General features: G+C 38.9%; 12 protein-coding genes, 1 long non-coding RNA gene and 1 pseudogene across 19 annotated transcripts in view; 6 read left to right on the top strand and 8 right to left on the bottom strand.

Moving 5' to 3' along the window:
- myoz2b (myozenin 2b) overlaps window positions 1-5,727 on the bottom strand; it is a 10,471-nt gene extending 4,744 nt beyond the window's left edge. Inside the window, exons 1-3 of the mRNA XM_079462113.1 lie at window positions 5,587-5,727; window positions 4,612-4,724; window positions 3,912-4,078 (exon numbers count right to left, since the gene is read on the bottom strand). Of these exons, the coding sequence (XP_079318239.1) occupies window positions 3,912-4,078; window positions 4,612-4,696 (252 nt within the window). The 5' untranslated portion in view covers window positions 4,697-4,724; window positions 5,587-5,727. The remainder of the gene's footprint in view (window positions 1-3,911; window positions 4,079-4,611; window positions 4,725-5,586) is intronic.
- Window positions 5,728-6,354: 627 nt separating this feature from the next.
- synpo2b (synaptopodin 2b) lies at window positions 6,355-14,792 on the bottom strand. Of its 2 annotated transcripts, none has more exons than XM_079462112.1 (3): window positions 14,563-14,734; window positions 12,121-13,003; window positions 6,355-8,545 (listed from the first exon to the last, which is right to left on the bottom strand). In XM_079462112.1, the coding sequence occupies exons 2-3, from the start codon at window positions 12,731-12,733 to the stop codon at window positions 8,436-8,438; spliced, it is 723 nt and encodes a 240-aa protein (XP_079318238.1). In that variant the 5' UTR covers window positions 12,734-13,003; window positions 14,563-14,734; the 3' UTR covers window positions 6,355-8,435. The 2 variants fall into 2 exon arrangements, with proteins under 2 accessions (XP_079318238.1, XP_079318237.1); XM_079462111.1 differs by having other exon boundaries at window positions 6,374-8,545; window positions 11,075-13,003; window positions 14,563-14,792.
- Window positions 14,793-30,169: 15,377 nt separating this feature from the next.
- Window positions 30,170-43,905, bottom strand: kcnip4b (potassium voltage-gated channel interacting protein 4b; the record flags this gene model as incomplete). Its single annotated transcript, XM_079463365.1, has 8 exons — window positions 30,170-31,263; window positions 31,351-31,413; window positions 31,502-31,606; window positions 31,733-31,840; window positions 32,023-32,093; window positions 32,385-32,454; window positions 32,590-32,714; window positions 43,818-43,905. The coding sequence occupies 8 exons, from the start codon at window positions 43,903-43,905 to the stop codon at window positions 31,216-31,218; spliced, it is 678 nt and encodes a 225-aa protein (XP_079319491.1). The 3' UTR covers window positions 30,170-31,215.
- An 802-nt stretch (window positions 43,906-44,707) lies between these two features.
- LOC306897356 (ecto-ADP-ribosyltransferase 5) lies at window positions 44,708-46,445 on the bottom strand. Of its 3 annotated transcripts, XM_079462003.1 has the most exons (4): window positions 46,300-46,381; window positions 46,075-46,130; window positions 45,270-45,973; window positions 44,708-45,189 (listed from the first exon to the last, which is right to left on the bottom strand). In XM_079462003.1, exons 2-4 carry the CDS (start codon window positions 46,120-46,122, stop codon window positions 45,084-45,086), a joined length of 858 nt encoding a protein of 285 aa, XP_079318129.1. In that variant the 5' UTR covers window positions 46,123-46,130; window positions 46,300-46,381; the 3' UTR covers window positions 44,708-45,083. The 3 variants fall into 3 exon arrangements, with proteins under 3 accessions (XP_079318129.1, XP_079318128.1, XP_079318127.1); XM_079462002.1 differs by lacking the exon at window positions 46,075-46,130 and having other exon boundaries at window positions 46,300-46,445; XM_079462001.1 differs by lacking the exon at window positions 46,300-46,381 and having other exon boundaries at window positions 46,075-46,252.
- Window positions 46,446-47,668: 1,223 nt separating this feature from the next.
- Window positions 47,669-49,146, top strand: LOC306897729 (putative nuclease HARBI1; annotated as a pseudogene). The gene is made up of 2 exons: window positions 47,669-47,678; window positions 48,367-49,146. The product of its transcript is annotated as a putative nuclease HARBI1 (transcript).
- Window positions 49,147-52,000: 2,854 nt separating this feature from the next.
- On the bottom strand, window positions 52,001-62,839 carry gpank1 (G patch domain and ankyrin repeats 1). 2 transcript variants are annotated; one of them, XM_079462440.1, is made up of 5 exons: window positions 62,770-62,839; window positions 62,069-62,367; window positions 61,542-61,816; window positions 53,615-53,724; window positions 52,001-53,372 (listed from the first exon to the last, which is right to left on the bottom strand). In XM_079462440.1, the coding sequence occupies exons 2-5, from the start codon at window positions 62,277-62,279 to the stop codon at window positions 52,922-52,924; spliced, it is 1,047 nt and encodes a 348-aa protein (XP_079318566.1). In that variant the 5' UTR covers window positions 62,280-62,367; window positions 62,770-62,839; the 3' UTR covers window positions 52,001-52,921. The 2 variants fall into 2 exon arrangements, with proteins under 2 accessions (XP_079318566.1, XP_079318567.1); XM_079462441.1 differs by having other exon boundaries at window positions 52,732-53,372; window positions 62,069-62,457; window positions 62,770-62,797.
- A 636-nt stretch (window positions 62,840-63,475) lies between these two features.
- Window positions 63,476-81,746, bottom strand: pdcd4a (programmed cell death 4a). 2 transcript variants are annotated; one of them, XM_079462084.1, is made up of 12 exons: window positions 81,342-81,746; window positions 81,104-81,177; window positions 71,482-71,778; window positions 70,773-70,870; window positions 69,199-69,312; window positions 68,662-68,883; window positions 68,154-68,251; window positions 67,334-67,448; window positions 66,791-66,898; window positions 65,783-65,893; window positions 65,381-65,520; window positions 63,476-64,688 (listed from the first exon to the last, which is right to left on the bottom strand). In XM_079462084.1, the coding sequence occupies exons 2-12, from the start codon at window positions 81,147-81,149 to the stop codon at window positions 64,637-64,639; spliced, it is 1,401 nt and encodes a 466-aa protein (XP_079318210.1). In that variant the 5' UTR covers window positions 81,150-81,177; window positions 81,342-81,746; the 3' UTR covers window positions 63,476-64,636. The 2 variants fall into 2 exon arrangements, with proteins under 2 accessions (XP_079318210.1, XP_079318209.1); XM_079462083.1 differs by having other exon boundaries at window positions 63,482-64,691; window positions 81,342-81,574.
- A 3,906-nt stretch (window positions 81,747-85,652) lies between these two features.
- On the top strand, window positions 85,653-99,234 carry mxd4 (MAX dimerization protein 4). Its single transcript, XM_079463097.1, has 6 exons — window positions 85,653-85,881; window positions 86,275-86,374; window positions 88,906-88,935; window positions 92,934-93,048; window positions 93,734-93,893; window positions 95,655-99,234. The coding sequence occupies exons 1-6, from the start codon at window positions 85,818-85,820 to the stop codon at window positions 95,810-95,812; spliced, it is 627 nt and encodes a 208-aa protein (XP_079319223.1). The 5' UTR covers window positions 85,653-85,817; the 3' UTR covers window positions 95,813-99,234.
- Window positions 99,235-99,546: 312 nt separating this feature from the next.
- On the top strand, window positions 99,547-105,295 carry ndufb6 (NADH:ubiquinone oxidoreductase subunit B). Its single transcript, XM_079462348.1, has 4 exons — window positions 99,547-99,828; window positions 99,984-100,076; window positions 104,121-104,165; window positions 104,581-105,295. The coding sequence occupies exons 1-4, from the start codon at window positions 99,649-99,651 to the stop codon at window positions 104,650-104,652; spliced, it is 390 nt and encodes a 129-aa protein (XP_079318474.1). The 5' UTR covers window positions 99,547-99,648; the 3' UTR covers window positions 104,653-105,295.
- A 42-nt stretch (window positions 105,296-105,337) lies between these two features.
- On the top strand, window positions 105,338-106,643 carry pla2g12a (phospholipase A2, group XIIA; the record flags this gene model as incomplete). The annotated part of the gene is made up of 4 exons (XM_079462347.1): window positions 105,338-105,560; window positions 105,768-105,844; window positions 106,005-106,170; window positions 106,323-106,643. 4 exons carry the CDS (start codon window positions 105,338-105,340, stop codon window positions 106,439-106,441), a joined length of 585 nt encoding a protein of 194 aa, XP_079318473.1. The 3' UTR covers window positions 106,442-106,643.
- A 683-nt stretch (window positions 106,644-107,326) lies between these two features.
- On the top strand, window positions 107,327-110,687 carry toporsa (topoisomerase I binding, arginine/serine-rich a). Its single transcript, XM_079463303.1, has 2 exons — window positions 107,327-107,647; window positions 107,943-110,687. Exon 2 carries the CDS (start codon window positions 107,946-107,948, stop codon window positions 110,238-110,240), a length of 2,295 nt encoding a protein of 764 aa, XP_079319429.1. The 5' UTR covers window positions 107,327-107,647; window positions 107,943-107,945; the 3' UTR covers window positions 110,241-110,687.
- A 666-nt stretch (window positions 110,688-111,353) lies between these two features.
- Window positions 111,354-125,209, top strand: mtap (methylthioadenosine phosphorylase). Its single transcript, XM_079463304.1, has 8 exons — window positions 111,354-111,468; window positions 115,233-115,319; window positions 115,460-115,518; window positions 115,646-115,813; window positions 120,475-120,577; window positions 120,680-120,919; window positions 124,088-124,210; window positions 124,411-125,209. Exons 1-8 carry the CDS (start codon window positions 111,445-111,447, stop codon window positions 124,447-124,449), a joined length of 843 nt encoding a protein of 280 aa, XP_079319430.1. The 5' UTR covers window positions 111,354-111,444; the 3' UTR covers window positions 124,450-125,209.
- LOC306897590 lies at window positions 112,054-114,211 on the bottom strand. The gene is made up of 7 exons (XR_013787022.1): window positions 114,068-114,211; window positions 113,500-113,544; window positions 113,333-113,407; window positions 113,181-113,251; window positions 113,013-113,096; window positions 112,645-112,862; window positions 112,054-112,521 (listed from the first exon to the last, which is right to left on the bottom strand). It is a non-coding gene; the product is annotated as an uncharacterized lncRNA (long non-coding RNA).
- A 150-nt stretch (window positions 125,210-125,359) lies between the features above and the next one.
- On the bottom strand, window positions 125,360-126,515 carry cdkn2a/b (cyclin-dependent kinase inhibitor 2A/B (p15, inhibits CDK4); the record flags this gene model as incomplete). Its single annotated transcript, XM_079462720.1, has 2 exons — window positions 125,360-125,611; window positions 126,393-126,515. The coding sequence occupies 2 exons, from the start codon at window positions 126,513-126,515 to the stop codon at window positions 125,360-125,362; spliced, it is 375 nt and encodes a 124-aa protein (XP_079318846.1).
- Between the last annotated feature and the right edge of the window lie 16,676 nt (window positions 126,516-143,191).

Raw genomic sequence — 143,191 nt, 5'->3', positions numbered from 1 at the left:
AAAGGACAGGACGAGTTCCGCTGCTCTGCGTCATAGATCCAATAGGAAGAATCGAAGATCGCTCAGCATAAGCCTTGCTGGTTTCCGAAGAACAAAAAGGTGAAACTGCGCGGAGTGCAAATGGAGGGCAGCAAGTTATTTTCTACATAGAAATCACAAATTCAAATTGCCTATAACATTTTTATAGTTTAAATGGATAAATACTTTTATCCATGATTTTCCACGGATTTTCTCTTTTATCTTGGACTTTTTGCACGTTGTTGAGTTGTGCTGTTAGAGGCCTTAATTTGTCCCTAATCGGTGTACGGACTGTGTTATTATATAGACGGTTTCATCGGACGCATGCGCTGGCCTGAAGTTTACATCTGATCTGTGTTTTGTTATAATATGGCAATTTAATCTACATTTAATTTACACCACCGGTCAAAAGTTTGGGATCACTTGACAAAAATGTTTCACATGTTCTTAAAATGTTTTAATTTGAAGGTGTAGGTTTTAATGTTAGAAATAACTTGTGTGGACAAAAATATAATTGTTCCAACATATTCATTTCTTTCTAGAAAATACATTTTTATAAAAAATCAAAGGATGTCAAAGGGTGACGATTTTGAAGGTGCTAAAAACACTCTTAAAAAAAGATACTTCAAAAGGATCTTAGGGTTTCCAAAATAACCTTTAAAGGACTCTTTGGATGAAAACCCCAATGTGACGAGCAGGGCGGGACGAGAGCCGTGAGGGATAGGCACGAGGACGGGCATGTGAGTGATAGCGAGTGTCAGCTGTGCGTGCACCGGTCTTGCATGTCTCAAGGAGGAGCTTCTGGAGCAATAAAGGATGAGCGACAGGAGTGTATGATGATAGAGGACCAGGCCTGGACTTTATGTTTTGTTTGTGTGGCCGGCAGTCGACCGTGAGGGAGCTGCCAGCATTTTACTTGCGATGTATTGTTTGTTTATTTAATTTAAAGCTTGTTGAACATTCGCTGGTTCCAGCCTCCTTCCTTTTATGGATCTGGTTACACTGGTGCCGAAACCCGGGAGAAAGGAAAGACATGCTGTCGGAGATCGCAGTGCTGAGGAGTTCGGGCAATGCGGATGAGGGAAGTCCGCGAGTGGCTGCCCGAGGTGGTGGAGCTGGATCCAATAATCGGATGGGACGGAGACCTTGCTGCCGTGCTCCTGGGTCGAGGTGGCTGCCGTCCGAGAGGGAGCGGAGGAGTCGCCGCTGTTCACCATGGGCCGGAGCCTTCAGCCATCCATCGTGAAGGGGAGGAGCAGGGAACAGAGGACTTCCTGCCGGCTGCCCTCAGCTGGAGGAGCCATCGCCGGCCACCACATAAATGCATTATGATATGCTTTTTCATATGCCCAATAGGGCATATGACTGACAGGTAAAGCTACCAATCACGTTTCGTCTTGAGCTGCGTTAATATTTAGAGGCGTGGAAATGTGCCCGCAGTAACAGACTGGTGTAACATCACGAACGTGTCAAAAGTTAACAACAACTAAATGATTTTAAGTTTATGCCGTAATCTTTGCATACTTTTAAGACTGAAGCGTTAAATCGATCGTGATGAATTCTTATAGGCCTAGCAACTGTTGTAAACACGACAGCTTACTTCTTAGATCAGATGGCTTTGTGTTGTTTCCAGGAGGTCTGTTAAAGAACGCGACACGCACATTTACCAGAAATCCTGTGAAATTTAACCAATCGAATTAACCAATCAGACTTCGAACATGCTGAAGTGTTTCCAAAAAAGTGTGCCAAATGCATCAGACGTTCAGCCAACGGATCGTCTGAGACTATTGTGTGCATAGCAGTTTTTGACGAGGCAAAAGGGTTTCGTTTACACAGCCATTGAGGGTTTTTAAGCTAAATATGTTACTGATATTTCATGAATAACCTAATAAATCATACCAATTGTTGAAAGTGCGCATCCGACGCATCCGACGACAAAAGGTTCTGTGTGGCGTTTCTTCAGAAAAAAAGTTAAGTTATAAAAGAGTAAGAAAGAGATGGTTATTTAAAGAACCTTTGACTGAATGGTTCTAGAAACCAAAAATGGTTCTTCTATGGCATAGCTGTCATGATTCTGCCTCATCATGTCATGTTTCTCTTAGTCTAGTGGCAGGATCATGACATAACCTCATGTTTAATGTGGAGAGAGGCGATTATGGTTTATTTTGGTTTGCCATAGGCTCTCTCCGGTCCCGTCTCTGTTCCCGTCCTCTCGTTTCCTCGTTATTGCTTGTTTATTAGTTGATGCCCTGCACCTGTCCCCATCTTGATTATTTCCCTATTTAATGCCCTAGTGTCTTCTGTCTCATGTCGGATCATTGTTATGTGTCACTTGTCTCCTGCCTTGTAACGTAACGTAACGTAACGTAACGTAACGTAACGTAACGTAACGTAACGTAACGTAACGTAAATCTAGTCTAGTCTAGTCTAGTCTAGTCTAGTCTAGTCTAGTCTAGTGTATTGTCTTAAGTTGTATGTTAGTTTAGTGAAGTCAGTTTATTTTCTTATGTACCCGTGCTGTTTTCTTGTTTTACTCCCTCATGGGTTTTTGTTTTGTTCCTGTTTTGTACTTATTATTAAAATCACTTGTTAACCCTTCATCCGCTGTCTGCGCTTGGGTCCTCTGTCTCTGTTTACGCAACACGTTCATGACAGAATGATCCGACCAAGATTAGGACCCAGCGGACAGAGGGGTCGTTGCTGCAGCGGTCGACCCAAAGTGTATATTAATATTCATTAATATTAATATTTTATTGTATATAAATTGTTATAAATGAATTTGAAACTACGTAACAGTTACTGATTCTTTGTGGAGGTCTACCGGAAGTTAAGTTTGAGACACATAACGTTTGTTAATGTTGTTGCCGCTGAAACTGATTTTGTGGGATACATTATGCTTTGTTTTGTTGTATGTGTAAGAAGTTCGTTTGTATTTGTTATTGTATTGCTTGGTTTGCTTGTTTTATTTCGATTTTCTTTATTGTTCATGCTAAGGGCTATCATGCAAGCTACAATAAATTTTCCATAAAACTCCCTATTTGATGTGAGTGGACATCATTGTTATTTTAATATTTTTCCAAATAGTGTTGTTATATGTATATATATATATATATATATAACTTCATTAATTAGAAACAAAATGTGTTTTAAACAAACATAATAGGGAAAACTTTCATACTTTATAAAACAGTTACCTTTGAATATTTCTGGTGACTCCTATTATTTAGATATAGAAATTAAGATATAATGTTCGTGTTATTCATGGCATAAGCTATGGACCCTGGTACTTTTAGGGCTACAAAATGTGTAAAAAAATTGTGTTTCTGCAAAAAAATCTATTTGAATAAATGCATTTTTGCATATAATAGTACAAAAAGCATGTGCACACACACACATCCACTCATGCACTTGAACAGTGATAAATGAAGTAGGCTGTCAGGGAGCATGGCAGCGCTGACCCTAAAGGAGGAACATTTGGAAGGACATTGGGCACGTGGCATTTGCTATCTTCCATGTGTGGCTGCCATTCATTCAGCTGAGCACATGCTTGCTTGATTCTACTTCCAAAGTCATCATGCAGGCGTTCAAACAAGATTCAGAAATCAAAATTACATGACATCACAGACACTAAAACACTTTAGATACTCTATATTTAGAGTTTACCATCAATAATCAAGTGATCAGAAACAGTTTACTACAGTATTCAAGCTGGTCAGTATTTATTATAACCATATTAGTGTTCAAATATATATTGCATTTGTATCTCTTCACTTATCATAACACGATTATGTTATACCAAACTAAATATCATGTTTACCAAACAATAGCATAAAAATTTTGTTCATATTTCAAACCAATCAGCCATAACACCCTTTTTATCAAATGGTACTTACATTAAACATAGTATTGGCCTCATTCTGAATACTTTCAAACGTGTATTTGTCCGATCTCCTTTGTCGCATCTTGAAAAGACGTGATCCTCGGTTCGACATGAGAGAGAGCTCCTCCAGCATAATGTCTTTGGGAGTGGAAAGTTTCTTTCCAAGATCCATAGTAAAACCTGCATTAAAATCCCACATTCTTTTATTATTGGAAAATAATTTAACACAGCCATAAAACAAATGCTCAAAATGAGTTTCGGGCTAATGTACTGTAGGTGCCTCAACTATAAAGTTTGTATTGATGTAGTTTCAAGTTTTTATAAATGCTACAAAAAAAGTAAAATGTGTGTGATTCCCTCCATGTTAATGTACAGTGAACTTGTTGTTTAAAGAGATATAAGATCTTTTGTTGTTCACAGTTTTTTTTCTGTGCTTACTTCAGCTCCAGGCAGCACAGCTGTCTTTCCACCGTCCTCCCAACTTTAGCCTCTGCAGAAATAGCCTGTGACAATGACGGAATGATTCTCTGCTACATACAGCAGAGCATGCAAGCTTATTTATGGCTGGTACGAGGCTGTGGCCCTGAACCACTCTCTAAATGTTGCCATTTCTCTGCATGATTGGCGGCTATGCTCTGTGCTCTAAATCCATTCAGTGCTGAACATGAGTGGGGGTTTTGATGGAGGGGAATAGCTGTGAGTAAAGGTTATACCGTTGGATCCACCCTGAACTTCATGGCACAGGGCGGCAGCCTGCATCTTCCTCTCACGCGTTGAAAGGGTGCTGAATTGTGACATGGTGCTTTAAATTAAAATCCCAGTATTGCTGAAATACATAAATGACAGAGATTCAAGTAGTCCATTCTTTTAACAAATATTATAACTGCAATATTATGCCATTAGATTTTCACCACATATCTCTTGTACTCTATATCAAAGTTAATAACTAATGCATATTAACAGTTTAGTAATACAATAAATGATGCAAATGTTTTAGCTGTTGAATGGAAAATGTATGCTTTCTAAGCTTTACTAGAAATGTCATCAGTTTAAACTGGCAAGTGTCTTAAAGCGTAAAGGTGATACTAACATTAAAAAAATTTACTGAGCAAGATTTCATATGTCTAGAGTTAAATCATTGCTTGTTGATGAGCAAGTGACTGAACATTGTGTCCAGGTTCTGATCTTGGCAAAGACACTTTTGTAATGCAATCCACACAATCGTGTCGGCTGGTGTGCACATTAAAATGTTCAAACAGATGCATTGTTGAATTGTCTTTTGTAAGTTAGTATTTAATATAAGAATGGTCAAACATACTTTGGGTTTTTGTGAATATATGCTGTTAATACTGCTATAGTATATTTATATTATATTACAAACTAAGTGGACTTTATTCAAAGTACAGTAAAAGTGATTTTAAATAGTAACAATAATTTCTAATTCATTGGTAGTGAGGTTTTAGTGATCACGTGCACGTCGTTTTCTATAGGTTTGAGATGTTTCTGACTTTTGGGGGTACGCTAAGATTTATTTCATTTATCATTAACGCAACTTGATATGTTTTTGATCACATTGTCAGAACCATCAAAAAAACACAAACACAACCCTCAACACTGTTATACACACTGTTATGTGGCCGTCATGTCCACCCAACAAAAATAATTTTAAGGAAGTCTGTGTCTCTTACCTGTTGGAACTCCGTGTGTCTTGGATTCAACCCTGTGTGTCTTCTAAAAGTTAGTTTGATCTGGCCTGATTTGTCTTTGTCTTCCACTCTGCTCTTGACTTGTTCTGGGGTGTGTGAGGGTTTAGTGGAACGCCAGCTTACATCAATGGGCTAATTTTAGCTGTGTTCAGCACTCAGAACCTCTCACAATGCTATAACATGGTTAGGGGGGGGGGGGTTATTGTCGGCATTATAGGTTCTGTATGAGAGCGTTTGTAGTGTAAAAGATAAAAAAAATAAGTTCATTACTAGATGTCAAGCTCATTTTTTGTCTGGCGTTCTAGCATTATTATATGTATCGTTTAAAGAAGCAAATGCAAGTGGGATGGCATTTCTTATGTTATATGTTCATTCAAACATTCCAAACAAATGTTGTGTTTAATAATTCATACTTTTTGTCACATTATTTCTATTTATTACATAACTTGTCATTCCGTAGGGCTCAGGCTGGATTCTCACTTCACTGCAGCTGACATTGTTCCTTTTCTCTTTCATTCTTTTACAAGCAGCGTTGTAGAAGAATTCATCTTCAATGGTTCTGTGTACTTCTGTGTGCATTTAACGTTCTAAAATAACATGCGTTATTAACCTGTTTTGCTTGAAATTTTGTGACATTTCATACGTAGTATTGAGATGTATTTTTAAGGCTGAAAAAATCCACCAAATTTCATATTTGTCCAATTGACTGTGACATGTGAGATGTGACGTGATAGCATTAGTAAACTCAAGATAAAACTTATGCTATAAAGAGTAATGGCATAACCAACAAATGTTTTTTTATGAAATACTTTAGTTTAAGAAGTCTCTGGATGGTCCAGCTCAATGAACTTCAGAATTGAAATGGAACACGCAAATAAATCATCTGTAAATAAATGAACTGTAAATAAAGTAACTGCGCAATTTTGCATTCTCTTCTAATAAAACAGATTGAAAATGTTATTCATTTTGAGTCTTTAATGGAACAATAGAATAATCATTTGAATGTCCTCTCATTTGCAAATACTTCAAAAACATTACATATAAAAAATTTTGTTTGTTGTTTTGCCAGACGTTTTTATGTGTGAGCAAACAATATACAGTAACGTAGTTTAAGAGTGCTTTCATGCTTTCACCCTGTGTCCATTGTAAATTCACTACAAATGCTCAAGTGCAGATCCATCACGTTCTACGGTATATTTTCCTTCATTTTATGGACATTTCCGTTAATGCTAAAATGCTATTTAATGCAGTGCAAAATGTAAAGTACGGATTCAGTGTAGAGCTGTACTTAATTCTTGCAAACACAATTTAGCAAATTCAAAAGATCATTTAGCACAAATACGAAATAAAAACTAAAATACTAAACATTTATATAAATGTTGAATGCCCAGGACCAAAGTCACCAGACATCTGTCACAGGAAAGTATAAATGTTTAACATTTGAAGAGTTCATTTCATATAACTTTTTTGTTTCCACAGATCATGTTTTGTATTGTGTTTTTATGTTTTTATTGTGTTTTATTGTGTTAGTTCTATATTTATTTTAACAAACCAACTGCAGTTTGATTAATATTTCTTGAAATGCACAATAAAATAACAAGATTTTTGCAAAATGAAAAGAACTCTTCATTTGTAAATTATACAGTATATTATATAATTCAGGAGGTTTAGCACTACTCTGGACTGATCTAATCCACATTAATAGCCCAGATAAAACACTGTTGCATACTGACATATGTCATATAAGTACATTCTATGTAAAAGACAGAAAACTAGCCAAAACCTGAAGTATTTCAAGAAAACACAATAACCACTGAAAATATCTTGAATGTAAAATAATCTGCTAAACTTTATATAATCTGTTTTAAAAGCTTCTTTAGTGATGAAAAAGATCTTCTTAGACATTTTAACAGATTAAAATGTTGAGGGCTAAAAGGATGAGTATAATGACTCAACCTTAATGATGACAAAAAATATAATAATAATTTAATTATACACTCTTAAAAATAAAGGTGCTTCACGATACGATAGAATAACCTTTTTTATCTAAATAGTTTTATACAGAACTTTTTTTACATCACAAGAACCTGGTTCTTTCATGGTTCCTTCCTTCCTGTGTAGAACCAAAAATAGTTCTTCTATGGCATCACTGTGGAGAACCATTTAAGCACTTAATTTTTTAAGAGTGTATATCACTGTCCTTCTGAAAGCTTGGATGTCCAAATTAAGTTTTTCAGGAAATTATAAAAACTGTATGTTATAAATAGTGCGTTGTCAAAGTTTTTAATGGTTAGACATTTGCAAAACCCAGTGACAAACATAATGGATGATTAATAATAATAATAATATATAATGAATGATTCATGGCATAAACAAAAACATGAAATATGGAAATACAAGGTTTCAGAAGGACAGCGGTAATATTCTTGATAACTCATCACAATTTCCAACTGACTCTTTGTGATTGTCTATAGCTGGTTTGAAGTGATGGTTTAAAACCCCTGGGCAGAGAACTGCCTCTGTTGTACCTGTTGCTGGGTCCCAGAGGCTGTGCAGGACGAAAAGGTGGCCCATATAAGGTTGGTCTTGTGACTAAAGAAAAGGTATCAGAGGTGGATTTAACCGCTTTCATTGGCACTATCTCTTGTGGATCAGTGAAAGACTCTCAGCACACCCTTTGTTTCCATTCTTCTGGTGTTTCAGGTAAGGACTTTCTTTGAGTTCTAGAAAGCTTGGCTCTATCCAGACTAAACGGGCTTTGAGCAAATTCTTCCCAGGCAGCGAGTGGTGTTTTGGGTTGCTCCACCCATGAATATTGCCTGCTTAGTAATTCACGTTCGGGATGGATACCTAAGGTGGGGTAGGACACGGGAGAGGATGAAGACTCGGTTGAAGAGAACGGTTTCTGGGGGAGAGTCATAGAATGGCTCCTGCTGAATACCTAGAAAAGAAGGAAGAACATGAGAGTCAGAGTCAGTATAAACACGTCAACAATCTAGTCATGAGACTAACCAGGTCTCGTTTAGGATTTTAACACAATTTAATCAATAAGCTTCATCACATGCGTTTAGACTGCCCTCATCTGGTCTTTATTTGTAAATACCCTTGACGCAGGACACTTTTGTGGGATGGGGGTTGTTTTTTGCACAAATTGGTTGGTGAAATAAAAACAACATCTGAATCTTAAGGCTCTCTTAGGACACACACTATGAAATGTTAAAAATATAAAAAGGATTTCAAAAGAAGTTTACTTTGATTTTAAAATAAATAAATACTTAATAACGGTATTTTCCTTTGATTGACACAGTATCATATAAATGTATTATTATATATTATATTAAATGTATAAATAAATAACATTATATGTTTTTTAGAGAAGAGCATTCGTTTGCACCTAATGAGATTAATGTCCATTACATTGTCTGCAGTTGTGCAAACCTGCATAACTAGTCCCCCAAAAATGTACACAGACATGTACAGTATTGGCTCATCTACACCTTACACATGTACACTGGAGACCAAACATGTTAAATACAGTGTTCAATAACATTTATCCTCCAGCATTTTGATGATAAACTAAGTGTCTTTCAAATGGTAAAATCTAGAAATCGATTATAACTGTTTGACAACAAAAACAAAGCCTCTTAATTTGGGAAGATAAGGGAGCTTCAGTGGAACATACAGTATCAATCAAATCATATCCACCAAACCTGCTTGTCCTCTGCAGGGTCACAGGCGGGCTAGAGCCAATCTCAGGCCACAGGCAGACAGATGGCCAGTCGGGGCACTCACAGACCCAAGGGCAATTTAGTGATTCAGTTCATTTTATCTGCATGTTTTAAACCGTGGGGAAACCAAAGAGCTATGGAGAAGATGCCAACTCCACACTGGGTCAGCCAGGACTCATACCAGGAACGTTCTTGCTGTGATGCAACAGCATTACCCACTATGCCACACAGTTTTGAATCAACTTCCCAAAAGTATCTAAAGCAAAGGGTTATTTTCAAGTTGGGAAAATAGTTCTCTAAGTACTTACCTTATCGGGTTACTTAGGATATGTAGTGTCTTAGTAGGGTTTGTATGATTCAAAGATCACGATGGGGGAGCTATTTTTAAACGGAGCCATGTGGCTGGCTAAAACAACAGTGCCTGAGCAACTATGCCACCTTCGTGAAGAATATAATTGAAATTCCAAAACATTTAACATTTTTGTTACAATTTGATTTAAGTAAAATTTAGTATGTAGTATGATTTGATGGAAATGTTGTATGTATAGTGTGTTTTTATTAATCAACTGGCTATTTATTGCATAGTAATGAGAATTGTGAGAAACTTGAAAATAGCAGTGAAAATAGAACAGTGGTTCATCCATCTGTAAAATATAGAAAAGCAAGAGGAGAGAAAACAGTGAGGCAGACAGTGTTTACAGTGATATTTATTAAGGGAAGGTCAAAGAGTGTGATAGTTTTGAAAGAACAAGACCAAAGAAAGTAACAAGAAGTACCAGAGGTCCGAATTGTATTTGCTCCAAGCATGACTCTTGTTTTTGTTCCATGGTGTCTACTAAGCAGTGCAAACCTGTCACTTAACATATTGGAATTATGTTATTTAACTAAATATTTAATAACAATAAAATAATAATAAAAGTATACATTTTTAAGGTTAATAATTATCAATTAATTAATAATACGTTTAACCTGTAAAAATGTTCTCCCCATCAATAACACATTTTGAGTTATGAGGCCAACTGCAAAAGTATTCGATACAAGGGGGAGTTTTTGTCTACAAAAGCTGAGAAAAATAAATATCCAACATGGAAACCTACAGTACGACAAGGACATTGCTATACAAATGAATAAAACTAAAGACAAAAGTTTTCCGATAATATTGACACTTTTCAATTAGTTCATCAATATTCTGCAAAACACAGAATGTGTTATTGTTCAAGTGCGCTGACACTACGAAACCTTTGAAAATTTCCAGGCTGTCCCCACTGAGACAAAACAAGACCTGCAAGGTCTAACGGTGTCAACATATTAAATGAAGATACTCTTTGTAATGATTAAACAAATGTTTTAGTGCAATCTGAACCATGTCTAAAACTGATACATGATATGTGATTCAATTCATGTATGTTGTAAATTATGGAACTGTTGTAAAATGTATGAAGATGTATCTTTTATAGTGATTTTTTAAATAATCGAATCAATTAGTGTTGCAAAATGACTGGTTTCCATTGCTTGCCTCTAGTGGTTGACTTTTTGGCTGAAAACTTTGGTCTTGGAGCCATTGGCAATGCACATCTTGGAATAAATTCATTAATATTGGGGAAAGAAGATATCAGCGTATTTCCCACAGGGCTTTCAAGGGGCAGACAGGTTTTCAATTGGCCTTTGTTATTAGCAGCAAAAAAAAGAGGAGTGGTAGTGACCTCAACTGATGGAGACTGGTGAGTAACTTGGACACTTACCTGTCCACTAGCTTTGGATGGATTTTGCTTAACACTCTGTAAACTTTTGGTTAAACTGTTTGGGGAGGGAGAGAGCATCATTGATGGCTCAAATAAGGGGGACTGTGCTTGGCCAGACAACTTAGAACTTGTTTCCATGGCCTCTGGAGTGGAGTTGTAGGTAAAGAGTGAGGAATCCATCTGGTAAGGCTGATGTTTCATGACATCCAGAGCATTTAGATGTTTGGCTGGTGGTTTGGCTTTCTCCTTTATTTTGGGCTCAGTTTTTGGGCTAAATGCAGAAGGGGTTTGTTTAACTGCTGCAAGGGGATAAAAGGGAGACAAAATGGGATTGTAGGACAGCGGTGGTGGGGCCCGAACACTGGAAGAGTATTTCCAGGTGCTTGGCATTGAAAATGTTGGTGAGGGAGATCTGGCCTTGTTAGATTGCACAGTCTCATCATCCACCACAAATTTCTCCATACGGGACTGTCTCCGAGCAAACAGTTCAGCTCCTTTTCCTTTGAGGTTCAGTCCCTCAGGTGTACCTGCATCTGATGAATACCCTTTATGAGAAGCTAAAGAAACATTTGGTGCATTATAGTTTGTGCTTCTATGCTGTGGTGGGCATGAAGTGACTGAGTTGGCATCAGTTTTTGACTTAGTCCAAGACATTTTAGACTGGGAGGGACCAGCATGGGGTGATACTGGTGGAGCCCTGACTGATTGAAACAAAGCCGGTGTTTGGGTTGGAGTCCAGCCCTGCTGTGAGTTTGGTTGGGATGGCAATGAGGTCCAAGCTTTTCTAATAGGCTGTGGTGGGTTTTGTTGAGGTGCTCTCTGAACCTGGTTTCCCAAACCTGTACCCGAGTTTGATAATGGAAGGGGACTGCAGGAGGCACGACCTTCTGGAGACCAGGGAGGATGAGCGGGGTTGATTACAGGCTTGGGTAAGACAGGTGGAGGGTTTTTCTGCTTGATTGTTGGGGCTTGCATGAAATTACATGCTTCAGCACCCAGACTGAGAAAGTCTTCTTCTGGACCAGACTCTAATGACCTTTGTTCACCTTTCTTTTGAGACATTGGCATCTCTTTCAAGTCTGACTTGCTTGCTCCTCTCCTTTTGGTTTCTGGCAGGATCCTTGTCTTGATTGCAGGTATAGCAATACGTTCATCTCTTGAAGCAATTATGTCTCCTGTAGGAGACCATACCTGTGGGGTTATTTTCACTGGAACAGGTACTGGAACTTTGAATATGTTTTCAGGTTTCTTAGTTGTGGGACTGGAGATGCCTTTGACTGGAGAAAAATGTTCTGAGCCTTGATTATGACCAGATAGGAAAGGCTTAGCGGTTCTATTTGGCACGAGGGGTCTGGAAACAGTCGAACTTTGGTATGAATTCAGATCGTTCAAACCATTTGTTGGCTGAGGAAGAATCTGTGGCTGATATGGCTGTTCATGAAACTGCTGTTGTTGTCTAACATAGCCATCTAGTGGAATTTGTGTAGCTTCCTCTTGTGGAGCAGGCTTTGCAATTTCCACTTCAGATTCTACAAATGCGTCTTCTGTTATGCTCTTAAGCATCATTTCCTCTTGTTCTGCAGAAAGTTCATCCATCCTTTGTCGTCTCTTAGCAAACATGAAGACTCCTTTGCCTTTTGTCTGAGGAAGATGCTCCATTGTTTCCAAATAATGTTAGTGCTTTGTCTTGGCTAGATACCCTGTTGTTTCTGAGAGAGACACGAGATGTCTTGGCTTTTGTTTCAATTTACAGTCTCTGTCTCGTCTTAAAATTAGTTCAACGTTCCAGTACTAATAAGTGTTAACTTGCTGGTCCTTTTTTCAGTGATTTTTCTGCATTAGTACCTCCTTGCATTTGGAACAGTCAAAATCAAGGTGATCTGTTTACATTTAGACTTCTTTCAGCTGATTCTTTGACTTCCCTTAGTCCTGTGAGAGAGAATATAGAAGAGGAAATAATAAACAGTATATGGACATTCACTCTTACAATAAAGGTTCTTCTAAAGGTTCTTCGATGCTATAGAATAATTCGGAGAAATATTAAACAAGGTTCTATCATAAATTCAGTTTTATAATTTGCATAGGTCATCTCAAATTTGAATTAATTTGCTACGAAGAGTGAGCACTTCTATATTTGATTAGTGGACAATGGACATAAACAGTAAAAAATACAAATATTCCGGCAGCTGGGGTTGCAGAAAACAGTAAAATAAAATGACATGTTTTCATGTTATTTTACACCTGACTTTCTCAATACTTTTATAATTTGATTAATATTAAATATTTCAAAAATGTATTTTTTTTACAAAAATTATGTAAAACAGTAAAATTCTATATTTTTTACAGTGTACAGTGGTTCTCTACATGTCTAAATAGACCCATCAAAACTTCACACAGGCCTTATTTTAGATATAGACTTTAATAGATTTTAACCTTCTTTAATTATTCTACAAATCCGATACATTAACAAACAAACCATTCAATTGTTTAATATTCTAAATTTAAAACTATCAAATAGCAATATATTAAAACACAGTTTTCTTTTTTTCACTGACAACACTGTAAAAAAATTAATTAAATTAACTTAAATTTGAAGGCTTCCTGGTAACTTCTTTTTTTTGTTGAACCAACAATTTATTTCATTGAATTATTCTGAGAAAAATAAGCATAAACTTAAATCCAGACAATATATAGTTATATCTACATTTAATTATGCCAACGTGAGAATAGCTAACGAGTCCCAAGCTCCCTGACTCACTAAAAGCTTTTTTAGGCGAACAATCTTCGCATGAGGTCATAAAACCGCTTGGCTAAAAGTGGGCATCTCTGCAAACTGTGTCAGAGTGAGATTACTCTGGTCATGACAGGACCGTGAAGCAAAAGAGTCGGAAAGTAATAGAGAGAGTGAGAGAGATGGTGTTCCTTATGCCAAGGGATAGTATGACAAATCTCTACTGACATATGCTGATGTCTGTCAAACCAGTGGCCTGGAGACTAGTGCAGTGACATGCCTTTATTTATGTAGATCTCAAATGCTAGTCTAGTACGTTCTCCTATCCCTAACTATTACTACTATTGATCAATTATGAGCAATTTAAGTGAAAACTCAGAACTAACTTCTCCAAAAGTCATGTCTCGCTTGTCTTGAATTGCCAGTGTGAAAACCCCTTCTAGACATGTGTAGTTATTTCAGTCCAGGCACTCTAACTGTCAAGACATGCTTAGTACCCTACAAACCAACCAAATAATAAAATCTCAAATCATATGTATTCATTTGTTAGGCAGTATACACACATATATGTAACATTTTAAAGGTATTTAAAAGATTCCTGTCTATTTCTAAGTTTTCTCCTGACAATTGAGTTATAATATGATATATAACAGCAGAATGATACAGCTTAGAGAATATGTTTTGTAAAGAAAAGGGAAAAGAGAGAGAAATTCGACTAAAGAGAACCACTGAAGAACAGAATCGGAGTGGGGCTTACGTGCATGTCTTGTCCGGTGCCTGCTGCATCTGGTCAGTTCCGTCAAGGAGGCAGCACCCCACCACACTGCCTGCTCAGCTGGAATTCCACTTGACACACTTCACAAAGGAGGTCCAACACCTCTTAAGTGGGGTCCTTCTCCTCCTCTGCCTCCTTGCCTTCTTCTGTCCTCCTCTGAAGCCGAGGAATTCTTGCCTAAAGTTCTCTCAGGGCTGTGGTGATGTAACAGTGGAGGACATGTGACCTCAAGCAAAAGCACCAGTAGTTGAAAAGGCTTTATCTACGTGCTCTTTGGCCATGTTTATACTGTAAGGCAAATCAGATGTGTTCTTAAATCATATCTTTTTTACTATTCAAAACTCTTGCAAGTTTTAGATATTTCAAGCATTGATAATGTTTTTTTAAGGAAAGTATTTCAATCTTAACCCAATAATTGACACAGACCACCGCATCAAAACATGGTTGCCGTTGCCAGATCTGCTTTTGTTTAAATTTAAATAAGTATTTAAAGGGAATAGCCCAAAAAAACTGTTTTCTCAAAGCTTTGTCTCAGGCTCAAAAATACTACAGGTGCTTTGACAAGGATCCAGATTAGACTCTTCAGAGTAAAATTTAGGGCTATTTTAATGGTTGCCCTTTTTCACCCTGAAGTGGGTTTCAGACCTGATAACATATCAGTCATATTAGAACACTGAGAGTGACCACAATAAGACAATGTGTCTGAGTTTTCGCAGAGACCATCTGAAATAGAGTCCTCAACACTGATATCTAAAAAAAACAGGAAGCACTCACACAAACAAACAGAAACATAAAACACTAGAGCAGTGGTCTCCAACGTGGTGCCCTCTAAACACAGGGCTCACTAATAATGCTCAAGACAGTTGACAAATCTGTGACTATACAGATCAGCCAAGTACTACATCGTCATGAAAGTTTATTATTAGCAAGTGTTATGAGCTTTAATATATTAAAGTGCAAAAATATCTGAAAGAAAACTAAATTTGGTTCTGTGAGCGTAAAAATAAGGCATCACATGTTTAAAGTTTGAAAGTATGTTATCAACAAGTAGCCCTCTAGAGGATTTTACATATTTAGGTAGCCCTCACTTACAAAAAGGTTTGTAACTAGAGGATTTATAGGAAAAATGTGTGGAAGCGTTTCTGCTGAAATGTGTCAAGCAGCTTGATATTGTTGTAGCTTTATTTTCTTTTGAAACTTACTAATCCGTATTTAGACAATGTGTATTTACAGAGACCTGTAACTAAGTAATAAAAAGCATTCAAAAAATCTCCTGGTGAAAAGTCTCTACTATTTTAGAGCATCAATGGCTACTAACGTTGCATTGCTTACAACACAGCCTAACAATGCCCTAATATAGGCAAGTGAATCAGCTGGCTTCTGGAATCTTATGAACCGATTCTGTACTAAATGCTAATCGGGCCATCATGTTGATTCAGAAACTTCTGTAACATATAGTGTACAAAAAAGTTAGATATGATCTTTGGTTAAATGAAACAAAACAAAACGTTCTTTTAAATTCTGTAAATCCTAATCCAGACATGGCTTTATCTTTATATATCTACATCTTCTGTCTGCCTTTTGATACACACCACATTATGTTTAAGCATTAGAAACACTCAACATCAATGTCAAACATAAATATGATAAAAATGAATAAAAGAGAAGATCTTTGTTCTTATTTTTAATCTTCATATGAAGTGAATTCATTCTTCTTCCTCAATAGGGATCCTTCAGTAGGCTACTGTCTGTTAGTTGTCAGTTCCTCTGCTCTCTTTAAAAGGAATGGTATTCACTGTTTGAGTCTTAATGTTAAACTTGTGTTTGTGTCCTGAAAGCCAAACACAACAGTGGGGTGGCTGTTTTCCATATCGTGTGCTCAGATGGCCATATTTTTTCCTCCTCATAGAACTGACAGAGTTTCGTTGCCATTTATGTCGCATGCATACACAAGCATGGAAAAAGAAAGAAACGGAAATGTTGTTTTTTATTTCTTCTCATTGTGTTAATTATTAAAGATTGGAGAAAACATTGACGTTTGTATAACTTCTCAAATCCAGCCTTTACGAACCAGGGATGACACATGATATAGTCTTTAGTTGTCATGTATGTCATGTTACAAACTCATGTAATCTTTGATAAACAGCTGTTTTGACGTGAGTTTTATTAGGCTGGCCCTTGGCTGACATGACACCTGCTGTTCAAGTAAATATCGCTGCATGACAAAATGGCTTTGATATCTGATAGCTTGATATGAGTTGACATATGCATGACAGTTCCTACGAAGGCCATCCAGCCACACCACTAGTTTTTTTCGAGTGTATGACCCTTATTTTAGACATTAGATATTGGAAGTAACTTGCTGCTCATAATCTTTTTACAATTTAACGCAATTCAGGAACACAATTCGAACAAACCTTTCACTATAGTCTAGTTAACTACAGACCTATATCGAATCTACCTTTCATATCTAAAATTCTGGAAAATGTAGTCTAAACTCAATTATGTTCCTTCCTCCAAAGGAATGACATCAATTAAGATTTCCAGTCTGGATTTAGAGCACGTCACAGTACAGAGACTGCTTTGATCAGAGTGACAAATGATCTGCTTATGGCGTCTGACCGAGGCTGTATCTACTTATTGGTGCTGCTGGATCTTAGTGGTGCATTCAATATGCGACCATTTTCAATATGTAGCAATAAACTTTGAGGTGTCACTCAAATCGCAAGTCCAGTACGATGTACCTCAGGGCTCCGTCTTAGGGCCTATGCTCTTCGCATTATACATGTGTGACGGGTAGAGAAACAACACGTACAACAATTCTGATTTCTCAATGCCCCGGAAGGAATTTATTAAAGGGGTGGCCGTAAGCCGGTGAGAAAACACAAGGAAACAAGTCTGATATCCCTTGCCGTGGGGCGGGGTGGGGTGGTGAGCCGTGTTACTCCAAGATTCCTGTGTCCATGAAGTCCCTTGTGTCTGTGAAGTCCCTTGTGTCCGTGAAATCCCTTGTGTCTGTGAAATCCCTCGTGCAGCTGGGTGCGTGGGTTCGCGAGTCTGTGCCTGCTGTCAGTCAACAATAGTCCGAACCTGGGAAATTATACAGGGGAGACAATCGTTAGACACCTTTCTTGTATGGAGTCGTAGCTCATCTTGCTTCCTGTGAAGCCGGCTTTTATGCCGGCTCTGATGAGTCTTTGACAACCGACAGCTGTGCCTCATTACCTTCCTCTGTTTCCATGGCGACGCTGATTGCGCCTTGTAACGGCGGGACGACCTGCTGCTTGATGACTGTCGTTGGTGGGGAGGGATTTTTTTCTTACCTGACCGGGATGTCCAACCTGACCACATCCTCGACAGGCCGTCTGCGTTTCCGTGGGAGGCCCTGGCTCATTGTCTCACAGTGAAGTGGAAGTCCTGGAGCGCCAGGAACCAGCGGGTTACCAAGCATTCGTGTTCTTTGCCATCCACTGGAGAGGTTGGAGAGGTGCATGGTCCGTTACCAAGGTGAAACTTCTTCCCAGTAGATAGTATTGGAGCTCAAGGACTGCCCACTTTATGGCCAGGGCCTCCTTTTCAACGGTGACGTATCGAGTTTCGGCGTGGGTGAGCTTCTTGCTAATATAGACAACGGGTTGTAAGGCCGCTGTAAGGTATGGAAGGCTTGTTCGGTCTCCGGGTTCCAGCTGACCGTCTCCAGCTGCCCCTTTTTGGTCAAGTCTGTCAGGGGTCTGGCCACAGAAGAGAAATTAGGGATGAAACACCAGTAGTATCCCGCAAAAGCTTGTACCTGTTTTTTCATACCTGAGGTCGCGGGGCTTTCTGGATGGCCTCCACCTTTTTCTCCTGGGGTTGGATTAGTCCTCTTCCCACCCAGGCCCCTAGGTACTGAGCTTCGTCGAGCCCCAGGTGAGATTTTTGTGGATTTGCGACTAGCCCCGCTTTCCTCAGATCGATAAGCACTCTCCGCAATCGATTGCCACGAACCAATCCTGGAGACGAACTGATCCCAGGATGCGCCTCTGCGTCAACATCCTTTATGGCAGCTTGTGCAGGTGGTTGTTCAGGAAGCGCAGATCCAAAATGGGGTGCAGCCATTACGTCCTGATCAAACAGGTTCAAACCCCAGTCAGTGTCTTAACACAACATCGAGAGACCGACTGAAGGGGAACATATTATCGTCAATCAGGACATAATATGCGTTCTCTCCGGTCCTGTCTTTGGCCCCGCCCCTCTCGTCTAGCTTTCTACCTATGTCTCATTACCCACACCTGCCCATTGTTATCTCCTTTGTTAGTCTCCCTATTTAATGCCCTCATGTCTATTGTCTTGTGCTCGTTCGTTGTTCCAGATATCTTGTTTGGGTTGGATTTATTATCATTTCAAATAATAATATTAATGAAAATAACAATAATAGTAACAATAAATCTATTATTATTATGGTTTTAATATAATGTGTTATTTATAAATGTATAATTATTATTATCATTATTATTATTATTGTTGTTGTTGCTGCACCTTAACAGAATCTGGAAGCAAGAGGTTTAGACAATTAAACATCGATGACCTGTAATGTTGCGAGAACTTGCTTCTAAACATGTCTCGACCTGTGCGATTCAGAAGCGGAGTATTTTTAACGCTGTTGGTAGTTTGACACCAGTCAGTGATGTAGTTGACAGCCATTCACAACCCATCAAATTTCCGGCAGCTGCAAGGTCAAAGCCCTTGGCCCTGATCCTAGCCAAAGTCAAGAATGATGGAAAGTGCAGTGGAGAAATTAATTAGCTCATATTAAACAAAAAAGAATACGTACTGGTCATTTTGAGATGAAGGCTTGAATGACAGAGAGTCATGATGTGCGTATGCTGGCTGAAAATATTTGAGAAGCATCCATGTGCAGAGTTTATTGAGAGCAATGAATTACCTGACGGCAAACGTTTCCTAAATTCATAATAGAGGATCATCCTCACCAAGACAATTCATTCTTTCAATAGGACCTTTCCCTGGTATTTCATTCATCAACTTTATCCCGCTTTGTTATTATACAGGTACAGTATCATGAATTCTGGTGTGACTGAGTGCCAGACTGACTATTTTAGTAGGTGCAATAGGCTCCAAATTCTGTTTTTCTTACTCAAACTATTACTCTCATTCAGTTAGCTTACCATAACTATACATTAAAATAATTTAATTGTAAACATCATTATCTCAAAATACTGTCATATTTTCATACTGTCATATTTTCACAGAACATACCTACTGTAAAATATCTTCATAGTCCATGCCCACTGTATAATATTTTCTCAATATTGTATTCTGTATTTATTCTAACTTTATATCCTGCACTTGCTAATTGAACTTCTGGTTAGACCTAAAATACATTTCGTTACACTGTACTTGTATATGTGTAATGACAATAAAGTTGAATCTAATCTAAAAAAAAATTATCTCATCATCAGATGGCAAGCCTCCACAGTGTGATCACAGACTGTATGATTGATACTGTATTGTGAACAGAATTAACTAGATCTGTTTTATTTCCAATTTTTTACACGCGAATGGGTTTTAAGGCTAATATACTGATCAAACTGATTTTAGTTATATAATTATTGCTTACTGTGTGGGGTTTAGTTTGAAGTGTTTACACTGATGCCTTTTTGACTTGCTGCTTGCTATTGTTGTGTAAATGTCACGTGTGACCGTATACGACTTCATTGGGGTGATTTGTGTGTTAGCCCCTCTTCTCATTCGCTGTCTAGCCCGGGGGTGCCAGATTGTGGTTTTACTCCTAGCCCTTGAATGGATGAAGCCCATAATACCAGTTTAACACCATTTTATTTATTAAAGTTTGGCTGGTAAACACAGAATATTTATTAAGGGAAGGAATTGATTTTGTATTATAAATGATTGACTCAGTAAATATTTTTAGTCTGTATTCCCATGGGTAAAAATGAAGGGTCAAGAACTGGTGAACCAAAATTTCAAGAGGTTGTTGAACTACACAATTCTACACTTAAGTCCAAAAACAGCTTCCTAAATGGTTCGTTTGCACATATGCATCTTTCTAACATTAAACCGATACAGTCAGCAAAAGATTACCTGAACAAAAACCTTTACATACACATTTCACCAAATGTCCTCTTTGACTGTTCCAGTGAACTGATAAGAACAGAACTGGTCCGTTACAGTCATTATCACACTTCAAACAATACTTGTTATTTAACTAACAACAGGATCTCAATGTCAGGGCTGTTTGCCAAATATTTATAAATTCTTGTTTTTGATAAAATCTCAAATGTCTGTGTAGCATTGAGAACATCAGGCTGTTTGTATGACATCTTTATCAGCTTTCTGTATTTTTTCAGAGGGAATGGATTGGATGTCAGCGAATTGAGTTATATCATAGATGTCTCCAGAATTATTAACCACAAACAAAGCCAAGAGTTTTCAAAATTACTCATGACAATGTATCTAGCTATTCTGTGTCACGAAATGGTTTTGGACAGAACCCAGATGCAGGCAGACGAAGGGTAAATGTAAAACGTTTATTAAATAAAAGACCCACAATGGGGAAAAACAAGCACAAAGAAAACACTAGAAAAACAACCACTATAAAAGTGAAAATAATAAGTTCACAAACTGTAAACAGGAACAACAGGTAATCAAATGACGTGATCACAAACACTGAACAGAGAGAAACTGAGACTATATAAAGGGAGACACTAACGAGGAGTGATTACATGGGGAGAGTGGTGACAGGTGATTGGAATGAAACCATAACGAGTGAAACAACTACCAGGTGATGGGAATAAAATCCTAACGAAGGTGAAACACAAAACAGACGATGGGAATGAAACCCTAATGAAATTACAGGAGATACGAGGGTGGGGCTGAGAGACATAACAGGAAGACACGTGGCATCAAGTAACAACATAAAGCCACATGTCTCCACACATAACACAACAGAAACCCGAAAAACGTGGCAATGTCATGACTCTGCCAAGGGAGCTAGAAAGCTCGAGACAGGAAGGACAGAGTCCTAACATTCTGATTCTGTGTCACTCACTGGAGAGAGTTTTCTGTATTACACATAGTTTGTTCGGTTGAGAAATGTAAACATTATTGTGCTTCACTAACCGGATGTTGAGTTTTTGGATTTCAGTGCAGAAGTCAGCTTTATTTGTCCACTCAATATCGTAATGATAATTAATGAAAATGAGAAATTATTATATTAAATAATCATGTTTACTTAATTTTTGTGGGTTTATTATAAGCAGACTGCTGTTGTCAAGTCATATACTATTCGTAATACACATATCCAGAGCACGTGACCTTCTGCAGCGCCTAAGCTTACGGACCAGACACTCCTACCTCTGTAATATCTAGTCCCGTCCAAATAAGTACATAAAATCACAGACGGTGTGTGAGAAGTAACTCAGACGTCGTTTAGAAAACTTGCCCCATCCGAATAGGGCTATTGATAACGTCTTAAAGCTTTTCTATACGATTTTCTTTACAGATTTAGTTTTATTGGTGTCTTTTTATTCCAAGGTGAAATGCTTACTCTGTGACAAAGAGCTGGGATACACTAACAACACCTCCTCCGTGTTGAGGCATTATTGAGCAGGGTGAAGTTGACCTGGACCTAAACAAGGTAGGGAGAGAATATTTTGGTATATTGGTATGCCTTTATATATTTTTTATTTTGCTGTTTTATCTACCTTTTTACCTTGGCTTTCAGGAAAAGGCAATGGGTAAAGGATTCTCAGCCATTCACCCTGGTTGAGGATGAAGGGTTCAGGGAGTTTGTCAACAAACTGGACCCTACATACAGCCCACCAGACAGGTGTGTGAATGTGATTGTTAATGAGTACAAACATTTTTTTACAGCTTTTATTCAACATTCAAACTAATTTTCTCAGGCCTTAAAAACAATGGTGCCGGAAAAGTTCAAAAAGTCCAAGGAGGAAGCCAAGGCCCAGGTCATGAAAACTGTGGCAGATATGTGGACTTCGATGAATATGGATGCCTATCTTGCAGTCACATGCCATTTCTTAAAGGAGGGGTCACTTTATACTATACTTTAAAGAGTGCAGACATTTCCCCAAGCCCACACACTTATTCCCCATTCCTCCATGATAGCAAAGACACATGTCTAGTTACAGATTACAGAGTGTGCATTATTAACATCTCAACCAACAAAGACAGTGCTAGCTGAAGATCAGGAGCCTTCAACTTCAGATATGATCTTAGTGCTGTACTCTCTTTTGACATTTAACTATGACATTTAATAACAAATTTTGTCATTTTAAGTAAAAGTACGTTTGGCATCATTTAGATGCATCTGTCCAGCAAAAAAACAAAATAAATTATTCAGCTGATGCAATAATGGAGGTTCAGCACTACATGGCTGAGTCAAATATTCAAAGAGGAAAGGACCCTCTAAAATACTGGGAAGCACATAAACGGGTTCACCCAAACCTTTATGTTCTTGCTCAAAAAATGTTTATGTTGTCAAGCTTTATCTGTTCAACAAAAGCACTGGCAGTTCAACACTGAGCATAAATACTTCAAATACTCATTCATTCACTCCTTAATTAACGAATTTATATTTTTAGATGTATTTGTGTGTGTTTATATATCAAGCCTTTGTAAGCCATAAAGCACACGTTTTTTGGCACTGTCACACTCCTGACAATTATTTAAGTGCCACATTTGTATTGACCAGCAGGTGTCCCTGTAGGGCATGCGAACTTTCAAGAAATGAATCACTTTTCAACACATCTGGCTAGAAGGTTGTTGCTAGAAGGGATACAGCTACAGCCGGAAGTGATTCAAAATCTCGCCATAAAATACATTAGCTAATGTTACATTACCCCAACTCTAAACCTAACCTTAAAATAATAAACCAATAGTAATAAACTGTTGTCAGCGAGACAAAAATGATGCTGTATTGAAGTCTGCATGCCCAGTAGAGGTAGCTGTATCCCTTCTAGCTAAAACAGCTGGAAAGCTTAATTTCGCCATACAAGAAGTAATTCTAAAATGTCATTTTGTCCAATGAATTTCAAGCAGGACACATAACAATATACAATTGTGTTTTCCCTCTAAAGTTTACACATCAAGAGCTTTACTCTTCGAAGAGAATAGGGCAAAGGGATGATCACTTTGGAATGGAACCCAGGGTAAGTGAAACAGAAATAACAGGGCATGTAATTCTGATTGTAACAAGACATGTGGGAGTGATAAAAAACAATAATGATTCCAGGCAAGGGATTGTTATAAAGCTAAACAATAATCCGATAAATTGCAATGAGAAATTTTATGTTACTTGGGAAATGTATGTTCTTTCGGAATTTCACTTTTAAAAGGGGGAAATAGAAACTGTGTGTTAAAACGGGGAACAGTTCCAGTAAATTTAAAATCTAATCAGTGCTTTTCTAGCATTATCATTTATTTAGCCCATTTGGGCAAAAATATTTTTGTCCTAAAAAACTGATTTATTGTTTTACATTTATGCTATATATAAAACAAATGTATTTTGTATTAAAAAATGGGATTATACAGTAATCGTGAATCCTCATTGCTGGTTCAAAATTTCTACGTCTTTATTTAAAAAATGTGGGGGTATAAAGTTTCTATTACAATGTGACTTTGAAATTTCAAAATGACCTGTCAAACTGTCTGCTAAGAATTATTTTACTGGAAGCTGTTATTCAAGCATAACTTTAGCCCTCATAATATGTCAATTTGGAATAACAGAGGTATAATAGTGAATAGGAATTATGTGTTTATTGATGAATGGTGGCAAAAAGGTCTCACACAAATTAATTTACACAAAAATATAACTACTTTAACTACTTATAGTAAAATTATTAAGTAAATTACCATTCAAATGATCCTATAGGAGGTACAGTTATGTTCAAAATAATAGCAGTCCAACATCACTAACCAGATCAGTCACTGTTTTTGGTAGAAATTATATTTCTATATGGCAAATATTTTACTAGTGGGTATAGAAAACCAACAGACCCAATAGTCATAACATGCATGCTGCTAGTTCTGTGGACTCGTTTCAAAATAATAGCAGTGTGGAGTTCAAACAGAGAGGTAAATCATTCTGTAAAAAAAACTGGTGTCAAACAAGTGGTCCTTATTTTAAGGACGAAGATAGCAAATGTTGTACTGTGCATTTCTCTCTGAAAATATGAGTAAAATGGATCGTTCAAGACAATGTTCAGAACAAAAGCGTACTTTGGTAAAAACATTTATTTGAGGGGGAAAAACATGTAAAGAAGTGCAGAAAAAGATAGGCTGCTCAGCTAAAATGATATGAAATGCTTTGAAATGACAAATAACACCAGAAAGACATGGAATAAAACTAAAAACTACCATTCGAATGGATCGAAGAATGGCTTAAATGACAAAGACTCAGTCAATGATAAGCTCCAGTGTGATCAAAGAAAGTCTGATGTTACATGTGGTTACAATTAGAAGATGCCTGTGTGATGCCAAGCTATCGGGCTGGAATATCTGTTCACAGGTGCCAAAAGTTTGTCGACTCCATGCAACACAGATGTGAAGCAGGTTTCAGAAACCGTGGCTACAACTAAATATTAGTTCAGTGATTCACAAGAACCACAAATCTTCAAGTAGTAGTAAATGTTTGAATTTGTAAAGAAAAATGCAGACACTGCTTTTGTCATTCCTTCCCCTTCAGTCGGACCCTCGACGTTGTGTTGAGAGACTGACTGGGGTTTGATCTTGAGAACCTATCATCTCCGAGATCATTTTAAATCGCCAATGGGGTTGGCGAATGGCACGTGCACGCCAGTCTCCACCCCGTACATATGAGTATTAAAGGAAGATGGCGGCGGTCATTCACTCATCCTTTGTTCTTCGGAACCTGAGTGGCACATTTTGTCAAGTGAAAGCATCTCTGAGACTCACTTCAATCTGCTGGATTTATGACGCAGAGCAGCGGATTTCTCCCTTCTGAGCGTTTCGGCAGCGAGCTGCTGATCTAAAAGAGCAAATTTCTCACGGGTGTTTCACAGCCTCCGTTGTTTCCTTGGGTATGACAGACTCATCCCTGGGTCAGACGGTCATGAGACCTGCATCACATGCTTGGCAAGTATGCTGAAGTGGGTTTTGTTGATCCGGCATGTTCTGAGAACATGACGATCTAGGTGTTGCAGTCACGGCTTGCAGCATTCGGGTGAATGTTGCCGCCACCGCGTCTGCTTCCCAGACGAGTTTGACTGCCGCTTCGGCAAGGTCGACCACTTTGGTGAGTAGCGGGGGTAATTTGGGGGTACCTATGGATGTTGTTTCAGTCGCGGACCACCCATACACCAGTACTTCTGGGTGGCTTCCCTGGAGGGCAGGGCAGCCAAAGCCTACGTCGACTTCCCCCGGGTGGAGTGTGTGGTCGCAGGGCACCTGTGCCCGCAGACAGCTGCCACCTGGGGGGGTCGACCTGGGCTTCCGTCCAAGGCTTGTAGGCTCTTTCCGGCACTCGTGTTGGGGGCTTGCAATGCCAAGGGACAGGCCGATTCTGCTCTCCACGCTCTGGCGGTCCTCCAGGTTTTTCAGGCTAAAACACTGAAGGACCTGGACGATGGGAGGTCCGACCCATTTTGCATCAGCGGGTTACGAACTGCCACTGACCATGCGCTCCGATGATGAATGCCACGGCACATGCCTTGGGTCAGACCCGGGGGAAACCTTACCAACGCTGGGTCGGAGAGCATTGTTGCCTGGTGCGTTACCATCAAGTCCGGGCCCTTTTCAGGCCCTGGTGCCCACATTCTCACAAAGAGACAAGTTTCCCTGGGTTTTCCTCCACAGCACTCTCGTCCCGACGGTGTCTGGGATGGACCGAGCTGCCGACTGTAATCTCCACCGGACGTTACGTCGACCAGCCGAAAGCAGGTAAGTCAACAAAGCCGTCAACCTCCCTGGGGTCCCCCCTGTGCGAGGTGACCGCACTGTCAGCCACCGAACCAGCCTCCCCAGTCATGGTGAAGCAGATCGTCCCTCTGGTCCCACTTTCGCGATTCTTGGGCGCTCGGCAGTGCACCAGCCCGTCACGTTGGCAAGACCGGATGATCCGTCTCTATCCAGCCCCTCGTGCAGGACAAACACGTGCTAGTCCGGTCGAAACTCAACAACCTCCTCCTTTGGAGTCAGCAGGTGAGCAAAACTTAGCACTTGAGCCGGTGCACCGCAACCCGACACTCACTGCGGTCCGAGCGAGCATGGCTGACATCTTGACGTCTGCTCTCTCCTGAGCTCTCCTGAGCTCCGTTTCCGAGCGCCTGGCTGAGGAATAAGACGGCGTAGGACCGTCTTTGGGGAACAGCTAGACGAGCGAGACGGGGCGAGACGAGGCGGACCCCGAACACCTGCGACAGCCACCGTGTCCGTCCCCGATGAGTGTATTGCACCCATGAGATCAGTGGGTGATGCCACGCTGAGGAAAATAGCTCTTTTAGAAAAACACCTCTGGAACTGCCAAGATGCCCAGGGGAATCACTGCTGGATCTCCGGTTCGACATAACGTCGACAGACCGACAGAAAGGGAACCAAAACTTCCAAGAGTTAAATTAAAATAGTTATTGGAGTCCCACTGGTGGACAATTTAAGAAATTCCACTCATATATCTGTCTAATAGCAAGGAACTAAGAATTAACAGCAACCCAAATGTATAACACTCATCTAAATATGGCCAGTTGGACTTTATTTATAATATTTGATTGTATGAAATATTTACTCACAGTATTACAACATCACAGGACATTGTTCAAATGTTTAGTTTCAATTTTCAATGTATTTCTATATTGTTTTTAAACGCTTTGTTTATTGAAACTAAACTGTGCACGCGTTTCCATTAGCAGTAAAGTTTGACATTATAAACGTCAGATCAAGAGCAGTTTGCTGTGTGTCATGATTCCGCCATCATGTCATGTTTATTCTTAGTCTTGCAGCGGAGTCATGGCATAGTCAGTGTTTCCCGCCCTTTTGTCTCGTTAACCTTCCCTGAGTGTTTCAGTACCCACACCTGCCCATTGTTATCTCCTTTGTTAGTCTCCCTATAAAATGCCCTCTTGTCTATTGTCTTGTGCTCGTTCGTTATACTTGTACGCTGTACCTGTTCCCTGTACATGTTTCCAAGTTGTCTGGTCTGGTCTTGTCGTAGTGTTTGTATGGTTCCAAGTTCTTTGTTTAATTCCTAGTAGTTTATGTTTGCCCCCCCTTGTGGGATGAGTTTGTTTTCTGTTTTTTGTATCCAGTTTAGTTAGTGTTTTCCCATCGTGGATGTTTGTTTTGCCGTGTTTTATATTAAAGTCTTTGATAATCCCTTCATCCCTGTGTTTGCCTGTACTTTTATGTTCTCTCCCCCTCACGTTCCATGACAGAACGAACGAGCCACAACCGAACCCAGCAGGCACCCATGGACTGTGCAACCATTCCCCGATGGCCGTGCACCTCTGATCCCGAGTGGTGGAGGGATATGGTCTCCCAGTCCAACGCCGGAGGAGGCCCATTCCCTGCCCAGTGCCAGTGTCCCTTGCTGGACTACGCCCGGGACTTTGAGGCCAGGAAGGCCTCCGTTCCCGATGTGCTGGTCCGGGCATACCTTGTGGCTGGGATGGACGATCCTCCACCTTTTCCGGAGCGGGAGGAGATGGTGTATCAGCCGTTCCCGCTCTTGGTAGAGCAGCTGCAGCTTCGAGAGGAGATACGTAGAGGCTTCTCTCCTAGTTGCTGTCCAGCCTCTCGTTCCGGTCTGACGTCTGTCCCGGAGCACTGTGTCCTGGGTGTGGTCACCCAGGGAAGCTCCACTCCACCACCTACAGCCTCCCCGCCCGCAGTCAGCTTTGTTGGCAAGCGTGGGAGACGGGAATCCTGGGGGTCCTCGTCCGAGGCCTCCAATCCCGAGCCGCCCGTGCCCTTCTCGTCATTCCTTCAGCCGACCACCAGGCGAGTGGCTCGGCTGAGGAAGAAGAGGCAACGGGGGGCGGCTCCAAGTCCGTTGGTCTAGTCGAGTCCGTTGGTCTAGTCAAGTCCCGTGGTCCCGTCAAGTCCCGTGGTCCCGTCAAGTCCGGTGGTCCCGTCAAGTCCGGTGGTCCCGTCAAGTCCGGTGGTCCCGTCAAGTCCGGTGGTCCCGTCAAGTCCGGTGGTCCCGTCAAGTCCGGTGGTCCCAAATCCGGTGGTCCCAAGTCAAGTTCCTCAGCCGGTCTTCCAGCCGGCGTCAAGTTCTCCAGCCGGCCTTCCAGCCGGCGTCAAGTCAAGTTCCCCAGCCGGCCTTCCAGCCGGCGTCAAGTCAAGTTCCCCAGCCGGCCTTCCAGCCGGCGTTAAGTCAAGTTCCCCAGCTGGCCTTCCAGCCGGCGTCAAGTCAAGTTCCCCAGCCGGCCTTCCAGCCGGCGTCAAGTCAAGTTCCCCAGCCGGCGTCAAGTCACGTTCCTCAGCCGGCCCCCTCCCAGAGCCTCTGGGACTCCGCGCTCTCGAGCGCCTCCCCCTGCTAAGTCCCCCAGGACTCCGCGCTTCCGAGCGCCAGGGACAAAAACTGTTCCCCCTTATCCCAACCCCTTTGGACTTCCCCCCCATGGACTCATGTGTTCCCCCCATGAACTCTGTTGTTCCCCCTCCCCCCCTCCCTTGTTTGTTATTTTTATTATGTCACCCCAACCCTTTTGTAATCTATTCTTGTCTGCCCCTAATGTTGTTTAGTATGTTTTGTCTTGTCGTTGTCCCAGTCTGCCTTGTCTTGTCAGTCTACCCCTTGATGAACACCTGGAGGTGTTCATTTAAGGGGGGGCTTATGTCATGATTCCGCCATTATGTCATGTTTATTCTTAGTCTTGCAGCGGAGTCATGGCATAGCCTTAGGTTTTGTGTGAGAAAGACATGGCTTTGTTTTGATTCTGACTTGCCATGTGCTTTCTCGTGTCTCGTCAGTGTTTCCTGCCCTTTTGTCTCGTTAACCTTCCCTGAGTGTTTCAGTACCCACACCTGCCCATTGTTATCTCCTTTGTTAGTCTCCCTATAAAATGCCCTCTTGTCTATTGTCTTGTGCTCGTTCGTTATACTTGTACGCTGTACCTGTTCCCTGTACATGTTTCCAAGTTTCTGGTCTGGTCTTGTCGTAGTGTTTGTATGGTTCCAAGTTCTTTGTTTAATTCCTAGTAGTTTATGTTTGGCCCCCTTGTGGGATGAGTTTGTTTTCTGTTTTTTGTATCCAGTTTAGTTAGTGTTTTCCCATCGTGGATGTTTGTTTTGCCGTGTTTTATATTAAAGTCTTTGTTAATCCCTTCATCCCTGTGTTTGCCTGCACTTGGGTTCTCTCCCCCTCACGTTCCATGACAGCTGTGTGCAGTGATGGCCTTTAGGCTACACTATAACCTTTCTGTTATTAAAACTTGGCGAAGTGATATGGAACTGCGGTCGGATGAGCAGGAACACATTCATAGGTGTGTATTTACCGAAAATTAATGCATTCCCAAATAACGTTTGTCAACCAATCAGATAGAAGCATTAAAGGGCCCCTGGTTTAAGTCGCAATAATTTGTTCTTTTCTGCTTTTACTTAATAGAGCTCGGTTTTAATCACATTTATTTATGACCATATACGACCTGTTTCTGAGAGAACACAGATTTCTGTTACTACAGTATATGTTAACAAACTGATTGCTGCTCTTCATCTTTTAAAACACAGGTTGACTTATTGACAATAACTAGATATGTGACCACATGATATACAGAAATCAATAAGGAAAACAATGAGGGTTAAAACAAAAAAAATGGTGCAGTCCGACTTTACAAAAACATAAAAATTATAATTTTGGTGTCACAATGGTGGCAAATTTATAGGGAGACCATAATTTGATCACAAATGTTAAGATCTTTACACAAGAAAACTACATTTTTGTAGAAATAATCAGATCCTTAAAGATCTATAATTATATAGAATTCATAAATTGATGTTGAATACAATGAAACTGATCCCACTATCTATGTACGTGGACCACTAAGTGGGTTAAAATGTCAGATTAAACAAATGAGCCAAGGATTACATTCTTATTGTTGGATATTATGAGAGATAATTACTAATTAAAACTTGCTTATGATGATGACATGACCATGAAAAAAATGGGACACAGAAGCAATTCATAAACCTGTCAAGATGTGGGACATGACATTGGGACTAATCCTGTTTTACAAGGACTTCTGGTCATAGTCTAGCTTGACCCTAAGTGCTGAAACTAGTACAAGAGGTCCAGGGGGGAATTTCAAGGCTAGAACGAGTTCCAGTTTGAAAAGTAGATCTAACACATTTAAGATCACAGATCTGCTTCTGTTCTAACACACACATACTGTATATTTGCATCAAGTAAAAGTCTCATTCTTCTACATATACTGTACATAGATTCACTAGTCAGTTCTAAATTACATATGACCTTTGTGGAATAAGAGTATTTAAAGTCTTTCATAAATATATCAACATAAATGAGCATTAATGAGAGTCTAGTATGGGCCACAACAGCTGTTCATCACTTTACAGAACCGACATCCAATGAGTGTTCTTGTCTGAAGTCATCCCATTTCCGATGGTGGAATTCCTGGCTGATGTTCAGACTGCATTGTCAAAAATCTTAAGAGACTGCATGGTATTTTCATCCTACAGACCAAAAGAGCCAACAGAGGTATTATTGTGTATATTTGTTAATGGTAATGGGAACATGAAAACAAGATTACAAATCATTACTTTCTGGCAGCAGTCAATGAATTCATCAATAGTAACTACACCATCCTGGTTTATGTCCATCTTCTGAGGGGAGAAGAAATGTGATGAAGTATTAAAGTATGAAGTATTTTTGCGATTTATAACAATTTAGCCTTTTGTATGATAGCATTACTTGGAAGAACATTCTGACGTGTTGCCATACTGCCTCTTCTTTAAGCCGGGGATGGATAGATTTCCCCATCAAGTCATAAATAGACTTTAATATATAAAACATTTCCTGAAACAAAAATATGAGGTATACAGCCTTAGATATAAAAATTATGACGTTGTGTCATATTACAGAAAATACATCATGTAGTTGAGAGAAACATTTTAAGAATAACCGGATTTGATTATTTTAAACCTCTTTAGTAATGTGTCCATCTTTGTTGATGTCATACAGATTGAAAGCCCAATTCAGTTTCTCCTCAGTAGTGCCTCTCAACAGAACAGAGAGATCACAAACTAACTCCTGCAAACAGAGATCGGCCTTTAACTCCCAAAAATAAAACATATACATAATAAAAGTCCAATGTTCAATTTCAATTCAAAACACTTTGTTATATTCACCATCTGAAATGTATATGTTGCCTAAACCTTATCTATAGATTGAAACCCAGAAGTCCTAATCTCATGTCTTTCAAAAATTCTTACCTCAAAACTAAGTGAGCCATTTTGATCTTTATCAAAAGCATTAAAGAGAAAATATGCATATTTTGATGAATCTGAAAAAGAAAGGACATAAGCATGTTGATGACAGACATTATTGGCATAAGATCTTAATAAATTTAATGAAAAGATTTCAAATAAAGCTATGCTTTAATGTTTAATGTTTTCATTTTGTCACAATGTATCGTTTTTACAACATGTTTAAGTCTTTCTAAGACATTAAAAATCCCTATAATGTGTGAAACACCACACCACAAGGATGAGCAACACACTGCACTATGCGGTGAACATAACTCCAGTCACTAAATATAAGTCCATGTGCAAAAAACACCAAAGGGTTACCCAACCTCCCATTGGGAAGAACAAAGCATAGATGTTTTTAAATGTGTCCTCATTCACAACTCCACTTGGACATTCCTAGCAGAAAAAACAGGATCAGACAGAAATAATAAGATACAAGAATACCTGCAACAAGAGCAAAGGCACTATAATCAATTAAAGTGAATATCATGTTTTAATATCTACTCGCAGCAGGTGTGTAACTAAACTCACATTCTTAAATCCTCTGTAGAGTAGCTGTAACTCTTGTCTAGAAAAATGGGTCTGCAACTGCAGTTGTTCCAGATTTTCTGGTTGGTACCGTTCCGTCGTGCTCTCCTGCTCTTCATCCTCATTATCTGCAACATAGCACATGCATGGCTATCGTCATTTATTTGGGAAAACTTGTTTTCTTCTATGAAGAAACATTATTTTCAGTATAGACATGAAGGCATTCACACTTAACCAGTCACTGACATCAAGACCTTTATTTTTTATACGAAGTTTAAATAGCAGTAGCTTCTGTTTACACTAAGTGAAAATAGCTGTATTTTCTTTGGATTAAGTAGAATTAGTAGTAGCCATTGGCACTTATAAATAGTGGCAGATAACGTTACAATTTGCACCTCAGTATTGTTGTGCATTAAACATTATGCAATAATAAAAGAGTGTAAATCATTATATTTATAAAGAAAAAAAAATGTAATGGTAACTTATTTAGAAAGCCCTACCCCTAACCTTACCCTAAACTTTCTGAATAAAAAGGAAATATTTTAAGTTATAAATCGATTTTTAGAAAAAAAGGGCCTATGATCTGTAATGTGATAGAAATGGGTAAAAGAGCATTTTCAACAAGAGGTGGCTTAGAACCTCTGTCTCCCAGGGCATTAATCAATAACGAGGGTAACGAGAGGATGGGAACAAAGACAAGACTGGAGAGAGATTATGGAAGGCCAAAAGAACAATAATTGCCTCTCTCCACATTTAACATGAGGTTCTGTCATGATCCTGCCACTAAACCAAGAGAAACATGACATGATGCGGCAGAATCATGACACACTCCGTATTTTTAGTTAAGAATCCAAGGCACTGGCAGGTCCAGTGACACTACTTACACAAACACTTGCCTTTTTAATGAATAATGAAATGCTTTGTCAAGTTCATTGTTTCTTTTACACTGTATTACCACTGACTCTGATATGAGAGCAGGTTTAGCTTAGTTAAATTGTCTTAATTGTCTTACCAATTGTCCCCCGACTGGGGAACTGGGGAAATGTAGCCCTCTACTCTACTTCATAATATTTGAACAATTGGTAAGAGCAATGTGCAGAAATGTGCAAACATTTACCTTTAGTGAGCAACTAGTACTACATTTCACCTTGTCTCCATTCTCATGAAATACCACTGAGCACAGACATGCCAAAAATACCTCTATTTTTAACATCCAATAGATGTCCACTGAGGAGCCAGAATGACGTCCAAGTGACTTACTAGTTGAAACTGGTCACTTGGTATTAGCACCTATTGTATTATTGCTCCTGTATGACATAACGCTTTATTGCTCCCTGACCTCTCTGTAAGTTGCTTTTGATAAAAGCATCTGCTAAATGACTAAATGTAAATGTACACACATATAAAATGCGCAAAAGACGTTCAAGGGTCCTTGTCGGCGGTATAGATATTGAACCTAGTTTGCAAATCCAGCTGAAGTAAAAAAGTTATATAGTTATATATGAACATCCCCCTTATGTTGCATGTTTGATAGGATGATATTAGGGTTTAATCTTCGTGTAACACAGTGATATTTTGATTTAAAGTTTTTTTATTGTTTTCGCACCTACTTAGCAGAAAGTATTTAGCAGCTATTAAATTTGTGTAGGTCAACATTCATAGCGCAAAAGGCTTGTTAAAGTCGGGGTTTGCTGACCCATTTGAGTGAATTTTTATTAAATATTCACTTCGGTACCTTAGCAGGTCAGGTACTAAAGACAGAAACATTGAGCAGTGTCTCCTTTAGGGCATTCATAATACCTCTGTCCCAGTTTCTCGTGAAGAATGTCCTGCACAGTACTTGATAGGTTGGTGCCTTCAGTTTTACAGATCTGGGGAAGCACAGGTTGTAAAATATGTTTTTCCCAAACAAAGACCTACTTAGGAAGCTTACCTCTAAATAAAGTCAAGAAAATGAAAGGACATTTTTTTGGAGGTCCGATCATAGACTTTGCAATGTAAATGTATGACAGCTTTCTGCACACTAAATATCAATTTATATTATTTTTGACAATGTATTTTTAACATTTAAACGTACCTTACAAAAAATTTGAAAACAATAAAAGCTGTGAAAAGATGGATTTTTCTGGCACTGCTGGCTTGATCTTAAAAGGACAGTTCACCCAAAACTGAAAATCCTGGTAATTATTTACTCCACCTCGAATTGTTCCAAATTTAAAAATGCACAGAAAGCTATCAGGAAGAATGTTTGTAAACAAACAGTTCTTAGCCACCACTGACTACCATAGTAGAATAAAAATGACAATGGTACATTCTAAACAAAAGGTGCTTCAAAATGTTCTTCGATTCCATAGAAGAACATTTTGGTTCCATAAAGAACCTTTAACATCTTTCTTCAGATTATAAAAAGTAAGAAACAGACAGTTCTTTAAAGAACCTTTGATTGAATGGTTCTTTGTGGTACCAAAAAAGGGGCTTCCAATAATTCCTGATGATTTTCCGGAAGTACCTGCTTTTTGTTATGTACGAACCAGATGGAATTTTAGTTCCGGAGAACCTTTTTTGTGGAACACTTTGGGTGCTTCTCAATTCTTATTTGTGCATCCTTGTTTCCTTTCCACGCTTCCTTTCATCGGGTCTTAGCTCCACCCCTTCAGGATGTGAGGGAAGGGAGCAAGGAAAAGATGCGTGGACGGAGGAATTAAATCAAGTAAAATGGCATACCCTCCCTTTAGCGTCACTTTAAAGCGTCGTCAATTAATGATGACTGTACAGATTGGAAATATAAAAAATTAAGTAAAATACAGATTTCAAAATCCCCACTACAATAAAATAAGTTAAAACATGCTTTAAAGTGGTCAGTCAATATACACTGTATATAAGGTACAGATGTGTTCAAAATAATAGCAGTGTGTTTAAAAAAAGTGAGTAAAGCTCAAAATCCTTATAATAACTTTTATTTCAACACACAAATGCATCGGGAACAAATGCACATTCTATTCTAAATCAAAACATGATGAAAAATTATACAAAAAATACTAAACAGGAAGTGAAGAAAACGGAATGTTAGGCTGTTCAAAAATAATGGCAGTGTCTGCATTTTTCTTTACACAGTCAAACATCTGTATAAAGTGAAAAATACTTGAAGATGAATGGTTCTAGTGAATCACTGAACAAATAATTTAGTTGTAGCCACAGTTTCTGAGAACTGCTTCACATCTGTGCTGCATGGAGTCGACCAACTTCTGGCACCTGTGAACAGATATTCCAGCCCAGGATAATTTCACTACAGACCACAATTCCTCTGCATTTCACTGGTGTGTTTGGGGTCATTGTTTTGTTGAAACAAGGACATTTCCTCTTCAGCATAAGGCAACATGACCTCTTTAAGTATTTTCATATACTCAAACTGATCCATAATCCCCGGAAATCAGATAAATAGACCCAACACCATAGTGTGAGAAACATCCCCATAACATGATGCTTGCGCCATACTGTGGCTTGAATTCAGTGTTTGGGGGTCGTCTAACAAACTGCAACAGCGGAACAAGAGGGACGTTCTGCTTCATCATGCCGGGGAAGGCCGGTTTGGTGGCTGACAGTACAGTCACCTTGCACAGGGGGGACCCCAGGGAGGTTGACAGCTCTGTTGATTTACCTGCTTTCGGCTGTCCGACGCAACGTCCGGCGGAGATTGCAGTCGGGGGCTTGATCTATCCAACACACCGTCGGTACGAGAGTGCTGTGGAGGAAAACCTCTGGGAAATTTGTCTCTTTGTGAGCATGTGGGCGCCGGGCCCTAAAAAGGGCCCAGACTAAATGGTAATGCAGCAGGCAGTTTCCTTTCAATTCAATTCAATTTTATTTATATAGCGCTTTTCACAATTTGCATTGTTCCAAAGCAGCTTTACAGGGGAAAACAAGAAAAACACAAAAAAGGTAAAGCACAGTACATGAATAGTTTAACTTGTTATATAAACACCTAGTAAATAATATATAATGTCAGCAGTCTCCCGGTGGTTTATTTAGCATATTTAGCATTAAGTGAATGCTTGGCTGAAAAGATGCGTTTTTAATCTAGATTTAAATTGGGCGAGTGTGTCTGATCCTCGAATAGTATCAGGAAGGCAATTCCAGAGTTTAGGTGCTACGTGTGAGAAAGCTCGACCCGCTTTGGCAGATTTATTCTAGATGTTATCAAAAGTCCTGAGTTCTGAGATCTTAGAGCGTGATGGCTTGTAGTGTGATAGAAGCTCTGTTAGGTAGGTAGGGGCTAAACCGTTTAAGGCTTTATAAGTGATTTAAAGAGCTCAAGTCAATACGATACTTATTGGGTAGCCAGTGAAGGGTGGATAACATTGGAGTTATGTGATCGTACACCTAGGGACCATGTTGACTTGTTGCTGGCCACGTCGCGATGTGGCAGGATCGGACTTCCCTCCATCCAGATCCTTCAGGACTTTAGCCTGAAAGACCTGGAGGACTGCCATGGCATGGAGACGGAAGTCTAGGTCGACCCCTCCAGGTGGCAGCTGTCTGCGGGCACAGGTGTCCCGCGACTGCACGTCCCACCTTGGGGATGTCAACGTAGCCTCTAGCCGCCCCACCATCCAGGGAAGTCACAGCTACCAAGCCCTCCAGCCAGGAACACGGTGAAAAGGGTGCAGTCCAAGACTTGGGGAGCTCATCATGCACCTCCGGGAAGAATGGCACCGGGGCGGCGAGTGGCTTTTGATCACGCCCGACCCCAGAAACCACGCATCCAACCGCGAGCGTTTCGGGGAGGGTGGTGCCACACACTGCAATCTGAGACACACGGCTGCCTGGGAAAGCATGGCTGACATCCTCCGGAGCTCGACCGCCCGAAGACAGGAGCTCAGAGGAATCCTCCGCATACGATGCCAGAAGGTAGCTGTCCGATGCAATGACAGAGATTTCGTCATAATCCCTGTGAGGAGTCTTTCCGCTATGGGACGGCCGACTGCAGGGGAAGTCCGCACAAGAAGGAGAAGTCCACTGCTCTGCGTCATAAATCCAGCAGGAATTTTGTAGTCTCGAAGACGATAAAGTGTGACAACATGTGCCAAACAGGTACCGAAGAACAAAGGATAAGTGAATGACCGCCGCCATCTTCGTTTTATATCCGTATAAAAGGGGCAGAGACTGGCATGCGCGTGGCGTTTTGAAATTATCTCGGAGTTGATATGTTCTCAAGATTAAACCCTAGTCAGTCTCTCAACGCAACGTCGAGAGACCCACTGAAGGGGAACACACGTTAATTACATGTTTGCACTTGATAAGTGTGTCCCATCGGTCTTAATATTACAGGCTCACTTGAGATCTTCACGCCCACTAGAACACTTGGGCCAGTAAATGAATGTAAGTAAATGAAGACAAAATGTTCATTTTTAGGCACACGGGTATAGATCACACAAAGCCATTCGGTCTATAAATACTTCACTATTTCTAGGTCAAAATGTTCTTGTTCAACAGTTGATTTAGTAGAAAGACATGCACACACACTAGAATAGAGGTTCCTGCAGCACACTTAAGCATTCTACCTTAACCTCAGCTCCCAGAATGACCCACTTAAAGATGTTATAAACTGATTCTTAAAATTCCCAGTTCTAACCACATTTTGGGGTTGGTTGTGATGGGCCAATAGGGCACCCCTCTGTTAAAATCTTTTTCAATTATTTTGCACATAACCTAATTTTCACTTTTTGCATTTAAATTTGGCCAGAGATTTCAACATCAGACATGAAATAACTTATATCTAAATGCGGTTTGAAAAAGCACTAGCAGTTTGTCCCTTTTCGCTTCCCGTAGTTCAGTTGTTATAACTTTGTTTATTAGTTAGTTATTTTTTATTTGCATGGATGGATTAAGTGTTTGCATATTATTTACAAGAACCGCTTATGGTAAGACATAAACTCTACCTGAGTTTTCTGCAGAACACAACACAAAGAAAGTGTAACAACAACAAGAACTAGTAGACTCTACCTGTAAATGAAATACTGCATCTACCTGTAAATTAAACGATCTGTCGTCTTCAGTGAGCGGACACAGACTGTGAGGAGCAAGTGTTTAAAGGGTTCATATGGTACATGATTTTCTGTGTCTTTGGTGTGTTATAAGTTGCCCATGCATGTATTAAACACGTAAAATTGCTCAAATTAAAGTGTCTGAACAAAAGATGCATTCTATCTCAAAGCGAATGCTGACCCAGACCTGCCTGAAATGCCTTGTGTAAACACACCCCCATAAAATCTACGTCAGTTTGTGGTATGATTTGACAAAAAAGTAAGGTGGGCGTAAGGGGAAAGAGAAAGGGGAACAGAGAGAGGGCCCAAAGTGCTTCTGAACAACGTGTTGGCATACAGTTCACTGGACTACCTTTATGTGATTAAATATAATGTATGTTGTCTGTTGTTTGTTGCTATTGTGCCTCAACATGAATGAACAGGCAACTGTGTAAAAATGTAAATTAATAATTCAGGATTCATTTGAAAATTATTTAGTTTACCAGTGGCCTACAGCAGACTGTGCCCGACTACCATGTCTGAAGCAAGACACGCCCCCTCATTACCATATGGACACAGAAATGTAGAAATAATTAAATGTGAAAATGTACAAATTTCTAAATACTTATATATTAGCATACATTTATAAAAGAAATACAAAAATGTACAAAAAATAATAAATGTTTAAATTAATAAATAATATACATTTAAATATAATGTTTTTCATTATTTGTCATTTTTTCTAGATAATTAATTTCTAAATTAATTTATTTATTTTCGCTTTTTTACATTTCTTCATGGGTTTATTGTTGTATTTATTTATTTTTAATTTTGGCAGGATTGGGTTTCCATATATTGGCCGGGTGGTCTGTTTTTTTTAACCTGAAGGCAGATCCCTAGTCTCCACATAAAAGTGAACCTTAAAGCCAGAAGAAATGTGGCAGATAAAATTACCTGAAAAAGTTATTAAAGAAATTATTAATTTATGGATTTATTAAGGGATCATCAGTGTCTCATGGTGGGCTATGGAATGATGGAGTGTGTAATTATATTTAGGCCCACAAGGATATTAAGCATAGGCAAGGGAAAGATTAAATTAATTAGAACTCTCATCCACAAAGTTTAGATTAATAAGTAGTACTGCAATTTCAATATATAGCACAAAGGGTATGGGAAAAGATTATTGGATATGATTGTATTACACCTAGTAACAATAGAAGCTTAATAAAATCAAAATAAACAGTCTGATTACTGAATTCAATGGTTTGACTAGAAACACTCCTGGTGGATTTACAGTAGTATGATCAGGGATGTGGCATATGCATCACTGTTGTGTAAACGTCTATTCATATTGAAAGACAGCAATAATCTCTGAGATATTACAGCAGTGATCCAATTTATACGGGAGTCAAACAGGATTCTTTCTAACCGTAGAAAATCTAAAACTGTTAAATGAAATAAGGAGTTTGGTTCCAAAATGATATAACTCCGTTTTTACAAATGTAAAACTGCTAGACATAGCCTGATAAACCATTTAATACTATTTAGGCTATTTTGGTTGTTTGAATTGACCCGTGCGTCTTCACAACAAAAATCACATCACACACGCTCTCAGGAACATTTATGCAATTGATCTTTTGCTGCTATATCCTCGAATATCTTTGTTTAGCGCCAAATGCGCTTCATTTTAATCCTTTTCTGCTCTGCGCGCTGCTTCTCCGCCAAAGACGTGCATGAAGAGCAGCAAACAATGTTTACTGTATTTATCCAACCTTAAAACTAGATTTGTGATATTTTATTAAGCATAACGTTTTTATCTAAATTCAATTCAATTGCGCTTTTCACAATATGCATTGTTCCAAAACAGCTTTACAGGGGAAAAGAAGAAAAACACAAAAAAGGTAAAACACAGTACATGGTGTTTATATAACAAGTTAAATTATTCTAGTAAATAATATGTAATAAATGCATTCTCTCGTTTATTTAGAATAGTTTGCATTAAGTGAATGTTAAAGAGTGTTTTTAATCTAGATTTAAATTGGGCAAGTGTGTCTGACCCTCAAATAGTATTGGGAAGGCTATTCCAGAGTTTAGGTGCTACGTATGAGAAAGCTCGACCCCCTTTGGTAGATTTATTCTAGATGTTATAAAAAATCCTGAGTTTTGAGATCTTAGAGAGTGATGGCTTGTAGTGTAATAGAAGCTCTGTTAGGTAGGTAGGGGCTAAACCCTTTAAGGCTTTATAAGTGATTAAAAGAACTTTAACTTAATGGGTAGCCAGTGAAGGGTTGATAACATTGGGGTTATGTGATCGTATTTTCTGGACCTGGTTAGAACTCTGGCAGCTGCATTCTGAACTAACTGTAGTTTGTTTATTGATGATGCAGGACAACCACTAAGTAGTGCATTACAGTAGTCAAGTCTTGAAGTCATAAATGCATGAATAAGCTTCTCCACGTCAGCAACACACAGCATATGTTGTAACTTGGCAGCATTTCTTAGGTGGAAAAATGCTGTTTTTGTGACATTTGAGACATGATTTCGAAATGACAGGTTGCTGTCTAATATAACGCCTAGATCTTTAACTGTATTCGTTGGAGTAACAGTACATCCTTCAACTTGCAGGTTATAATCCGAAATATTCGGTTTACTTTGTTTGGTCCGAAAAGTAATATTTCAGTTTTTTTAGAATTTAAAAGAAAGATATTAAAAGTCATCCAATGTTTTATATCTTCGATGCACTCTGCCAATTTGGATAGCTGGGAGTAATCATCTGGTCTTGATGAGATATAGCTGTGTATCATCTGCATAGCAGTGGAAGCTAATTCCATGTTTTTTTTTATAATGTTTCCAAGGGGAAGCATGTATATGGAGAATAGCAAGGGTCCTAGAACCGATCCCTGAGGTAATCCATAATTTACTTGCGTTAGATTTGATAAGGGTCTACAGTATCGAACGCAGCATTTAGGTCAAGCAGGACTAGGAGTGAGATGTCATCTTTATCTGATGCTATTTAAGTTTAAGTACTATGATGTGGTCTAAAGCCTGCCTGAATTTTTATGTGTATCTCATTATTTTGTAAGAAATAGCACATCTGAGTTAACACTACTTGTTCTAGTATTTTTGACAGGTAAGGGAGATTTGAAATCGGTCTATAGTTTCCTAAGTTTGGTTTCTTGATAAGGCTTAATGACGGCCATCTGTCCTGGGACATGGCCTACATTAGTTGACGAGTTGATAATGTTATAAATGGGCTCAATTGCAACAGGTAGTAACTCTTTTCATAATGTAATTGGTATGGGGTCTAATAAGCAAGTTGTAGGTTTAGATGTTGCAATAAGTTTAATCTTCCTGTTCCATAGGAGAAAAACATTGTAGCCTTTCTTTTGGGGTGATGGTTGGTACTAATTCATAGGACAGACTTGGAGGTTGAGTTTTTACTATTTTGTCTTGTATGTTTTCGATTTTCTCTGTAAAAATGTCATGAGTTATTGCTACCAAGGTGCGGGGGAATAACCAAGTCAGGTGATGTCTGTTTATTTGTTAATTTAGCAACTGTGCTAAATAAAAACCTTGGATTGTTTTTGTTAGTTTCTATGAGCAAGCGATTCTGTATTTTTTGTATGGTTATTAAAGGAGTCAGATGTGGCAAGCTCTTTGCAAAACTATCTTTAGTAGTCGAGGTAATTGTTCTAACCTGTCGATTACAAGTTAAACGGCTGATTCCTGCAGTGCGCAGTGTACATGTTATAAGATAGTGATCGGTGACACATTTACCGATTACATTTAGTATTAGCATTATTGGTCAGCATGTAAAGATTTGTGACCCTGTGAAAACCCAGGCTAACATCTCATAATCGATTATTACAACAACCATCAAAGATTTCATAATTTCAAGCATTGATTTCCCTAAGATTTTGGTATTATTCAGTCAATATTGAAGATATGGTTATATTTTCACAGAATATTCTGTAGGATGATTTTATGAAGGACTTTTGCTGGGTTTTCACAAGCAGTTTCACATTTTGAAATGAACATTTTGATTGGGAAATTATTTAAAGATATAAGTAGTTCTGAAAGTGAAAAGGTGACAATGGCATAGAAAAAAAGTTAGTACCTCTGTTTTCTGTTTATGGCATTTAAATAGTTGAATTACATTTGCTCTTTGCATGCGAGTAGTTTTTTTTATTTACAAATATTCCTTATCAGACTTCTATTAAGAGAGCATTACCCTTATACCACAGAGCCTAAACATAGGCTTCATATATCAAAATATAAAATACATTTGACAGGGTACAGCACTTGATTAAATGGTGGTACTGTATTTCAAAGTGAAGACCAGGGCTAGTTGTCACACTTTTTAGTTGAATATTTATTTGTCAAGAAGGAGTTTTGTGTAATTGATTAATTTGTAAAATTAAAAGAAATCACTGATTGAAACTCATTTGAAATAGAATAAAATAGTAATATGTAACAGTAACTTGCCCTGAAATCAGTGAGACAACAATTACATAAATGTTGTAACCCTTTTGGTTAAAACCTACCTTGGAATATAGGTTAACCTGATATTAATACCTTCCTGTAAGGTTTGATTGTCCTTGTCGGTTTACAAGAGCAATTAAAACAATGCTAATTTTGCAATCATTTACAAAATATTTCAACTTTCCCATGTAATAACTTTAGCTCCAGTGTTTCCATTTTTGTGAGAAAGCCAGTTTGTGTGTAAATACATTTTGGAAACACATTATTCATACATTATAAATGAATACATTTTAATAACTTTTGTTAAGATTTTACTTAATTATATGATGCTTAAAAGTGTACTGTACTGTCAATAAAAAGCTTAAATCATATTTTATGTAGGCTATACGGTCATTCTTATAGTCAATTGTTATGTACATGGACTACTACTGATCTATCAAGCACTGTATTAATTTTTGTTATCAACATGTAAGGTAGCATGTTACCCAAACTATATACAGCCTATCCTCTTCGAAAATGTATGTACTATAGGAACAAAACAATTATAAACCACATGGCAGTAGATGTATAGATTTAAAATATTAACTTTCTAAAACAAGTCATGTGAACTAAAGAAAAACGAAATAAATGAATCATTAGAACATGAACGATAATCTTTACGTGCTAAACAAAGCACTTAATCGCATGAAAAAATCGCTCAAAAAGATGTTGAGTTCTTCCGTTTACCTGAGTTCAGAGTTCCTGAGATCAATCGAGCAATGTGCTGAGTGAACTTGATCAAGTGACGTTTGCATCGTCGCCGCCGGCTGCTCATTGTTCACGTTTTCTGAACTAGTTCAATGATCAGTTGGGTTGAATTCCGTAGCATTTAGTTTTGTACCAGGTTTAGAAAAGGGATGAATAGTGAAACGGGGCGTCAGCGTAACCAACATCATGTGTGAGCGAATCAGATTCTGCTTTCTCTCTCTCTCTCTCTCTCTCTCTCTCTCCGCACATGTACAAAGTTTGACCTCTTCCAGGAAAGTGAAAACCATGAAGCTAAACTTTTGTTATACATTCTCTCCACCCTGAGAATATTTTAATCACTCTTACTCTTTTTTTAAACTCTTTTTACAGACCATTTATAGAACATTAATAGTTATTTGATAACGAGCTACATAGTTACGAAAAAGAAACATTTTCTATATAAACACATTCCAACATACAATGTATTTTTGAAACACCAGTAACTGAAATAGGGCAAAGCGCATTTAAAAAGCGCCATCTGGTGGTACTAGAATGATCTATTTTTCTAAAGATTATATTTTGGGGCGTTTTTGGCTTTATTTAGACAGTTGTTGTGTAGAGAGGACAGGAAGTGAGGTGGGCGAGAGATAGAGGGGGTGGGATCGGGAAAGGACCTCGAGCCGGGGTCGCCCGGACGCAACAGTGCTATATGTAAGAGCACATTACCGCAAGGCTATCGGCTATGTTTTCTTAATTATCTTTTTATTTTTAAACTTAAGAGAACATGCACCGTAAAATTTAAATTCAGATTTTCCACAAAAAATTAAAAAAAAAACGTAATTTTACTGTTTTTCTACAGATTTTCTTAAAACCAGTGAAAACGTAAAATTACAGAAAAAGGCTGCAGATTTTATTTAAGACAACAGGAAAACTGTCATTTTACAGGGAAAACGTTATTTTACAGTTTATTTCTGGCACTCAGCTGCTAGAAAATCTTTGTTTTATTAACAAGATTTATTTTAATAACAGTTTATTTTTTTAAATACGGTCAAAAGCTGAAATATGACAGAACAAAAAAAACACATTTACAAGAAAAATGGGGAAAACTATTTAATTTTAAATCCTGAAATTTTACAGAAAAAATATTTTACAGTATATTTCTGTTTTTCCAGTTTACAGAAAATATTCTTTTTTCAGATTTTATTACAGTGATATTTGAAAAAAGTGAATGTTGCCTTTGATTTGTATGGTTTGAGACAGAGTTGTTTATATTACAGATCCAGTGGTGTACACCATCACAAAGAGAGCCATCAGGTTCATTAAACTGGAACTAGGCACATTAAAAGAGGACCTCTCGTGATTGGAGCTGGGGCTTCAGACAAAGAGAAAGAGCAAATTTAAGTCAGCAAATCATATGGAAAACGTAAGTTTTTACTGCTCTCCTCTGCTTACCTGCAGTCAAAGGAGCTCCTGGAAGCATGATGCACTAAGGCGACCTGTAAAATTGTTTCATCGACGTTTTTAACACTCCTGATTTCCTTAACCATGAAAGATTCCACGGGGGAAATCAGCAGATCAAATTCCTCTGGCTGACACTTCTTTTCATCAAAGTTGACCACAAAACAAGACGTGATGTTAAAAACAGTCCCACTTAACTCTGATATCTCTTCTAACGCATCACTATACTTCAGTTTTGCTGGCAAGAAAGTCCCAAATCTGACCAAATCCCCAGTTGTTACTCCGTATTCTTTATCTGTGCCAGAATATATCGTTTGACACATTTCTTTACTTAAACTTTGCATGGCATCTGTCAGAAGGAAGTATAGAGATTTAAAAGGAAACTGATTTTGGTACATTGTGATGTTCTTGCCTGTGCTGTAAAGCTTCGTGTTGAATAATTTATGAAATTTACGACCAGCATCTGCATAGCTCTTCAGTGCAGCCATGTGCTCCCGTGTGGCCCCTGGAATCTTTTCTTCACATGTTGCATTAGCTTTCCACATCAACTTAAACTCTGTACTGTTTTTAAGCTCTTGTTGTAGAAGACCTCCTGGTTTGGTTACTATCTGAAGCATCTCATCTCTGCAACTGGTGTAATTAACAACTTCAGGAAACTTGTCTAAATGTATCAGAGCGTCAGTTACCCGACCCACCGTCTGAAAGCAGAATCAGATCACACAGGAAAAAATATGAATCGCTGAACCCCACAGTGTGATGAGTTTTAGAAGTTATGATGTAGTTATAACAGAGAGCTTACGCTGTACAAGAGTACAAAAAGCAATGCAGGAAATCTCACACTTCCCATTGTTTCAACTGGTTCACGACCAGAGACATAATAGATGGAGAGAACATAGAAATAAAGCTTTGATGAATGCATGCTTTTAGAAAAAAATAAAAACCTATGTATTTATTATTTAAAAAGCTCCCCATAACGTGAAGTACAAAAACATCATGACTTTCACAAAAAAGTTGTTCAACTCACCGTCTTAAGGTAGCTGGATGTTTTAAGGGCTGATACACAGAAATGAAATGACCAGGCAGCACAGGACTTCAGGGTGTGCATCGAATGCCAAAGTCTTGACGTCTTTATGAGGAAGCCTTATCAGAAGCAAGTCTGCCTTTTCCTTCCTGTTTCAGGAAGTAGTCAGCAAAAGCAGAAAGCAAAGCAAATAATGTGAGAGAAGTTATAGTTAATACATTTATTATGACAATGTGAAAGACCAGGAATGTTTTGTGTAAAAAATAGGCAGATTCTTATTTTAAAGAAACGTAAAGGCAATTTACGTTAAAGGCAAACGTAAATTGAAACAGAGGCACATGATACATACTGTAACATGTTGACTTTGTGCAGGATATATTCCTCCGACTTCCTTCCAGAGGACTCTCCCTGAAAACCTCATAGTACCTTGGTAGTAAGAGCCAAGCAAAAGATCAGATTTTCCTTTCTTTATATTTTTGGAGTTAATCTTAAAGGGCCAGATGTTCAAAACATTTAATCTGGATGAAAATTATCCGGATTTGTAAATCCCATTTTTTCCTAGTCAGGATCAAGTAATCCGTTTTACTTTTATACCGGTTTTTCAATTGGACTGGATCACCCTGATCCAGATACACAGTTTTCAGGATTACCAAATCCGGATTACCAGTCCTCTAAATGGGACAACGGATCACAATGTGGGCTTCCAGCAATGTAAAGAACCGGAAGTGGTTGTTTATTTTATGACCCCTCCTTTGAGCCAGATACAATAAAAAACAAATGTACATTAACAAATATATTGTGGATGTTTTGAAAACGTCTTAAAAAACTTGCTAAATGCCCAATAGTTAACAACATAAAGAATGTTCTTAATCTGAGGAGGAGAGAACAGCGGAGACAAGCCCTGCTCTTAGGAGGCGGATCTGAAGTTTCGCTTTAGTTTGCTGTAGTTTGGTCAGCTTGATTTGTTCCTCTGCCAGGAGTATCTGTGCTTCTGCATTTTGAGTTTCTCGTTTTGAGTCCATGGTTCCACCTCATCTGTTGTAGTGAACAAAGGATTTATAGGCTTTGGGCATCCATCCATCAATTTCTTCCGCTTATTCGGGGCCAGGTCGTGGGGGCAGCAGTCTAAGCAGAGATTCCAAGACATCCCTCACCCTAGACACTTCCTCTAGCTCCTCCGGGGGGACACCGAGGCGTTCCCAGGCCAGCCGGGAGACATAGTCTCACCAGCGTGTCCTAGGTCTTCCTAGGGGGAAGGCGTCCAGTAGGCATCCGGAACATCTCTAAGGGATAACCCAGCCACCCTGCGGAGGAAGCTCATTTCGGCCGCCTGTATCCGGGATCTTGTCCTTTCGGTCATGACCCAAAGCTCATGACCATAGGTGAGAGTAGGAATGTAGATTGACAGGTAAATCGAGAGCTTTCTTCACCACAACAGACCCGTACATTGACGCATTACTGCAGAAGCTGCACCAATCCGTCTGTCAATCTCCTGTTCCATCCTTCCCTCACTCGTGAATAAGACCCCGATACGGGCACCGACCCTGGGCCTGGCTCCAGGGTGGTGCCCCGGTTGCGCCATAAGGGCAAAGTCACGGTCCTTGATATGTTTTCCATCATAAGGGATTTTTGAACCACTCTTAGTCTGACCCGTCGCCTAGGACCTGTTTGCCTTGGGTGACCCTACCAGGGGCATATAGCCCCAGACAACATAGCTCCTATGGTCACGGGGTACTCAAACCCCTCCACCACATTAAGGTGGCGGTTTAAGGAAGGGCATGGTTGATTTATTTGAACACAAGCCACAGCACGTCAATTGGTGTGTGGGTATTTGACAGTCATCTTATATTCAGCCTTTCTCAGAGGATTTAGAGAGAAGCTCTGACATAGCAGGTATTGGCCATCGCTACCACCGTTTTGGTGGAAGAGGATACCGTCAAAGGGTGTATGTTGAGCGTGCACAATCACTGAAGCAATATACCACTGAAGAACTGTATGCTCGTTTTCGCTTTGGTAATGCTGATATTAGGTACGTTGCAGACCTTGTCAGGCCCAAGCTTTAACGGAGAGCCCAAAGGAGTTACAGTCTGTCTGTGGAAGAACAGGTCCTCTTTGGTCTGCGCTTCTATGCATCTGGGTCATTCTACCAAGTTGTTGGTGACAATTTAGGAGTGGACAAATCAACTGTGAGTGATGAAGTGAAAGCTGTGTCAAGTGCATTGGCCAGCCTGGTCAATCAGTTTGTTTCACTTCCAAATGAGGTACAGATTGCCCAGACCAAGCACAAGTTTTTTCTTTTGGGGAACATGCCCAATACCTTTGGGGTTATTGACTGCACTCATGCGCATATCCAAGCACCTCATGAGAGGGATTGGGAATACATCAACGGAAAGGGGAGGCACAGCATCAACATCAAACTTTTGGCCGATGCTGACCTCATCATCACAAACTGTGTCGTGAAGTGGCCTGGGTCTGTTCATGATGCACGTATCCTGAGAGAGAGTGCTTTATATAGAGAGCTCCAAACCAACCGATCGGATTGCATACTATTAGGAGACAGGGCCTATCCACTCCTACCATGGCTGATTACTCATTTTCTTGCAGCAACCACACCTACACAGGCACCTTTAACACAGCTCATTGCAAAACAAGATGTACAATTGAGCGTTTAAATGGAGTTCTGAAGAGACGCTTTGCATGCCTTACGTTAACTACTTGCGAGTGGAACCACAGGCAGCATGCAACAGAATACTGGCGTGTATCGTCCTGCACAACATCGCTACCAGGCGCAATGTCCATCTCTGTGATGATGTTTATGATGCACCTGAGCCTGTTGAAGAACCAGACTAACCTCTGGCGTTCTGACAGAATGAGGATAGTACATTTACATTTACATTTATTCATTTGGCAGACGCTTTTATCCAAAGCGACTTACAAGTAGTTGTTTTACAGTGACACATTACTGCAGAGCAATCAGGGGTAAGGTGCCTTGCTCAAGGGCACTTCAGTCATGACCTGCTGGCCCTGAGATTAGAACTGGCAACCTTCTGATCACAAGCCCAACTCTCTAACCACCAGGCCACAGCTGAACTGAATAGTATGCAATTGTTAGACATTATTTTTGACAGGCTCGTGTCTGATGATTGTTTCTTTGAAATGAATATATGGTGATGAATGTCAGAAAAAAGGGAATATACTATTTCTGTTTGTTATCGAAATCTGTTAGGGGGATTATTTCATGGGGACAAGATCATTTTTATTTTTACTAAAATAAATAGCTTAATTGGTAGCCTATGTCTACTTTATCACTGTTACAATGGTTACACAAATCAAGCACAACATATAAATAAAAGTATATATAAATATATAAAGTAAAATATAATATATACACTAAATGATACAAAGGTATTATTTGACCAATTTTTAAGTTGTACTACATTTTCTTCCTGGAATCCACCTTGAAATCCTACATCGTGGCATCAGGATAATCCTGTTTTTTTGGATCAAAGTTATCCAAATCCTTCTGACAGGTTTTGAACAACACAAACTGAATGTTTGATCCAGATTAAAACTAGGATTGGATTCCGTAATCTAGTCTGATTTCAGAATCCTTCCGGCGCAGCCTCAAACCGGACACTCGTTTGTCCTCCTTTTCGGAGTTGCGCTGAATCGGCCTTAAAAAACGCGCTCTAAAACCTTGATTGGGACGCAGCAGCATAGCGTCTGACGCCGTAAGATCTCCGGTCAAACAAATGATTGGCTGAAAGAGGTGTCAAATAAATATCTGATATATAATTGGTTAAAAACGTAAACAAGCCTCCACGAATTGAGGTGGAGTCCACGTACTGGCTACGTCACATCATAACGTTAGGCTTGTTTGAGATGAGCAAAATCTGCGCAGACCCGATCACTGCGAGCTGCATGCCGGTTAGAAAAGTGTCCGAGTTACGTCTTTCTGCCTAAATGGCCTTCCATATACGTCCGCCTTGCTCTGATGTCATGCTGACGTGTGGCAAAAAACTCTCGCCACGGCGAGGCAGCTGTGTCGGATTGAGCAGTCGAGCGCAGTTGCTCTCCCGATTTGCGCTATTCAAAAGCATGATGGGAAACGACTGAGTGACGACACAGCTTCATGCTCATTGGCTGAGAATGTCAATTTATACATTTTCTCTTTATTCTAAGAATTAGATTACGCATCTGGTTATTTATATTTACATGCAAACTAAACAAAAACTAAACACGCCTAGTGAAGTTAAGAATTAGGACATGCGTTTATTTTATATTGCTCATCATTAGAATTCTTCCTTGTTGTAATGTTCACTTTATTCTATTGTATTTGTGTGAATTAATAAATCAATCCATTAAAAATATACATGCACACATACATATCTAAATGGACTGTTTAGTCATTATGCCTCATCTTTGTGTGGTTTCATCTGAGAAGTGTCTGGGTCTTAAAACAAGGGAAGAAATTCTGAAGAATGTTTGCTACAATACAGCTTTGACTTGCATGGTATGGAAAAATAATATGGACGTGAAATGGTGGCAGAAACCTGCTTATTATTAAATATGAAAAACATTTGTTATGACCTGTCTCTCAAAAGCAACTTGCTTTTTACTTCATTTACCATTTGTTTATACAATCCTTGAAAATGTCTCACATGTTGTTGTGTAAGCTGTTTATTTGGACATTATTTGACAGGACATTCTGTGATTATTATTGTAACCATCTAGATGTAAAAACAGTGGTATTTCGATTACATCCACTTCGTCTGCGATAAAAAAACGCGAACGCGATCTCCTCCATTGTTCACGTTTGCAAGCGACATAACAGCGAGATTCATGAAGTGTCCGACAAAGGTCTTTTTTGACCTCTTCCCTTTTACTGCAGCCGCCTACTCTCGCCCGCGAGGCAAGGCGCATCTCAAACAAGCCTGTTAACATGCCGAAACGTCCGACATCATGTAATCCGGAATGGACAAAAGACCACGAATTCATATCAAAAAGCAGTAGAGATGCTTTCCATGGATTTTGCACACTATGTCGCTGTAAAGTGGACGTTAGTAGTAAAGGGAAAGCCGCCATTGACCTACACGCCAGCACTGAAAAACAAAGTTAACTGACGAGCTGCTAGTAAGTCTTCCCTTAGGTGTTAATTTCGAGAGGCAACATCACCTCAGGATGACAAAATCTGCGCAGCAGAGCTTTAAAGTCTATCATGCAGTCAAGCATCACCAGTCATACATGAGTATCTTGAATAAATACAAATACTGTGAACAAACACTTTTTTGCCTCTTCTGTTACACACAGGTCTACATCAAGATATGTTGTTGATCAAATTGTCTGGCAATGAATAGAGTAGGCTATTTCAGAATCACTGTATGATACCATCGATATGATAGACAAAATTGTATTGTATTTGCGAGAACACCAGATGCAGTTATTCTTGCCTCACTAAATGCCACAAAGTGTGAAACAATCAAATTGTTAAACAAATAGCTTTAAAGATAAATGATGTAAGATTTTTTTAAATTAAGTAACTAAAATTTAACAGTTTGATCGCTAATCCTTTGTTTTGGTCAAATCCTTTATCTTTCTAATAAACATCTGAGCAGTGTATGATTCAGCTACTTTTTCTGTCACCTGAACATACACAAAAAAGATGGACTTGATTCTAAGAGACTAAGTGCCGGGGGAAATGAAGCGACTATTCCAAAATTGTTTTAATCAGCATTTTTTTGTATCGTAGCCATTCCAGTCCAGGGTCTGTTGAATTTAAACAAAATCAAACCTCAGTAGTGACACAGGCCTCCAAAAGCAATGTAAAAGACTGACAGCATGGCAAGACACATGAAAACTCTGATAAAAATCAAATTAATAAAACAAATTTAAATTGCTTAAAAGTTAATATTAACTTCTTTTGCAGTTTTTGAGCTCTGTAGAAATACAGATCATCTGAAATAAAAACAATATTTCTTATTACAAATTTGGGACAAATATTGTAGAAGTTCAAAAATGATAATTTTACCTTAACACAAACCTATAAATAATAAATTCATAAAAACTGAAAACAGTTGCAGAACACACACACACACACACAAAAAACTATACCAGAATTACGTTTTTGAACTTTGTCAAATAAAAACAGCCCCCATGCAGACCCCGCACACAAGTAATTACTTTTTTCCAAATAATTGTATTTTATACTGTCAACTATTGTACACATCTGCACACTGAAGATAACTTTTGGCCATGACTGTATAAATCCTTGCATTTTTATTCATGTAAAATACAAAATATATATATACAACATTCTATTTGTTTTTATTTCTGAGATTGCCTAATCATTATCTTCTTACTGGAAAATAGCAGCTTGGTCGTCAACCAAATTTCTCTGTTTGCATTCAACAAAATGGATTTCAAAGACAACAAAATAAACAAATAAAATCATGTGTATTTATTACAATAATTTATTGACAAACTTAGTACAAACCACTTAATATATACGAAATCTGAAATCCAGCTGTCAGCAGTTGGCTGATACGATACAAGCTTTATGGTTGAATAAACTTGTGGCTTTCAAGGAACATGCTTCAGCAGTTACTTCCCAGTATAGGTTTAGGTTTCAGAGGTCAAAATTAAACGAAGAGCGAAAGTCTCTTTCCAATCTTTTGTCTCTCTCCTCTTTTCTCTTAAGTTCTTTAGCATTGAGCTTTGATCCTCTCTCCTGTCTTATTCTTTTTTCTTTAGGTTTATGTTGCACTGCCTGAGCATCTCTAGCCTGAAAATGAGTGACTTTAGGCTGTGGTGTCATTCCATACCCGAAGCCAGTTTGGTCCCTCTTAAGTACTGTGCTGATTGGATTTTTGCGGCCAGAGTGTGAGGGCCCAAGACCGGAAGAGGGGTCCCATCCCAAGCGGAGCATCATTTTAAAACTGTTGCTGGTAGAGGGCAGGCAGTACTGCGGAGTGGATGGGGGGCGGAGCCCACTGAATTGGTGCAGCGTGGACCTGTTGTGTGTTTGAGTGCTGTCTGTGTATTGCACAGCACACACACTACACCACTGAGAACGAACACTGTTGAAACACACACAGACATAAAGTGTTAGATAAAGATAAATTTTTTCTGTCTTAAATTGAAGAAAATATTTGCCTTAAAACCGTTATACTGTGAAATGATATAAAAATCACACAGCACTGCAATAATGATAACATATAAATTCTTAAGTGTTTAAATGTGTAAAGCTCTCCAGGTGAATGGTTGAAAACCAAAATTATAGGCACACAGACTTTGAAAGACAAGTTATTCAAGGTCAAACCTGTCTGTTCCATTTTCAGTGGGCGCACTCCCTGACACACCAAACTGCTCCAGCTCTCTCACCACGTCATGGTGACCTGAATGCACAGCCAAATTCCGTGCATCTCTGCCCTGCATACCAAAACAGGAGACAAAAAGAAGAAATGTGACAAAATAAATGACTATGTTACCAATATCATAGCTAAATGGCATTGTTAGGGAACATACACAGCTATTATATATTGTATGCCTATAAATACAAGGGAACACACATACCGATCAAATCGTGGCCTTAGAATTATATGGTTCTATCTTACATTTTTGTCAAAATTGAGTTATTCACATATTCTTATTCTGTATCGTATTTACATTATGTCATGTTTTTTTATGTGTACATTTCGGCACTTTTTTAAGAAAACAAAAAGGTACTATCTACAAAATCGAATTATATTTTGGTGCTATAAGGTCCTATCTGCGAGCCAAGCAGCACTTTGAATGCACACAAGAGGACCAATCAGGGTCAGCTTTTTCTGTCATGTGGCCGGGATCCTCACTGACAGTGGAAAATATCTGAGAAACAGTGCAACGCAAAACAATGAAACCTCAAGATTGACTGTTTTATTGGTACTCTTGTCAACGAGAGCAGCTCAAACAACACTATTTTTGAATTAGGTTTTGTTAAGGAGTTTTTATATTCATAGCCAACAGCGCTAGTTTCCTAATTCCTGTTTACATACACCCTCATAATGCGATTAATCCCTTCAATTTTACAATATTAAGCCCTTAAAGCCAAATAGTCAACAAAGAATTTACATCATCATGTTATTTCAGCCATAAGCATCTCTATAAGGTCATTTTACCTGCCCCACCTTTTGTGGATAAAACATTTAGATACAACAATTATCACAGCATTTTATGTTTAACTTAGAATGAAATAGTGTCCTAAAATATTAAATAAATGTCATAATGTGTCTTTGTACACATAATCACAACACTTATTTCATGTTTTAATAAAAATTATAAGTGAATTGTTTGTGTTGCTTGAAAATGCAGTGCTTTAATTAAATATTTTGCAGACAGAACCAGCAGAAAGTGATTTTTCTGAATCAGAAGGTTCAATCTGTGTTTGGTCTGTTCCCAAAATCTCCATTTCAGAAATTTAAGAAAATGTTGATATTGTACATTTAGAAAACATTTAGGGACTCTGTCTTTTTCGTGTATGAAAAATAGATTTTTCATGGTCTCTATACTTAAGATTAAAGAGATCACAGATAGAATCTCATGATTTTCCTGCATCATCAATAAACAAACTACAGTTAGTTCAGAATGCAGCTGCCCGAGTTCTTACCAGGTCCAGAAAATACGATCACATAACCCCAATGTTATCAACCCTTCACTGGCTACCCATTAAGTATCGTATTGACTTTAAAGTTCTTTTAATCACTTATAAAGCATTAAACGGTTTAGCCCCTACCTACCTAACAGAGCTTCCCCTTCAGTCGGTCTCTCGACGTTGTGAGAGACTGACTGGGGTTTGATCTTGAGAACCTACCTTCTCCGAGATAATTAATTATAAAACGCCAATGGGCTTGGCGAATGGCACGCGCACGCCAGTCTCCGCCCCGTGCATACGGGTATAAAGGAAGATGGCGGCGGTCATTCACTCATCCTTTGTTCTTCGGAACCTGTGTGTTTGCTGATGCTACACGCGATACTCGACTTCGAGAAAACTTTTAACCTGCTGGATTTATGACGCGGAGCAGCGGACTTCTCCTTTCGGTGGACTTCCCCTGGGCGTTTCGGCAGAAGGCTACAGACCTTAAGAGGTAAGTCCCTCCGGCTACGAGCATGTCTCGTAGCTGTATCCTTGGGTGCGACAGACTCATCCCGGAGTCTGACGGCCATGATTCCTGTGTCACTTGCTTGGGGCTCAAGCATGCTGAGGCAGGTTTCACTGATGCGGTATGTCCCGTGTGTGCGGACATAGCAATCAGGGTGTTGCGGTCACGGTGGCTACGTGCTTTTGAGCGCTGCCACCACCCCGTCTGTTTCCCAGGCGTGTTCAGCTGCCGTTTCGGCGAGGTTGACCGCTTTGGCGAGCGGCGGGGATGATTTAGGGACGCCGATAGATGTTGCTCCGTCAGTTTCACGCTCGCGGACCATCTATACCCCTTCACGCTCACCTGGTTCGTCCCCTACGAGCGGCAGACGGCCGTCTCATAGTGGTAAGATTTCGCATACGGATGATGACGCTATCTCTGTCGCTACGTCGGACAGCTGCCTGCTGGCATCGGATACGGAAGACTCCTCTGATCTCCTGTCGTCAGGCAGTCGAGCTCCGGAGGAGACTGACGCTGAGATGTCGGCCATGCTTTCCCGGGCAGCCGCGTGCATCGGGTTGCAGGGTGTAACAACATCCTCCTCGGAACGCTCGCGGCTAGATGCGCGGTTTCGGGGGCGTGGTCAAAAGCCACGCCCGGCTCCGTTACCATTCTTCCCGGAGGTGCATGACGAGCTCGCCAAGTCCTGGAATGCGCCCCTTTCGGCGCGTTTCAGGCCGGAGGGCTCGGTGGCTGTGACTTCCCTGGTTGGTGGGGCGGCTAGAGGCTATGTTCACGTCCCCCGCGTGGAGCGTGCAGTCGCGGGCCACTTGTGCCCGCAGACAGCTGCCACTTGGGGGGGCTCGACCTAGACTCCCGTCCAGAGCATGTAATCTCTCTTCGACACGTGTCGAAGGCTTGCAGTGCTGCTGGACGAACCGCCTCCGCTCTCCACGCCATGGCGGTCCTCCGGGTTTTTCAGGCGAAAGTCCTGAAGGATTTGGACGGCGGGAAGTCCGACCCAACTCGTATGAGTGAGCTGCGTACTGCCACAGACCTCGCGCTAAGAGCGACGAAGGCCACGGCACGTGCCCTGGGTCGGTCGATGTCCACAATGGTGGTCCAAGAGAGGCATCTGTGGCTTAGTCTTGCGCAGGTGAGCGGCGCCCAGAACGCCCGTTCTTGATGCGCCCATCTCGCAAGCAGGGCTGCTTGGTGATACCGTGGAGGACGGCAGTTCTCCGCGGTCTGGAAGCAGACTGAGGCGATCGAACAGATCCTGCCACGCCGCAACGCGCCCGTCAACAGGTCGGCATGGTCTCGGGCACAGCCTGGTTCCCAGCAGCCCTGCCCTCCCGCGGCGGCCCTCCGGTTGAGGAACCTCCCAGAGGACGACCCACCAGAGAGACCCCCGCGGTAGAGGGCATCTGTTCCCCGTTAGCAGCCCGCCAAGAGGTCCTTTAAGCGGCCCTGACGGGACGAACCAGGGGGAGATTTTACTGGGCCCGAATCCCGGCCTTTCCAATGCCGGATCGGAGAGGGATGCTGCCTGCCACGTTCCATCGAGTCTGGGCCCTTTTCAGGGTCCGGCGCCCACATACTCTCAAAGAGACAAATCTCCCCTGGGTTTTCCTCAACACTCTCGTCCAGACGGTGTATTGGATGGATCGGGCCGCCGACCGCAATCTCCCCTGGACATTGCGTCAGGCCGCCTGAAGCAGGTAAACATACAGAGCCGTCAACCTCCCGGGGGGTCCCCCCTGTGCGAGATGACCGTACTGTCAGCCACCGAACCAGCCTTCCCCGGCACGGTGATGCAGATTGTCCCTCTGGTCCCGTTGTCGCGGTTCTTGGGCGCTTGGTAGTGCACCAGCCCGTCACACTGGATAGAGAGGACAGTCCGTCTCGGTTACTCGATCCAATTCGCCAAGCGCCCCCCCAAGTTTCGGGGCATTCTGTACACCTCGGTGCGAGGAGAGAATGCTTCCGTGCTTCGGCAGGAGGTCGCCGCCCTTCTGGCGAAGGGTTGCGGTCGAACCCGTCCCTATAACCGAGATGTCGTCCGGGTTTTACAGCCCGTACTTCATCGTGCCCAAAAATGGCGGGGGGCTGCGCCCATTTTGGATCTGCGTCGCCTTTACAAGCACCTGCACAGGCTGCCGTTCAGAATGCTGACGCAGAGGCGCATCCTGGGCTTGGTACGTCACCAGGATTGGTTTGTGGCAATCGACCTGAAGGACGCGTACTTTCACGTCTCTATTCTCCCCCGACACCGGCCGTTCCTACGGTTCGCGTTCGAGGGAAGGGCGAATCAGTACAGGGTCCTGCCATTCGGTCTGGCCCTGTCTCCACGGGTTTTTTCCAAACTAGTGGAGGCTGCCTTAGCTCCTGTCAGGGAGCAAGGCGTGCGAGTGCTAAACTATCTCGACGACTGGCTTATCTTGGCACACTCGCGAGATGTGTTGTGCACGCACAGGGACCTTGTGCTTCGGCACCTAGACCGTCTAGGCCTCCGGGTCAACCAGGAGAAGAGCAAGCTCTCCCCCGCGCAGAGCACCTCTTACCTCGGTATGGAACTAGACTCTGTCCGTATGACAGCACGTCTCACCAACGAGCGTGTACAGTCAGTGCTGCGCTGTCTGAGGTTGATCAGTCAGAATCCCTTGACGCCGCTGAATAATTTTCAGAGGCTCCTGGGGCACATGGTGTCCTTGACGGGGGTAATCCCTCTCGGGTTGATGCACATGCGGCCGCTTCAGCACTGGCTACAGAGTCGGGTTCCATGGACAGCGTGGCACGCCTGCACCAGGCGGATTACGGTAACGCCTCAGTGCCTTCGCACTCTCTTACCCTGGTCAGACTTGACCTTTCTCCGAGCGGGGGTTCCGCTCGGACAGGTTTCGAGGCGTGCCGTGGTAACGGCAGACGCCTCCCTGCAAGGGTGGGGTGCGGTGTGCAAGTGGGCACGCAGTATAGGGTCGGTGGACGGGTCCCCGACTGCGTTGGCATATCAACTGCCTAGAGTTGCTGGCAGTCCTTCTGGCACTGAGGAGGCTCCAGCCCCTCGTGCAGGACAAACACGTGCTAGTCCGGGTGGACAGCACGACTGCCGTGGCGTACATCAATCCCAAGGCGGCCTACGCTCACCGCAGTTATCACAACTCGCCCGACGCCTCCTCCTTTGGAGTCAGCAGGTGAAATCCCTGCGGGCCACGTTTCTTCCGGGCAACCTGAGCCAGACAGCCGATGCGCTCTCTCGACAGTGTACTCCCCGCGGAGAGTGGCGACTCCATCCCCGTGCAGCCCGGCTCATGTGGGAAGCGGTTCGGCAGGCACAGGGGGACCTGTTGCCTCCCCGGACTCCACCCATTACCCGCTATGGTATTCCCAGACCGAGGGTCCCCTCGGCACGGATGCCCTAGCACACAGCTGGCCGCGGGACAAGCGGAAGTACGCCTTCCCCCCAGTGAGCCTCCTTGCACAGGTCCTGTGCAAGGTCAGGGAAAAGGGGCATCAGGTTCTGGTGAGTGGCGCCATACTGCCCCAACCAGACCTGGCTCTCGGATCTGGTAGATCTGACGACGGCCCCCCCTGGCCCATTCCCCTGACGAAGGACCTTCCGTTGCAGGGGAAGGGCACGTTGTGGCACCCCAATGCAGGCCTCTGGAACCTCCATGCCTGGCCCCTGGACGGGACGAGGGCTTGCCCGTTAGCGGTCCGGGAGACTGTCTTACAGGCTAGAGCCCCGCCTCTAGGCGGTTATACGCTTAGTGGTGCCAAATTGTCCTGGTGTTCTCCCCGGGAGGAGAACCCGCAGAGTTGCCTGATCGGATCAGTGCTGACCTGCAGGTAAGTATCCCCGTCAGCACATCCTAGTCACCAGGTTCCTCAGGAGCGCGAGAAGGGTGGATCCACCTTGGTCGCGCTCCGTACCCTCTTGGGACCCTAATGTGGTCCTACAGGGCCTTGGTACGGCCCTGGTGAGCCCCTTAGAATTGCCAATCTTCCTCAGTTGGATGAAAGATGCACTCTTTGTGGCGCTCACCTCCTTCAAGAGGGTGGGGGACCTACAGGCATTCTCTGTGTCCCAAAGGTGCCTGGAACTCGGGATCGGTATTCTCACGTGGTCCTGAGATCCTGTCCCGACGACGTGCCCAAGCTTCCCACTACTCCCTTCCGGGACCAGGTGGTGAACCTGCAGGCGCTCCCCTCCGGAGAGGAAGACCCAACCTTTTTAAGTGTTGTGTCCAGTACGCGCGCTGCGCCTCGGTCTGGACCGCACACAGAGCCGCAGAAGCTCTGAGCAGCTCTTTGTCTGTTCTGGGAGACAGCACCCGGGGGGGGCTGTCTCCAAACAGAGGTGGCGCACTGGGTACCAATCCCAGGATCGCCGTGCTCGCTGGCAGTGAGAGCCCACTCCACTCGTGGGCACTGGCAGGGCGCCTCTCTGGCAGACATTGTAGAACTGTGGGTTGGGCTACGCCCAGTACCTTCACGAGGTTTTACAATCTCCACGTGGAACCAGTTGCAGCACATGCCCTTAAACGCCGCCAACGTTTAGGGTGGGCTCCTGGTTTGGGCGTACGCCTGCGAAAGCGCCTTCTCCCCTCACCAGGTGAGACTAGTGCGCTATTGTAGCCTACCTACTTTCCCCTCTCGGGCGAAGTATATACATTCCATCCATCACTTAGCATTGCACTTGGTAACAGACTGAGCGGAGCCGTCTGTTAGAACCAGGTCCGTTATAGGTAGAGTCATCCCTGCTCAGGCAGACCCCTGTATTAGGACTAGTGCCCCATACGTAGTGACTCCCCACTGGGTCGTCCCGTGTGTTGAATTCCTCACTCAGGATTTCCCGATTGGTGAATCTGTGACCTCCCCGCCGGTGGTAATCCCACCTGGATTGTCCCCTATTCGGGCTAACACCTTTCCGCATGTTGTTCTCCCCGCCGGGGAGACCATGTCATGTCTCCACATGTACCTCCCCTCCGGGTAGGATGTGGCCTCCGTAACACACTCTTCTAAGAGGAGAGCAGTGTTTCCCCAGTGTTCGGCTCCGGACAGCTCCTCGCTACTAGAGGCGTACGCCACTGTCCGTGAGGCCGTCAGTAGAGGCTTCTCAGTATGACCAATACTATATGACTGGAAGATTACGTCTCGCGGTAGCACTCTTGTGACTCGCTAGCCCAGTCAGGGTCGCTCCGCTAGAGGTCGTGATATCGGTGCAAGCGCTGTGGCGTTTAAGATTGATCCCCAGTCAGTCTCTCACAACGTCGAGAGACCGACTGAAGGGGAACGTCTCGGTTACGTCTGTAACCTCGGTTCCCTGATGGAGGGAACGAGACGTTGTGACTTCATGCCACAACGCTGCACCGAATCACTGCAGTGAACGGGAGTGCCCTCTCAGGTTCCTCAGTACAAAGGGTGCGTGAATGACCGCCGCCATCTTCCTTTATACCCGTATGCACGGGGCGGAGACTGGCGTGCGCGTGCCATTCGCCAAGCCCATTGGCGTTTTATAATTAATTATCTCGGAGAAGGTAGGTTCTCAAGATCAAACCCCAGTCAGTCTCTCACAACGTCTCGTTCCCTCCATCAGGGAACCGAGGTTACAGACGTAACCGAGACGTTCTATCACACTACGACCCATCACGCTCCCTAAGACTTTTCAGAAAAGCATTCACTTCATGCAAAATAAACCACCGGGAGTCTGCGTTTATTAGGTATAATTTAGTCGAATAATCTAGCTTGTTCTATAAACACCATGCACTGCTGTGTTTTACTTTTTTTGTGCTTTCCTTATTTTCTCCTGTAAAGCTGCTTTCGAACAATGCACATTGTGAAAAACTCTATATAAATAACATGGAATGGAATTGAATTGAATGATTCCGAGGCGACGAAATGTAAGATCAAGTCATTTTGGATATAAGCATGTTAAATGTTAATGTAAATAAAGACCAAATGGTTACCTTATATACCTTAGGTAATGTTTTAATTGAAACGAAAGTTTGAAGTGAAAAGGAATGTTGCAAATAAGAGAAAATACAAATCTGCATTATGCAGAGTGTATAACAATAATATTAAAACAAATTGGAATAATCATTTAAAAAAATCTTGATTTTTACGCACCTGTTTGTCCACTACGCCCACCCATGCAGCACCGTGCTGCAGGAGCAGCCGAACAGCCTCGATCTTCCCTGCATGACTTGCACACATCATGCCTGTCCAGAAAAAATCGTCACGGAAGTTGATGTCACAGCCACGTCGCAGAAGGTCCCTTAGGCCCTGAATATTGCCCTCCTGGGCATATTGTAGAAGTTTGTGGCCACTGCGCTCTGAGGTGTCACCCGTTTGGAAATGACCACCTTCTGATATTCGTCCCGGTCTTCTTCTTCGATTTTGCCCTAATGTCACAACATAAAGAATGATCATTTTCAATCTATTTAAAAAAACTATTCAAAGTACTGTCCCTTTGGTTATTCCTTTTTGGAAATGCTGTTGTTTTTACTGTGATTCATAAATATAAATGTATTTAAATATTTAATGTTTTGTGTTTGGCAGACACTTATCTAACAATTCAGTTAATTCAAAGTATAGCCTGTATTTGATCACGTTTGTCATGTTTCTAATTAACGTTATATGAAATCTATCACTACCTGCTCCTCTTTTCACTCTCCTTGTTGTCACATCACGTGCCTCTCTTGGTCTTTCTTCACTGCTCTCCTGTAGCAGGCTTTGGTAAAAGTCTTTGGCCTCCTGTCCAGTAAGAGGTTGGCGGTCTTCTTTTTTCTTTCCCTCTATCCAGAGCTTTTCCTCCTCTTTGGCTTTAGTAAAGTACATTGGTCTCCGTATTGCATGGTTACTCATCTTTATCACATCTTCGGTTTCTGATATTTAAAAGACTTCTGAAAGATGCTGCTGCTGCTCTTGTTGATGCTTTCAGCACAGAGAGAAGCTTTAATATAATAACACATTAACACATTAGTGGACGAGGCTGAATCCATCCGCTCCACATTAAAAGTCGCGACGCTAAGCCAATATTAAGCTGCGAAAAAGAAGATGGATTCAGTCTTTAACGAACTGATTCGAAAATCCAATACATTGGGGTCTAAAATGTTAAACAAATATCAATACTCTGAATAACCAGTCCTTATTTTGCTAAACAATAAAGTAATCAAAGGACGATAGCAGGACAAGCAGCGTCATAAAACGTCCTCAAACAAAAAAATGTATCAATTAAACGAACGAAAAATATAAAATTTTCGTTTAGCATTACTGTGTGTCAATGATACGTGTGTGCACTAAACAAGATAAAACAAATACACGACCAAATACACAAGAGTTAACATAAACAAACCGTACGCTCCTCTTCTCTCCTCTTCTTCATTTGATGTTTTCTGGGGGTTGAGTAAAAGCTTCCATGCATTACCGCCACCTTCTGGACATTAGTGGGAAAACAAAATGATTCCGCAATCAATGCCTGTAATCCTGTTATCAAACGGCAGAACAACAAAACTACTAATCTTCTACAAAATATATATTTAGGTAAATAGCAGATGCTTTTATACAAATAGACTGAATATTTAAGGAAAGGTGCTACAATACAATTACATTTATTTACAAATATGCCTAAAGAGGGAAAATCTAATAATATAATCTAGTTCAACCAAATTGTATCCTGTTTGTGGTTGCAAAGACCTCCTACAAATGCTTTAAAAATGCATTTAGGCACGGTTTCACAGAACACAGCTTATCTTAAACCAGGACTATGCATTGGTTAAATAAGGATATTTATGTCACTTTCATAAAAATAACTTCGAAGAATATCTTACTGGTACGCATCTCGAGACAAAACAATGCCACCTATATAGTTGAAGAAATTTCTGGGCAAGTTATACACAGTTAAGACAGGTCACACATTCATTTTAGTCTGTGACTAGTCTTAAGCCTTGTCTGTGAAACCGGCCCTTAAGAGTTTCTCTCAATGCAGGACAACTAGAATAATTGTGGAATTTGAAATATTTGCAGAAAAAAGTATGGAAATGCACACAAAGAAACACAATGCACGTGAACATTTATAGCATTTTATTGAAATAATTAGTGTCAAAATGTATTTTCGATGCTGGAGTTGGGGGAAAATCCTTTGAAAAAGTGTCCCCATGAGGTAACCGATCCCAAGTAAAAAATATTTTTTGGTTGAATATAGATGTTGTCTTTCATTGTTGATACAATGAGTATTTACTGAACCAGTGGCATTTGCTCAAATTAAGCTTACCACTTCAAATCATTGTTAGCTATAAAACTGTAGCTACCAACACAATGGAACTTATTTTGTTGTCAACTGAAAACAAAGTTTGATAAAATGATTGTTCTGATGTGAACCAACAAACAGAGAGGGTACAAAACAGGGCTGCTATGAAAATGGGAAATAACAATTCTCATACAGCATTCTCCCAGTTGTGATGCACTCCCCTCCATTCTTTGGCAGATAAAGCATAGAAAAAGTTTTCTAGATGTGCGAACCAGAACTATCCAGAAACATTTTGACATGCATTTAAGAGAAATCAGGAATAAGCACTGAGAAAAATCACAAATGAACAATCGATAACCAGACAAAAGTCACAGTTAATCCCCCCAAAATCCTGTTACTTTGAGAAATCTACACACACGGGTATGAGTTGTTTATACATTACTATTAATAATTTGAAAGAAAGGACAAATTTGCTATTGAGCATGCAATAAAATGAAAACAAAAATAATTGACCCCAATCACATAAAATGTATTTTGGCCCAACAATTTATGATTAAGTGCTTCATTCAATACTTTCGTTTTTTAAGTGATTCACATTTTATGCATTGCACTGCATGAAAAGAAAAGACATTGAGAGACCACTGTGAACACTTGCAAGTGAACACAAAGAAAAAACAAAGCAATTAAGCAGAAAAAACAAAGCAAAATGAATCCCTCAACCCAAACTGTATTTTATGGCCATATCAAAGCAATGCTGATTTCCGTTCACTTCTTTCTTTTACTGCAGCACTTTTGCCGCACAAACACACAAACAAATGAAGCAAAGTCGTAATAGAGTAGAGAACAGCATTTGTCAACTGTCACTCTACATGTTGATAACTTCTCTGAGGCTGAATATTTCCGAGTACTAGCCAGTAACCAGGAAAGTTGCAGGAGATGCCAGTCTGCCGGGCATAAAGGGCCTGTCAGAGCTCTAAGTTTTCACGATGCCACCATCGCCTTCACTCACAAAGCGCTTACGCCCTCTGCTGGTCAAAGAAACAGACCGTCAGGTAAAGTCTACCATTCCCACTCCTATTAGGGTGGGTACACACAAAGTCCATGCCAACGCTGACCTGAACAGCCAATCAAACCGATCCAACTCCACGATGAACTCCTCCACAGATTCAACATATTGGCCAAAAAAAGGTGCCGGGGACTTGATGTGTACCCACTCTCACAAGCTTATACATTAGGGATGTAATGATTAACTGTGAACTGGTTGAAAATCAATTATGTGAAGATTCAAGTGGATGAGATGTAAAATTAATCGCGATACATGTTTTGAACAGCAGGGGCCGCCGCGTTTACGGCAAACTTGGAAAATGTGGATATGCTGATAATTCTTTTTAAAAAAATAGGAAAAACTTTTAAAGTCCAAAATGTTCATATTACACAGACCTTTGTATTATTCAATTTGTTTTTTTAATTTGTTTGAAAATTGCAATTTAGTTTTGTTATTTGACAGAAGACATTTTTATTTACAAAGAAATGTGCAGCCTTTGAGAAATAATAAAAGGGCACATTCCAAATGTCTCAACTTATCGTGAGATCAGTGTCGTGAATCGTATCGCATCGTGAATCGTTACAACCCTATTACACATGTTAAAATGTCTTATTTTCTAGATTTGATACTATATTTTACAGACATATCAGTTAACAGGTTGCAGTCTCTGACCTGGTTGGACAGGAATCTCTCAGCTGTTTAGTGATGACCGTCTCCTGGAAACAAAGGTCTACAAAGGTTTCCATAATGGAGTGTGCATGAGGTGCATCCAGGCTGATCTCAGGCAGCTCATCATATGCACGCTGAAAGCCCTGTGTTTGATACATTCATATATGTACATGTAATTATACTCATTAAGAATGTTTTGAATTAGTAAGTTGTAAGAAAATTATTAAATTAAAGACGACAAAGAACAGATACGTTTACAATAACGCCAGAAACATCCATTTAAGTAAACTGGGTGAATTTCAATTTCATGTTGACTCATGTTGACATTTTTTTTAAATGTTCTTTGCTGGTTCCAGTGAATGAATCAAACTACATCATCAAAAATATATTTTAAAAAGTACAAACCCTGTTCATTTGGTCCAGTGTAATTAGGCCAGTTTGCCAGAAAGCCTTGAGTAGTTTGACCATCATCTGCAATGCTGTATTACCTGTAGACTCCAGCACCATAATCACAGCCTATCAAACAGCAAATGAAACCAAGAGGAGAGAAATAAAAGGAACAGAAAGAAGAAATAAGGAAAAAGTGAAGCCCTTGTGCAATTGTCAGTCACACAAAAATGAGGGCATGATGTAAAATGACCAAGTACGTTTATTTTGCCACAGTGGAAACACAGTCTTGAAATTAGATAATTCTGTACTACAAATGAGGACTGTTGCAGTGTTTTTTCCAAAGCTGCTTCCTCCAAAGCATTTGCCAGACACATACTTCCTTGAGTACGTCTTATTTCAGGAAAATCAAGGACACTCTGAAGGCAACCTTCGATAGTAACCTGTCAAAGGACGCCAGAGGTCTATACTTTGTTGCTACATATAACCCACAATTCTTGGCATTTGATTTTATTTCATTCATTTATTTTAAAAAAGTCTGCAGCTGGTCATTCACTTTAAGTTGTATTATGTTTAGTGGCAGGTGTAATAAACAGATCTTTTTAAATGTATTAAAACAGTACTTTCCCAGCAAAGCAAGAAGTGTTAAATTTTTTATGTATTGTACCTTGTTAAGAGTCACTGACATCGTCTTTTCAAAACTCCAAATCATATAAAAAGAATCCTTTTCATTAATTTGATTGATGTAGGACCATAAAGACCGTACTTTCTGTTTCCTTTTCTACCAGTACCAGAGTACCATTTTAAATAAACTGTATTTGCAGATCAGGCTTTTATATTTAAGATAAATATTGGTTAATATTGATCAATGACCCATTAACTGGTGCATCCCTAATAATTTATTTATTCAGATGATACTTTTAACAAATGAAATAAATAAATAATTAATGAGCAACTATCAAGAGTTTTAGGTAAACAAGACATGTCCTGGGCTACACTGAATAGTTTTTGTATGTTCCAGCTTACCTCGTAGACCAGTTCATGATGGAAGTGTGGCACTTCTAGGGCTCGCAGACAGTGCTCTGCCTCCGTGAGCTCACCTGACACCAGGTACTCTTTTAACAACAGGATCATCTGTAAAACAATATAACTCCGTGAAATATGTGTCGCAAAAAAAGTAGGGAGAATCACATTTGATGGCATTAAAAAAAATCTCATTTTATTTAATGATCAGTGAAAGGCATCTCTTATTTTGCGTTTTATCCTTTTTGTTCAATAAATGGTTATAAAATATGGTGTGAAATAACCATGATTTTAAATACCACGGTTATTTTCTATACCTGTATATTGTGACAACCATAATGTGATTTAATGTGCATCAAAGTAATTTTGCAGTAAGTATACAGTATACTTTTGGATTAGTGTAACAAAAAAACAACAGATACATATATAAAACCCAAGTTGCCAAATGCCAATACTGATTTCTCCTTTGTCTAACTCTGTTTACAATACCATTTCAAATTGAGCCATGACAAAAAAAATCAGGGACTTCTTCAGACCCCATCTTACCTCTTTGATGAGATGTTTGACAGGCCTCTGGCCACCACCAACACCCCACACGTTATCAAGCCGCATGATTCCACTCTTCATGGAGAGCAGAACAGATGCTCTGTCCAGTGCAGCTCTAACACAAGGTTATAAAGATTAAACACATTAGAAAATAAACAGTGCATTTATCAAACGACAAACACATTTCGTGAAAAAGCGCAAACGTCAAAATAATAGTTATTAGATAATAAATAAATAAATGTCTAAGAGGAAGATCTTATAGGTCATTTAGAGCATTCCCAAATAAGAAAAACTGGCATTGAGACTATGATGATGTAAGCTTGAGCTGTACAAATGAGTGCCACGAAAATCTAAAACGCTAACACACACTACAGTTTTATGTTCCATCTGTTTAGCAAGAAATGTGAGAACACAAAGCAACAGCATTCCATTTCAATGTCTAATCTGAAACAGGTCCTTCATCACAGGTGCTGGATGATAAGGAAAAATGACTCTCCAAATTTACACATTCGGTAGTTGGTACTTGCCAGATGTTAATTTCCCAACCACAACGCCAACAACCTTTCTCAACTGCTTGATTTCATAAATGTTCCCGCCAAACTAGTAAAATGGGAAAACTAGAATGGTATCTTATAAACTGTCCACCAAATGCACAAGGTTTAAGAAAACCACTAGGGCGGTGCAAATGTTTAGAAACTTTATCCTGTAATGGTAACTTGACCAAGTAACAGAATACTTATAATAATCATAATAACCTGGACACAAGATCGCTGCTAAAAATCTATACAACTAGAAAAGCAAAAAACAGCACCAAGTTCACCTGGCATGGTCACAGTCCACCTTGCCTTTGTAACAGTCTAGGAAACTCATGGCTAAGGCATGGTCAGCAATGGCTCGTGCAATGAACTGTCCAAGCATCTGAGGTAAAGACAGAAACCAGGCTATTTGTTCACATACATTAGTTAAATAACAAAATGGATTACAACAAGATTTTTGTCCCTTTTGTTTAGAAATAATATCTATCCTACTTCATCCTTTTTATTGTGCAGCGACACAGAATTAATATATTTGAATAAACAAATATATTAATATTAACAAGATGATCCACTGCCGTTAAAACGTTAATACAATGCTCAATATGGCCGTTCTAGCGAAGGAAGTCCAGTAAAACGAGCCAATCGTCAATCAATAAAGACCGACGATTCTCTGGGGCGGGGCTCTTCGTGAGGCGCTTGGCAAATTAAATTTAAATGATATTTTTCCTATATTCCCCCTTAACATCAGAGTTTGAGATACAGTCAAGTTTCTGTTTTGATTCATTACTCAACCTGTGGGGCCTCTGGTGTATCCAATATGAGGTCTGGCAGCTCCTTCAGTATTTTGTCAAAAGCACGCTTCATGTCATCCTGAGACAGCACGTTGCCAGACAGGTCTGAGAGAAGCCGTGATGTGAGCTCCCTTTGGCTAGCTTTGCCTTCCAAAGACAGAGAAACAGCCAGAGAGGAGAACTCGTATCTGTGATGGCCCAGATTCAACTCTTTCAGGAGCATCTACCAGGCAAAAAAAAGGATGCAGATAGAAGTTTAGATTACAAACATTACTACAGAACTACAGAAAACCCATTTAAAATGATATCGGATGCAGCAAAAGGTGCAGAATTCCCTCTAGTTTAAATAGTGAACAATGGTAATAACAGTGTCAAAGTAATGGGTTTGATTTCCAAGTTCACTTTGGATCAAAGATTGTATGTCCAACAGTGATGCTCTTTATTGTAAATCTATTAAACAAAGGAAACATCACATTGAACATTTTCCTCTCCGGTGTGAAAGAAACCGTTATTTAGTATATGCCAGAACTTATCTCACCTCCACCTCTTTGGTGTCTCCATGCTCAAAGTACTCTTGCACAATTGGGTTGATGGTCTTCTCAAGTTCCTTCTCATCCAGCTCTGGTACTACTGTGGCATAAACAGTGTCTCCCTGATAAAGACACAAAAGACTGGCATTAGAAAGTTTACTATGAGACAAAGTAATTAAAGATTATAAAAAGAATCCACTTATTTATTGACTAATAGGCCTTTTTTTTAATTCTGTAGCAAATAACTTCTGGATAGCCAACAAACACAAAGTTTGGTAAATTCATTGTATCATAAAAGTATCAAATGGTGGTTTTGTTACTACATTTGTATGACTGACTTAGAACCAAAACAGCACATCTGTCTTCCTGTTAGGGCTATACGATTTGGCCTCAAATCAAAATCTCGATTAATTGAACATTTTCTCTCGATTATGATTATTGAACGATTATTTTGTTTTTGTTCATTAGTTTTTCTCTTTTTTAACTGTAGTTCAATGATATTATGGTTGTACTGTAAATATATATTTTTCTAATTAAACATTTCTTATCTCATATTATTTTAAAATAATCAAAGGATATACAAACTATTTATGGTTATTTATTGAACACAATACACATCTTTGTGTTATTTTTGGAAACTTTGCGTTTGCTGCAGCTGAAGACAGGAGAGACAGGAGGACCCTGTAGACACAACCTGCAGTCATATGAGCTGTCACATGAAAGAAACAGACAGTGTTGAACTGAGTTTTTATAGTTGAACGGAGCTTAAAACTCACCAGCCTGTCTAAAGAAATATGAAGTCGTATTTTAGTATATCTATATTTCCCCCAATATGCACATCTTTGGACTAAAAGTCCTGTGATCAATAAACTGTAGCAAAAATGGGAGAAAGAATATTTCTCAACTGTACATTGATTTAAATCTGAATCGGTTCATTTAAAAGTAGACATTTAAAGCTTTCTTTAGACATACGTTTCATGTGATAAGTACTGGCAGATTTTGGATCAGTTAAGTGACAGGTTTCAGAAAAATGGGAGCGGAGTGGAAACAGAGAAGGCTGATCGGCGTCCTGTTAATTTTACAAAATCACCACATTTTGTTGTTATTGTGAGTGTACGCATGAAAAGTGGACCACTTACTGTTTCTAATACTGTCTTACACATATGTGTACGCCCAAAAATAATGCAGCATTTTAAGTCTTTTTTTCTCGAAAACTGAGGCAGCGGCACCTGTCAACTTGGATGTTAGAGGGAAAGTAATCGAAATAACCGACATGGGAAAATGACATTGATTAGAGGTCCTGAATGTCGGTTTCAGTTACTTTTCGATTAACAGCCCAGCCCTACTTCCTGTCAAAATATTAAGGAGCTGCCTGTGGAACAAGATAAGTGCTTGGGTTGATAAACGATTGGCAAAGCCTTAACGGTTTCTAACAGCATGGTGAACACAGTCCAGATACTAAGGTCAGGCCTCTATTCTACAATTTCTTAAGTGCGAGGCATCATACATTAAGTTGAGAATTTACAAAATCTTTATTTCCTACTCTAAACGTTATATAGTATTTTTGCGTAAGTGTTCTTACCTGTGCAGATTCATCATAATTAGGGTCCTTTAAGTCGGGCTCCTCCACCTCATACACCATACCTGCGGCCCCCCACACACCTTTACCTCCAGCTCCACCTGGTTATAAGAGTAATCAGTGTGAAACAAAGACAAACGCAAAATACAAAATGTTTATCTTCAAAGATTATTGTCTCTGTTTAGACAGGATTCCTTTTTGGATAATTCAGTATCAAGTGGTCAGCATTAAATACAGGTGTAAACGGGGTCTAAAACGTACTTTATATTTATATGCACAAAACTTCTTCAGTATGACATCAGTGTAAATTATGTTAAGCTTATCTGAAGTCTAGTTTATACAAGTACTTCCAAGTAACAAAGAATTTGGCTCAAAATATTATGTTAATTTTTTGACATAACATACATCTAATTCCAGTCGTACCCGAAAACAATCAATTGTAGAGCCCTATGAAATCCGTTGTGCGGAAGTACATTATAAAACAGTATCTTACCACATATTGTTTTTTTTATTGTGTCTTATTAAATTTCAGTACAATTGTTCGTAATATATTTTAATAATACGTACTCATTTTATTTTTACCCAAAATGTTTGTACGTGCTCGTTTTTTCCATTCTACGTTATACAGCAAATTCAGTTTTTATGCAAATTTTCTGCATCAGGGAAATCACAGGGCCCTTCAATTCCTCAAGACCTACATTTTCAGCCCTACCTTTTTTAGGTAGTCCTCGACCTTTCCCTGTCCGTGACTTTCGGTCATTCACAGCATTTTTGCCCTTGGGGCTGTGTGGATCGGTAGACGGCTCGCCTGAAACAGACTCCGACAGCGATTCCCGGGTGGAGTCTCTAGAGGATGATTTACGCAGCCTGCGCTTAGCCTTGGCTTTCAATTTGGCTTCATGCAAAGCCTTTTCCTGAGGGGTCCAGTTGCCATTCACCTCCAACTCATTCAGATCCTCACTGCCACAGGACCCATCCTCATTCAGTTCTTGCTCCAATGAGAACACACCTGAACCATGCATAGACAAAACAAACAAAGACACATACACACAGACGTATTTAGTATTTAGTAACTGTGTGGATATACATTACATTGGTATACATACATATGTATGCAGATACAAGCAACAAAATTTATTGAACCTTGTGCTCCTTGAATACACCCATGGGAATTAATTATGAGTTATCTTTTTCTTTGCTGCTATAACATCTTACACTCTTGTTATAATGCTTTTCGAAAGCCTAGATGTTGGAACATGGCTGCAAAAATCTACTCCCATTCAGACAGATGCACCGTGGAGATCAGACAATCATGTTGGCTGGTGGTGTTTGTTTTGTACTCATCACTCCAACAACTCATCTCAAAAATGTTTAACTCTTAGCACCATTGATAGAATTTTCCATGGTTTGTGAAAGCCATGTTTCGACTGTGAGGCCTAAAGTGCCAGCGTGACCGGGCCGGTCGAGTTTCCACTGTCACTTCCGGTGCTCTGGGCCAACGGCTAGTATTTTTTGGCACGCGGAATATCTTGGTCCAAAGCGGGCCAGCTGGTGCTTGAGATGTGGTTAGGGGAAAAGCACATATTTTCTGAATCTGTGGCAATATGGGAATGAGCTTTTTTAGGACTGTGTAAATTACTGCAGATTAAAATTACAATTGAGAATCCTCAACATTGAAGTAAACTTTTTATGCAAAATATAGGAAAACTCTGCTATTATCATTGAGTCAATTGAAAAGTCTTAAGACATTTAAAGACTAAAAATATAATGGCCACATTGATTCTTAAATGATTATCTGATAGTCACCTTTTGTGACATTTTGTAGACATCTATAATTATTTGCAGGCACATGATTTAAACAGTTGTATGACGGAAACATTTTGTTTTCTGATGTCCACCTATTTAACTCTTCTGGGGTGCAAATAACGTAATATTAAATGACCCATCTTAAGTGTATGTATTCGTCAAATATCTCATATTAGCTTTATGGTTTCATCTTTCACGGAGCGAAGACTAAAGAAAACAAACAAACAAACAGCTTCCGTTATCTCCATCGTGTTTGTTGTGTGATAACGCAATCAGTAGGTGGGACTGTGTGACCTTTGTTGCAGAAAGGTGTGTTTATGGCGAGTTTTTAGGGCAGAGCTGCCTGACAACAGAGACACGACTTGACTTTGACCTGGCAGTTGCAGGTCAGAGGCTATTGGCTCTGCCTGACCCAAGGAAGGCCCTGGCCTGTCAATGGGAAAGTGCATTTCCATCTTTCCCAATGTTATACTAAAGGGGTATACCTGATTTATTGCAAAGGTTCTTAATTCAAGTCCTGGGAATCCACGGCTCTGCACGCTTTGTATATCTCCCTTTTTAAAAGAGTAAATATTTTGTGATTTTTTAAGATCCTACTTTGGTTTATGGAGAGTCTAACAACAAGTTTACATATAAGGTGTAAAAACACAAATTTTCTAATAATACATTAACATGATAATGTTTAACAATAGGCAGCAGTTATTACCACCTTAATTCTTGACTGTCTCTTCAATTATTTGTTTGGCGATTAATCTGTCTAATCCCCTTCTTTCTGTCAGCCTACTCTGATCTGATTGGTCAGATGGTCTAGTCTGCTGTGATTGGGCTAACCGCATACAGCGTCTTAGTGTCGCAAATGTAGGTGGGTATCGCACCGAGTGACGCACATCTGACGTGTGCGATAAACTCAAATTAGAAACCCAGATGACTCATTTGCATGACTCCATTTTTCCCAAGTCAATATCTTTGTTATTCGTTTATTTACTTGGCAGACTGCTTACATTCACACACAGCAACATTACACACTGCATAAAATGTAATTTTAGTGAAATTGTAATAGTTACTCTTCATTACACCTAATTTAAAGCCTCAGTTCATCAGGCAAAAGCTCCTGAAACTGAACTGAGTTTGTCAGATAAGAGAGATCCCCAGGACTGGTCATTAACTGGTATTATTATCAATTTACCCTAAGTGAAGTATTATAGTAAGAGTATTCAGAGGGAGAATCAAAACCTTTAGAGTAATAGCAGTCTTCTGTGTAACTTCATGAGCAAGAGACATTACACCGTAAAAGCCGAAGTGTTTACCTTTTTCAGCCACACCTGGTCAGGTCTCATATTCACAACTGATAAACTTCGGGAAAAAGTTCACATTTTCCAGATGGCACTTATAAAGCACGTAAAGAATTTAAAAATCTTAAGAATTTTCACCTGAATTTTTTTCATAGGTTTGTAAAATAAGTTAGCGTTTTTAAGAAAGTTTCATGTACACTTGACAATGTTAAAATTATCTGCATTCACACAGACCCACAAAAACAAGTAAAAAGCAATTGCATTCCAGGCCAGTAGGTGACAAGAAAAACTACACACCAGTGCATATATGCATAACTAGGTTTAACCCAAGTGCTTCTCAATACCCTTTTAATGGCATTGTGAGGCGACATGACAATGGCTTGTTCTTAATGGGATTGTCACGTCACGTGTATCCAGTTTGGACAAAATTTTTATGGATTCTATTGTCTTTTATCCCCCAGCCACGATAAGAATTTGCCTTAAGAATTTGTCAAATGTAAATAATGTGTCTCCACTGGTCACGGAGACACATTTAGTATATTGCGTAATCCTGTAAGCCTCCATAAGTGGCAGAAGTGGGGGGGGTTGCTGGGGTTATAGCTCGTCAGAAATCTGCGTAGCCCTGGCAATGCAACCCCAAAGGATTTGCTAATATCTTTTACGTGTCTATTTACACTTATTGCAAATATCCCGTCTTGTAAGTAGAGGCTATATACACACTAACTGAACAACTGGCAACGTAACTAAACAGACCTGACAGGCATATTGTCCCTCCCACCAATGATGAATAGTCCCACTGATCATTTTTTTCTTTAAATATTGTTACTTTATTGATTTTAATACAATTACAAACAAGCTGATAATATCCGAAATCAATAAAATATAAATAACATTTATTTTGGGATTATGTTTGATTGGCATCTGTTACCAAGCCTGTGAGTTTGTGGTTGGCTCTCCAGTTGAACATTTCCAGTACTTTAGTGTAAGAAAATGTGACTCTTGGATAGCAGCGAACTCAACAAAACATCACTTAAAACAAATCGCATTGACCTGGAAGAGAAGCTCTCCATGATTTGACTGCAAAGAACAGCTCAAAAGCAAGTAATTATAATGGGTTCTTATGTGTTTCTTATGTCTTTTGTCATGCCGCGCCGGTCACATCCAATGTAGACACCGTGTCAATTTAAGCTAGCTACAGAATATTTTAAACTACAACAGAGTATGGAGTTCAGGGACCCGTTTCAATAAGGAGGTTCAAGCAACACGGAGTTAAAATATGAACTCTGAGTTGATTTACTCAGATAATCGCTACTCTGAGTTTTCTGTTTCAGAACGGCTGGTTTCAATGAGTTCAATCCACTCTGAGTAAGTTCACTCTAGGTTACGCACGTTCACCGCGGCTTTAAAAAGCCATCATCAATTGAGCGAAGATAACACGATTCACCATGGCAACGCCACGTGACAAAAAGCGCTCTGTTTATTTCTCGCCAATACAATAGGAGGCACTGTATGTATGTATATGTGTATATATATATATATACCTACGATTTTTGTCATGTAGGTGCAATCCTTCTGCAATAAAAAGAACATGGCAGCAGCTGAAAATGAAATATAAAAAAATCCTTCAGTCCGGTGAGTTTAAATGCTCTTACTAGTAGGATGCCTGACTGGGAAATGTTTGATATATTTAATAAACTGGCCTTGAAAGTTATGAGAACATGAGAACCGAGCACTGTGGCTGTAGAAGACAGAAAACTGGCCATGCTTGCCCCTGCTCCAGCTATGTGTAACGGAGGCCAGCTAGTGAAGAGCTGTGCAGTGTGCAAGCCTCACTTCCCGACCAACAGATGCAATAGGGACTGCGGTCTTTAGCCTCCTCGTTAGAGCGCCCGTCTCTCATTCTGACCGACGGCAGTTCAAAGCCCGTGCAGAACGGGGCGAGTGGGACCTTTTAAATGTGCACCCAATCACAATGGGAAATCCTAAAGGGTATTTGAATTATTATCTAATTCCAGAGGTGGCAGCAAGACCACATTTATTTGATCAGCCTAATTCAGATAGACGTTCACCATTCACCTGCAATCCTATGAAACTCCTCTTTGATGGCTCTCAAAGGAAACTTAACACAAATGTATAAAAAGTGCTTGAGAGCTATGCACACGTTTCTTACTGCTCTGCATACAGTTGCCTTGCTAACGTGTTCTGCATCCCCTGTGTTATATAGAAAGCTTCCATTAGCAAAGAAACGTAAGGCCATACAGAGAATCTGCTCAGATGTAAGAGTGCGGCCACGACGAGTGAGGTTTGTGATGTAAGGATGAAGCAGTGTGTGGATATATTTATTGGACTGTAAAGAAAAACGGTATCGCTCAAATAAAGAATCCTCGGGATATGATAAAACATCCAAACTGGGCTTCACCATATATTCTCTCCCGACGTAAATTTAACTCTCTCTGAATGAACGGACATGCCATTTTAATGTCTGTGTTACGAACTTGTGCGCGGTTAAGGAAAACGAATGAATAAACAAACGGCGAAGGCAATTTCAACTCCACTCGTGCTTCTAAAAGGGGCGGAGATTGTAACAAACCTCAGGTTAGTGGAATAAAACCTGCTCCCGACCAGGTTAGGTTCACAGAGTAGGTTACTATGGTTACTCACTCTAAGTATAAGATACCTTGATTTCTGAAACGGGCTTGACTTACCCCACGGTCACAGGTTTGATATACCTCGCGTTCTGAAACTGAAAACCCAGAGTATCCCGTTTTCTGGGGTTAACTTACACTGAGTTTGCACTTACCCTGCTTTCTGAAACGGGTCCCTGGCCAATTGTGAATTTATTTACGTTTTGATTAATCTGCACTCTGCTGAAATTAGCGTGTTTTACTACCACAAAATATTAATGAATTAAGAATTCACTAAGTGCACACATGGGAGAAGTGTGGCTAATGCACTACAACTATTTTATAAGCTGTTGTATTTAAACTGCTAAATTGCATGTTGTCTAGCTAAGGCATTTATTAAAGGCAAGAGTAGGCAATTCAGTTTTTTGACATGCTGGTTGGAAGTATCTTAACATCCTGATAGCAATCAATAAGTAAAGTGAAACAGTGGTATTTTTATAATTATATATCGTCTGTGAAAAACGTAGGGTCAAAAAACTTTGGACCAATTACTGCCCTCTGTCCGAGGCCAGAATACATCATGTGTATCAACCTATTTTGCATCCCACTGCGCACCCTGTTCACGCAGACATCATATGTCATCAGCACTCTCATGTGCGATGTGCAGGACAATGGTGGACATAGAGCAGGTACCTGGAGATAGTAATGTAATTCACTTAGTACTATTATGTTTTCTCACTGGTGAATGTGACATGACTTCACTGGAACCGATCCAACAGCTTCTGGTCTGTGTGCACGCTCGTGTGTTTTGGAGGAAGCGTGGTATTGGATAGTGATTCGACAGAGGGAGGGATCAAAAGATTGCACTGCTAAAAGGCAAACATTAGCATTTTCAAAATGATCTCCTCTGCCTTTAATTTAATAATCGTATTAGCCCAACCTCAAACTGTAAAGCTCCCTCTTAGCACCCCCCAAAAAAAATGTCCTGGTGAAGCCCCTCCATTTTTGTTTTGACTATACTCATGCAGCAGTGGTGTGCGGTGGACTTTAAAAATGAGGAGGCAGATTTCTACCCATGTAATTTTTGTCTCTGCACTATTAACAAGTGCGATTGTCAGAAAACCAGTGTCATTTCAGTGTTTATGTGTGAAAACTTCCTTTTAATTACTACAAGTTCATTACAGTATGTACTTCTGATTTTTTTAGTTTTTTATTTTCCCTGTTTTGGGAAAAAGTACATCAACACCACCTTCATCTTCTTCTGGAACATTTGGGATTTCCTATATAACAATAACATCATTACCAATACCATCAATTTAATTATTAGCAGTCCCAGAAATACTCAAAGCATTCAAGATATCAAATCAAATAGATGTGACTTACTTTAGCCTTGCTGCTATCCTGAGCAAGCCTGATCACAAGCAAAAGTTTTTGAACAAATCTGAACCACGTAACATTCTGTCAACAATCGATAACTCTTCTACCTCCGCCATCCCCGACACGAATCCTAAACTCAGATTAATACAACTAATAAAACAATATAAATTAATCTAATTTAGCGCCCGCAGTTTAAAATGTATGACGAAGACGAGCAGGAAGGCGGGATCTCGCTGATGAGTTAATCCAATCATAGCCCGTTGGAGGCATTGCCTCCTCTCACGTGACCTTTCTCCATTCTTTTGAATTACCCCCACTCAAGCTCACAGCACGCTTTAGCGGGTATATGTAAAGTCAATGAGCTTAGAGGAGGCAAGAGAACCGCTGCCTCCCTTTGGAATTCTTTCGAGCGGGGGCGCTGTTTCACACTGTTGTACACGCTGATTTATCTTATATTTAACTAAATACGTTATATCCGCTGTCCTATTCTATTTCTGAACTGTTAATAATATTCTCATTCGATTACTTTCGAGGGGGAGGGGAGACACTGCCTCCCTTGCCTCCTCTGAGGAAACGCCCCTGTCATGCATGCATGTGTAGACTGAACACGTTATACACATGCCCATGACATCACTGTTATCGTCTCCATTTAAAGAACGAAAACGGAAAAAAACATACACTTCTACATTGTGTAAACAAACACCCAAAACACATTAAGACTTCAGTTTTCAGTTGAAAACTTTGTTGTGTAAACAGCCCCACATAGAGACAGTGCCAAAACGTGCACTAAAACAACTCATAAACTCCAATTGTTAAAATCCAATTTTATGGCACTAAACATTTATAATGTTTTTAATAATATTAGGTCAATCTTATGGTTTAAGATTACAAAAATACAAATTCATAAAGGTTTAAAAACATTAGGGTGAGTTGATGTCAGAATTCATATTTGAAACACCCCTACAACTCTTAAGCTTTAACTTGCACTACAGAGAAGCAAAGACATGCACATGAACAACACAAGGAGGCAGATAAGCCGACTCTGCTAATTTTGATGCCTCAAGACTGCCTACATATGGCAATGCACAGCCTGCTAGGGTGGGGCGGAGGGTTCATATTTACAAGTAGTAGGTGTGGCCCTAACGTTCATAAATACCCCGTCTTAAATACTAGCTACAGTCAGAGAAGAAACTAGGTGACCATGTCTGCATTAGTGCAATAATCTAGAGCGGCAACACAAGATCGACGCATTAGGCCCAAATAGTAAACATATTCACATAGTAGAAGTTAATCTTTGAAATTTACGGAAGCATAATCCCTTGTGCTGAGAAGGGTGTGGAGACAGCAAGCGCACTTAATGTTGTCCATTGCTAAGGACCAGTTAGCCTGCAGGTGAACGTACCATACCACAGTTTAAACAGTTTTATTAGTAAATAATTCACTAAACCTCATATTCTGGCCTCACGTGTTATATACTGCCGTGCCGTATTGAGCAATACTAGTAAAGAAACTAGCTGCAATCTCATTTCGCACGTAACTCAAATCACACTCAAACTCACGAGGCAAGAAAAAAAACAGGAATCTCATCAAGGAGGCGTGGTATTTAAAATTCTAACAAACCTTAAAGTGATCCTTCACCCAAAAATGAAAATTCTCACCTTCTAGTGAATCCAAATGAGTATACATTTCTAAGTTCTGATGAACACAGGGAAAGATATTTGGAATAATGCTTACAACAAACAGATCTCAACATCCATTGATTACCAAGGCCAAGGGTGTAGCTTTGGTTTGAGAAGTGGGGGCACACAAAATGGGGGGAAATGTTTTTAATTTGAATCCCATTTCCTGCATTTACATACTATGGTGACACAAAATCAATGTAATAATGGATTTTCTGCACGAAGTGAGTGAAGTGCGGATGGAGGGCAGCAAGTGATTTTCTCCATATGGAATTCTCGATCACAAACTCAAAATACCAATATTCTAAATCGTTTTTGATTGTTCAAATTGATTAAACCATGAGACCACACTGTGTTTTTATAGTGTAGCAAAAGGTGATGTTTATGAAGGGGGAAAATGCGAGTATTGACTGAGAAACTGAAGAAAAAATGGCTAGTAAACCTTGTTTAATAAGGGTTCGTTCTTTTATCAGAAGCGAGTGTTTATTGAGGTTTGACAGAAATCTGGGCTTACCTTGTCATTGTTCAGGTCGTTAAACATAAGTACTTTGCGTTTGTGATAGTGAATTCCTATGGAGAAAATCACTAACTGCCGTCCACACGATTGAAAACAGTGAGCTTCAGTGAGCTATTTTTAGTGTGCATGCGACGCCCGCATCAACACAGGCAAGCTGCTCCATGCTACTTCTCTGTGGCCATGACGGCGTGCAGCTAAAAATCATAACATATTAACATAAACAAATTTGAAAGTGCGTAGCACTCGAACAGGGTTTGGAAAAGTGGGGGGGACATGTTCCCCTAGCCCCCATTGGAAATTCCCCCATGAGGACAGCAAACTGTTCTGGGCACTTTTGACTGCCATTGTTTTTTTACTAGTCAATGGGTGTTGAGATATTTTTGTTAATTAGCCTTATTCCAAATATCCTTCTGTGTTCATCAGTACAAATAATTGTTTACACATTTGGAACAGCTCGAAGGTGAGTAAATGGTGACAGCATATTTGGGTGAAGTATCCCTTTAACAAAGATGTGTTATGATAATAATCCACACATAATATCGAATTATGCTATAGCAATGCTATACAGTCGTAACGTAATGAATAACGTAACTGGCCGCGGTTTGTCTAGTGTTTTGATATCTTGCACACGTGAATGTCGTCTGCGTTATGGTTTTAAGATTCTGAAATGTAGATCAACACAGGTGAGACATCGGAGATCACTCCTGTGTGTGTTTTTTATGTGTATATGCAGACAAATCAAATACCTTATCCCCAAATTGGTTTTGTTTAATGAGTCATTTTGTCAAAGCCAGATGTGCAAAAATATTGTCCAGTGAAATATTGTTATGTGGAATAAGATGCACGGTTTTCTTGTGTAAACAACAGACACGACATTCTATGCAAACATTTGTGAGCACATGGTGGAGTAGTGCAGCAACTACAGCTCACCTCGTCTCCAAAAACAACAGCTTAAACGATCACTTTTTAGTTGCATTAGCTAAAGCCAAGAAAAGAGTGGTCTAACCACTAAAGAGAATGAAAGGTTCAATGTTCGTACCATCGCTTTGTGGGCGAGTGATCCATGCTTCAATCTCAGTCGCCATTACTCGCTTGTTTACCGTCCCCCAAAGCCTGCAGATCACGGAAACAAGAAGTACTTACATCAACAACACTATACGTGCAAAACCACTTATTTAACATTATGCACATGGCGTTGTGTTTGGTCAGACGATTTGAATCGCCTCGTTTTAATTATTCAAACCGTTGTAAATGTGCTAAAATTAGTATGGCCTCACCTTAAATTGAAGGCTCTGTTGTCACTAAAAACCTAGCAGCAAGGATGCTGGTAACGTTAGGCTAAACCGCCTTCGATGAAAACAAGACGAGACGCGAATTAAAGGTCAAGAAATTTGTACAAAATGTTCGTTTGTTTTTGCTCTCGGTGTGCAGCACGCCACGCACGTTTCAGAGTGGGAGCAATAACATGAACAGTGTTTTCAACTTCAGACAGCAAGCCCACGTCACATGTGACGCGTAACGCTCATGCATATTAATGACGTAGCGATGGACGTGATTAAATGAACCAGTGCTGGTATTCTACATAATCATTTTGGCATAGCTTATTCATACTAATTTTGTTAAAATGAGGGGGCGCTCCTGCCGACGAATTTCATATTTATGAGCTAAACCTCGGCAGTTGCGTCAGGGTTGTAATGTGACTTCCTGAAATACGCTCAAAGGGGGTGGGACAAATGGGCAGTCGAGAGCTAGCAGCTACATCCAATCAGATAGCTAAGACCAACTAGGAGGAGTTTTAAATGTGGCTGTTCTTTTGAAAAATTATGTTTTTTGTGTTATGGTTGGTATTAATGCGTATTTATCAAAATTGTGCTAACCCAGTATATGGTAAACAAATTAAATCTATCATAGTATAAAATCCAAAACAACCAGACACAACTGTGTCTTCCAGAAATAAAAAAACACCGTTACGATCCATCTACTGAGACATTTTTAGTGAGTACAGCTTGGCCAACAAAAAGTTTCTGCTTTAACTTCTATAGAAATCATAGGTTTGTTCAACTTCACGCAGTGCACAGACCTATTGGCATATAACATAAAAAAAGGCTTTTCAAAATCAGTCCTGTTGAGTCGCTCTTTTGTCTTATTTTGAATCATTTTAAGTCATCCTGAGGACCCTTGGAAGTTTTTTGAGGACCTGTAGTGGGTCTAGGCTCTTTCTGAAAAATGGTAGCCATGTTCAAAATACCTGTAAATTCCTTAGCACACCACTAGATGTCGCTGTCATCACAATATATGGGACAATTTGCTTTGACTCAATTATTCAAAAGTTATGTGTAATGCACTTTTTGACATTATTATGGTCGTTTGTAAAAAGATTCTAAGTTCTAGCAATGCAATCATTTTATCTGGCATGCTTTTTATATAAAAATATGCATTCACCCCCTTAGCCCAAGTCCTCTTTTGGAATACGGTTATTTAATAATTTAATTATTATGCTTTCTAGCATAGGAAATACAAGAACATATGTATGATAACACCTTAAAACTGAGTGCTTATACTTTAATATGTATTTACTCAAAATGCTTATTTTGTGATTACATTATTATCTGATTCTGAGGGTTAAGGTAAAAGTAATTGACAGCAAGACAGATCCAGTTGACAGAGCTTAACTTTTATTAAATGTTTCACTTTGCATAAAGTTAATCTTTATCAACACCGCCTGAGTCTTTGAGTCATTTACTAAAGTTATTAACATTTGTGAAAGTTGTACCTCACTCACACAAATTAGTAGCCTACTATTCAGCCAACCCCCTCATAGCACAGCCAAAAAAACATCTGATGAATGAATGAAGGGTGTAAGCAGCATTACCACAGATGTGTGTATAATTTTCCCCTGCATTTGACCAGATGGTCATTAAACTTCATGGATGGCCGTTCAATGGCATAATGTTGGAGGCAAGAGTTTTTTTTGTTAAAGCCACTGGTCCAACAGTAATTCTTCCCACCTTTTTTATTTTTTGTGAGCCTGTTAACTTGCCCCCACCCCTGATTTGGTGATGTGCACAGCTGCACTTGTGGACTGTGGAAATACATTCCCAAGCACGGAAAGGCTGTGGCCCCTCAAGCTCTCTTTGCATTCTCACTCACCAGCACTGCTGTAGTATGTCGTCCCCCTTTCTGGATTTTGGTTTTGTTTCTATCCCCACTGTTTCTGCTAGATTATTAAACGTAATGCTCTCAGAAGACTTCTCAAAAGGACATAACAAAGAAACTCAACTTTGGTAACACCGCACTGTCTACTTCTTATGTGTTCTATTGCTGTTAACTAGTCTATTCACAGTGTGGCAGGGAGTAAACACAGACATAGTAAGATGAGAGGCTATGTGACTCACATTCGGGGGAAGTGAGGTCAAGCCATGCAGAATTGGGTAACAGGGCCAAGAAGGGGGTAACAAGGCCAAGGCGCTCTGATATACCTTAAGCAAATTATGTTAATATCATAATAATGCATTCCAGATGTACACAACCTGTATGCTGCCACCTTTGCACATGCTTAATTTTTATTGATTAAGTACAAGCTTTAGTAAATGGAAAAATGCATTTTGGAAGCACAATGAAACCCCATGCAACCAGCCAAACCCCACTGGGCTGGCCTAATCCCCAAGGACGAAAGGACAGTCTTTACTCTTTAAATTACTTGGAAATATACCTGTCAAAGTTCTCCAGTTCTGCCGATTGTTACATGCAAACAATCCTATTTCTAAATACTAATAACATGAAGAAGTTCAGTCCATTCAAACTGGCTGTAGGACAACTCAAAAGATAGAAATTTCCATAATAATAAAAAAAATGTCATCTTCCTTCTTGCCAGCCATTCAGTTCCTCCACAAATCAATCCCCATCTTTCTTCACTTCTTTGTTTTCCCTCTCACTCCCTCTCCTCTGCTCTGAGTTCAGAATATCATGCAGAATGTAGGTCAGCAGTCGGTGCTGAGTTTCCAATTAGAAACAGCTGTGTATTTTTTTGTCCACAGAGTGAGCGGAGGTCAGCGAATTCTCCTCTTGTTTGTCCTTTCTCTCAGGCTTCTTTCCATATCTTAGTTCCCTGTCTAGAACAATAAGGTGCTTGCTGTCCCTTTCCATTGATTTATGTGTCGTGTTGTTATTCTAAATGATAAACCTTAGTGTATAACGTCCTTTCTATCTCTGAATACATTGCGATTAAGTACCAACAATGTACCTTGTTATTAATCGTAATAGAATCATTTTGAGGAAACATGTTTGATACATTCAGATTTCAATGCACGCTCCTATGCTATTCTAAATTACAAAATAATAAAACATTGGATGTTTCTAGAAATACAAAAATTCCATGTTACACATTGATGCTTTCTGAAAATACAATATTGCTATAAAATAAACCATGATGGCCTGTAACACATAATCTTACGTTCCAGGCCCACGTGGCATCTGTGCACACAGAACTCTGCAGAATAACAAAGGTTATTATTCATAAAGTTTTAAATACTCGCCGTCTATTGCTTTCATGTTTATGAAACATTTGTATAATTTCACGATGCCCTTATCTACTAATAATGGTATTTTTAGCTCTGTTTACTATGATGCACAAAAATACACTACAGAGAAATAGCACAGATAATGTCAAACAGTCCAAAGATTTCATCTTTGGAATTTCACAGAATGTCACTCCAAAACTCTCACACAAAATACTTTCAAAGGCACGAAGACACAAAAAAAACTACCATGTTGAAAGTTTGGCACTTTGTTGTAGTTTCCCACATCAGTCATTTGCAGTAAACACATCTCGTAAATTATGTATTAACAACGACATCAAAAAGAAGTTAAAGTGTTCATAAAATCTGACACAATATATGTTCATTAATCATGATCATTATTACGGTAATTATATGTTAGTACATTTCATGTTCAACTTATGTGATCTTTTTGTTGTTTGGTGATACTAATGTAAGTTTCAAAGCTTTGCAAATGTACCTTTGAACCCCTGCAATGTTACCACTTCAGAAATGTAGGGGGCCGCGCCCTTAGACTTCTGTCAGTCGAGTCTTGACATACTTTACATTGACTTGATGATTGTGAACAAGTTAACAGTTTGGTTCTTAAGTGTATATCGCTGCGTAGCGTTCTGCTCGCATAGTACAATTCTAGACTATTAAATCAAACAGATTTTCACCACTTTTCGTTGACTGAGTTCTTCCAGATACAACTTTGCCACTGCCAACATAATCCTGTAAACGAGACTATACGTTAAAACACGCCCGTTCTTCCTTTGGCCAGTCAGCAGAGAGCAAAGTATACCTCAGACCAATGAACGATCAAGGGGCTGGATCACACATGCTGTTGCTGGGGCATGGCTTCAACCTTGTTACTATCACTGACAAACCAATCATATGACATCTCACAATGTGTCAACATCTTTCCTGTGTACTTCTCTTCTTAAAGGCGTTCATTGGATACAAATGTTTTTAGGTTCCGCCTTCCATACTTTTCTATTGTCCGATTGGGAGAAGGAGCCATCAATCGATCTCCGATTTTCGTTTACGTGCAGTCTGCTATAATTTTTGTTGGGAGTCTCCACGACTCAGAATTGAGCACCACTACCTATTTCCAGCGTCATCAACCTTGTTTGTTTTTATTTTATTTTTTCGACTCTTATTTTGCATAATTTGGTGTTACGTTTTTTATTTTTTTATTTCTGCAAATCCACCAGGATGGAACTTAATTCTCTCCTTATTCTTCTCGAGGCAGCAGAGTATTTGGAAAGAAGAGACAGAGGTATAACATGATGTCTGTCTAAACAACTAAAAATGCACTTTGTAGTTAAAATCTTCATTGTTGTGCGACTCGGATGTCTTTTCGAAACCTCCCGGCTGATCAAGTTTTGTTTAAATCAAACTCGTTAGGCCACTTAATGTTACTACGTTACAAAAATTACCAAGCATTAAAAATATGAATATGACGACGTGCATGTCAGTGTTTACAGACTGTCAAATGTGCATCCACTCGTCATGTTTAACAAGGGGTTGTTTGTTTACAGTTTGTTGACAGAATTCTTAAAAAGCTTGACGTGAAAACTATTTTCGACAATTCTCAAGCTGTCTAACCGTTTTCTTGCATTTTATCAGTTCACTAATGTCTATGTATTTAATTTGTTTGTTTTCCCACTAGAAGCTGAACATGGTTACGCGTCTGTTTTACCGTACGATAGCGACTTCTCTGGAAAGAAAAGTAAATCTTCGCCCATTTCAAGAAAACCTCACAACAATAGGTAAATACAAAACGCACTTGACGTTGTATTATTATACTGGTACTGTAAAGTGATGTTTGTTCTACATGTAACGTAAATCGCCATTTTTTGTTGTTGGGCTTGGCTGTGTATAAACATTGCCACGCGTACAGCATCAACTTTCTGTAGCTGCTGTTGGTTTCCTTTTTCCACTGCTGCTGTCACGAACTCTCTTCAACTCAACCATTTTAAAGCAAAGAGATAACGTTTCTCATTTACCTAGACGCTTTTAATGTTGTTTGGGCACGACGAAATGTTTAACGTCGTTAAATCCTCAAGTTAACTGGACGTTTACGTTAAAGACACTTGCTGACTGCTAAATGAGTTATGCAGCCGCATTGAATAAATCCTTCCTGTCCAATAAATGTGCATGCAAAAAAAGTCAAAAAACGTATTTGATCGTGCAGTCTGTGAAAGTTAAAGAGATGTTTGCAGTATTACAACATTTGTTATTTGTATACTTATGTTTAGGTGGGTCGTACATTCCGGTGAAACATGAACACGTCATAGATGGCATTCTTGCAGTAGTGTCTTCTAGGTGTGGTTAAACACTGGGTGCTTGGTGTGGTGGTGAAAAGATCCATGTCAGCTGAGAGCTTTGACTCCTGGGTCTGTTTTGCAGCGAGTGCGCCCCTTTCCTAGCAGTTTCCATTAAACCTAACAGTCAAAACGTAAAGCAAGAAGAGCCCTTCCCCCACGGGAGCGTAACAATACTGGGAGTTGAGGATTTCCAGGGAATTTGTGAAAATCTTTTCTAGGGATCAATGCTTTTCTTATTGTATATTTAAATTGCAAAAATGTGTCCTGACATTAAGCCCTTTGTAAATTTGAATGGGGTTTTGGCTGTACAATATGACATTTGCATACTTTATAGATTTACATTGATAGGGGGCTGTCCCCAACATATGGGAACATGACGTGCACACCAGGTTGCATGTTTACTTATAAGCTTTTATTCTCGGGGTATATGTTACGATTTAACTATATGTTTTTTTATGAGGATATAGTTAGAGTAGAATGCTTTGTTGCACAGCTGTACAAGGACATGTAGCGCTCTTCTCGGTACAGTTCTCATACATTAGACTCACAAACAACAGACAGATAGGATGAGACGCATCTAAACAATGTTATTAAAGTGCATGTAAAAACAAATCCACACATATGTATATGTACACAAAATGTAAAAATATGTGAGTGAAAATCTAAAGTGTAAGTAATAATACTAATCATGAACATGATCTAGAATAGTTTTTAGAGACTATAGAGCTATGAGTAGTCCCGTTGGTAGCCACATTATTATTTTCAACCCTATTTATCAGCTCTTCCCTCCGACATTGTTTGCCTATATTAAAAAAAACTGTTTTTCTTACAAAAACTATAGCTTTTACCATCTTTGCAGCCACTAACCTGCCATTTGCCTGTTTTAAATGATGCAGTTTTCTAACACTGACATGGACATTGTTCTATTTGTTTAAATTCAACTATTGTGTGACTCTGGTGCGGCACCGTCTGTTTGTCCCAACAAGTGAGGACGGAGGGAGTGTTTGCCAAACACCAAATTTTGCAATTCTGTTTGCTGTTAGTAGTGCCTTATAAATTACAACAATATATTAATATATGAGAAACCATGGATTGCATTATCTATACAATTTTTGCATTTCATTCATGCACTACTACAGTCTCTTTATATTGTTTGTATGGAAAGAATGTAATTGCCCCATCGTACATCCCTGCATTTATACTCCGGACAAAAATAGCAATGCGTTGTAGCGTGCTGAATTTCCTCTGCGTCATTGAGTGCATATTGTTAGCTCTTTATTTGCAGTGATGTTGGGAGAAATGGGGTCTAATACACACAGTAATGGAATAGTAAAAAATGTGTTAAGTGCATATTTACATATAAAACCATATAGAACTGCCTTTGTTGTGGAAATGGCCAGAGAATATTATGAGCATTGATCTTTTATTTTTATATATATATATATTTTTTTGAATAATGAAAATAGTTTCGTATTATTTTTAAGTGAAAATGCAGTATGTTTGACACCAAAACGGTTTATGCTTTTTAGATCATAATTATTTTTTCATATTGAAGTATCAGTAGGGGCTGTTGTTTTTGTTTTTAGTTGCATTAAAAGAGGATTGCATTAAAAAAGAAGTGGCAATAAATGCGATATGTCAGCTGAAACATTTCAAGCCATGCATACAGTCAGATAGCACTCAGCCTTTTATAGGCCCATTTGATATTTTCTCAAATATTTTTTTCTCACGTGTGACAGCAGGCAGCATTTTATTTGTGTTCCTGATAACCTTTTGACCAAATACTAATGCAAAGAAGACTGCTGATAACTTCAGTTCTGATGGTTATTTCAAACAGGTCTATAAAGTGAAAAATAAGATCAGCCTGTGGCAGTCTGTCTGAGGGTTCCCTGTTGTCCACTCATGTCCCTTTTTATACGATATGTGTGCTTTTTTAGCAATCTCATATCTACCTCTGTTTATTTTTTGTTTAGGTCATCACATAATGAGCTGGAAAAACACAGGTAAGACTTTGTGAGCGTGTTTACTTTATTTGGTATCTTGTATCTGCTCCTTTCACCTGACCTGACCTGACCTGACCAGTTTAACAAATCTATTTTCAACTGGGTCATATTTCTGTGTTAAATATCATTTTACATAATCTCCAAGGGAAGAAAACATTCTCACATCATCGTTTTAATGCTCTCTTATGTCCATGAATGAAAAAGTGTTTCTGTAATATACCTTACCAACCATACCTTAATATTAATGCCAATTTTATTTACATGTATTACTTGTCCTTGGAAATGTATACAAGGTGATGAACTGTTGTAGTGTTACTGTATAAACTAATTAAAGTGACAAACATTTTGTGCTTTTTATGTTGGTGCAATAGTCAGAAGGTTAGGTTAGTTTAGGTTAGGGTATTTGTTTTCATTGTCACATGCTTGAGTTTGAGGAATACGACTGCGCGGTGAGAAATGTCTTCGGTCATGCCCCTCCTCTGATTAAGTTGAAACAGAAACTTTGGCAGGGTATCAATGATGTGTTTTACAGTTGTTCTGCTACGTTGTACTTTTAGCCCTGACCAAGGCTTGTGTGCTGAAACGCATGGACAAGATACAGATAATATTAAATGTAATCTATTCATATCACACGTGCTGCTGGTATATTTTTTGTACTAGTGTAGACAACACATCTTGTTTACATGGCTTCAGAGTTCATAATTCAGTATATTCATTGGTAATGGACCTTTCAGAATATCTATATTTTAGTTCTGGGTAGCTGTGTGTTCATAGAGGCTATGTAAGTGAATTATTGAATCAAAATATCTTTCTTCTTTAGAATGTCACATGGTTTGTTGTAGTGTTTGCTTATTTCTTAATTGAATAAGGTTAACTGGTAACTCTTCGAAATTACCATTTCAACAATTTTTATTTTACCCCAAATATTTTTCTCTCATTTACTCAACCGTGTGCAATCTCAGATATATGAGATTTCTTCAGTGTCATTCAATACATCTCTATATAAAAAAATTGCAACTACATGCACCCTCAAAAAGACATGCCCCTCATTAACAGTCATCATGATGACTCGAATAAGCTAACGTTTGTCTTATTATGGGACATATAGTTTTCACCATCCAGAGTCGTATGGAGATCGGCCATCATGTTCACAGACGACGTAATGAATTAATTTTATGTCATCGTAATGAATTAGCTTGCAAGAAACGTGTTATGCAATGCTACGTTATCCCGCGAATGATAGTGGACTTTGTCAATTTATTTGGTAGAGTAATGCTACACAGTTTTACGTGTTTGAAACAGTCATACAGTCGTCGTTTAAAAAGTAAACTACGTTTACGCTTTTTTGGGTTTCCTTTACTCGCCAAAGAGTAATCGTGATCCATAATAACAGAAAAAAAAATGCTGCATCCCAGATGCTTTATAACCACTGCCGCATTTGCGTGTTGCTGGGTATTGCGGAGCACCAGATATTAAGTCACTGATTTGGGACAAATACAAGGGAGACAAGGGATGGGTGTAGCAAGGGTCAATAAAAGGAAGGAGGTGGGAACCAGGGAACATAAAACAACTTTTAAAATAAAATACAAACAAACAAAGTAAAATATAACACAAACATAATAAAATAGAACATAAAGTCCAGCCCTGGTCCTCTCTTGTCGTACCCTCCTGTCGCTCATACTTTTATGCTCCCAGAGCTCCTCCGTGAGAGATGCGAGACCGGTGCAACGCGCAGCTGACACTCATTATCACTCCCGCCACCGGCCTCGGCCGTTCCCTCGCGGCTTTGGTCCCGCCTTGCCCGTTACAACGGGCCATTATTTTAAATAGGAATTTCTCTGGATTGTTTCTAAGTATACGCAGTCCCCTGGTATCAAACCCACGACATTGGCGTTGCTAGCTCCATGCTCTAACCACTTAGCTAAACATATTGACCCACATGGAGGCACAGCACGAAACTACAGCATGAGCACAAAATACATCATCATATTATCCCTCCATAGCTGTTGATTCACTGTAAGTTCATGTTGTTTACCTTATGCACATATTGACAACAGAACACAGACATTTGACTCTGGTTCACTTATCGCGTGCGGTTAATGTCCGGCATAATTTAGTGCTGGGACTGCTCCATCTATCAGTTTCAAACTATCAGATCTCCAAATCCAGCGTTACATTCACCGTTTATATAACATTCCTCAACGAAATGCAGTGAACAAGCAAACACAGATGAACACAGATGAATTGATGAAAAATCTTTCTGAAACATATACGAACCTTGGGGGAGCGTATCGAGCACTGAGATACTATGTCATATGCGTTTTGTAACAAGTTGGCCATGTACAGCATGAGAAGCAAGCACGTTTACATTGTAAAGAAGTCAGAATGGATGGAACACTGTTCAATCCCCCCTTAAACAAAGGTGATTTATGCTTTGTGTTTTGACTGAAGAGTTCATGTCAGATTCTATAGTCCTCCAAATGACTGATTGACCTAGCTTAAAATTTATGTTTTTCCTGGAAAATCTGATTTAAATGCCAACTATTCATGGACAATTGAATTGCTATTCCCTATTTGTCCCATTTTTAGGAGCCTAGTTTCAGATGTTTATGGATTATTTACTGCCATTGTTTGTTTCATTTGGAAAAAAGAAAATTCTGTCAGAATGAGGCACAGAAGAAATTACTAAGGCAGGAGGTGACTTTGCTAGTAGATTGCTAGGGATTTCGTTACTGAGTTAAGAAAGTATCTATAAAGATGAACTGAACTGTTTTGGTCGGCGCAAAGCAATATTTTACATGATTGCATTCACACATGGTCTCATAAAGGTGATTTAACTTTCATTTACTCGTAAAGACTCTTATGTGTAAAAGAGCTATATAATGTTTATACCTCCATATTTAACCTAAATTGGAGGACATTAAACTCTTTCATATTGTACTAATTACAGGTTTTAGAGTTACCCTTTTAACTGTTTACCCTGTTATCTGCATTATTGAGCTCTTTTGGTGCTGTAGTGTTTATGTGCATATTTGTTAGGCTGTGGTTTTCTGGTGGTTAACAGCTGTAACAGAAGCTTTGCAGATCTGATGCTGTTTGTGCGTCACAAAGTACTGTCTCAAATACGGTATGAAACAGAACTTGACAGACATTAGGGCAATAACAGGTGAACAGGTAATCAGTTAAATATGTGTGTGTGTGTTTAGGGAGAGAGAGAGTTTGTGAGAGAGACGACTCTGATTTGTTAAGACAGGAATCAACGTCATGTATGGCCTAGGGACCAATGAGAAAGTCACTTGCCCTTTTGGCCCAGTGCGGAATGGTCTCCAGATCTTAGTTATTGATCATAAGTTATTGGTTATCAGATCATAAACTATCAGTTATTGATCATATCCATGCGTTTGTGTTATATTGAAAGCAATTTAGCATTTGTGATGTGTTGTGGACTATATTGTTGTTGTGGTTTAAATGAGTTAAGTCATCAAAATAACAAGTTGAAGGTTTTTCAAAATTTAGAGAATGACATCTTGGATAGTATGGATCGTGTTGGTTTTGAAAATCATTTGCATAACTTTTTAAATCAAAAAACTCATGTGGCTGTTCATATTAAATGAAATATGACACGTATTTTAAATAGGGATATGCATATAAAAAATTCTCAATTCTGAAATGGTTTAAATATCATTAAATATCACAGTTTTAATAGCTAAAACAGATTTATATGGAGCCCATAGCCTCCTTGTGCCTGATAGTGTCCCAGAAATCAGACATTTAGCTGGTTTCCTTCACATTAATTGCAGGGACAGACATCTTACATAAGGGTACAATTGCAAATCTCTAGTAATCCAGTTCTTCAGGCCCTCTTGCTTCAAAGGCTTTAAACCTGCAACCTATGTGTTTGCGGGCCATCACAACCAGCTCCCTTAATAAGCAAATTCTCTATATTTATATCCCAGTGTAATAGTCCACTCCTCCAACTTGTTCTTGATTTGTTGCAGACGTGCCAAACTGCGATTGTACCTGGAGCAGTTGAAACAGCTTGTGCCTTTGGCTCCTGAAAGCACCCGTCACACTACACTGAGCCTGCTCAAACGCGCTAAAATGCACATCAAGGTACAAACAAATCAGCATCTTTATGACTGTGTCTCTCTTTGCACTGACGTAAAGAGGTTAGAGCTGCTTAGCGCAGTTACAGTCAGAGAGGAAGTTAATCAGGAACTGTCTACAGGAAGTATACGTTACCCTGATGTTGCAACTCAGATGACCCACGATTCCCGACAACAGAGACGGCAACGTACTTTCCCATGAGATGAGTTTTAATCTCTTTGCATGTTGCAGACAAACAAAATATACTTATAGCAATTTATACAGGGCATCTGGCTCATTAGCATGTTGGGATTATGTTAGGTCATACCCAGGCTACAAATGTGTAAAGCCATTTTCTTCTCAAGACCTGATGGCAAGACAGTAAATGTAGTTCTGTCCCATGAAAACCTCAGTGGTATGTAAAGTGTCACTTTCACCTACAGTCCATGAAAACAACAACAATAGAACTCCGTATGGCTCTGCTGACCCTCTTTTCCTTTCCTGTTTGGACCAGAATATCAACCAGTCTCGTTTCCTGCAGTAATGCGTAGATTTGGCTTTATAAAGTTTTGTACCGTTTTCAGATTGTTTTCATTGCTCTAATTGATTTCTTGCAGTTTGCATAATAAGACGGACCGGTTGATGCGTATCATGCAGCTTGGTGTCTTTTTTGTGTTTTGTGGTTTGATCAGTGGAAACATGTGCTTTGCAGAAGCTGGAGGAACAGGACAGGAAGGCTGTCAACGTTAAAGAGCAACTGCAGAGAGAACATCGCTACCTTAAACGACGCCTTGAGCAGCTCTCTATACAGGGCTTAGAGCGTATTCGCACAGACAGCTTGGGCTCCACCATCTCCACAGAGTCTGAGCAAGGTACAGCACAGCTGACATATTTTCTGTTTTCAGTTGTAAAATTGCAAATTTATAAATTGATGTCATGTTTCCTTTGAATAGGAATACATACACATACAGTATATACACTCATCTAAAAGATTATTAGGAACACCATACTAATACTGTGTTTGACCACCTTTCGCCTTCAGAACTGCCTTAATTCTACGTGGCATTGATTCAACAAGGTGTTGAAAGCATTCTTTAGTAATGTTGGCCCATATTGATAGGATAGCATATTGCAGTTGATGGAGATTTGGGGATGCACATCCAGGGCACAAAGCTCCTGTTCCACCACATCCCAAAAATGCTCTATTGGGTTGAGATCTGGTGACTGTGGGGGCCATTTTAGTACAGTGAACGCATTGTAATATTCAAGAAACCAATTTGAAATGATTCGAGCTTTGTGACATGGTGCATTATCCTGTTGGAAGTAGCCGTCAGAGGATGGGTACATGGTGGTCATAAAGGGATGGACATGGTCAGAAACAATGCTCAGGTAGGCCGTGGCATTTAAATGATGCCCATTTGGCACTAAGGGACCTAAAGTGTGCCAAAAAAACATCCCCCATTACACCACCACCAGCCTGCACAGTGGTAACAAGGCATGATGGATCCATGTTCTCATTCTGTTTACGCCAAATTCTTACTCTACCATCTGAATGTCTCAACAGAAATCGAGACTCATCAGATCAGGCAACATTTTTCCAGTCTTCAACTGTCCAATTTTGTTGAGCTCGTGCAAACTGTAGCCTCTTTTTCCTATTTGTAGTGGAGATGAGTGGTACCCGGTGGGGTCTTCTGCTGTTGTAGCCCATCCGCCTCAAGGTTGTGCGTGTTGTGGCTTCACAAATGCTTTGCTGCATACCTCGGTTGTAGCGAGTGGATATTTCAGTCAAAGTTGCTCTTCTATCAGCTTGAATCAGTCGGCCCATTCTCCTCTGACCTCTAGCATCAACAAGGCATTTTCGCCCAGAGGACTGCCGCATACTGGATGTTTTTCCCTTTTCACACCATTCTTTTTAAACCCTAGAAAAGGTTGTGCGTGAAAATCCCAGTAACTGAGCAGATTGTGAAATACTCAGACCGGCCGTCTGGCACCAACAACCATGCCACGCTCAAAATTGCTTAAAGCACCCTTCTTTCCCATTCTGACATTCAGTTTGGAGTTCAGGAGATTGTCTTGACCAGGACCACACCCCTAAATGCATTGAAGCAACTGCCATGTGATTGGTTGATAAGATAATTGCATAAATGAGAAATTGAACAGGTGTTTCTAATAATCCTTTAGGTGAGTGTATGAAGAGTTTGTTTTTAAAAGAAGAATCTTGTTTTTTTATTGTGCAGTCCAAACAATATCAATCAAACTGCAGATGGTTTTGTTTTGATCCATAATCATTCAAGACTCCACAGCTAACTAACACAATAAAAACATGTTAACATAATAAAAAACATGATTTATAGTTTTGAGTTATCTAGTTTTGGAACCAAACACTTAATTTACAAATGAATTGGTGAATTGGTTGTATTGACAAACAATAATCTATAAGTTTTACTTAATGCATCAAGAAATGATTATACAGTATGTTGCTTATCACAGATATTAATTTCAAATCTTTTTTTCTGATTCTTATGCTTAGAAAGTAAGAAAATAATAAAGAATATTATTTTAGTTATTATTTTGTAGTACTCCGATGGTATTATTACGTTGCGGTGTAAGTCACTGTATTTCTGTGTGTACAGAGGTGGACGTTGACATTGAGGGGATGGAATTCACACCAGGCGAAGGTGATAGTGTGGACAGTGTTAGCGATGGAGAAGACCACTACAGCCTGCAGAGCAGCTCCAGCGACGGAGGCCACCAGTCACATTCCCACAGATTACAGTCTCATATCTGCTAGGCTAAGCAACAACGCAACAGTGTTTCACCTCTAACGTGCACATCAGCCTCTCCCAGCTGGCAGGAAACAACTGTCTGGACCTCCTCACGTGATTTAAACTCTCTCTCCTCCCAGCCCTTACATAACGCCTTATATTAGACCGTCACCCCACCGCACAGGAACACATTGACAAGCAATCTGTGGTTTTAGTGGGAACATATGTAGTGTAGTAATGCCGTATTGACTTGTCTTTTTGGGTGGGAGAAACTGTGGCTCTCTTCCACAACCTAGTGAGCTGTCTTGCTTTCTGCTCTCTAGCTCTCTACACAGGCAACTACCTTTTAACTGTAGTGGAACCTCAAAGGTGACTTAACTGATATACCCTGCATATGTAGCTTCTTGTTATCATTCGTACACACATACAAAGACGCCAAATGTAAAAAAGATCTTGCTGTTCGCTGTCAAAGCCACAAAATTAAGCTTAAAGGTTTTTAGGGATCTATAATTCTCAAATAAGCAGAACAAATAGATGATTTGTCATCATCGACACTATTCAGTACTAGATCAAAATATATTTCTATTCGACATTTTTCTCTACTCAGTCCATATTGAAAAGTGAGTGCAGAACATTCTACAGTTAGTCGGTATGCATGGTGATATAAAATGAGCTATATTACAAGTCGGCTCAATAGGTTTTGGAATACAGCTTGTATGTGTGCTTGTTGAAATAGCAGAGAAAATTGTTGTGTGCGCAGTTACGTTATTTTCATAATGGCTTTAAACCGAATCTGATCATTATGTGGTTCGTAAAACAACGTGTGATTGCATTCCGAACAATAACAGACAACTGGAGAAGAAGTGAAAGAACTTTAAGAAATCGAAATAGTGACTAATGGTTAATTAAATCATTTTATGTTAACTAATAGCACTTAGTAGCAACAGATGCAAAAAAGGTTCAGTCTGAATATAGCATATAGAATCAGTTTCCCATCTTCAGTAGTAAAAGACATGGGAAGATGAGTAACCCTATTCTTTTAAACTCCCTTACTTACTCATGAACTTAAATACACTGTGCTTTGACCATTAAGCACTTTGGTCTGAGTTCATTTGCTCAGCGTGTGTGTGTGTGTGTGTGCGTGTGCGTGCGTGCGTGTGTGCGTGTGAGGCCAGCACTCAAACAGACAAGTCAAAACTGTGCATGTTACAGTGAAGGAGTGTGAAAAGCTCTTTGACAAGGTGTTGGTAGTGCCACAAAATATCATTGCTTTTAATTTAGCTTTTAATCTTCTCCTTGTAACCTTTACATTTACATGCAATAACTTTAGAAGCCCTTTATTGGGGGTCTACAGCAGTATATTTTGAATTCAGTGTGCAATATTCTGTAGCCTAAGAGATTTTTAGCTGGGCTTCCAACACTTCGCAAAGAGACCTAGTTTGCAAAATGTGTTTGATCGATGACAGCAAATAAAATACATAAAACTAATGTACATATGAAAAAAGAAAGCCAAAATATGTATTGGTCACTTAAAGTGATGTTAGCAAGTGGAGGCTATATTTTCTATATTACCTTTTGTATTATATTTTCCTAAATGTTCCTTGATAAAAAATAGAGAAGAGTATATATATATATATATAGAGATATTTGAAAATGGTTGACCACAAGGCCAGGCTTGTTTTCTTCATAGGAACTCTGGCATTTGTCCCTAAAATCTTCCACTGTCATGTTGTGCCTTGGCCACATGTCATATCCCTGTTCCTATCCATGTCATGTTCCTGGACATCCCTCCAACCTTAGTCAGATCCACAACTGCCATCCTCAGGCCTCAGAATAGTGATAAATTCCAACTTTTTATATTCTGTAAGCCTGTTGTTTTTTGCCTAACGTGGAATCTATGTGATCCACGTCTATAAGACTGATAATCTCCTCTCAAGGCAGCTCATCAGTGAAACTATCATCACCAGCTTATTTAATTGGACTTTGCTTTTTGTTTTTGAATATCTGTTATTCATTTTTTCCATGCCTGAGTGTTTTGTATTTCAACTAATGAAGTGGGAGACCTTGGGAGAAGAGCATCAGAATCAATCATGAATGGCAGCTCAACACCGCCTCCCTCTCCCCTGCTACCAACCGTTTCTGATTTATTCTAAAGTGTGATGGAAGGGATCATAGTATTGGATCTTCTCCCAGCAAGATACAGCTAAGATTCTTTCATTTGACAAGGTATATTATTGTAAACAGCACTGATTCGATACTATGGTGCATATTGTGACCAACTCATTGCGTTTGAATTTTATTTTTGTATTCATTTGTACCTCTCCATTGTTTTCAAACACTGAAAAATTGGAGCAAAACTTTTGTTATCTACATTTTCATGAAGAGTTTACATTTATGTCATGGATATACCTGACTGTTGTAGCAAAATAATATTTTCAATGTGTACCAGTATGTTGATCAAGTGACAAAAAACCTCTTGCACAGAACCTCTCATTAACAAGGTGTAGTTGGAAGTTTACAGAATTGGAATTTAGTTTTTCATGTGAGATACAATTATGAGATTTTAGCTTTCATTATCTAATGAATATCGTGCCTTGGCATTTGAAGTCAATGTAATAGTCAGTTTCTGGTGTGATGAAAGAAATTCATTTCAGACCGATTGAATATTGGCTGCAGGGTTTTTGAAGGGTTTGAAACACTAAAATTAGTATATGTCAGCAGACTAAAAAATGCAGTTGTCCAAGGATCTTAGATGTGTGTTCTGTCACTTTGCTAAAAGAAAAATAATATGATCAAGTCCACAAACAAACCACAGTCAGATTAGGTCAATGCAGAGGGAAAGCTGGTGGAAGAAGGCAGGAGTTTGGCAGTACAGGTTATTGAAAACAGAATTGTGACCAAAAATAGGGATTTGAAATATTTAACCATTTGTATACACATAAAAGCACTAAAATAACTTTTTATTATAAATAAGTCATGGTGATATTTAACTTTTATTTTTCTAACTCTTCCCGATTTCGGGAGGCATACGGTCATTTTGGATCTGTATCTTTAAATACTAGATTTGGTATCTATATTTTCTGATCACTTTGCTTCTCCCCTGCTCCTTTTTTGTGTCCATGTAGCATTTTTTTGTGACCGGTCAGCGAGTTTTTCATATTTTAGAGTACCCTTGCGTTTTGGCATGAGATTAATTTAATGCTAGCGTGAAAAGGAGGAGCCTATAACCTGCAGTGCTTGACTGAGAAGGGAGGGTTCTGTGCCAGAAACCTGTGAACAGATTTCCTTTTAGAAAACGAGTAATATGCATTCAAATGTTGTATCATATTATAATGTTTTTTCTTTGTGTGTGTCTCTGTGTACACATTTACCTGGTGCTGGCTATGTTTGAGCCCACACTTTAAGGTATTATGTATTCTTGTACTGTAATATAAATATTAAATGTTTTATACATATTGGTTGAATCATTATTTGCTATTTGAAAAAAAACACAGGTACATGTTGATATTAACATGACCTAATGTCTGCTTGGAATATTAAAGGGATCGTTAAACCCACAAATTCAGCAACTTTTTCGCATGATTCTTCAAAAATATCTTATTTTGTGGTCTGTGGAAGAACGAAGGTCATACAGGTTTAAGATGACGGGAGGATGAGTAAATGCTGACAATCTTTTTTCATTTTTGGGTGAACTATCACTTTAACTTTCTGTGGGTTATTTCACTCCATATCAGTAGGGGGCGCTGTGTATATTAAACAGATTATATTTTGTGGCGTTCGCGGTGCACTCTGGGAGGTTTGTCCTCTTAGATGTCATTGTTGTGAATTCTACTCTAGTTTGTTAAGTAGCAGTAATATTAGCATGCCTGGATACACAGCGGACGAAAAGCTCCGCTATGAGCAGTTGATAAAGCTTCGGCGACAGTGGCTGAAAGATCAAGAGCTCACTTCTCGAGAGCCTGTCACTGCACCCAAACCACCCGGCCGCATCGCCCGATTCTGGGCTGGATTCCTGGAGCCCAAGACGCTCTGGAGATTATACGTGAGTTTGTCTATATACTCAAAACCAACGCAAATCAATCTCTTAAGTAAAATTATGTTATGTAGGCTTTTGTTTACTTGCATTGAACTGTGAATACAATAACTGCTAAATATCATTATAACATGCCACCTTCTCTTTTCTCGTTTTGTATCAAGAGTTTTAAAGCTTATAATGCCGGTGTGTTTGCCGTCACGCGCATTCTCATCCCTGCATGGGTTGTGCACTACTACACGAAGTACCACGTCGCTGTAAGTGTATTGCCGTCCTGAGACGCATCGTTTCCACATACATATGCTTATAAACTGTGTACCCCCAAAGGGAAAAATGTGTATAATGGAAAGATAATCCAAACAACTCTACCTCATAGGCTTTGAAACGTGAGCTTCAATACGGTTTCATACCTTTTATCTATGATGGAACCTGTAAGGGACCAGGCATTTTAGCTATCACTGCCCCTATCCATTTTACACCATGTTTCAGACAAAACTTGTCAAGAGTATGATTATTAAAAATAGACCCACTGCATATCGCTTTGCCTAACAGCTTGCTGCTTATTTTAAAAAGGAAATATTTTGTGAGTTTTAAGGTCCGACTTTGGTTTATGGAGTGTCCAACTAGTTTACAAACTCTGATCTGATTGGTCAGATGGTCTAGTATGAAGATAAATCAGTAGCAAAACTTGAAATCATGTTGATTTTTTTATTTGGGAACTTGTAAAGTAAGTATTTGTACCTGTACACTAAAATGTTCACTCGCAGCCCCAATATTAAAACTTGTTGAGATTTGCACTCGTGGACAGCAATCACAAATCTGTCTTCTGAATTTGAAGTTGCAGAAAAATATTCACAAAATGTGTAAACTGGCATTTACAAAATACATGGGCAGATACAAATCCATAGCAAATATTTACACTAATTCCTAGAATTGCAACCACAAATAGGCATCTACATTCTCTCAAATCTGTCACTGCAGTTGGAATCTTCCTGCCTCGACTTTTGCTACAACTTTCGTGATAAACCCGATGCAAACTAACTTGTGTACTTGAAAGCTCAGAGGTCAGAGAAAGAACCGTTTGATGACGTCATGCGGCTGAGCCACACCGCCCCCTAATGGAAGGAAAATCACAATGAAAGGATCTAGCAAATAATAGTTTAAGCAATTTCTACTTTTTAAATATTTTACACATGTAAAGACATTGGAAATGAACACATGTAAAGACATTGGAAATGAACACATGTAAAGACATTGGAAATGAACAGAAATTGTATGCACACTGTACAATGCCAGCATATAAAATAATAGGGACTGTATGCATTACCAGGAAAAACGGAGGTCAGAAGAATACATATCATATTTATCTGGAATTAATATGAATTTGCAGATTCACAACACATAAATTACACGTACAAAAAACGGTACAAAGTAACGAAACTTGATTTGCACATTAACAAAACTTTTTTTGTGCATTTAAATTCATTTTATGCTTGCAATGTCCTGCACACTTTCACAAATTTTATCCTAGTGTGACGCAAATCTAAACCGGAACTTAAATTAGAACGACAGATGACTTGCTTGCATAATTCAGAGTCGACTTCTTTTTCCCTTGTTATTCATTTACTTTCAACTTGGCAGACTGCCTGCATGCACACACAGCAACATTACACACTGCATGAAATGTTTTAAGGACTTTGTAATATTTACTCTTTAATGGCTATATAAAATATATGTAACTAAATCTACATACTTATCCTAAAGTCAGAAGATATATATATTTTTTTTATTTATATATTTATTTGCAGAAATTAGTCACATATCTAAGCTTTTTAGGTTCCAAATTTATTTTCAGCATTTTAACAGCCACGTTTTTGGCTTTAATTGTTTTTGATTTAATTTATTATGTTTGTGTCTGTTTATTCGTGGAACATAAGCAGTTAAAAGTAATTACCTTTATGAATATTAACCATGGTTTATTAAAGTAAACCTGTAGTAATCATGTTTTTTACCATTTTTTTTCTGTGGCGAGAGCAAACTAAAATTGTGGTAAAAACTTGGTTAGTTAATGCAGGGCTGGACTGGGATAAAAAAAGGGCCCTGGCATTTTTGCTCAGACCGGCCCACCACAATCGGTCGGACACAACCAACCAGTACCCCATCCTTGCGGTCCCTGTAGATATGCATATCTACTTTTCCATTCCCCAAAACCCCTACAAAGCTGAGAACTAAGTGCCATGGACCAGTGTACTCACTCTCTCTTGACTGACTCCGTGGTGACCAAAGGTGGCAGTGGAGTAGGGCCTACACAAAGTGAGGGCAGAGAGAGAGAGCGAGAGAGCGAGAGAGCGAGAGAGACGAGAATGATAACTGAATGAGAAAAATGATCCCCATACAAGTATCTTTAATATATAACAATGTAGAGAGATGGTTGCACATATTTTATACTTACTTAGTGGAAATGGCTCCACGGTGAACATCATCTCTCTGAACATCAAAGACAACGAACTACAAACGTAAGGGCATCCTGAGAGAGAGAGAGAGAGAGAGAGAGAGAGAGAGAGAGGGGGAATAACGAGTCACATTTCAGTCTACAATATTCTGAATATTTTTATAATAATATCAATAATCTCAACTCACCTTACAATAACAGCAGTTTCCTCAGTAGCTTGCTCTTCTCTGCAACTCTGTCAATTACAATGTGCTCCATGTTATAAAAGCTAGTTAACATTAGAATAATCAGCCGAAGTTGCAATTGAATAAGTTAACTCTGCTAACCTAGCTACAAAAACAATGCAAAATAGCTTATGCTGTGTTATTTGACTTAAGCTGACTGAGTGGCTAGTGCAGTAGGTGACAATCTGACAGACATTATAATAGCGACAACGATTATGTTGTCTTACTATAATATTCATTAATTTAGGTAAATCATCATCATCTTCGTAGTGGCCCAACCAGGCCCACACACTGTGATGTCACCGTCCGGAGCAGAAGGTGGCAGTAATGCACCAAAAAGCTGTTTACCGTAAAACACGAAGAAGTCACCGGCCGGTCCCTGTATGGTGGTGGCGTCACTTACTGGACCAGGATCGGTGATCCTTAGCTGTTGTGTTTCCGATATGAGCTTGTTCTTCAGAAATGTTTGGTAATATGTAACGTTAGCTTGTGTGGACGCTACCGCACTACTTGATCAACAAAAGAGCTTCGCTACGGAAAAGCTATTTGATTCAGAAAACAGCGACGTTACCACTACGCTACTGAAAAATGTAGTTAAGCTAGTAGCGTCACTGCTTGTAGCGACGCTACTGCCCAACACTGCTTACAGTTTCAAGTACACTCTCCTACTCACTCTGTCTCTCCTTGACTTCACTATCAGACACCTACTCCTCTGCCTGGGTGCCGCCATGGCTAGTCACCTCTCCTCCATGTGCTATGTTCACCTGTTTTTGCAAAATTTCGTCAGGTACTATAGGCTTGGAAACTGAAGCTACAGCACTTAACATGTCGGTTATTTTTGCACATGTTGAGGCATCAACCTCTAGAATTTGTATTTGTTTGGCCCGCAACTTCTCCGCACCCCCCTTGCCCTTGCGCTTTTGTTTCTCCATCCTAAGTCCACAGATTTCTGGCTCTGACCCACTGACTGCATTTGACACAGGAAACCGAGGGGGAGGGGTGGAGCCCTAACCATAAGAGATGATTGGGCCAGCCCAGTGTCAGTCTGGATAATGAACCAATGGCCCGCTGTCCCTGCTTTATGGGCCGGTCGTTGGCAAATAAAAAAAAATAATTTTATATTAATCGGCCCCCAAGTGCGTCGGCCCACCGGGCATTTGCCCGGTATGCCAGATTACCAGTCCAGCCCTGAGTTAATGTATAGGCAAAGGTGTAGAGCAATCTAGAGTTAACATGTTGTCATTATAGGGTATGCCAATATTTTGCATATAACTGTTTTGCATATTTTCTTTTTTCTTTATATTAATCAATTTCATTACTTTAAAAATATTACAATGAAATGGAATAGAATAACTTTATTGTCCTGTTCATGTATTATGCGGTTTTAAAATAGAATTCTTACTTATACTGGAAAAGGATTGAAGCAGTGGTCACAGATTAATTGGTCTGAAATGGTTGAGTGTAGACCGAAGAAACATAGTATTTTTAAACGATAAGCATGCATTACAAAATTTGACCTGATGCAAAAAATAACTTAATGTTTAACATTGTATATGCATTTAATCATTCATTTTATATGTATAAATAATCATCATACTGAAATGTATAATAATTTTTTCCCCCAGAAAATGCCGTATGGAATTGTTGAGTTAAAACCGAGGCTGTTCCCTGTAAGTAAATTTGAACCTGGGAATACACATGCTGTGTTATAAAGTGTCTGCTAAATGCATAGATGAACACTACCTGTCAAAAGTTTTAGAACACTTATATTGAATCTTGTTATATTTTATAATTTTTATTGTAGTCGCTGCAATTGAAGTAGTTCCCATCTATTATGTTCCCATATTCATAATTCTGTCAAAACATATATTTCAAAAACATTTTCATTAAATAAAAAATGCTTTTGTAATGAAGAAAAGTTTATCTTTGCTGAATAATATTTTTTCTATAAATCTATTTAGATTGTGTTCTAAAACTTTTCAATGTTTAGTTACCTTCTTTGCTGTTAGATGATGAGAGCATTATTCTGTATTTGATTCTTTTGAACTTCCTCACACACATTTTTTTTGGCCACATGTTTTTCAGGGTGACATTATTTTGGAAACTGGAGAAGTTGTCCCGGACCTTCCTGAAGCCAATGGCCATGGTCATCATTAAACATGCCATATTATGCTCAGAAAATCTGCTTCTATTGTAAAATTGTTTGTGTATATTATGTCAATAAAGATGATTGATTCTGAATGCCTTTCCTTTGCTGTGACTTGTATAATGTATCTTACATGTATCTTTACTTGTAAGATGATGGTAATGATGATAACAGCTATTTAATGCACACAAAAAAACCTAATGCTTAATCTGCTCAATTATTATGTAATAAGTTACTTTTGTTCGCATTATAATAAGATAATAATATTGTGTTACACAAATAAACTTTAAAATGAGATTTGGGTTTTTTACCTCACTTTTCCAGCTAACTCTGGAGTAAGTTTTTCGGGTTTTTTTCTGACAATTAGACCTGCTAGATGAATGGGATAGTTAAACCAGCAATGAAAATACATAAATCATTCACGTATTGTTTGTATCGTCAATATCCTTGTTTTGAGGACTTTTATTATGCATTTAGTTTGAGACTTGTGATGTAAACGGAAGAAATGTGTGCGCATTCGGACTACAAAATGAAACACTTGATGCAACATTTACTTTGTCTCCCGTCGATTTGTTTGTAATCTAAGATATTGTTACTATTAATAAGTGAAAACTTTTCCCAGCACAAGGTTTGTAAATAAAAGTGAAACGAGCCAACAGGTGAAGTTATTTGACTTTTGATGGACTATGTCCCGTCATGTCATCATTTCTGGCGTTACTACTTCTTTTTACATTTGGATTAGTGATTGTTGCGTATGAGGCTAATGGATTTAATGAAGAGCGGGATCCTGAGCCTCCAGACTGGAGAAAGACTTTTAAAAACATCCGGAACGGGATCCACAGGATAGACAAATACCTTAATTTGGCTATGGATATGATCGGAGGTTCAGATGGACAGTGTCGATTCACGTGTAGTGATGGTCGGTCATGATTTTAAAGACTTCACATTTATAACTATTTCATTAACACTATAAAATTGTCTGTATTTTCGTTTTTATTATTTGATTCTCTTGTTTTGACTTCTATAAGGTATATAAATATTATATGATCAATAAACATTTGGCAGCCATAATTAAACGATGGGTTAAAAATCTCCGTTTATTGGTTCAATTTAATACTCTTCATAGGGTACAAACCAATTCCTCGCCCCAACTACAAGCCACCTCCACCCAATGGATGTGGTTCTCCAGTTTTTGGATTTCAGGTGAGGAAGGAAAACATTTATTTTGTGATAAATATGTACCATTTTTATTACTGCAATTCTGCCCTTCATTTATCTAATGGGTCAATAAATGTTTGCTTTGAAGTTGAATGTTACTTATATCAATAATACTTCTTTTTACTTTTGTCATTGTTGGCTGCAGTTTGATATTGGGATCCCATCTATGACCAGATGTTGTAATGACCATGATAACTGCTATGATACCTGTGGGAAAGAAAAAAAGTACTGTGATTACCAATTCCAAGTCTGCCTTGAGTCTATCTGTACAAATTTCCAAAAAACACTAGGCTTGTCTCAGGGTGTACAAGGTAATTTCAAAGATTGCTTAAATAATTTCTTGTTTTTTTAAACTAGCATACAACTTAAATTGTTTTTAACTTAACTTGACTAGACCGTGGCCCATGCTGTCCTGACTGCGCTTATACACTATGCTGAGATTTTACAATCTTTTTTTACACAGCCTGTGAATCAGCAGTGACTTTGCTCTTTGACGCTGTCATGCACTTGGGATGTAAACCTTACATGGATAGCCAAAGAACATCTTGCATTTGTCACTATGAAGAGAAGCCTGATCTGTGAACGGTTAACATTAATCATGAAATCTGCTTGTTATTGTCTTAATATTGCAGTGCTGAATAAAATACTATTTAAATAAATTATGTTTCTTTTCAGTTTTCTGTTAATCAAAACTTGACTCACTGTTTGGAGCTTTTATTCTGTTTTATTATTACATCTTTAACATGGAAATAATCCAAATAAACCTGATTAAAAGTTCAGCCATAATCATTGTCCAAAACCTTTAATGGCTTTTTTGTGGCTCACTTTGCTTAACAAACATCAAAATGTGTTGAAGATTTGATTAACCAAAATATAATGGAATCATGTACCCATTATTGTAATATTATAAGTTCATCTCTACATAGTAAGGTCTGTGTTAGTTTATCTCTAGTTGTTCATAGTAGAGTCTTTGTTATCATTGGGGCCTCACCAGCTAAGCATGCTGGGGAAGGACATTTGTTTCAAGTGATAATGGTAACCCCCTATAAATCAGTTTGACACGTGTGTTTGAGAAGACTCCTATAAAGGTCTTTCCCCAACCAGATACAATTCAGTTGTAATTTTGGCTCCTTGCCAACATTGCTCTTGCTCTTGGTAACTGGGCGACATGTTTTTTATAGTTTGTAATATACATTTTCCATGCATATTTTTATAATTTCAAAATAAATTAAATATTATATTAACGCTGTTTAATCAACAATTAGTGTATGAATGCATATATAACTTTATTCTGCGTGTTTCTTAAATGCAGACATGTGTTAAACAATCTAGAACAGTTAAGTAGAACCCTTAAGTAGAAATTAATTGAAATAAACACATCTGTGTGTGTTTCGATTTATTTCGGACCGGAAGTGACGTCAGTTTCCGCATTCGCGGAACAAAATGTGTTTCCGGGACGGATCGGGTAGCCTTGTTCAGTTTAAGGTGATGGGCTTTTATTTTGAATCGAACCGGAAGTGGTGAAAGTCTCTGAACAAAGCTCTTCCGTCATTATTTCCCTTCCCTCTGTCAACCGACAACTTTTTGACGTTTTACACCTAGTCTAATGCATTTAAATATGTATATATATCACATATGTTGTCGATTTCTTTACTTGCACTACTCCAGGTCAACACGTTCTGTACCATATGGAATACATACTTACTGTTCTTTCACTTTTTGTACTTAACGGAGATTTAAGAAAAGTGAGTCAGCTAACTACTTCAATTTCACCAAAACAAGGACCGAGTAAGTATCAAACTATTTCCTGCTCTTTTACTGTTATTAAGAACATTAACGTTAACTTACATCCGCAACTGATTTGCTCTTATAATAAATTTGTCGAAATTGCCGACATGAATTGAGAAAAATAATAAATGTTAAGATATTACCAGTAGAAAGAAGAAACAAATTAATTGATATGATTGATAAATGTATTCATGTGTAAACAATTCTACCGTAAACAATTCGTTTATTTAAGTATTTCTAAGCAAAGCCGTCAAAATAGACTTTCACAAATCTTCAACGCGTTTGCTTCTTTCAGATTATGGCGCAAACAGAGACCAAAGAGGGTCTCCTGAAGGATTCAACTATTGTTTTGTTACAAAACACAATATCAAAGGAAGCATCTCCAGAATCAAAATGTCCTATATGCCTCGATCAATTCAAAAACATATCTTACCTCAATGTGTGCTTGCATAAGTTTTGCTTTCTTTGTGTCCGCGAGTGGTCGAAGAACAAAGCAGAATGCCCTTTATGCAAACAACCATTCAGATCCATCTATCACACCATTAAGGCTGAGAATGACTACAAAAGGTTTGACCTGCGACCCAACGAAAATGGCTCATTTGGCAACGTTGCAGGGCAAAGATTCAGGTATCGCACCACAGTTACAGGTGACCATAGACCAGCACCACGGCGAACATCTCCTCCCCCTGACCACGGCATTTTATTCGAGGGTCTGAACGGATTTCTTCCACAGCACCAAAACAGAGATCTCAATCGCATGATGAGGAGGATGGCAGCCAGGCGTAGGGCAGAGAGTGAGGGCAGGTCCGTGCGGAGTCTTCGCGAACAGGAAGTAGTCAAATTCAGACAGGCTTTATACAGAAGAGGTGCGCGAGTCCAAAGTGTGCGGGACGGTGGCCGTACCAGAGAGACTTCTGCAGAGTTCTTCCGAAAAAACCCTGCTTGTCTCCACAGGCTTGTGCCGTGGTTGAGACGGGAGCTCACAGTTCTGTACGGCACGCATGGTTCTTTCGCCAACATACTGCAGCACATCGTCATGACCCTGATCACTCAACATAACATGGACAATCACACCGTTCTTCACGAACTTAGGCCCTTCTTGCTTTCCCACACAGAACATTTCTTGCATGAGTTTCTTAGCTTTGCTCAGTCTCCGTTCAACATGGAAGCGTATGACACGCATGCCGTTTATGACGTTCCTGGCCCCTCTACAGAGAGCAGCAGTTCAGACACCTCTGTAATTGCCATTTCTGAGGATGAGAGTGATTCTTTAATGCCTGAATCCCTGGATTTTACTACTCCTAGGGTCACCTTAAACCAGACGGCATGGGATGATGAGACCCCTGGACCGTCCTACTCTTCAGAGCCATCCCAGGTTTTTCCTTTACATGTGAGAGATTCAGACTCTGATAGTAGTGTAGAGGAAGCGGTCGTGTCTGCTGCTGCAGTGACACGTCAGGACCATTCCTCTGACAGTGATGAAGACTGTGTTATCGTCAGATATGTAAAGCCAGTTGCAGAAAGGACACCAGAACTGGTTCAGCTTTCCTCTGATTCAGAAGAGCCTGAAGTCAATGAAGAACCACAAAGTCTTCGCCCAGCCCAACATATTCGTTTTACTTCAGAGTCACCCACCGTCACCCAGAGACCCTCAGGCAGTTCAAGAAGGGGCTCTTACTCTCCTGAAGACACTAGACATCCCCACATCTCTAATCGTGCGAGACAAGAGGATAGCTCTGACAAAATGCATCACAAAAGGGAGCTGTCTAAAGAAAGATCCGCACACAGAAACAGAACACATGACAGCTCTCATAAAGATGAGAAGCGGGAGAAGAGACGTGAAAAAGATCCCAGTCATGGCACCTCATCTTCTTGGCATTCATATTGCCATCATAGAGAGAGTGGAAGGAGATACTATACAGAGACACACTCATCTTACACCAGCTATTGCAGAAGTAGATACGATCGCTCTTGTTCTCGGTCACGGAGTAGAAGGCGAAGCAAGGACCGCTCGTGGAGCAACTCTCAACGTCATGGCAGAAGGCGCTCAAGGAGTAATTCTAGAATCAACTCCAGCTCCTCTCATCTGACTTCAAATCATGATGAAGACGGCAGGAAAAGAAAGTACAAAACAAAGCATCTAGAGGAACGCTCAAGGTGGAGCTCTGAAAAATCAGATGAATATCATAGAAAGAAGAAAAAGAAAGAAAAGAAGCATCACAAGAAGTCCAAGAAGAAAAGTAGGAGTCCAAGTATAGATGCTGCTGCTGATACATCTGAGCTTAGTAGGATACATCACAAAAAGAAGAAGAAACAAAGGAAGAAAAGCAAAAGACATGAGAGTAAAGGGAGAATAGGAAGTCATAGCCCAGACCTAATAACAATTACAACTGACAGTGATGGTGGTAACACTGACCCTGCTGTACTCTCAGACAGAAATGTTTGTCCTGTTAGTTCTACTGTTATATTTACTGACAGTGCTACAGAAACTCAGCTGCTCAAGACCAGTTCTGTAGACGTAGAGCAAGAAGCAACTGCTGCCAGTGAATGTAGTTCTGATGTGGATGCAGGAAATCACCATCAAAAAGATTAAATGCCATATGATTGAATTTGAATGTTAAAATGAACTGCATTTGTAAATTAATAAAGTTTGCATAGTGTATTTTTTATGAATACATTTTCATAAAAAATACATCTGAAATTCTCTTATACAAATAGTAGGCCAAAAAGGTATGTAGTGTACAATGTTGTACTACTATCATGCAATGTATGATGATTTTTTTAAATGTTTTTTGTATAACTTTTTTTCTGTGCCAGGGCAATAATCACAGTCTTTCAAAGTTTATACTTCTAATAAAGAGAAAGGGATCACACAGTTCTACAAATATGTATACACATTCATGGTTTGTTTGTTTGTATGTTTGGCAGCAGTCTTACAAATATTGCGGTTCTACAATTTACTACAAATAAAATTATTTTAAAGGGTAACTCCACCCCAAAAAGGAAAAATTCTAAAATAATTGACTCACCCTCAAGTTGTTCCAAACCTATATACATTTCTTTGTTCTTAGTTCATATTAAATTTTTGAAAACATGTTAGGAACTGACATTTCTGGGACATGATTGACTACCATAGCAGGGGAAATAATTGTATCATTTTTTTGTTCTTTTGTTTTGAAGATTTGAGGAAATGTAACTGTTCTAGGGCACCTTTGACTACCATTTTAATTTTGTGTACTATGGTATGGATGTGCTTTGGCAGACGTTTTTATCCATAGTGACTTACAATGCATTATCCTATAGATTTATACATAGGTATCTGCAATCCCCTGGGATCCAACTCACAACTGTTAACGCAATGCTCTTACCACTGAGCTACAGGAAAGCATTTCACTTTTTAACATAACATACAATATTGTACTTGTACACAATATCTACAATAGGCCTAGTTTTCCTTAATGTGTGCGCCATGTCTTTGTGTTATGGCTCTAAGAGTTTATAAATAATGTTATTTAAATAGTGTAATTTAAGATTCCATGGTGTTTTCTACAACCTTATTTCAACATTTTCATCTACATTTCAAAGTATCAATATCAATTTCATGGGCTATATATGTACGTTTATAATGCATGTATATAAGGAGTGCATTAAAATATATCGGTTGAACCGCCTTCGTATAACAGAAGGTGGCAGTAATGCACAATTAATTCTTCGAAGCAGCATAAAAGAAAATAAAGAAGGACCAGTCCATTAGTGTGCTCTGCTACTCTTGTCAGTGTTGTCACACGTGAAGGAATATGGCATCGAGTAGTAATATGAAGGTAAATTAAATTTTATAGATTAGATAATAGATTGTCGTGCCACATGACACCATCCCGACAGTAAACAAGGTTTTAAAAACGATGTTAGCCTAAATGTTTGGATTCTGAGTAATCTCGGTTTATTTAAATTTACGGAAAGCAACTAATTTTATTGTGTTAATCTGTGGCACGTATTGTTTGTTTCAATATAAAACACGTGCCTTACTGCTAAGCGGTGTTTCATGATGCAGAGATATATTGCTGCAGGTTCTCCACCTCAAGAGGTGCTATAGAGATAGCAATGAGTCGGCGGCCCACCGGCGGTCCTCCGGCGGCAGTAGAAGCGGCAGAAAGGCGTAAATGCAAACGCGTCTGACGGCGCCCCGCCGGCGGCAGCCGCTATTTAAAAGCGGCAGCCGGCGTGCTACCGCCTTCGTTCCGCGGATGGCCCGCGGGCCAACCGCCGTTATATTGCAGGCGGCTCTTCCGCGGCCCGTCGGCTATTTTCGTGCGTTTTGCCGCCGCTTATTGTGTATATATATATATAAAAAAAAAACTTATATATTTCTAGCGTGCAGTTTATAAAGAATGAATCATCAAACCAGTCAATTTCCCATTTGGCGTTTTAATTCCACATTTCAAAGTACAGTAACTGTGTAGAGCACTGAAATGTAAATAACTGAAAAATAAAATAAAGTACTAAAGAACATGCAGGTTTACAAAAACAATGTTGGTAAAAAAACATTACAGTCAAATTAGAACACTTACAATAATTGTTAATTTAAAGAGGTCAGCTCTGGGATGAAAATAATTAGGCTACCAGTAAACATTATTTCAAGTAATGAGGATATTTGGCACCAAATAATGTGAGGTATAACATCACATTTACAAGTAATTTCTAACAAAAGGATAGTAAGGTACAATGGTCTTCAGGAACAGGTCTCTAAAACATGTTTTATTCTCTACACCGGTCCAGGTTGTATTAATGGAAAGGTGATTAGAGAAGATACTCTGAAGCATTCGCCACACGGTTGTCTTTAGGTCCCTCCCACATTTGATTGCCAAAAACCGAAGCTGAAAATTCAAGTGTTACAAATTAAATTTCTCTGAAGTTTCTCATACATAAATATGTGACAGGCAGTGTACAATCTTAATTTTACTTTTTAGATTAACCTACAGCGAAATTAGCAAATTTACCAGTCGTTCCTGGAGCTCTTTATCCTGCCTCAAAGTGTTGTCAAGCAACACCAAAATCTTCCTGGGTGTCTAGGGGGAGTTACACCCTGGCAGGGATATCTCTCCAACAGACACATTGGCACTGAAATGTTGCAGCATAGTGTCCATTTTGTTGTCCATGCTATGCACAACATCACCAAACTCTCCAAGACGTCGCAGCATTAGGGTCTGATCTGCACCTACAGGGGTTCCCAGAATAAAATAATAAAGTAGTCAGTCCTGGTTCATCAACTACTGAACTATGACATTTATATCTAGGTCTACGACATGAACAGGTGGCCCCAATGGGAATTAAATCAACAACCACAGGCGTTGTTTGCGAGTTGTACCTGATTGCCCAGTGCTAGCAAACGTCTTCAGCATTGTCCCAACTTGCTTCACCTGCTCTTGAAGCGAGCCGCTGTCATCCGAAGCTACAAAATGAAAGGCATATGACAATTTTGGACCTACATCACAGACAAAAAAAGTTACATTTAAGAAAGAGTGCATGTTCTCACCTGCTTGTGCATCCCCCGGGCTTGGTTCTCCTCCCTCAGGGCTTGGTTCTCATTCTTTAGTCTGTGAAAATCTACACATATATTTTTTTTTTAAACAACAACTTAAGGCACTATTTTTAATATGCACACTAAGACAGAGGCCTACAATATACCTTCGTAGCTGAAAACTTCATGCTGTACACGAGATGCCAGGCGAAAGGGGCCTATAACAGAGCGACGACTTTCTCCTATTGATAATCATTGACATGTAAAAATATGTTTGAAGTTATAGCATACATTTAATGAATTGGACTTAAGTTTAGCACAAGGTATTACATACCTCCAGCGTTTTCACCCATAACAGGTTATGCTCTGGTCAAGTTATCTGAAAGAAACCGTGAACAAAACCACATTGTTAATGCCATTTTAGCTACAGGATTTGCAGCATACAGCAAATTAAGTTTTACTAACAACATTGCTTAACCTCAGTGTGTACTGTAACAAAGGCAAAACAGCACGTGTGAGCGCACACAGTTGCTAGACACATTAGCTACTGGAATAACAGCATACAGCAAACGTATTCTTACTAACAACATTGCTAAACCTCAATGTGTACTGTAACAAAGGCAAAACCGCATGTGTTAGCTAACACTTGCTAGCAACTTTAGCTAGTGGATTAAAAGCATACTTGTTCATACAAACAAAATAATATAGACATCGTTACTTTTGTAACAGAAAAAAAACTCAACGCCTGGAAGAAACCAAGTAGCTATTTCAGAAAGTTAATAGTTATAGCGACAACTTTATAAACAACGCTAATTTAGCTCGACTAGTTAGGCAAGAACAAAGATGACTAGAGATTTTATAAAGATAAACAAAAACAACGTACAAAATGAACATGTACTTACTTAAACGATCGTAGTCGATGACTATTATCTGAAATCTGTATCTTGATCCTCTTTTCAAACAAAAACGTGTGACGAGTGATCTTCCAGGATTTGCACACAAGCAACACAGACAGAGAAATGTTACCGGTAACTTCGTCTGCTGCCCCTTTCGACCGGTGGAGGTACTTCGTTTTATGTGCTTTAACCTTCTTAACAATTAATTTGTACAGGTCGCAATTGCAAATTAATCCCTTACACTTGTTAAAGGTCAAATACATTAAAAATCGAGGTGGGAAAAAATGAGACATAAACGACATTTCCAGTCAGTGCATAAATCAAAGAAATGTAAAAATGTTCACCTAAGTGCATAAAATAATTCGATATATTTTACATATATTACTGTACTCGCTTCAGAGTTTCAAAGTAATTTAAATGTCATTTTCCAAACCTTACTTTAATGGAATCATGGTCAAGAATCTGTTATAAACCCTACTGACTTTGGAGCAAAACAACTATAGCCTGTTGGATATAATTAACATCTAGGCTATTATGATTTTATAACCACTTTAAGTGTGAAAGGTAGTTAAAATGCTGTCAGTTTTACTCTAACTCCTGCACATGGTCGATTTAGAGAAAATTTCAAAGCGGCTTGCCGCCAGCCCGCCGCAGTCCAATCGACGGAGGCAACCGCCAGAGAAAATGAAGCAGTCGGGCCGCCGGCTGCATGCCGGCGGCATCTCGCAAGAAATGGGAGTGACGTATTCGGCGGCAAACGTTTCATCCCCGCCAGCGAGACGCACCTATAGCCGACAGCTTAGGGCTGGCGGCAAAAAGAAGTCTTGCCGATATTTTTTGCTAGCTGGGTAAGAGTCCATCATCGTTTTTTTGCCATAGTAAAGGCGTTTGTAAATATAAAATAATTATGTAAATTAATTTATTCCAATGACTTCCAATTTCAGTATGGCGGGTATTGACTGGAATTAGTAGAGGGTAGATTCATAGGGCCATATAAGCGGCACTTGTTCTCCGTTATGCGTTTTAATTGACAAGTACATAAACTGTTTAATTTTTTAAAATATGTAAACATGATTGAACACTGAACAAAAAGTCTACAACAAGATGAACCATTGCAAGTATAATGTTTTGTTCAATAATTCAGTTTATTCTGATTTTCATATTCTTACAGATTGGAATTATTGGTGGTTCTGGTTTGGATGACCCAGATATACTGGAGGGAAGAACAGAACGGTATGTAGTCACACCGTTTGGAAAGGTGAGTGGTTCAACAATGAGTAAGCATCTGCTGCACTTTCAAGCATGCATATTAATTAAGAGCACATATAGAAACAAGCAGTATTAAGAATTGATATATACACTTCTGTCAATCGTTGTGTTCTCTCTCTTTTTATATAGCCATCTGATGCGCTGATTTTGGGCAAAATAAAAAACGTTGATTGCGTACTTCTTGCAAGGTAGCTACACTTATGGGTATACAAAATGTATTTACATTCACAGTGTATTTGGTCCATTGCAGTCAAAATGCATTGAATGTAAAATGTCTGTTAGTTTGATCGTTTTCAATCTTTTTCTTTCCCTTAGGCACGGGAGACAACACACCGTCATGCCCTCAAATGTAAATTACCAGGCTAATATTTGGGCATTGAAGGAAGAGGGCTGCACACACTTGTTGGCCACCACAGCCTGTGGTTCTCTTAGAGAGGACATCCAGCCTGGAGACATTGTCTTGATCGATCAGTTCATTGATAGGTTAGTCTTTCTCTCTTTTTCATACTTCCATTTTGTTAAGCTCACCTTAAAGAATTAAAGCTTTATTATTGTTGGGAGGAATTGTTGATCTATTAATATCTTAAAGTACACTGTTAGACTTTATGTTGTGTTTTTGCGGTAATTCACTGGCAGCACTATTTCACTATGAAATCATAACAATATAACAGTATCTGTAAGAATAATCTAACAATAGGTTGAACACTGTAAATTCAGACAATATTTTGGTTAAAATCTATTATAACAAAACACACCAGGATGATGTAAATGAGCCTACAGGCACAAAGTGTTGTGAACGTGGTGGAAGAACCCATGCCCAGGCAGCGGGGATGAATGAGTAAACAAAAACTTTAATTACAAATACAAAACAAACACCCACGATGGGGAAAACGCTGACAGGACTAAATACCAAAACTAAAAACAAACACTTCCCACAAGGGGGGCAAAAATAACCAAAAGAGAACAACAAACAAGGTATTTGAATATACTCAACCACGGTAACTGGAACATGAACAAGGGTACTTTGAACAACGAAGGAGCACAAGACAATAGGGCATTAAATAGGGAAACTAATAAAGGAGATAACAATGGGCAAGTGTGGGAAATGAGACACCGGTGGAAAGCAATACTAGGAACGAGAGGGGTGGGGCCAATGACGAGAGTGGAGAGAACGCATATTATGTCCTGATTGACAATAATACGCATATAAACACGTGGGTCTGTCATGATTCTGCCACTAGACCAGAAAATCAGGACAAGAGAAGGCAGAATCATGACAGAAGCCCCCTGCGACTGGGCCGGTCTGGACATTGGCTGCAGCACCGGCTGGGCTTGACCCTGCGCTCCCATCCGTTGCTTCTTCTTTAGCCGGGCCACACGTCTGGAGGTGAAGGGTGTGGCTGTCTCTGGGTTGGAGGCCTCCAATTTTTTACATCACACCATAGGACAGATTTGCATATTCATTTGCCATCTACCCATAAACAGACTGTACCACGGTTTCCCAACAATGTGACCACCACATTCAATTCAATACTTAAGCTAACTATAAAATAGCTTAAGTATTGAATTACTCACCTCTGTACCATCACCCACATACTGATTCTCCAGATGAAAAGCACTGACGAAGACATAGATGGATAGCTTCATAGTAGACCTAAGCCCTCAGTGCTGACCAACCTGAAATCAAAATACACCATGAAATCAAAACATCAGCTAATTTATGGCATTTAATATAATATAACAACATACTATCACAATAATCTAATTTTCCTACCTAGCATGAGATTGTGTCACCTCGGGCATCTTGGTGGATGTTGGCTGCAAACCCAAAAAGTAAAGCCTCAGATATTGCAAATCATTTCTATTGAAGAGAAACTGATATTACAACTGTCAAAATTAGGATTTGTATCATCTAGACGTAGGCAACCTCATCAACAGAAGAATGGCAATCATGGCAACCTGGTAGTTGTATATTCCTCTACTTTCACAGTCCATGTCACAGAGCAGGACCAGGGCTTAGAAGTCTTTGGGCACAAAATCACATAGTTAAAATGTGACTTTTTTTTAACATTAGAACTATTGTTGGGGATTGCCCCACTGAAGTCCAGTTTTGGATCTTACTCATCAGATGATTATTTGCCTTTATTTAGCAGTGCAAGTTAAACTTTGGAAATTTATCCTCAGCTCAACGTTAATATTTATTTGATAATTTAACTAAGCGAAACTAATGACCATGGACTTATCAAGGTTTTGTTAGGTACTTTACAGAAAACACGTTTTTAGCAGATCTTACCTCCTGAATACCACTGGCCAGGATCGGCAGCTCCGTGGTTTTTACACTAAAATACACTGTCGCAGTAGTCAGTTCAAATTTGGCTTTAGGCTCGCATGCTTTAGTTATCATTTTCCTGTTTCTTAAACAATTACACTTAAAATCTTTCTATATGCAAAATATATCTTTTTTTTGTATCTTCAGTGATAAAAGAAACTCTTCAAATACAGTAGCACTACTGCTGTTGTGGCTTGCCCACTTCAGGTTGGTGGAGAGTTCCTGCCTCAAGTGGAGGAGTTTAAGTATCTTGGGGTCTTGTTCACGAGTGAGGGAAGGATGGAACGGGAGATTGACAGACGGATCGGTGCAGCTTCTGCAGTAATGCGGTCAATGTACCGGTCTGTTGTGGTGAAGAAAGAGCTGAGCCACAAGGCAAAGCTCTCGATTTACCGGTCAATCTACGTTCCTACTGTCATCTAAATGACAATACTCAATAATCAAAAATACCCATAATGCAATGCATATTAAAGTAATTAACAGTAAAATAAGTACAGTATTTTACTGGGCATTTTGTAGTAAGCAACTTTATTATATATATAATTACATATATTATATAAATTACAGCAAAGTCTTACAGTGTAGTGAAAGCACAAAATTAAATAAACAAAACAGTAAAACAAAAACTATGTTGACAGCACAACCAATGGGATTTAATGTCATCAAAAAGAAATCGCCGTAACTGTTAGATACATGTTTACATTTTTTTTGTATCAAGATATGGGTTGTGTTGTTACACCACTGGTAATAGATTGAGTGTTCAGTCGCTCTGGATAAGTGTCAATGGATAAAATGCGTTCATGTCAATGTGAAACTTCAGACCCGGTGTACATTTATACTAATAGTGTTTCTTCATCTCAGATGATTTTTTTTGCCATTCAAAAATTTTTTGTTGCAGGAAAGTAAATAACAATGTTAGAAGGGCTCCAAACTGAATGTCATAATGGGAAAGAAAGGTGATTTAAGCAATTTTGAGCGTGGCATGGTTGTTGGTGCCAGACACGCCGGTCTGAGTATTTCACAATCTGGGACCCGTTTCAGAAAGCAGGGTAAGTGCAAACTCAGAGTAAGTTAACCCCAGAAAACGGGATACTCTGGGTTTTCAGTTTCAGAACGCGAGGTATATCAAACCCGTGATAAGTCAAGCCCGTTTCAGAAATCAAGGTATCTTATACTTAGAGTGAGTAACCATAGTAACCTACTCTGTGAACCAAACCTGATCGGGAGCAGGTTTTATTCCACTAACCTGAGGTTTGTTACAATCTCCGCCCCTTTTCGAAGCGCGAGCGGTGTTGAACTTGCCGTTTGTTTTTTCATTCGTTTTCCTTAATCGCACACAAGTTCGTAACACAGACATTAAAATGGCATGTCCGTTTATTCAGGAACCCGTAAATGAGGAAGCTGCATTCATTCAGAGAGAGTTAAATTTACTTCGGGAGAGAATATATGGTGAAGTCCCGTTTGGATGTTTTTTCATATCCGGAGGATGTTTTATTTGAGCGAGACCGTTTTTCTTTACAGTCCATTAAATATATTCACAATCTGCTTCATCACTCGTCGGGGCCGCGCTCTTACATCTGAGCAGATTCTCTGTATGGCCTTACGTTTCTTTGCTAATGGAAGCTTTCTATATCGCTCTCAAGCACTTTTTATACATTTGTGTTAAGTTTCCTGTGAGAGCCCTCAAAGAGGAGTTTCATAGGATTACAGGTGAATGGTGAACGTCTTTCTGAATTAGGCTGATTAAATAAATGTGGTCTTGCTGCCACCTCTAATAATTGAAATACCCTTTAGGATTTCCCATTGTGATTGGGTGCACATTTAAAAGGTCCCACTCGCCCCGTCCTGCGCGGGCTTCAAACAGATGTCGGTCAGAATGAGAGACGGGCGCTTTAACGAGGAGGCTAAAGACCGCAGTCCCTATAGCGTATGTCAGTAGAGCGTCTCTGTTGGTCGGGGAGTGAGGCTTACACACTGCACAGCTCTTCACTAGCTGGCCTCCGTTACACACTAGAGCAGGGGCAAGCATGGCCAGTTTTCTGTCTTCTATAGCCAGTATTACAAAAAATGATTATAATAAATATAATTGTTTTCTAGAATAAATTTTACATAGGAGTGTATTCTTTTTGTTGTTTATTGCATTTTCAGCTGAAAATCTCATTTCTGTAATGCATCCGGCTGTGTCTGAGTGTATAACAAAACTAAAATAAAACACAACATTTTTTAAGTAAAATATGCTCTACTAGGTGGACTCACTGACAACAAAAGAAAGAAACAACAATGTCAGCTGTTATCAAAATTGAGAAATAGCGGAAGGAAGTGTCCATGACTGATAAATCATCATCTATTACATTTTTAAAGACACACAGATCTTTGCATTAAGCTTGATCTTTGCAGTAACAGATCTGCAGTACCTTTCAACTAACGACTAAAATACATCTTTATATTTCTTTAAGTAACAAATTAATTTTTCTGTTACAATATCGATTTTCATTATCTTACAGGAAGTTTTAATTTTTTTTAAGTTTTTGTGAGAATCACCCATTTGACGTCCTGGCTCTTAGTCCTTTCCTGGTCCTGCAGCCCTCTCTCCTCCCCATTATTTCCTGTCTCTATCTATTGTCCCTGTTACAATAAAGATGAAAAGGATGATGACGAGTACACTATGCTATGTATATTTGATTCGTTTTGGAGAAAAAGTCTGTCAGATTGCTTTTATTTGTTACTGTGAATACCCTGAACAGTAACACATCCTAGTTTTTTACTCTTTGTTTCTTTCTCTTCATACTTTACATGCCACCATCTTAAATTCAAGAACAACTAAACGTGCACAGACATTTTATGATGGGCAGCCCACCAGCCCCCCAGGTGTATGTCACATCCCTATGGCTGAACCCTTCTGCAGTAAAACTAGAAAGGTGAGTGTAAAAACTATTGGGGCTTTATAATTATTATTATTATTACTTATCATAACTTATTTAAATTTATCAAAGTATGTTAAATGTAAAATATGTCTTTAGGTGCTACTAGAGGTCGCCCAAGGACTAGGTGTAAAGTGTCACCCTCGAGGGACAATGGTGACCATAGAAGGGCCACGTTTCTCCTCTCGGGCAGAGAGCCTTATGTTTAGACAATGGGGTGCTGATGTCATTAACATGACAACCGTACCGGAAGTGGTTCTTGCCAAGGAGACTGGCCTGTGCTATGCTAGTATAGCAATGGCAACTGATTATGACTGCTGGAAAGAGCACGAAGAGGCGGTAAGCAGATGTGTTGGTTTGTTTGTGTGTGAGTTTACCTCTTGTTGTAGTTCAATTGGGGTACACGTCAGTGCATACATGATGTTGCTTCCATAAATATATTGTGGTACAATTATATAGCTAAGATAATTATAACTAGAAAACTATTCCTAGCAGGACTTATATGCAATAAAAACTAGACAAAGATTTTAGGCATACTACAAAGTGTTGGTCCGAGTCAGCTGAGATATTAGTCAAATATGTCTATATAATGGATGTAGATAAAGAGTGGAGAAGACAAGTATCAGAGAGTTAGTATTAAAGTATTAAAGGCAGAATGGGTGCTTTGGTTAGGTGCTAACTTTAGCCTGCAAGCACTGAAATCATGATCCAACTCTCCATGCGAATCGCCGTCCAAAGCCATGCCTCCTCCAAAACATATGAACGCAAACCCACCAGAAGCTCTTTGATCCATTCCGATAAAATCATGTCTCATTCCCCAATGAGAACATGTTACAGTACAGAGTAAATAATGTTGGTACAATAGCGAAAACAGCTAAAGTTAATAACATCTTAAAAACAGGATTAGATGCAGCATAGTTCCCCTTAGACGGTGGGTAACAATGTAATGCATAAAGGTCTAGCAACATAATCAAAACCAATTAAAATTGAATCATATGTACCTACCTGTCCAGAAGTTATCACGGCATCATCTTTGGAACCCTTGACTCAGGCGTGGAAAAGCAACAACGATTATAATCATACCTTTCAACACTCCCGTTCTGGCCAGGATTTTCTCATCCATCTCCTGTTGAAACCTCCGGAAATCGGTGACCGGAATGCATTCACAAATGAAATTCTGCTTTCCCCTCTTTGCTGATTGGACGTTCGTAGTTGTGTCCATTTTTTTGAAGCTCCAAAAAGTGAATACATTGATCAAAGAACGGCTCGACACGGCTCAGTGGTCTTAATAAAACTCTTCTGAAGCAAAGTGATGCATTTGTTTAAGAGAAATATCCATATTGACTAAGTTTTTACTGTTAATGTCTAGGTGTGGGTGACGAAAGCTCCTGCACAGTGGATACTGTTTCCTATTGGAACAAAACGAAAAATACACTGTTAACTTAAGCCTCTGGTTCACGCGGAGTAGTGGGTTAACGGAAGCCAGACATTGTCATAAAAACAATTGTCAATGTGGATATTTCTCTTAAACAAACGCATCGATTCGTCTCAGAAGACAAGGAGACCATGGGAAATGTTGTTTCTTGCCTAAAATATCCCTTTAAACTGTGAAATTTAGTCTGTAGCTACACAGCTCTAATTCATTTAGAGGTAACGTATGAAATGCACTACATGACTTTTAAAATCTGAATAGATTTCACAACACTTTCACAGCATCTTGAGCATATTTGACTATATGAGGTTGAGATCTGTCTTTATTCACCTAAGGACGACAGAAAGTATCATACACAGCTATTACAAAAGATCACAAAATCATTCTTTGATACGTTTGTATAATTTTTTATTATTATTGTGCATTACATTAAGATACAAACATATTACATATACGATGAATACGAAGACCTAGTCTTATCTAGCGAAACGATCAGTCATTTTCAAAGAAAAAAAATGCATATGCTTTATAAACACAAGTTCTCGCCTTATTTGTTCTGCGATGTGCGTTCATGACTTCACGTAATACATAATTATTAATTTAATTTACACACCTTTCAAAGATAAGAACAATTAGCTTCCAAAGTCTGGAAATGATTTTGATGCTAAATGTAAAGTTAAGTGCATTTAAGATCATTTAAAATTCTGTTCTTTTTAATCACATAATATGATGATGTGTGTTTGTGTGTTTATAAGTCAACAGAGTTCACAGCATTTTCTCGCTGAGCTGCACATGAGATTTTAGGAGAAAACATCTGAATCATATTGATTCTAAATACACAAAATATCTCAGAACTACAAGAGAAAACAAGACATGCATGCTGTCTTTTTCTCTTTTATAGTTTCACTTGTGAGGTTTTCTACACTATTTTTAGAAAACCGGAAGGATATCAATAATGTGCGGCATGGTTAAATCTGTATAATCTATATAATTCTGGCAGTATAAAAAGATTTAGACAGTTAAACAGACACAAAATGCAAGAATGGAGCAGTTTAAAAGATACAAAGAAAGAATTGGGGGGTGTTAAGTAAATTTACATGGACATCAGAAATAATTCACTTGTGTAACATTTATCCGGCACTTGTCTACTGCTTTTTTTACAATGGAAATCGAGTGCTTTAGCATGATACAGCAGTTTCTACATTTGTTAGAAAATGTCTTACAAAAGAAACGCAGCTAGATTAAGAATTTTATACTTTGAAACTGTAGTGAGATTTTACAGAAAGTATGGAATAAAAAGCAAAGGTTTTTTGCAACCTTGATTGTTTAAGATATTTCACTTAAGGAATATCTTCAAATATTTCTTCCAAAATAAAGTCAACAAACGCTGTCTACAGATTATTGCTTCCGATAACAGGACGACCGGTTAGGCTGGTAGTTTGAATCAATGTTTACTTCCCCTTGCAATTCAGAGTTCTCCTTCCGAGTTCCGGCCACTGACCTCCAGTATGAACTCCCCCGCTACACCACATCCCTCTGTCTCTATACTGTATTCACATTTTCTCTGACTCATGCACACAGTCATACACAGCACAGTGCCAAAGCATTAGTCACTCCTTCACTGCCTTCAAGTACGGAGATCAGCCATGTTAATATTAAATTGCTAAAGCCAAAACCACTGTTATTGAAACCTAGTATTTAGTTTTTGTTAGTGACTTGATTTAGTCAGTTAACTAATAACATTATAATATATAATTATCTAAAAGCAGTATATGTCAGGCATATGTTCCTTGACCATGAAATATTTTCCAGCTTTAGTTTTAACTTGTTTTATATGGTAGATTATATGGCACCCTAATCTTAGTGATCACAGGCAAATGTAAGCGTTATGTGAAATATTATCATCTATATATCTAAATAATAAACCTAATCCATTGTTTTTGTATGTACATTTACAATCTATATCTATCTGTTTGGCATTCATACAATTAATTTAACACTAGTTATCCAAAAACAAATCTAAATTACAAAATTGCAATTATTCATTATGTTGTGACTTTTTTTTCATTCTTTAGGTGTGTGTGGACAATGTTCTGAAAACCATGAAAGAGAATGCAAATAAAGCTAGCAGCATTCTGCTCACTGCTATACCACAGATCTACCAGATGGACTGGGAAAGCACAATAAACACACACAAAGTGAGTTTACAAGTTAAATTATTTAAAAGTATATTATATTGTATTTAAAAAAACATGAAGGTTGCAATCATTTAATTAAAAGGGAGAACATTTTATTTACAATAATAACTTATTCAGATAACACGTTTTCCAGAGTGTCTGACATCCATACTGTATTGAAACTTTCTGTCATCTCATGTCATTTTTTTCTATTTTTGCAGTTGATGTCACAGTCTTCAGTAATGTTGCCCAAACATTAAGGCACATTGCCATCAAGGAGACACCAAGTTGTGATGTTCATGTTGGTATGACACTCATTCCACTTATAGCCAAAATTTACTGAAGGCTGTGTGGTTTGTTTGTCATCAAATATGTGCACGAATTAGAGTTGGTAAAAATAAAGTCATATGCATGTATGAAAGCATTTTAGAGAGCATGGTCAGAACTTTTGATATCACATTTTTACATTACGTTACATTATTTTAATGCATTGGAAATACCTTGTATTTTTGGGTAGATGCAAAGCTAAATGTAATTATCTTATTACAATAAATTACTGTGGTTTTTCCGAATGCAGTTTGTGTGGGATTATAATCTTATTAAAGCAAGCAGTGGTTCCGGAATAACAACACAGAATATTTTTTTATGCAAAAGAGCTGACATTTTCTGAATTTCTAGTTACATTTCTTAGTTTTTTTTACTGAATAAAGTCGCTTGGTGCCATCTAACGACTTTTGATTTTAAAATAACTAAAGCGATTAAAAAGAGGTGTTTTCGATAAACAGTAGTTTCTGAATGCATTAAACTTTGTTTTATGGGCATGTTTTGACCATGATTACAGATTTAACGAAAATATCGTATAATGCAATCTAAAAAAGCCACTTACCGAAATAAATTGATAAAAGATTACTGAGCAAAGTCACGAAACCGCAATCGATTTGACTGCGTTTCTGACGTTGAAATTGCATCAACCAAGAATACATATTTTGCAGAAAAACTCAAATAAAGCATACAAACTACAAGCTAATCGTTTGATAGACATTCTTATACAAAGAAGACTATAAAAGATAATTGTGCGATACTAAATATCAATGTGCAATATAAGTGAACCAAATAAAATGTTGGATTATATAATATGCGTGTTGATAGAAGATAAATAAATGATTGTTTTTATAAACTATTGAGAAATTCGACGACGTCCAAGTTTCCAGCCTGTCGTGCCACATCCACAGGTCGTAAATTGTTGTTGTCTGTTACCTTTGGATCAGCGTGAAAGTCAATTAAAAGCTTCAGAGTGTCCATGAATCCAGTTCTGGCAGCGTCGTGTAGAGGTGTGCTGCCCGTTCCGGGATCAGGTACATTAGGATCCGCACCATGTTTAAGCAACAGGTGCGCCAAAGCTGCGTTACCCATCATCATCACCTGTGGATGATACAAACGCTCGTCATCAAACCGTTTGGTGTAAAAACGATTCACGAAGAAACACGCAATTTCTACTTTAAATTACATATTTTAAAAAGTAGGCTAATTTAAATTGTCTTTTTCTTTGAAGGCTTTGAAGTAAAAAAAAGGCAGGGACTAACACTTAACATGTTAAACCTTTTGATAGTTCTAAAAATAATTGATCACACTTTAAATTTTAAACACAATTTAATAAAAATGTATTTGAAAATGTAAATAATTAAAACAATCTTTTAAATTGTAAATATTGTATTTTAATAAATGCGTTCGATTACAAAATGCTTATCATCGTCAACTTAATCTGCAGAAAATAATCTTAATGCCACTTTTTTACTAAAGAAATTATTTTTTGTAAGCTATATTTAAGTACATTTAGGCCTAAGCAAACTGAAAATTCGGAAAAGAATCCGTTTTCACACATCAAAACGAATACGGTTAGACACAACTGCAAAGGCACTGTTATTAAAAGTAATGATAAATGTAAACTATTCCTACTATTGTGTTATGTTATGTGTTAAATTCAAGTAAATAACATTAAAACGTAAATACAATATTGAATTGCTTAAAATGAATAAACCACATTTGTTTACCGTCATATAAATAACGTCATTACGACTTTCAGCCTTGTTTGTTTAAACGTATCCCCAAACTAGGCTACCTATTATTGTTATTATTATTATTAATATTATATAATTAAATGTTTCTTTTAAACCTGTCGAAATGTCTTCAAACGCAGGCCTACCTGTATAGCCGTTCTTCCAAAACTGTTAACGCTGTTCACATTCACTCCTTCAGAAAGTAGAAACTGGACACCGACAGTGTTTCCTGTGGCGGCATCCTTGGTCAGTTCATCCGCGTCAGGCATCGTTAGTATCACTGTCAAGCACTGACTGAAGGATCCCACTTCTACAGGTAAAGCATACGGCAACAATTAAAATAGTTATACATATTTAATCGTTCACGCATTTAAATGTTCAATGTCACCCGACCTGAAATATTCCTTTGCAGTGTGTGACAGAGTTGAATCGGCTGCTGTAGAATGTGTTGCGTATGATCATTATTAGACGTAGGGAGACATTTGTTCGGACTTGCCTCTGCTATAAACGTCACAACATATCGCACTGCTGCAGTAGGCTAGTGTGTTCTGCGCATGTGCACTCCCTCACTCACTCAGGAAGACCGAATGTAGAGAGTCATGAGAAACAGTCTGTTTATGTCTGTAATAAATTGCCTGATCTGGTTTTCTTTGTCGGTGGTTGGAATTAATCTGGTCTTTTGTTAGATGGGGTGTTCGTGAAAACTATAGTTGCACCCAGACAACTGAACGTGTCTATTATGCATACGGTATATCGATTACGACAGCTTTAAATGTGACATGAATTAAACTAGTGTTAGAAAACCACAGGGCGTGTACATAGGAGGAGGGGGGTACACTTTCGAATTATGTAGATTTTTGCAACAGTCCTGCGTGTTTATTAGTAAAAATAGTTTTGGGGCTATTACATGGAAATGACAACTTTACGGTTAAAAAAGTTGTTACCAAAGGTTTTCACAATACTGATAAACGTATGGCCTATCGATATTGGGTGGCTTAAATACACATGTTAAGTTTAAAGCTTTTTTGCGTTTTTAAAGGATAGTTTACCGTCAGCTTTGTCAGCCATAACGGAATTGTCACATTCATAACGGACCGTATTCTTCACTAATAGGAACATGAAAATTTATATAATGTAATAATTATTTTATGCCATCCTTGTCCATTTATTCGTTATTATTTCTTCTGGTTCGTACATTTTAATTCGCATACGATATTCTTCGGATGTCTGGAATATAATCGTCAGGGTTCATCAACATATAAACAAAAGGATCAATATAGTGTTGAAATATAAATTTTCTGAGAATTTGTATTTCAAGTTTTGCCTGAAAATCTCAAATCCATAACACTGGAATTTGTTTATACTCGTGACTTGGATCTAAATGAATTCACTAGTACGCCTATTTGAGATGGATGTGTCTATTTCAAAGTAAAATATATCTTAAAACACTTGTACTAATTATTTTAAAATAATACTCTTGTTTTGAGTCAACACACAGAACATTTAAAGAACTTTGTTTGACTCTTCTCTGTCGGGCCGCACAGTTCTGTCTGCCGTCTATAAATGGTTACAGTTATATTTCCACTTGAGTTTAGTTTGGTACGGTACGGTACGATACCACTGGTTTTGGCTCAGAATTTCCAGCACAGTGGTTATATCACAGTTGCTGTAACATCTTATTTAGTTGGTTAACCCTCCCGTTACCTTGTGCATTTGTATTGCGGAAAGAATGAAGAGACAGCATTCTTGATGTATTGTGGCCATCCCAGTCCAGTGTCTGATGAATTTCAACAAAATTAGAACCCCAGGAGTGAAAAAGTCAGCATGACAAGATATACGAAAACTGATAGAAATAGAGGTTATCACATAGGCCTACATTTTTTTATTTTTCCTCAATACATGTACAAATATTGCTTACAAGTGAATATGAACCTGTTTTCTTTGCAGTATTTGAGGTCCGCTGCTGTAAGAACGATGATGACACTTTATCTACGGTGATATCTAAATTATAATACTTATCTCGTCCATACGATGCCTGTGTTGCAGGTTTACCACGGAAGATTTACAAAGAGATTTACAAAGAGCTTTGTTGGACTGCATGATTTGGCCCTTCAAGCGAACCGCTCAATCTAAGCTACAGCATGGGCAGCCTGCAGCTTTAGAGCAGCTTGAACGTCTCATTATTATGTTCTCACTTAAGTTACAAGCAGTCAGATACATTTGAGCAGTGTTGGGGAGTAGCTACAGGTAGTGGTGCTGCTAACCTGATGCTGCAGCCTTTCGAAAGCTTCGTGCTATTTCTAGCCAGTAGTGATGTTGAGTCACCGTTGAAGCAGCTTCTTATGACAAGCAACGGCAATGTCATCGGTTCGATGCCAGGGGTTGCACACAGAAACTAAAAATATGTGTAGTGTACAATACAATGTAAATCGCTTTGGATAAAAGCGTCTGCCAAATGCATTTAAATCACAAACTAAAAAAGTTAATTACTGCCATCTATTGCTGTACATAAAATGTATTACGGCTTTTAAGAGATCTATGATTATTATGTAAAGCGGAGGTTCTGAACCTTCTTGACTCTAAGGCCCCCTGTTGTATTCAACAATATTCAAAGCCCCCCCCCCCACCCATATCTTGGGTTTTATTTCAATAATCAGGATTTTGATGCTCATTTGTCAAATTTTAAGACAATTTTCAACCAATTTCCACACCATCTGGTTGTTGTAGAGTGATTGAAGTGGGCATAAAAGGTTCCGGTACTCCCTCTTTCCATACGCACATAATTACCACATTTTACGTTTCTAGAAACAGTATTTGGACATTGCTGGTACAACATATATATTTACTGAAGGTAACTGAACTTGTTTAATAATGTTAAATACACATTTGACCCAAACTATCTTTTATTTCATTACCTGTGATGTAGGTTAGCAATCTATTGAATTTTATGACTTGTATTTTATGTTTTAGGCATGTCAACTCGAACACACATTACATTATGTAACATAGCGCCTACATTTTTTGCAGTTGCAAATGGTTAGTTTAGCGCCAAAGACCCTTGATAGAAATCCTGTAATCTTTAACAGAAAAAGCGTATCGGCAGCTGTCGCAATGGCACTAGGCGCGAATCACCCACACGATGACGGTTTGACTCGATCGGAGTGGCAAAATTCCGGCAACATGTGCAGGTACGCAAGAAAAAAATGAAGGCACGCTAAAGGTTTAAACAGAAGTGCCGGTGTGCCAGCCACTAGATGGCAGAGTATCCATAAAGATGATGTAGGAAGAGGGACGCTACAGGTATTCGTGTTTTGGTAAAGTAGAACAGACTGTAACTTTCATCTAAAAGAGAAAGCAGATCATGATAAATAATATTTCAATTTAAATGAAATGGAAAATTATATCAATTGACATGTCATGATCTTTTTCTTGTTATCAGATTAAATATCATAGACAATAAATATAATTTGGAACGTGTGACGATATACAACAGACAGTGACCTTCAGGATTGATTTTATGATTTTTAACCCTTCATTTCTAAACTAAGCATCTACAAAGAGCAAAGGATTGTGGCTTGTTCACAGAACGAAATAAAAATAATAATTTTACTGGAACACAATAGGAAATTCATTTTGAATTGGTCTCTTAATTTTTGTAAGTTTGTATGTTATGGCTAACAACTACTTTTAGTTGTATACTCTCTCTGCTTTGAGGAATAAAGTTTGCTGCTTATTAACTGTCTACTGAGAGTCATCAGGACTCTGCTTACAGAGGTCTACATGGTTAGCTCTGGTGTATCAGCATCAATCTCAAGTAGAGCCCTACGACTTCTGTGATGCACATTGAAAATTTTTCTGTATAGCGCAGAATGTCATAGAATTTGGCAAACTACATGAAATAATTAAATATATATGTAACATTCAGCATTTATGCAATGATAAATGCACTGTTTATAAATGCAGAAGAAAGGGCCTTGTTGTTTCGAATGTCTGAGATTATGAATTCTTTGGCCCCATTTTACCTAGTTGCTTAGATGAATGTCAAAAGCATTTAAACAATCGTAATTTGCAATTTTATGTACATTTTAAAATAAATTAAAAACATTTTTAGATCTTCATATTCACAAAAAATCATCTGTGTCTATGAAATGAATCTTTTTGCTTAAAAGATTTTTACAAAAACAACGTTTATATGGAATTTATTTTTAAGCACATTTAAAATGCGTTGTTTTAGCTGTGCTATATAAACAAAATTGTTATCTGGCGGCCCCTAGGAAGTACTTTTTTTTAAATAAAGGTGCTTCACAAAGGCATATAGAAGACAATTTTTTGACTAAATGAATCGATAAAGAACCTTGTGGCGAAAAAGGTTCTTTGTGGTGAAAAATATTTTTCAGTGTATTAAATGATAAAAAAGAGATGGTAATTTAAAGAACCTTTGAGTGAATGGTCCATTGTTTATCCAAAAATGGTTCTTCTCGCCATCGCTGTGAAGAACTTTAAGCACCATGCCTTTAAAATACTTTCTATTGATTTTGAATGGGAAGCCAAAAAGTGAATGGTCGACAAAGGATAATTGATAACCTTCAGCTTATTTATGTCTGTAAGAAAGGTTACACTGATTGACAACTAGATTTACACACACACTTCACACACTCAGCGGTATAGCATAAGAAATTTGAAGCTCCCAGACACTGTGTGAGCAAAGTTCTCCTGCGTAGTGATGCTTTAGTCTGAGGGTGACTAAGGTCATGTTAGCACCAGCAGTTATCTTAAAGACACGTATCTAACATCGCAGTCATGCAGTACGTTGAAGAATTTAAGTGTTCCTTGCTCAAAGCCAGTTTTGACTCTTCAGGGTGTTTTATGCTAGAGCTCCAGCACCATTCTCTCGCCCTTTTGTGTAACAGCAGCGGCTCCAGGGACGTGATTTGAAGCTCAAATATAAGTGGGCGGCCTTTTTTTCGGGAGGCACTAGGAGAAAATCGACACGCAGGTAAAGCATATAGTGGTGGCTGCTTTGCTCAGGCTCAGTTCAAATGTGCAAATCTCAGATGTAAATTCTGTATTTTGTATCATTTGAAACATCTCTCATTGGTTTCATGCACAAATTAGACTGTTATAATTATATAAATATGCTAAAAGCAGTAAAAAAATATTTTATTTGAGGATAATTCTAAAATGAATAAAAGTGATGAATTTATGACCACTAGCTGCGACAAAATGCTTGTTTTTATAATCACAACACACCAGTCACAACCCTGCTGAATAAATTAATTTGAAAATGTGTTGAAGCGGATGTAACACACACAGTTTCTGCCAATCTCATAATAATCTTGAGTACCTATAGAGTAGTATTGCATATGTCTTTAGTTGATCGCATTTATAAAAGACGGTCACAACTGTACTATTATTTCTGAAAACAAGCGAGCCCTGAGCAGCACAAGCACACATTATTATCCCCGCATAACACCGTTGCACAACACCTTTTAAGACTTAATGGGCAGTATTTTTGTAACTCTAAAACACAGCAAATCTGCGTATGCAGATTGAACACTGTTGAGGATATTACATTTACCTGCTGAGCCATTAAAAGGAGATTAGATTTGAAGATGGTAAAATGACAGAGATGAAGGATTTCTAGGCTTCGGGAATTGCACCATCATTCAAAGTTTTTCTCCAATCTTCATCTCTCCCACAAAAGTTTAAGGAAATCTTGTGCACACTGAAACTCAAAATTATAATAATGCAATTATTTTTTTATTACAATGGATGTAAAGCTTCATTCGTGTTAATGTTCTTATCCTTCTTGGTATTTTAATCCATATAAAGAATTTGTTGTTTAATGCCAGTTTATGTTTATTCTTTGTATGTGTACATATGGCGGTGGCAGTAATTTTTCTGGTAGTTCAGGTTAAAGCGAAAGCAATGAGAGGTGGGGGTTGGAAATTTGTGTGGGTCTTGTGGAAGTGTCAGCTGCAGCGTTCATTGACAGTGTCATGCACCCGCCGCCCTGGGAGCGCCAGCAGGCTCAAAAGACAGACAGCATGAATTAATCCCAGGAGAGTGTGCGTGACAGTTTGACAGTGCTGTGAATTGAAAAGGAGCTAGGCGCCACGAATCGAGAGGCAACAGCATTTGTCAAATCATAATTAAATGATGAATCACTGTTGTGTTCTTAAAGGCTCCAAACCCCACTCAGAGATGCGTAATACCATGAAAAAACATAGAGTACAGGGTTCATCACAACAGATTAGGATTTTATGTGGGAAAAAAATGTTATTTTACATTTCTTGTTCCCCAAGGTACATAGATTAAACATTAGAAAATATTACAGCTATTAAAAGTATATCTAAAGTGTCAAAGGTTCCTGCAGGGGAATACAGCATGACCCATTCATAAAACCCATTATGGACAGAGACTTTGGAAGTTTACTGAACGTAAACATTTTATATTTATTATATCATTACAGGTGGTCACTAGGTGGCATCATTTTAAATACCCAAGAAGATTCACATAGGGGATAAGATTTAACACAACTCCTGGAGCATTTAAGCGGTAGTTCACCCAAAATGTTTTATTCTGTCATCATTTACTCACTCTCAAGTTGTTCCAAACCGGTATACATTTATTTGTTCTGCTGAACACAAAGGAAGATATTTTGAAAGAATGACAGTAACCAAACAGATTTCACCACCCTTTGAGTCCCATCGTATTTATTTTCCCTACTAGTCAATGGGGAATGAGATCTATTTGGTTACTAACATTCATACAAATATCTTCCTTAGTGTGAACTATCCATTTAATGTTCTTTATCATCTCATTGTGTTCCAGCTGATGTATCCCTCGTGACACTGTATCCTATGCTGAATGTGCTCTGGTGTAGGCCTATATATTTTCATGATAGCATTTGCTGGAATCTTTAATATTATCATTGTTCAAGTTTTATCAGGTTTGTCTTCTAGTTTTCAATATAAATATATACATTTTCAATATAAATATAACATGTGATTTTGTGTTTGTTGCCATAAGTATAAACACGTCAGCTGTCAGCAAACAGATCATCATTTTATTTTGAATTATGATCTGTGTGCAGTTTGTCGGGTTTGACTTACTGTAAGCTAAAGTGATCTATAAACTCCAGAACATTCAACAGTAAAAGAGAAGTATAAAAGAAGTCTGTTTTCAAGATACTTTGGCGAATGTTTAATTGACAATGATCAATAGCTGTCTTCAACATGTTTTCAACACTTTATTACAAGAGCTACAGTACCATGACTAAAGTAAAGTATGTGAAAATCTCATAAATAACAATTTTGCCTGTTCTTTTGTAATATATACTAGTAGTTTTATAATAAATACCACACTGTGAAACACTCCAGAATGCGTGAAAGGGTTAAGATTTAAAGAAAAATATCTGTCTCATATTTATTTTTACAATAGCTTATGTAAAATGGTTGAATAACCAACAGAGAAATGTAAAAATTGGAATGAGTCTGATGAAATGGGATTATTTATATGCAGAAAGACTCATTTTACGGATGTTTTTTCAAATGTTACTTATTTTCTTATATGGAAAAATCTGATGGTAACAAAGTTAAATACAAAAATGGCCTGGGCCATTTATTAAATTTTTTGTGTAAGAATTCAAATATATTTTAATTGTATTACAATTCAGTAGACTCTTCTTTTGTTGTACATGGTCAAGTAATCTGATATATCCAAAGATCCTCATTTTAAAACATTTGTATTTCCCAAAATAGCGCTTATGACAATATCTCCATGTGACAATGAGCCCTGGTCTACCCTGTGTGATTATTACAAAAAGATTTAACAGTTACCATTAATGAATCATAAGTCTCAAAATGGTATCTTTATAGATCTTGTAGATACCTCTCTGTAACAGACCAGCTGATCTATGTGTGCATGAATTTGGTTGTCGATTAGTGCCACCTATTAAACTGATGTGAATTGGTCTTGGTGTGCACTTCCTTCAGAGATTTATTTCACATTTGGTGGAAATAGGCTTTTAGATCGAACCGCTCTGAATTTTACAGTACTTGTGTTCCAACCATCCCAAATCTTTATAATCCTTTAAAAATAAGATCAAGAATGATTCTATCTCAAACATTATTCATCCCTTGCCACCCTTGAGTTAAGCATCCGTTGGAGGAATTAAATCACCAACCACCAATGCACCAACGATTATGCAATAAATCAAGCATCAAATATTATAATTTTTGCAGAAGCTACTGAATGCAGATTTGCAATAGGCTACATGTACAGGAGAACCGCTAAGCGAGTGAGCCAAAATAAGATAGACAGATACAGATAGAGCAAGCGCAGAAGTGTTGTCATTTTCTATGTGAGGAAATGGGCGATGTGCGTGTGTCTGGATTTAGGGGGTGGGGTAATGTTAAGTGCTCTCAGTGTGCAGTCAAGCCCTCCTCCACAGATTGCTGTCTTGCTCCAAACACTCGTTGTGCCTTCGAAGTAATTACTCTTTCACCTGGACAAGCTCATCAGTGCAGGCGAAACCCACCAGCCTGAGAAAACAGATGAATACACAAATGTGCATGTATAAATGGTGTGGAATAATGATAATAATGGTAAAGTAGATTCATCGGTTTGATGGAGCTTTGAATGAATGTCTGCTATTTTACTTGCATATCTTTGGTGCTTTTCTGTTGCTCACCTTTCAATGCCAAAGACAAACAAAAAGAAACAAACATGTTATGTGTGTGGACACAAACACACGTAGCCCTGTCAGGGGCTGTGTGGTTAATCTTTATGCACTCTGTGACCTCCTCACTGCCAACCCTGCTAAATATATTATTCCCGTGGGGCTTTCAGTGCTGCTTGGTGTCAGAAATCAATATGTATGAGCCGTGTAGATGGGAATTTCTAATAGATCTCCACGGCCCTGCGCTGCTCTTCAATATCTGCCTTGGACTATTAGTGCCGGCTCAGTGGCAGTGAAATAACCGAGATAATCTGTTAAGGTTCCGCTCTTAAGGTGGAACTGCTTTAACAGGTCTTACTGTGTTTTTCTGCACCGTAAATAACCAGACAGACAGTTTTGGAAAGACGTCAATCTTAAACATGAATTTCCTTTTTTACTTTTTGGTTGGGTTAAATGGAAGGTGATGTTTTTCTGTTCATTGTACAAATGTCTTTATATGAAGTGTTATATTATACGCTTTATGTTTATAAGCCTGTTGTTATACAACCTTTATGTATTTTTCTCTACATACAGTCATGTTTAGTAGTCATGTGCGTGTTTGATTTTAGAATTTAAAATATATCAGTTCACTTACTATTGTGTTTGAATCCCCACATGCTACTGCATGGATGAATGCTTGTATGTATGTTCATGTCCGTATGCATGTGTTTATATATGTGCACGTATTGGTTCTGTATGGTGTTGTCAGAATGGCAATGGTCCCTAGTTTTAATTGATGAAATTGCTAATGTGATGGTTTGCAGCAGCACTTAACTGCAGTGCACGGCTTCTCCGCCGGAAAAAAGACATCTAGCTTCAGCAGTCAGGAGGCTGAATGGGGGAGGGGAAGATTTGAATTGGAAGGAAAGAGGGAGACGGAAGAGAGCGGAAGACTGGCTAAGACAGCGTGAGGTCTCAAGGGAGAGAGAGAGAGCGGCTGAAATTATTTCATGGTCATGGGCTTTTTCTCCCTCTCTCTGAATCTCACATGCGGGACCTGCAAATAACATCCACAGCCATATCTGCTGTCTTTCACACAGAGGCGATCTTCTACATACTGTGAGCTACCAACCACTGCACATAGGTGTATAAGAAACCATTACTTTTAATTAGATTTTATTTGTATTTTCAGAAGTATGTATATATTATTGTGTGTGATGTGGGGCACTTTTTTACATTTAAATGCAGTCATTTAGCAGATTTGGATTTTTTCCAGAGGCGATTTACAGAGAGTTTGGGGAGCAATAAGCGATATGCCATAAAAGAGAAATAGTACGATAGGAATTGATACAAAGTTACTAGTTTCAACAAAAGCTAGACCACTACCTGTTGAGAGAAAGAGAGAAGGTTCGTTCTGTTCTCTTTCAAAAAGACTTTTAAAGACATCAATGGAATAAAGGAATTAGGGTTCAGGACAGCCACCTCCCAACTGAAAGTACTCAACAAATAATGATTTAAATATGTTTAGCTGCTGATGTTTTAAACATGATTGTGGGGTTTATTAATACAATTTAAGTAAACATCTGAGGTTTCAATAGAATGTTTCTTAAATGTGTTTTTTGTAGGACAGCAGTTGTGTAAACTGTAAAAAAACACAAAAAAGATGAAGCTGCAGAAAATGTAAAAAAAGATTCAAGTAAATGACATAATATCATGTTATTTTACACCCGACTTGTAAATTTGCATTGTATTTTTTTAGCTGCAATTCAAAAATATTCGAAAAGTCTGTGTAGAATACATTTCTATTAATTTGATAGAACTGTTGATGATGTTTATAAACTCGGTTTAAACAGTACATATATAGATTATTTGGATTGAAGATCCCAAATGATGTTTATCTCGCACCGTCTTTATCATTAAAACCATGTGAGAAGTGGAATACTGTTGAGGTTTAGAAGTGTCTGGATAGTTATCAAAGAGATCTTAAGAGAGCCCTCTAGAGCACATCATTGAATAAAGATCCCTGAAGGAGAATGCCCAGATGAATAGTAAGACAGAAGGCTTATTCACCCCTGTTCTTTAAAATATATACTAAATGCAGAGCCATTTTGGATGTGTGGTGCCATGAGGAATATCTGCTGAATAAGTTATTTGTGGTGGAAAAAGGTTCTTTGGACCATAAGAAGGTACAAATATAGCTGCAAGCAGCAATTGCTGGGACAAGCCCAACAAGAGCACAAAGGGTTTTAATTTTTGAAAGTCAGACTTCATGTCAATCATAGACAAAAGTACTAGAAACACAAGGACATTTCTTATAATTTCTGACCACTAGGTGCGGCTGCCAAAGATAAAACCTCCCTGAAAAACTGATGTACTGGTCATCTATGTAAACAGTGGCAGGCTGCGGCCCTACAAATCTGAGTTTATTCTGAATTTGCAAAGATGAGTTTGTGACAGGTCGACATCAAAAAAGCTGTTTACTTCCACTCCAAGAGAATCCAAGTTAAGCTTCTTCCTAGTCTCTTTCTCAAATAGCAAGGTGTGTGTTTTGTGGTGGCCTTAGAATTTAATAGAAGTGAACATATTACTTGGAAATTGAGATTCTTGAATTTAAGTTTCCCAGCACGTCCTGTGACCCCCAAATTGATAAACTGATTAAATAAAGAAGGAATTGGTTTTATAGATCAGTTTATTGTTTTAAAAATGACACCAATATTGTTTTGTAGATGATAAAATCTACAGTAAAGAGATCAATTCCCCACGCTTTGAAGTTGTAATACTTAATGGTCATGCAGATTATATTTATATTTCCTAAAGGGGACTCAACGTGTTTCATCCCACCAAAGCTCTTTAGCCCCTAAGAACATTATAGTGTGGTCACCACATGTGATTGATGTGTGCCTATGAACATCCTAAACCCTTAAACAACACATAGTAACACCAAGCTGGATGATATTTTTAATCTTGTCGTGGATGATGTCACTTAAAATCTGCATATTCCAAAATTATGATATGGATCAGCGTGTGCATGATCTACCAGTCCAAACTAAATGAGTGGACACAAAAAAAATGTACAAATAAGCCCTGCCTGCCGTAATGAATAAACCATCCATAATGAATATGAAAACATGAATAATAAAGAAACGTTTGAACCTTCTAAGCTTTGAACTTTTACAAAAATGTGGCAAATTACTTACAATATTTTTACATGTTGTACAGCCCAGTTAACCTGATAAGGATTCTTATATCATGGTAAATGAACAGAGACAGATTTCCCTAAATCTAAAGTGTGTGGCTGCTGCTAAACATGTGAGTTTGGCCTGTGACTTTTCTATTGGTTCTTTGCCTGTAAAGATCAGTGGCATGTCTGCCTTAGACATCATCTTCTCACTGCCCACTCATCTTGGAGTCACAGCATAGGCATGTTTGCATGCTTTGATGGCTTTATTATCTCTGTGGAAACGGGAAAGACATAGTCACAGTCAGGTTAAAGAGACAGGAATAGCCGCCCCATCATTAGGGTAGCAAGCACAATATATGAAGGACGAACTCAAATATTTCAGCTTTAGAGAATAGTGGTCTTAATGCTGACTGATGAAGATGTGACAGTAATGTCACTAAAATACATGTTTGTGATCCGATATGGCGAGGAAAATATCTCTTATTTCGTACATTTTTATAATATTCCAAATTTAGTGAAGGACCTTTCTGTGGTCATGTTTCTTCCTAAAAAAACACAAATTGTTAAAAAGGTTAAATATTTGTATACTGAAGATCATACACATTTGGAGCACACATTTGGGAAAAGTGTGAGATTTGGTCAACCTTTCCTGTGACAGTTTAAAGCCTCACATCCCTATTTTATCCTTTGAGGTGTGGTTGGCTTCTGAGCCCAAGTGTTGTAATGGTGGTGAATGAGGTGTGATGTATGCAAGGTCAGGTCCAGTTTAATTGAAGATTATCTGCTTATTTACTCAAGCACAGTCAAAGCTAAATAGCTTAGGGTAAAAAACAGACATTGTCAAACTGTGGGGTTCAGTGCTTCGCTCAATTCGAGAGTTATCCCTGGCAGCAATTCCAATTATTTCACAGCTAAGCATGAACTGAACATTTCCGCTTTTGCTGTTTTTCAGCCATAATTGGTCATCACTTAGGTTAACCCTGTGGTAATTGAATTACTAAAAAGGAAAATGATTTTACTTCACATCCCAATAGTTTGTCTTTAAACATTAAACGTTACAGAGGTACATGGTGTCAAGGTCAAATATAGCCTGATGGTTGGGTCTTTCTGCAGTTGCGAAATATGTCTCTTGTTTTATATTTTACATTTGTTTCTGGATTGTTTTGTGTGCTTGATCCATACAGTCCTGACAATGCAGATACCAACTAATGGCATCACATGAATGCACACAATATAATTTATTATTTAATGTCCTTGTAATTGTGATGTAAAACCTACAGGTGTAAGGGCTATAGCTTAGCAAAACAAATCTTTAGCTAATTATATGTTGCTTGCAAAAATAGTAGTAATGGCGTAGACACAACATGTACCAGCATTTTCTGTGTGTCGATAGTTTTTTCAAATTAAAATAGTCTCAATTACATTTTATTTCAATCTGTTTTATCAAAAGTATTAAATGTATTCTTGGACAAATTATTATTAATTATTATAGAGTTTATTTAACATTTCCCAGTGAGGAAACAAACTACAGTTTCGCGACATGACGTGTCCACGGCAACGCATCAACACCTACTTTAAAATCAACTAAACTCAACTAAACTCAGCCCGCCCACTGAGGCTGAAGGCTGTAATGAATCACACCAATTTACTGGCTGCTGATGCTTAGTACTGCCTACCATGGGGCCAAGTCATTAATGTCTTAAATGGCATGCTTACGTCATCTCCCTTAGATTTCTTTAAAGACAAATAATCAACAGAAGTGGGGGGTCCTGGCAACAACAAAGTGTGGCCAAGGTACGCAGCCTCTTGTTCTCCACTTAAGGGAACCAGAATTACGTACAGAAAAAGCCAAGATTCTTCTTCATTGATTCACTTTAATGCCAGTAAGAGACACAAGATTTGCTGTAAATTTTGTGCAATATTCCAAGCTTTTGATCAATTTAAAACACCAGAACCAGAAATGTTCCCCAAAGAGCAAAATGTATCCAAACTAAATATTAAAAGCTGCAACCTGTAACTCCCGTATATTAATAAAAACACTGTTCAAAACTGTGTATACCAGGTCTACAAACAAAATCTTATAACAGGGTTTACTAAATCAAACAACACTCAGACATAAAGTGTAAAATATTACACAAATATACCAATATTAAAAGCAAATAAATAATACTGTACATGATAAAACACATAGCAAAGTTGCTACAAATTGACATAGATTCTAAATGTACAAAAATAAAAGCTAATTTAAAATACTAATAAAACAACAAAAGACTATAATAATTCTGGCTTATAATAATTATTTATAAGTTACAGAATGCAGCTTTAAATGAAATAAACCAGTGCTGTACAATTAATCCAAATGTTTACTGCATACATGCATCCATAATCTGATACATATATTAACTATTTAAATTATTTGCATATATTTGCTTAATAATCATCATCATCATCACGATTCTTAATTCCTAATGCATCTATTTTAATTGAAGTGTTTGGATTGTTCAGTAAAATAAAATCAAGCAAGATCTGTCATGATTCTGCCACATCATGACAGGTTTCTCTTGGTCTAGTGGCAGGATCATGACAGAACCTCATGTTTAATGTGGAGAGAGGCAATTATTGTTGATTTGGCTTGCCATACACTCTCTCTGGTCTCGTCTCTGTTCCTTCCCACTCAGGACCGAGGCTGCCGGGCTCCCCTCCAGTGTCGAAACCGCCGGAATCCTGTGTCCGCAACAGATCCCCAGCCGGGCATTCCAGGTCGGTGCAGCCGGCCATTCCTGCTCGTTGCCGCCGGCAGCCAACCATTCTGTCTGTGTCCTGCCTGCTATCCTGTCCATGTCTGCCGGAATTCAGTGCGGTCCCGCAGCGCCGGCACCCAGTCCAGTTCCGGCCGCGGCGCAGGAATCCTGTCCATATTTGTCACATCCTGCCGGCTATCCAGCTGGTGTCCAGTCCGGTCCAGCAGCACCAATCTACACCCAGGTCCGGCACCGGCTATCCTGCCCTTTTTTGGACTTCCCCTGTTTGGACTCTTGTGTCCCTCTGGACTCTTGTGCTTCCCAGTTTTGGTTTTTGTAATTATCATGTTTCCTTGTTTTAGCCAGTGTCATAGTCTGTCTTGTCTTGTTTGTGCCTTGAGGAGGAGCTTCTGTCATGATTCTGCCTCATCATGTCAGGTTTCTCTTGGTCTAGTGGCAGGATCACGACAGTACCTCATGTTTAATGTGGAGAGAGGCAATTATTGTTGATCTGACTTGCCATACACTCTCTCTGGTCTCGTCTCTGTTCCCACCCTATCGTCTCCTCGTTATTGATTCATGCCCTAAACCTGTTCCCCTCTTGATTTGGTCCCTTATTTAATGCCCTTGTGTCTTCTGTCTTGTGCTGGTTCATTTTGATTCATGTGGTGAGTTCAAGTTCAGTGTAGTGTAGTCTAGTCCAGTTATTTGTATTTAATTCTAGTGTTGTCATAGTCTTGTCTAGTTTAGTTAGTTAACCCTGTTTCTATGTTATGTTTACACCCTTTTTTTGTTACCCCCTCGTCGGTTTTTGTTTTGTAATTTATTATTAAAAGTCTGTTAACCCCTTACCCGCTGTCTTCACCTGGGTCCTCTGTCCATGTTTCACCACCCCTGTTCATGACGACAACACTTACACAACTAACTGAAACATCACATAAACATGACATACTGTATATACAACATAATGCGTGTAATGTTAAAGTGTGAATGTCATTTATTTACATATTTGAAAATACTACACATTATTGCTAAATTTTGTTTCCGAGACCAAATGTAATTGTTGAAAGACAGGCTGGAGGATGCCTGATGTTCTGATGCCAGGTCAAAATGGGCAAGAGCATGTAGGGCTTTATTTTTTCAGATTCTAAAGCTTATAACAATTATTGTGTGAATATATTCAAGAGGCAATATCTTTGTTATCTTAAGTATGAAGAAGGTGAAGCAATGAGAACAAATAATAAAATGTTTATAATGCACATGCATGCTCAGGAACTGTAGTGGCGTACGCTAAAAAACGTACACGTGGATTTAATTGATCTAAGTTATTACTCGCCCTTATTAATATTATTACGACAGGTTTAAGTTTTAATGTACATCATTTAAATGATGGATCTCCATCAGAGTTACTATGGCTTCGGGGAAACAGTTGTAACTACATTTATTTTCCCAGTCTTGTTTAATGGTGGTTAAGCAGCTTGTAACGTCATTGTATAGGAAACGTACCCCAGAACAGGAATGAGGCATGTGGATTTGAGGGATACGCTTATGAGTACAAAGCACTGCAAGGTCAGTCCACCACCATCCCCCACTTCTCAATTCCTCAAAACTTTCCTGCATCTCTCTATCTCTGTGTGTATTTCCCCCTGGCATATAATGCATAGACATTTTGACAAACAGTTTTATCGGTAATGTCATATTTCTTCCCGCTTTTAATCAAACAGTTGGGTGGCAGGCTGACTGGCAAGTAGATTAATATAAGCATTGATTAGATTGGATGGAAGTATCCTCACACATATACCCATGTAAACAAGAGTTTAAAGAAGCTGAGTTTTTTGTTTTTGGATGGGGTAACAGACCGTTTAATCGTGTGGCCATTTTTCAACGCCAGTTTAGTTTTTTAATTGAACTTGAAGAACAGTAAGAGATGTTTAGAATGTGTATGAATGAGAAAAATCATGAGATGGGGAAAGAGAGAGAAAGACCACCCCCATTACAGTGTGAGCACCTGTGTCATTGTTATGCTTGTTGCCAAGTAACAAGATTCTTCACCGCCCACCACAGAAAGAGTGGAAGCCATGCATGAAGACAGGAACAAAGAATCTCCTATTTCATGGACATTTTAAGAGTTTGTTTATGTAGGGAATGTGACTGCATGGTGTCTTCATCTCTATTTTTAAGGAATACATGAATTCTGTCGTGATTCATTCACCGACAAGTTGTTCCAAAACTCTGTACATTTCTTTGTTCTGTTGAACACAGATAAGATGTTTGGAAGAACGCTCGCAACCCAACAGTTCTGATGCACCATTGATCACCATAGTTGAAAATATATTGTACAAAGTATTGTGTTTTTATATT

This window comes from Barbatula barbatula, assembly GCF_947034865.1.
Source record: "Barbatula barbatula genome assembly, chromosome: 8".
In the NCBI taxonomy this organism is placed as follows: Eukaryota; Metazoa; Chordata; class Actinopteri; order Cypriniformes; family Nemacheilidae; genus Barbatula; species Barbatula barbatula.
This window is presented reverse-complemented; position numbering and strand designations above follow the sequence as displayed.

Bases quoted from the DNA above. Each gene is read 5' to 3' on its own strand.
- synpo2b (XM_079462111.1), bottom strand. From the start codon at position 12,733: ATGGAGCATCTTCCTCAGACAAAAGGCAAAGGAGTCTTCATGTTTGCT. The intron at 8,546-11,074 runs GTAAGTGTCCAA...CTTCTTTTCTAG, and splicing joins CATCCAAAGCTAGTGGACAG to GTATTCAGCAGGAGCCATTC.
- LOC306897356 (XM_079462001.1), bottom strand. From the start codon at position 46,194: ATGCATTCATCAAAGCTTTATTTCTATGTTCTCTCCATCTATTATGTC. The intron at 45,974-46,074 runs GTAAGCTCTCTG...TTCTGCTTTCAG, and splicing joins TTTTTGTACTCTTGTACAGC to ACGGTGGGTCGGGTAACTGA. The intron at 45,190-45,269 runs GTAAGCAGAGGA...CTTTGTCTGAAG, and splicing joins AGGAGCTCCTTTGACTGCAG to CCCCAGCTCCAATCACGAGA.
- gpank1 (XM_079462440.1), bottom strand. From the start codon at position 62,279: ATGAGTAACCATGCAATACGGAGACCAATGTACTTTACTAAAGCCAAA. The intron at 61,817-62,068 runs GTAGTGATAGAT...TTGTGACATTAG, and splicing joins GAGAGTGAAAAGAGGAGCAG to GGCAAAATCGAAGAAGAAGA. The intron at 53,373-53,614 runs GTTTGACCTTGA...GTGTTTCAACAG, and splicing joins ACTGAAAATGGAACAGACAG to TGTTCGTTCTCAGTGGTGTA.
- pdcd4a (XM_079462083.1), bottom strand. From the start codon at position 81,149: ATGGCGACTGAGATTGAAGCATGGATCACTCGCCCACAAAGCGATG. The intron at 70,871-71,481 runs GTAGGGCTGAAA...TCTTATAACCAG, and splicing joins TCGAGGACTACCTAAAAAAG to GTGGAGCTGGAGGTAAAGGT. The intron at 67,449-68,153 runs GTGAACTTGGTG...ACCTTGTGTTAG, and splicing joins GTGGACTGTGACCATGCCAG to AGCTGCACTGGACAGAGCAT.
- mxd4 (XM_079463097.1), top strand. From the start codon at position 85,818: ATGGAACTTAATTCTCTCCTTATTCTTCTCGAGGCAGCAGAGTATTTG. The intron at 85,882-86,274 runs GTATAACATGAT...TTTTCCCACTAG, and splicing joins TTTGGAAAGAAGAGACAGAG to AAGCTGAACATGGTTACGCG. The intron at 93,894-95,654 runs GTACAGCACAGC...CTGTGTGTACAG, and splicing joins CTCCACAGAGTCTGAGCAAG to AGGTGGACGTTGACATTGAG.
- ndufb6 (XM_079462348.1), top strand. From the start codon at position 99,649: ATGCCTGGATACACAGCGGACGAAAAGCTCCGCTATGAGCAGTTGATA. The intron at 100,077-104,120 runs GTAAGTGTATTG...TTTTTCCCCCAG, and splicing joins ACACGAAGTACCACGTCGCT to AAAATGCCGTATGGAATTGT. The intron at 104,166-104,580 runs GTAAGTAAATTT...CATGTTTTTCAG, and splicing joins TAAAACCGAGGCTGTTCCCT to GGTGACATTATTTTGGAAAC.
- toporsa (XM_079463303.1), top strand. From the start codon at position 107,946: ATGGCGCAAACAGAGACCAAAGAGGGTCTCCTGAAGGATTCAACTATT.
- mtap (XM_079463304.1), top strand. From the start codon at position 111,445: ATGGCATCGAGTAGTAATATGAAG. The intron at 111,469-115,232 runs GTAAATTAAATT...ATATTCTTACAG, and splicing joins CATCGAGTAGTAATATGAAG to ATTGGAATTATTGGTGGTTC. The intron at 120,920-124,087 runs GTAAGCAGATGT...TTCATTCTTTAG, and splicing joins GGAAAGAGCACGAAGAGGCG to GTGTGTGTGGACAATGTTCT.